At 31.7% G+C, this 131,360-nt stretch overlaps 4 protein-coding genes across 7 annotated transcripts; 1 reads left to right on the top strand and 3 right to left on the bottom strand.

The window, feature by feature from the left end:
• Positions 1-11,336: 11,336 nt before the first annotated feature.
• LOC127714740 (uncharacterized) lies at positions 11,337-41,244 on the top strand. Of its 3 annotated transcripts, XM_052220789.1 has the most exons (6): positions 11,337-11,378; positions 28,538-28,591; positions 30,158-31,165; positions 32,184-32,586; positions 38,616-38,642; positions 39,743-41,244. In XM_052220789.1, exons 3-6 carry the CDS (start codon positions 30,167-30,169, stop codon positions 41,242-41,244), a joined length of 2,931 nt encoding a protein of 976 aa, XP_052076749.1. In that variant the 5' UTR covers positions 11,337-11,378; positions 28,538-28,591; positions 30,158-30,166. The 3 variants fall into 3 exon arrangements, 2 of the variants coding, with proteins under 2 accessions (XP_052076749.1, XP_052076750.1); XR_007987917.1 differs by lacking the exons at positions 28,538-28,591; positions 30,158-31,165; positions 32,184-32,586; positions 38,616-38,642; positions 39,743-41,244 and adding an exon at positions 17,297-18,122 and having other exon boundaries at positions 11,345-11,378; XM_052220790.1 differs by lacking the exons at positions 11,337-11,378; positions 28,538-28,591; positions 30,158-31,165; positions 32,184-32,586; positions 38,616-38,642 and having other exon boundaries at positions 38,656-41,244.
• LOC127714011 (uncharacterized) lies at positions 18,251-21,148 on the bottom strand. The gene is made up of 3 exons (XM_052219960.1): positions 20,357-21,148; positions 18,355-19,438; positions 18,251-18,254 (listed from the first exon to the last, which is right to left on the bottom strand). The coding sequence occupies exons 1-3, from the start codon at positions 21,069-21,071 to the stop codon at positions 18,251-18,253; spliced, it is 1,803 nt and encodes a 600-aa protein (XP_052075920.1). The 5' UTR covers positions 21,072-21,148.
• A 14,449-nt stretch (positions 41,245-55,693) lies between the features above and the next one.
• On the bottom strand, positions 55,694-90,829 carry LOC127716697 (adhesion G protein-coupled receptor B1-like). 2 transcript variants are annotated; one of them, XM_052222928.1, is made up of 26 exons: positions 90,521-90,822; positions 86,455-86,699; positions 83,375-83,556; positions 82,115-82,221; positions 80,909-81,180; positions 79,709-79,870; positions 77,696-77,736; positions 77,058-77,257; positions 75,425-75,613; positions 75,105-75,176; positions 74,542-74,650; positions 74,297-74,416; positions 72,546-72,624; positions 71,462-71,564; positions 69,259-69,305; positions 68,822-68,945; positions 67,509-67,612; positions 66,565-66,667; positions 65,451-65,601; positions 64,474-64,543; positions 63,418-63,484; positions 62,444-62,529; positions 59,894-60,020; positions 57,750-57,791; positions 56,743-56,820; positions 55,694-56,006 (listed from the first exon to the last, which is right to left on the bottom strand). In XM_052222928.1, exons 1-26 carry the CDS (start codon positions 90,626-90,628, stop codon positions 55,854-55,856), a joined length of 3,141 nt encoding a protein of 1,046 aa, XP_052078888.1. In that variant the 5' UTR covers positions 90,629-90,822; the 3' UTR covers positions 55,694-55,853. The 2 variants fall into 2 exon arrangements, 1 of the variants encoding a protein (XP_052078888.1); XR_007989083.1 differs by lacking the exons at positions 55,694-56,006; positions 56,743-56,820; positions 57,750-57,791; positions 63,418-63,484 and having other exon boundaries at positions 59,958-60,020; positions 90,521-90,829.
• A 6,496-nt stretch (positions 90,830-97,325) lies between these two features.
• Positions 97,326-130,835, bottom strand: LOC127716698 (adhesion G protein-coupled receptor B1-like). The gene is made up of 26 exons (XM_052222929.1): positions 130,682-130,835; positions 128,028-128,263; positions 124,747-124,928; positions 122,638-122,744; positions 121,184-121,455; positions 120,174-120,335; positions 119,541-119,584; positions 117,688-117,887; positions 114,844-115,026; positions 114,309-114,380; positions 113,365-113,473; positions 113,155-113,274; positions 112,039-112,117; positions 111,456-111,558; positions 110,547-110,593; positions 108,861-108,984; positions 108,207-108,310; positions 107,340-107,442; positions 104,616-104,766; positions 103,592-103,661; positions 103,231-103,297; positions 101,435-101,520; positions 100,563-100,689; positions 99,754-99,795; positions 98,793-98,870; positions 97,326-98,185 (listed from the first exon to the last, which is right to left on the bottom strand). Exons 1-26 carry the CDS (start codon positions 130,787-130,789, stop codon positions 98,036-98,038), a joined length of 3,126 nt encoding a protein of 1,041 aa, XP_052078889.1. The 5' UTR covers positions 130,790-130,835; the 3' UTR covers positions 97,326-98,035.
• Positions 130,836-131,360: the final 525 nt, after the last annotated feature.

The raw sequence follows: 131,360 nt of genomic DNA, 5'->3' as shown, positions 1-131,360 counted from the left end.
CGTTCAATAGTATTACACTGAACTGCAGTCAAGTTTAGCGTTTGACAATTCATTGATAACATTCTGGCGTTTCACAAACACACAAAGATTTAAATAGAATAACAATCGTAGTGTGCACGTGAATTGACACAGGTGACAGACAACAGAATGTACAATGTTACTACGAACGTAATAAGAATTAAAAAATGCTGTGTTGTCGCCTGATTTTCAAATAGTGGGGTCGAAATATTAAACTTGTGATATTTTTTATTTAGAAATGTTCTTTAAGCAACAACACAGTTATCATGACGTACCGGATTATGAAAAAAATATAAGGATAAACACAAGTGCCACTTTTATATGGATGAATATATGAACCACTTTTATTTTTCTTTCATACTGACGGGACACAATCATATACTAGGTTATTGTCCTGACAATGTCGTAGCTACATGTAATAAGGATCTCATAATAATATGATTTATGATGGGTTGCACATTTTTTTTTCATGCTATAAAACGAACATACAGAAGCTAAGCGTTTTGTCATTCAGAAAGAACGTATCACAAACGAAACACATTGTCCCATTCATTCATCGAAAGGTAGAAACAAAACATCAATGATCGTATTGTGCAAGTGAATGAACATAATTGACGTAGTATGGAATGTACTATCATAGATGTGTATGGTACTATCATGGTTACTACGAAAATAAAATGTTTGTCTAAAAGGATTGAAATGTAACATCGTTACAAGTACATAATTATAGAAAGATATTTTATTTTTCCAAATCTTAAAAATATTAGAATAAAATATCTTTCTATAAGTACTACCAGTATCCTACAGGGGTAAATTCAGTAAATAAATATACGTCATCAGGGACCGCCCATTTGGGGGAGAGCTTTCTGTATAAAACTGAAGTCATGTGCTCTTCTGATTGGTAGATAATGTTTGTAATAAATATTTTTTGATAGATGGATAAAAACTAGAGTTGAAAAAAAATAAAAAATAAATGCTGAATGTACTAAATTTTTTTACTACAGGGTTGAAAAGTAATGGGGTCAGTGAAGGAAGTAAGTGCGAATCTACAGTGTTTGTAAACAAGGCCATGTGAATGCCCAAAAATGCCGCATGACCCTATGTTTTTATTGTTGCAAATGATAGGGCTACATTTGTACTTTCATGAATGATATATGAAATTTTCTAATTTCTAAAGGTAAATCAGGTATAAATTTAATTCAAGACATAGATTAGCATTACAGTCAATGGGAGATTTTTTACTGAATTTACCCCTATAGGAAAATATGCATTCTGTCACTGTACTTGTCCAAGGCCACACAATAATCACAAAACTTATTTCCTGTGTATATTAATGTAATGGAAGCATTTTGGAGTCATTTGAAGTTGTTTTTTACACAAATTTCTATGTTAATTCGGCTATCGAAGATGCACTGAGTGTACTGTGAGAGGAAGCATGGGGTATATGGTAAAAATCAGTTTTTGTGTCCAGATTGAAAGAAACAATAGAAATTACACTTGAGAGTTATGATATCAATGAAAGGCATAAATATTCCCCCCATTTTACAACACATTTTGCACATATTTCTCCTCATTATGTGTAAAATCATATGGAAAATCAGAATTACCTCCCTTTGACAGTGTATTTTTTTTAGCTGTGTTTCACCATGTTAAGTTGTAGAACAAGTTGTAAATAAGCACTTTTCAAGTATTTTAACACTTGAATAATCTGACCGCATGAAGATATTCATTTATTTTTACATAACGCATTGCGTTTCTTTATTTAAAAAAAATTGTAGATAACTTTATATGATTACATGCCCTTCATCTATGAAACTAGTGTTGAAATGTTTGTAATTGGATTACTATGTTAAATAATTGCTTTTAAATATTCTAAATTGTTACTTTAATCTTCCAAATGCAAAGTTTGGTCATACCCAGTCTTATTTTTTCATATTTGGCACTTTTTTCTACTTCAGTTTTGTCTGTCTAGTTTTGGCGAAGAAACCATCCTGATGTTGGGGTAACAGGAATTTCTGCAGAGTGATTGTCAATGGCATTTTGTGAACTTTACAAGTAATTAAAACACAAATTTAGTAAAATGAAACATAATTGTTGGTTTTTTTTGTATGAAACTGCTTAAAAAAACCTTTGAAAAGTGTTTTTGTGGTCTTTTCAGGGTATTTAATAAAAAACTTCCATATAAGGCAAAATTTAACTAAGAGTACATCAAGACTTTAGTTTCTAGATGTACTTGCAATACTGGTCAAAGCAAACACAGAAAACAATTCATATTTATTAAGCATAGTATTTTACACCATTCTTTTACAAACAGTCAATATGCAACTTTATATACCAAATATACATTGGCCGCAGTATGGGCTGTAGTATAAATTTTCCTCTATCTTTACAAGTTCAGCATTTATGAATGTTGTATTGAAACTGGAACTTGAAAATTGGATACATTACATGATTATTACAAAAAAAGAGGGAAAAGCTACTAAAAAGTCCCTTATAGGGGTAAATTCAGTAAATAAATATACGTCATCAGGGACCGCCCATTTGGGGGAGAGCTTTCTGTATAAAACTGAAGTCATGTGCTCTTCTGATTGGTAGATAATGTTTGTAATAAATATTTTTTGATAGATGGATAAAAACTAGAGTTGAAAAAAAATAAAAAATAAATGCTGAATGTACTAAATTTTTTTACTACAGGGTTGAAAAGTAATGGGGTCAGTGAAGGAATTAAGTGCGAATCTACAGTGTTTGTAAACAAGGCCATGTGAATGCCCAAAAATGCCGCATGACCCTATGTTTTTATTGTTGCAAATGATAGGGCTACATTTGTACTTTCATGAATGATATATGAAATTTTCTAATTTCTAAAGGTAAATCAGGTATAAATTTAATTCAAGACATAGATTAGCATTACAGTCAATGGGAGATTTTTTACTGAATTTACCCCTACATCTGAATCCGCTAATGAATTTTTTTTTAAATACTTCGTCTTGATAACATTGTGACTTCATTTTAAATAAGCGTCCTATATATCACTTTGGTGGATAGTTGTCTCATTGGCAATCATACCACATCTCCTTATTTTCGTATATACTGAATTTGTTTACATTCAATTTTATTGTATTTTATTAATATTGTATGTTTCTCAGTAAACTTATAACAATGAGGTTAAAATGAAGTACAACATCATACATGTATAATAAGCTGTTAAACGAAATATTTAGAAATTAAGGATGACAAAATACATGTACAAGGACGGATTCGATCCTCTTTTTATTGATACATTTAATGAATAAACACACTTCTTTAAACTGATTGTTTTTCATTACCAAACAGTGAGTTAATTGACAGAATACTTGGTCTATGTAAACATTTACATAATATAATGTACATTCTTTTTTAACATAGAATAGCAAAATATATCATGAAATAAAAATTAATAACCTATATCGCCTGAGTTACATAAAGTACATTTCCTTTCACTGCGGCCAATGTTTTGTCATCTCCAAACTAAGCATGGTTACCTGCTCTGAATTTACATAGAATTTATGGAGTTATAAAAAAAAATAACTGAATTAGAAAAACAAATCACACTCTCCAAAGTCGAATCCCTAACACCCCAAGCATCCCTGTTGAAAAAGTTACTGGATTATTCCATGCAATGATGTAAATTTAAGTTGTCATTTAAAACTAGTCATTTGGATTCCATTTCTTTATTTCTATGTAGTTTCATATTTATAAAAAAAGTTTTGTATAAGTGAGCCTAGTTATAGGGTCGAGGAGGGAGCTATGATATACTGACGATAGAATATGAACAATGAGCAGTTTATTTTACCACCCTATTTACTGTAAAATCGATCAATTATATCTTTATTATGTACATGTAATTTGGCTATTTTTGAAGTTACGGTCTTATTTGCGTTTATCCAACATTATCGAGCAATTTCATTCATATTTCCTAATTTGTTATCATTGCAAACACATAATGATGTAACTTAACAGATTGAAAAAGTGCACGGGGTTAGTCCAGAACTATTTCTGAGAGGAGACAGTTGGGTTCAATATTTCGCGGAATCCGTTATTAAAGAATCTTTGTTATCAATTTCAAAAATTTAAAACAAAGAACCATATTAGAACTATTGCACAAAATTATAATATAGATAAATTTTACATGCACGTATATAAGCTAGAATTGGCATGACAATCCTGTACGTGACCAGTCCATTCAACTTTCGATCGGTTAATGTACGCGTGTTCTATTTTCGCAGGTGTGCTTGGGCGGGGCTTGAAAGTTTATTTGAGGACGAAGGTGTCAATTGACCAATGACAACGATCGTTCCTTAACATGTTAATCTAATAAAGTTTGTTTGACTGATTATGTCGCACGGCCTTTCGCTAAGCTTGGCCACAGTTAAGTGTAATATCGATATACTGTATATGTTCGAATGAATATACAGTTTGGATTTTTAAAGGTGCATATAGTACATAAAAAGAAAAATTAAACTTATATGACAACATTAAGCTGGGATATTCTGAATATCTTAAAAAATATATTGAACTGTGTTTCAAATTAAAAAAAAAATCGATTTAACATAATTTATATTACCTGTTTTTCAAACCATGAGCACATTTTCTAGGTTTTTATGTCAATCGAAATAGCCTGATACAGTGATGTGGAGCTGATTGGCGCTTTGATTGGCATACAGAAAACTTTAGTAAGATTGACAATGCGACAACTATTCAGCAAAGACCAAATGACATAAGCAACGTACGACCTACAACAATGAACAAAAATCAATAATGTGTAGTAGAATATAAACTGATTCTCAAGATTTACAGGAGGATCCTTAAACGAAATAGCAAGACCAAACTATTATGAAAAAAAAACCCAGACTGATAGGACCGAAATTTTAAACATGCGATATCAGAACCTGTCACATTTTATCCTCTAGTATGAAAAGTTCCCCCGAGAATGAGATACAGACAGTTGAGTTTATACGAAAACAAGGGAAATTAGTTTGATTGAATATAAAACATTGATTTGTTGCTGTTTGGTTATCGTCTGGTTTCAAATAGGTTTCAGGTAGGTTCTGCAATTTAGCCTTCCAACATGCCACGTACGAAACCCTTAAATTGTTAAATGGAAGTCTATAAATTTTTATCGATGGAGAATACCCCAAAAATATTTACACATTTTATATGTTCATAGTTGTAGTAAAAAAATATTGATAAATCGAATTTAAAGTTTTACTTACGACAATTAAATTGTTCAATGTTTATATCGAATACTAGTAAAAAATATATGTGTTGCTAACAATGATCTGAATGATGAAAAATTAGATTGCTTTGTGTCACATGTATACTATATGAGAGAAAATTACCTTCTGAAACATTCTATATAATTGCTGAATAAAGTTTGAAATCTATCATTTGCTGGTCGTTGTTTACTAGATTTATTCTTTGAGATCTGTTTGTTTTTGAAATGTATAATTTGATGTCCTTTATACACACACCCATAAATATAAAAAAAAAACCTATTACTCAATGTTCAGTGGCCAATATTTCAACCAATTTCAGGACGTTAATACATAAAAAGAAAATCTTGTATGTAGGTTTTTCAATATTAGTCGACGAAAATGACGAACAGGAAATTTTGATAGCTTAGAGCTACTGGAAAGTAGGAATATTTTGAATATTAATATAGACAGAAAATTTGTCTTGCAAACAGGCAAATTACGAACCCTTCAATGAGTAATGTACAAAGGTTCTGTATAGTGAAGACGGTGTGGCATTATTTCTACTCAAGCCATAGAATTGAACTGCTTCGTTCAAACCGAATGTAGCTGAGTATTTATACAACCCGTACAGACAAACAGACAGACAGACGCCTCTCTATAGCAAATGCTTAACTGATTGGTGGGAAAAGCCCATGTGACTGTATATCTTTTATCTTAGTCAACAATTTGGTTTTGTTTCTAAAGAAATGTTATCCTCCTGATATTATTTGATTCGTGTATAAATAATCGGACACGGGTCTTATAAGTGAGAGTATTACAAAAAGAACATAAGTTTATTTCCAAAGACGTATAATAGGAAATACTAATAATAACGTGCCGACCACTAATGTTGAAAAAAATCTTGTTATTCTGTATTAATTTATATGATTTCATTAGCCCCATCTATGATATTAAATAATATATTTTCTTTTTGGAGGATTTTTAACTGTCTTTCTGTTTCTTTGTTTATTTACACACGTATATATGAGATAATTAACGAACTTAACCTTGGAACGGTAATGGAGATAACTTATCTTCCTATTATAAGGAAAATGGGGATATATTTTTACAAAAGCCGATGGGGGTGTGGGTCAACCTTTTTTTCAAAGACTTGTTAATATTAATAAAATGGGGAAGGACAAAGAAAGTTCCAAATATTTGCATAATTTTTATGAACAATATAGGATGTAACGCATATATCGAACCAAGATATAGCTGACATACAAAAGAAACTGTGTCAACGGTAATTTGCTTGCATGTTTTCACATAGCCATGACAAAAAAGTTAGATCCTGATTGATTGATTGTTGGTTTCTTAACGTCCAGTGGCAAATATTTCATGCATGTTCAGGACGAGAACAAATTTTCATTAATTACAATTAGTTAAGTCCTGAAATAGGGGTCATCCATGATGAAGGTACGCAAATTTGGACTGCCAATGGAAAATGAGAGTATATTGGAAAAGGACATAAGGTTTGCCTTGCAACAGGCCACCTACGGACCCCTCAAAGAGTTGTTGCAAGGGTTCTTAAAGTGCACTAAATGTAAACGATGCATCGAATTTAAAGTCCACTTTCTGACCAGACGTGGCTGCGTATTTATACATCTCGCACAGCCAAACGGAAGCCCACCTTTGGCAAGGGTTTAAATACCGGAAAGAAGAAGACCAAGAGCGACCATATTTCTATTCCTCAGTTAGCCTGGGGGCAAAAAGGGACCGGGAGATTACGATGTTTTGGGTCAACGAAAAGAGGGGATACAACATTTCGTAGAAATTTTATTGAGAAGCGTAATTACATTGTAAGTTTTCATATATATTCTAGTATCATGTCATTTCCGCAATGTAAAACAATATTAATCAGAAGAAGCAACGTGGAAAATGCCAAAAGTGTCGAAAATAGTAGATATACAATCGAACTTTACTGCCGTAGATTTATACCGTTTTTCTTAGAAAAAAAAAAAAAAAAAACATTGCTGCAAAGGTAAGCGAGACAATATTTTACAAAGAGATAAGATAAGTACAAATTTACCAAAGAAGCAAAGCTGTTGTTGGTGTTCTTCGTCTTCAAGGAAAACTAATTACTTACATTAATTATCTTTCTATGTATAATTACTGTCGGGGCATTTTATCTTAAAAATTACTGTTACTTCTTCAATAGAACATCATTAATAATAAAGAACAATGCATTCATTAGCAAAGAGATAGTTGGGCTTTCATGAACTGGACGGATCTGTCGAATTGAATGATTCAAACATTGTGAACTTAACTACGTTGCTGCCAAATGAAAGTATGTTTTGTATGGTGGCCGGTTAATGCCATATCGCCTTTTCGCTTTTCATATTCTATAAGGCGAAAACACGAAGTCGAAAATATGAAAATGCGAAGTCGAAATCGCGAAATGATTCAACTTCTTGTTTTCGCATTTTGAACTTCGCGTTTTAGCTTTCGCGTTTTGGTGTTTTTGCGTTTTCGCTCTTGCGTTTTCGTGTTTTCGCGACTTAGCGTTTTCGCATTTTTTGGGTTTTTTGCGTTTTGCGTTTAATCTATATAATAATAGTAATAATAATATCTTTATTTAAAGAGAGTTCCTCATGTAGATTAAACTAATTTTCAATAAGGCTGTCAAGAAAATGTTAGTATCCAGTTAGGTTATCTTCAAATTTTTAATCATTATCCAATCAGATAAAAGAAACAAAATGACTGACAGAAGGGGACAGTAATCGACAAACGCAAAAACATGCGAAATCGCGGAAGCTCGAAAATGGAAGTGAAATCATTTTGCGTTTTCGCGTTATCGCGATTTCGTCCTATAGAATATGTAATGCAAAAGGCGAAATCGCGAAACCGGCCACCATAGTTTGCCATTTGAATATGATTTTTTAATATGCAATGTGAGATAAGTTTAAAAGCAACATGCATTGTATAATTTTAATTAGATTATTGTTTTCCTCTGAATGATTTATGCCAAAATATCCATTAAATTAATGTGATAATACCAAAATGACATTCATGACATGTAATATTTAAGGTCAAGTTATAGTAAATGGGCTATGTCAACAATTTTGGAAAACATTTTGCATTCAACTTTTGCCTTGTTATTTAACAGAAAATCGAAAAATAATGCATTTTACTTTTTTATTTTCTGAAATACATGTATTTCTGCCTGAATTCTAGGTGAACATTTGTATAGAAAGCACTAATCTAATCATAGCCGAGGGGAAAAAAGAAACTCATAGCCGAGGGAAAAACATAAAATCCTAGCCAAGGGGAAAAGACAAAACCCTAGACGAGGGAAAAAGACAAAATCCTAGCCGACGGAAAGTAATCGAGGTGAAAAGACAAATTCCTAGCCGAGGATAAAAGTCATAATCTTAGACGAAGGAAAAAGACAAAATCGTAGCCGAGGGAAAAGACATACTCATTGCCGATGGAAAAAAAAATCATAACCACGGGAAAAAGACAAAATCCCAGCCGAGGGAAAACACAAAATCCCAGCCGAGGGGAAAAGACAAAACCCAAGACGAGGGGAAAAGACAAAATCCTAGCCCAGGGGAAAAGACAAAATCAAAGCCGAGGGAACAAGACAAAATCATATCCGAGGCGAATGACAAAATCATAGCCCAGGGGAAAAACAAAATCAATGCCGAGGGGAAAAGACAAAATCAATGCCCAGGGGAAAAGACAAAATCATAGCCGAGGGAAAAAGAAAAAAATCATATATGATGAAAAAAGACAAAATCATAGCCGAGGAAAAAATGGACAAAAGAATAGCTGAGGGGAAAACACAAAATCATAGCCGAGGGAAAAATACAAAATAACAGCAGAGTGGAAAAGACTAAAATGCAGTATAAACCAGTATAAAAGAAATATTGAATACATGTTGCTATGTCTTGATGCATCTTTTTGGTCATTTAGCTCCCAATATTTCTACATATTTATATAGCCCTGCTTTCAAAAATTTTGGTTTGAGTGTTCCTGCTGATGTTTATTCGAAAAAAAAAAACGATACGGACGAAAGAAATCTATAACTAGCTATTTTCAATTAAAATCTGAATAAAATACAGATCCTATGTCGAAGCTATGCTCACAAAGATCTGACAACACTCCATTTTACTCTTTGTTCTGGGGATGTTTACATTACCCAATGAAATCTCCACTTCAAATTTCTGAAGGTGTGCAACATTTTAACAAAATCAGAGGATCCCAAAAGGTATAAAAAGCAGAAAGTAGAACGGATCGTATTCAGATCCATGTAAGCTTAGCTTAGACACATGATCTGTATTTTAAACAGATTTTTTTTCATTTACATAGTAAATTACAGATTTAACAATACAAACCTATCAAGAAAAAATAGCAGCTTCTGTTTCACCAGCTAAAGTCGTCGCACATTGTTCCTTTCTTCGGAGTTTTAACAAGCGGGCGGTTTTGCAACCAAAATCAGATATGACATTAAAAAAAAATACAATCGGGATGTCAAACATTTGAAGTCATTCAGACTTTTGTTGAAAAGTCTGCCATAAAGTGTGCATCGGCATGCATTGTATCCAAGACATGCATGAGAGTCAGATTTGACACTTCGTCATATATTTGTGAACATTATTCTTCTATTGCTGTCAGTGAGGATAGCGACGATGACCGATTGTTTGATTATTTGGTGTTTAACGCCACTTTCAGCACTATTGTGGCGGACGGATTTCGGAGTACCGGAGAGAACCAACGACCGCCAAAGTTAATTAAGATTTGAATGCACCTGGCATAAGCAGGACTCGAACTCACAATCCCAGTGTTGACAGACTTGCGATACAGTAGTTCAAGTACTTAGACTAATCGACCACCGAGGTCCCTAGGATAGCGACGATAAGTTTGAAAGGTTCCATTTTTTGTCTAAATTTTGCCGCCATTAAAAATCAGGGAAACATGCATTTCGAACTTATATGACTTTATGATTTCATGCACCACCTTGGGCGCCTCTAACAAATCCTCCATCATCAGTTATCACGGCTGTCGAAATGTAAGCTATCGAGAAGTGAAAATTGAAACTTCTGGATAGCTGAGTGATTGTGCATACAAACCACTAACAGAAAAAAGGTGAGTCTTGTCTGCTGCATATCACAATTTGTATGATTTAAGGAAAATATGGTGCATAAATTGTACACGAGATGAGCAGATACATACGATATTTAAGTTTTTTATCTGTCCTGCCTTGTGCATGTTGTGGAATGAATATAAGATCAAATGGGTGGCATATGTTAACTACTAGTATTGTAAAATCCTATGAAAAAAGCAAGAACACATTAAAGAAGTGAAAATAAGTTAAACTACTTTGGAATATTTACTAAAAGTAATGAACATTAAACAAAACAAAACAAAAAAGATAAGAAAGCATATATATATACATTGAGTAAACCACGGAAAAGCTAGCAGATGATGATCAACCTCATGTCACCATGTTGAGAAACAGTTTTGAGTGATGCTTGTTTTAAAAATAACAATGCATATCGATTAAACAAAAATAAAATAGTCTTGCAATTTGTGTATAAATATTTGCTGTCTTATTTAAGAGTTTTTTATTTTATTTCTGACTTGTTTCCATTTTCTTTTCTTGCATAATATAATACTACTTCGTACCTAATATCTAAATCACAAACAAGACAAAGTGCTTTTAAGGTTATAATAAGAGATAAAAGATAATTCCATACCTCAAAAGAAAAAAAAAGATAATTGACGGTTATAAGATTAAAATATCAATGACTTTTTAAATGCACATGTATAGTGATTCGTCTTGACATTAAAATATAATGTTTCCGTAACCTCATTTTTCTCAACATCTTACATGTATATGTATTAAGTAAGGATTTTTTTTCCAAATTTCGATAATCAAACATGTTTATCTACTGTGTGATTCTGTTTCAGATAATTCCTTCTACTTTTTTATGTATTATTTGTTTTTTTCGGAACATTTTCATTATATCACTAGTCAATGTTTAGTATGTGTTTCCTCAAACACAAACATGCATATGATTTTGTTACTATTTTTAGGTTTGGGTAAAACCTTTAAATGGCTCCTACGTTGAACTGCAGTCCGATGTAAGTACACAAACGTAATTGATTTCTTTTATTATGTTTTAATAGTTTGAGAGTTATTAATGATTCTAAATATATATTCAATAATTGTGTTGATTCCGTATTTAGATAATCCCTTTGTTCGATCTCAAAAATTACAAATGTATTTCATCACTGTACAAACTGGTTTATAACGTAAAAAAAAACACAAGGAAGACTCATGTGAATTTTAAGTATAAGCTTGAATTGTAAGGAATTGCAGACAGAAAAATGTCAACAAAGGCCCTACAACCCTATATATTGATAAGCAATAATGACAGTGGCACAGTTTTGGGCGTAAACGTAGCTCTATGTGAATTGCATTGCTATTTTACCCATGCGCAACCTCAACTTTATTGGATGAAATATTTTAAGCCATTAAAACATGAATTCATAATAATTTTGACAATATCGGGATATCGCTTAAACGTCATTTGTCTTCCATTTTCACTGAAATAGCAACATTAAGCGGAGCAAATCATAGGTTAAAATCCCTTAAACTTGCGTCAGGAATTTGTATAACTTTGCGGCAGGAAGTACGTCATCAATCTATTGTTCTCCTATTGCTCTGAGTTATGTGAGATATACCGAGCCTCAGACCTTTATGTGAAATCAGTCATAGGTAAAGAAATTAAATGACAGATGAAACCCCTATTGTAATGTAACGATGGATAAGGATATTAAATTATTTGTGTCACAAACAAATGAAATGAAAATCTCCATCTGATAACAATATATTATAGTACGCCAGCAAACTCAAATTTCTTAAAATCAAAAACGAATTAAATTTTAATACGATAAAAAAATACAAAATCTATGATACTTAAGATTTTGTTAACCAACATTTAAATACATAAATGTTATTCATAACGGAAGGCAAATAACATCTGTTGTATTTTCAGCAATATGTTAAAACAAATTAATTTTTAAATTTAAAAACTATGTAATTTTAAATCTATACAAAAATTTCTAACGTATATTCAAAATTCTTTTTTTTTTGGACAAATATTTATCTTGCAACTGCAATTCACAGGGGGATCATGATTCCATTCATCATAAACTATTAAGTTTTAGCTTTGTCCTTAATAGCTCGAAAAAATTTCGGAGAACAGTACAAATCAGCAACTCGGTTAAGATCAAAAATCGAGCCAGATTTGCAATGGATTCGATACCTATCACATTCTCAACTTGATATGAGGAGGAGGGAAATAATAGCGCTCATGATAATCTTCAGCGTTCCCTGATATGTTTCCACTGCTTATTCGATCAATTCTACACTTTTTGGACGAGGAATGACGAATCCAGGTTAGAGTTAGAATGCATATAAAAAGAATGTTTACGGAATTACCGGATCAGAACATTTTCACATTCTCCTTCGACGAAGCTAATAAATGTGTTGAACTGAAGAACATTCGTGGTCAGTTTATAAAATATCCACTACAATCGGACGTTTCAAAATCATAGGTAAAGACTTCATAAACACTTTTAAATCAGCATGGTAGTTAGAAAAATGACGAGGATAAATGTTCGATATGAATGATATAAACAAATAAGAGTTGCCGTCAAAATTTTATCTATACTTGACATGTAAATGCATCATGACCATAGAGGAAATTATACGAAATGTATTTATCAATCCTTCAAAGCCTAGAGCATATCGTGGACCCGAAAAGATCCACAAAATCATACGTAATCTGTAATACGACAGGCCTGGTATCTACAAAATTATAAAATGGATGCAGTATCCAGACGATTACAGTTTATAAAAGCTGGTAAGTCGGAATTTCAAAAGAGCTCAAGTGATTGTTTAAGGTCCAGATGCACAATTGGACGTCGACTTATTAGCTATATATATAGACACGCAATCTTTTCCAAAAGACAACGAGAGTGTGAAGTACTTGTTGTAGGCCATCGATGTGTTTTCTCGATATGTTTGGGTCGAATCACTGAAAAATAAGACTGCCAAAGAAGTTGAAAAGAAATTTGTTGAAAATACATGACAAAGTCAAACCACTGAAAATTCGTACTAATGGAGGATCTGAGTTTAACAATAGCTGGGTGAATTTTTTTTATCAAAGAACATACATATTTATCAACTCGTGACCTAAAATGAGGTCAAAGCCTATTATGTGGATAGACTCACCCCGACTTTGAAGACTATGATATATAGATAGTTCAATCGGAATAAGATGCATAGATACATAGACGTACTGCAGTAGTTGGTAGTAGTTAGTGCGACTCCTCGTTGATCACTCAACAACTGGTCAACGATTCGGACGTTACAAATGTAGGAGTATCAAACTACAAACATGTCTGCAAGATTTTATTTAACGTAGGAATTGACAATTCGAAGTTTAAGGATTATTACCCGGACAATGAACCGAGGAAATTTAAAATGCGTGTTGATACTTCTCTCAACTTGTCTGGGTTGTGGACTGTGACTTTAACTGACGTTCTAATACGTGAACAAATTAAATATACATTGTAGTGTAGCTACAAAGTCGATACTCAACGGAGAACAACGAAAATCTATGCCACGTGTTCTTCATTTTAAGAAGAGGGGGAACTTGATATGTTAAAATGGATAATTGCTGATCTTTGAAATGGTATTCTATATAACGAACAGACAATTGGAATACTCATCATTTCTCAAAACAACAAGTGATTTTTAACACCACACTTCCGTCAAAAATCTGTTAGAATGAAAAAAGATGGATGCATCCAGGTAATACGTTCCTGACACTTCTAAGCGTTCATTGCATGACTGCATGCATCTGTCAATTTATAAATAGATTATTTGCATATTTTATATTTTATAACTATTCGTGTCCAAGAACCAATTCCAGCAAAACTTACTATTATCATTGTCTATAAGATGTTTCGCCTGAAGTATATATATTCACTTCACTTTCTTAAATTAATGAGACCTGATTTGACCTTTCTTCGGCACATTGTTCTGTGATAAATTATTAAATTTTACACATCTATATATTTGAAAGGAATGGACTGTGGTAATCAAATAATTTACTAAATATTTCTTTGATTTGATGAGGTTACATCTGGTGTTTCGGGTATCATTTAGGTCATATTCGACCATGGCCGTACATGCTCATCAGGTATTTTTTCACTATAATATTCGATGATGAATACTTTTTAATTTTAATCAATATATTTTTTTCGTGAAACGTATCAAATGCAGTTACATTTTTGGGGCACTACACCTGGTGAATCTGTAATACACTTATAGTTTAATGTCCATTCCTTATCTATTACTTTATAATTTTGCCGAGGTCAAGTACTCCTTCACATTCTTGTGTTTACGATAAGCAATTATAGGCGGTCTGGGGAAAAGATGTTTAGCGGTTGCATGATCTTCAATCAAATGCCAGTGTTTTCTTATTCGTCTTCCCAACTACTTAAATAAGTGATTACATTAACAAAAGTTATGACTCGTGGTGGACTTTTCTGTTTATTTTTTGTTTTGTAACATAATGTATTTTGCCTATTTTTTCGAAGTGATTTATTTACTAGTGCATTAATTTAATTTTTCTTGTGTCCCCTGAGTATTAGCTTGTGTTTGAATAGTCTGTTCTGTGTATCGAGGTCATTTTTGTTATTAGACGATCAAATGAACCATGTACCTTCACTAATTCTAAATCCCTTAAATAAGAGCCGGGATGACTATGACATACTAACTTTAATTTTCTCACCAGCAAAAACTTCTGATCTAGTTCTTTTGAGCGGTCCTACAATTAGTATTTATATTTATCTCAAACTTTAACGAAATATCAGTACAATACTGCGTCTTCAGCAATTTGATCTAAGGCAGCTTTAAAACAATTCCATGAAAGGGCAAATTCTATGTGTTCATAGGTTTCTTTAGTCTATCAGCATTTTGTTTTCAAATTAACAACACTACCGCTACGTAATGTGCCACTACAGGATTATATTTTTTTTAGAACGATGTCATTCTTTCGTTGAATTTTCATTACAATAAATATATTAAACACGATAATCGGTCAACTTAAAACAAACAACTGTATAAACACAATTGTAAATACGGAAACTGAAATACATATAGATATACAATTTAAAAACTTTTATTCGTTGATTTGAATATTTAATTTTAACCTCACCTAATCCGAAGGGTCAGGTGAGCTATTATCATCACTTGACGTCGGTCGTGGTTGAAATTCAAGGCCATATTTTGCATAAGTGAAATTTGTCACATTTCTTTCACGGAGAGAAAATTAACATCAAATTCATATTGCAAGTTGAAGATGGCAAAATTGGCTTTGAATTTGAAATATTGAGTCGAACTAACCCATTAAAGGAGCGGGACCGGAGGAGTCGACATGGTAAGCGTCTCATGCATGTATCATCTGCCATGCGAATCCACAATCAGTCAAACCGTCACAATCGTAAAAAAAAGATACAAAATCCAATTTGTGATGATAACCATATAGTGTGAAAATGCTAGCCCGTAACGTATTAATCAAAATATGTTTACACCATACAATAGGACAGAGGGCATGTTATTGCTTAGAAAGAAAGAACTAGCATGGAAGTATCCTTACGCTAGAGAGGCCAGGCCTATTTATTTACAGGGAATATATTGTCATTTATGTATGTTATTGGATAAAGCTCATTAAGACAAACATTTTGAGCTATTACTTGTCTTAATCGGATATCTGGTTCAAAAGTTACGAGTGTTCAGAGTTTCCAATTCATCCCCCCTTTTTTATCCAAGATGGCCGCCATTTTATAGACATTGAAGTCCCTTTTGGAAGGTTAATATTGATCCACATTGACATATATCAACCACATACTGCTTGTTTTCTGACAGTGTATACCACATTCTATTATATTACAGTTCAGAGTTGTCCATGATATGCTCTCAAAAAATTTAACAGCCATACAAATTTCCATAAAGTGCTGTTTTCTGCCTTGCATAATGGGACACGATAACCATATAGCTCTATCAATTATCAAAAATGATGGTATGCATATAACATTATAGATTGATTTCACCCTGCAACTCATCACAAATGGTACAATTATGAAAAATTGGACAAGTAGGTTGAAGGACATAAAAAAAAATAAGGCTCAGTTTGCACTCCCAGCCTCTTTGACATTAAAATGATGAATGGCACCGAGGTCAATATTACAACAATAAGTATTGTAGTGTCCAATGGTAGCACTAAAATGGAAATATCTCATAAACTACTAAAGATGTGTTCATGAAATTTTTCATGAGATTAAAACAGTTATCAATGCATGTGATGGTTATTTCTTTGTGCTTAAAAGAGCGAGTATGGCGGCCATTTTTAATCAAAATGGCCGCCAATTTCATAACTTTTGAATGAAATTTATACATTTTTTAGTCCTACTCTCATATTTCTTGACCGATTTTTGTAATGCTGGTATCAAATTGTTTGTCTCGATACAAGGTACCAATTTTTTATTGTATTGGGACAATCCAGCTCAAATTGGTAGCCATTTTGATTCCAAATGGCTCCCGTTTTTTAGATTTTCTATCCCGATTAAATGCTTTTTGTCATATTACTCTGTCATTTTTTTGACTGATTTTTGCAATGCTGGTATCAAATTGTTTGTCTTAACACAAGGTACCAATTTTGGAATGAATTGTGACAATACAACTCAAAATGGCAGAAATTTTGATTCAAAATGGCTCCCATTTCGGAGTTTTTCTGTTTCGATTAAACATTTTTCATCAATACTCAGTCATTTCTCAACTGATTTTTGCAATGTTGGTATCAAATTGTTTGTTTTAATACAAGGTATCAGGTTTTGAATGATCCAAAATGGCTCCCATTTGAAGGTAATCCCAAGTTTTTACATCACGATCTATGTTTTATCTTCATTATTCTCTCATTTTTCAGCTGAGTTTTGTAATATTGGTATTCAACTAAATATCTTAACACAAGTTATCAAACCGGCAACAGGAATTGACTACCCATCCTGAGACTGAGTTCATTTGTAAAAAAACATGCACATGGCATATCAAATTATGCATTTACATGTTGTATATTTCATCCTGAATATGCTTGAAATATTTGCCACTGGATGTTACTGGAGCCAAATAATAAAATGTCATTATGTTATTGATTCATCGACTGAAACAAATTATGCCTGATACATGTGATATTTGATGATTTCATGAAAAAAAATTCCAGCATATAATGTATTTTATTTTTTAAACAGCTCTAATAAATTCACTACTAGCACTGTTATATGCCTGCATCATCATTTTCTTCATCAATAACATATCAATTGGATAATTCTGTTGAAGTTGTACCATCAGTGCATCACTGAATCATTTGAAGTTGTACCACTACTGAGTCCGAGATTCCTCAAGGTTCTATTGATAGGTTACCATTCCATGACATTTTTCCAAATTTGCAATGCAATTGCTGGTCAAGCTTACATCTATGGGATCCAGACTAAAACATCACAAGAAAAAAAAAAAAAGTTATTAATATGCTATACTTATTTATTAAGATAAAGTTTATATTAAATCATAGTAATATTAGCAGCAATAGAAAGAAATATATATGACTACTACACAGAAATTTATGATATCTGTTTACATAAATTTATGACATAGCATGTAAACACATGATTTCATAAACCCTAGACAAAATAGGTATTGTAATATTTCTTATATTCAGAACAAATAGTATCATAATTTGTTAAAACCCAAGTTCTTCCACCTGAATCTTTTGCGTTAACTTCGAAATCTGAACAGAAAATAAAAATATTTTCCACAACACTAATGTCATCTTTTTGTGGCCATTTAAACAAATTGCCCATATTTTGGGATGGACACAAAATTTTTACCTGAACCAGTAAATCATTTTTAACAGATAAAATTTGACCTGGATGCCAGGTATCAATATATGCTACAGCTACATACTGTCCAGCTTTCAAAACTATGGACTTTGGAGTATATGTTTCTGAAGGTTTGCTAACAACAAAATCAGTTTCTTCTACATTATCATGATTTTGACTCTGATAATTAGCTTTATTACTGTTTGATTTTCTTGGTTTTTTCTGTACTGGGTCACAGACTGAATGGTTCTGTTTAATTTTTATTTCATTGAGCTTTATACAAATGAGTTCTCTTTGTTTTTCCATAATTTGCTCCCTTTCTTCTTTTGATTTAATACAAAAAATAATACATGCATCTTTGGTTCCAGATTGTGCATTGTTCACATTAATATTCAAATGTATAAGAACTTTCAAATTAGAAATAAGCTCTGCTAAAGAAAATGAAATATTATTAGAAGAAAATTGTAAAAGTGTTTTATCTTCAACATTCATGTGTAAAACTTTTTTCCTAAACTTAAGTTGAGTTTTTACCGCTTCAATCTTTTCATTTTGAGTTAAGTTAACTAAAAATTTATTAATGTCTTCAATATTTTGCCAAAGACCACCTATGTTCTGAATGTCTTTTGAAATTTTTTCAATTTCTTGCTGCTTTTGCAATTGTTTTTTTAATTTATCTGCCTCTCTTTTCTTAAGTAATAATAAATGTTGATTTTTTATTTCAATCTTTCTTTCTTTAAACTGTTTAATGATCTCTGGTGTACGTTGTCTTGCTATTTTAAAATATTCAGATTTTTTTTCACTTTCTAAATTATTCAACCACTTAACTGTTTTGTTGTTAGCAAACAAAATAATACCTTCCAGTGCAATTAAATTGGCATTTGGTTTTTCCCTTTGAAGCCTGTCTAAATTTGCAAAATCTCTTTCCGAAATAATATTGGTAGTAGCAACTGATTTGCTTTGTTCTCTTAAATTTATATCAATCCCATCAGTTTTTTCATTTAATATTCCTCCAGGAAGACAGTCACTTAACTGTCTCTCTAGAATGAACTGAAAGTTTAATAAAATAATTTGAAGAGCTTCAGTAGTAAGAATGTTGTGTTCTTCGTCTTCAACAGCAAATAAACAACCAAAAATTTCATCAATATTAGTATAGTTTTTATACAATATTTTTCCTTGTACTAAATCAGTAGCATCTTGAGAATAAATCTCTAAAAACCCTTTAAATTGTTCCCACACCTGATTTAAATCTAAGATATGATCTGCATTTTCTATAATACGCCACAAAGGACCAGTAAATAACTTGTCAACTATTCCAAAAGCTCGACAACCATCCAAATACATTGGATTTTTAACATAATTAGCAACAGCTTTTAATAAATTATGTCTATTCTCTTTTTCAAAATACAAATCAATAAATTCATAAATATTATCTTTGTGAAAAAACACAGATGCACCCATAGCAAAAAGCAAATTAATACGATGACCGTGAAAAGTGGTCAACTTAAGATCAATGTTATTATCACTCAAAAATGTTCGAAACAATGAACCGTAACCAGACTTTTCATCAGCACCTGGTACACAAAGTTTGCAGCAAGCTCTAATAAAATCAGTTGTTGACTGATTATAAGTAAAATTAACATTATTATCTTCAACATTATCTAAATTCGAAATATTTTTTTCCCATTGTTTAAGGCCAATTTCTGCCTGGGAAGCAAACTTTACAATAACATGCAAATTACATTTAGAACCATTTAATGTAGCAACTTTTTTTCTAACTTTCTCCGGTGTATCCCCATCTTCCGGTATACACTCAAAACGCATTTTTTCTAAACAATTTTTCAAACAGGTATTTACAATATGACGATCTGTCATTAAATTTTTGACTGACAAAAGTAGTTTTGCCTTCTTTACAGCTATATCCTAATCAGTTTCTAATAAACTACCCATATCACTTAAAATTTGGTCAATCATTTTTAAAAAGCTTTCGGTATTGCCACTCACAAGTTCCGAAATACCTAAAGAGAGTTGCCCGGAATCGGTACCAACTTGAAGCCCCCCAAATTCCCCACCCATACGTTTTGTCCCATCTGTATGTAACGTATTAAAATTACTATTTAACATAGCTTCTGCAGCTTGAATTTGAGCTAATGCCTTAGCTTCAATCATCATATATTCTGCAAAGGTTTTTTTGGGAAGCCTTTCTACTTTTAAACCTCCAAGTTTTTCTAAAACTGTTTTCATGACATTTTCTATGTTTTTCACGCCTACATTCATAGATAACAATGTAGCATACACCTCCCGTACATCATCTGTGTATTTACCTTCATGAAATGTAGTGACCATTTTTGATTGTGAAAGTTCTTCCAATTCATCTTTGAGAATAAAATTTTCATTTTCTAAATATGAAACTTTCTCTCTAAGTGAAGAAACCTCAATGTTTTCCTTGTTGCATGTTTTTTGTGTTAAATTTTGAGTGACTTTAGCTTTTTTCAAATTTCTATACTTGTCGCGGTAATATTTCAATAGTGATGATGTTTGTTTATGAATTTGTTTGCTTATTTCTGACTTCTGTTTTATTAATTTTTTTTCTGTAATGTGTTTGCTATTTTCTGACTGAAGAAACTGTATTTTCTTTTGCCTCCGCTTTAGCTTTTTATTTACATTTCTTGTAGAAAAGTTGGACAGTTTTATACAGCATGTAGCATATTTTTTATTCAGTTTCACATTGCTCTTCTTTAATTCATTTAATTTTAAATTTGCATTCATTCTTGCATGCCTAGCAATTTTCAATTTGTTTTCAAGATTTTGTACATTCTTTTTCAACATACATTTCTCTCCATCTACAGTGTTTAAACAAGGACGCCTTTGTTGAAGGCCTTCACCTTCATTTTTCCCTGTAGCATTATATTTGGTTTTGGGGGGGGGTACATATATACTATCCAAGTACATGTCTTGATCTATTTTACTGTTTTTAGATAGAGCTAGCTGCCTTTTATAAAAACTTTCCATTTGTCTCCTCAAAAAACCGACATCAGGACAATAATCGAGACCCAACATTAATTTTATCCAAACAGAAAAATCTTTAAAAGTGAAATTGTGTCGGAGTCTGAGTTTTCGTAACTCTACAATTAAACCAATTGGTAAATTCAAAATACCTTCCAACTTAGAGGGGTTCTTTAACCATTGTAATGAAATACCATATTTCATACAATAGGGCCCTACTTCACTAAAATTTCATTTCCAAAAACTACATCATAACCTAAAGTAACATCAATGCGTTTTAAAATCAGAGCCATTCTGTTTCTAATTTTTCTTACAAAAGATGACACAGAAGTAATTAAAATATCAAAGTTCTTAAAAGCTATTGGTAAGTTCTCTTTAATTGACATTTCTTCTTCTTCTTCAACAACTTTAATGACTGCATCCCAGAAATAAAATTCTTTCCAAATTGGGCTCTTTAATTTCTCTAACGACCAACCATCTGAAATAATAATCGTACCCAAAAATAAACAAGTATATTAAAAACTTTGCCAGTTAATCTGTTGCTGTCTCATGAACATATACCCCACATATGTGCCCATTTGTTAAACATTCTACTGTTTAAAATACCTCACCTATTATTTCATCAGGTACGTGTTACAAATATACCATGGTCTAAATTGTCATCGTCCAGCGATGGTGAAAATAATATGACATCATGATCATTGGTTGGTGATGGTAAGAGATAAGTATGGTTTCTATTTCTACGATGGTATGGCATTATCATATATTGACTTGTCAAGCAATGAGTTCACTCATATAGTTTCATCATCCAGCAATACAACATCTATTAGAGGCTACATCATCCAAATTTGCTGACATTCTAGATGTTCGAACAATTCTAAATATCCATTAAGCTGAAAAACACAAAGAAGGGACCACAAAGAAAAGGTTCTAATGCCATGGAACATGATTCATACATTTATTAAAATGATGCAGTATTATTTTTTTTTAATTTTATGTAAAAATTAACATAAAAACACCCTGTTCAAGTGTGGATTGGATATCCGTTGCTAAATTTGAAACATATTTATGTAAGGAATTTCCTCTACCTAAAGATAGGTATATTAAAGTAACATGTGCATGATCTAGGTTTAAATTTTAGAAATTATCTTATAATCAGTGACAAGCTTCCGATAAACTATAACATTATTAGTATCTTTGCTAAAAAATGAACCAGAACCCTTTGTTTATTGACCTGACACTTAAGTCTCATTGAAACTTCCCTATATCGGTTCCTTTTTCACGATGAACTTACATTTATATCTATGCCCCACCCCCTATTGCCCCAATTTATTTGCTTTATCGTTATTCAAATTCTTTTATTTTCCTAATTTCTAAAGCTTAAAAAAAGTTAAAAGCATTAAATATGAGAACTAACCGGTATAATTCTCGTCCTTCAACAAAGCGACCACTGTTTCACGATTAACGTTGAACTCCGACAGCCGTTTCCAACATTCCTGTTCACTGGACATTTTCACGTAGGCACTGTTATTACTCGACGCTGAAAAGAAATATGTTCCCGGTTAAATTTTAAGGAGAGATTTAGATCATTTTAAAGATAAAATATTGAAGATTAAAAATATCTCGGTCAAAAAAGTAAAATTCTTACTTAATCTGGTAAATGTTCGACTTGAACTTTTGTTATTGAAATTGCAAGGTCATAGAAACCGGAAGATGAAATTTGACTGGTACCAAAAGTAAAAAGAAACCCTGCTCTTTCATTGGATAACAAAATTAGATCGATATGACGTCAGGAACATATTTCTATTTCAGTTTGAAGAGGGCTATCCCTGCTCGAAATGCGTGCCGCGGATGACGTTCTTTTGAAAAAACATCGCGAATTCGCCTGAAAATGAAAATTTATTACTACAAGTAATCAAAATAGTTTATTATAATAGAAAACACAACCTTTCATCCTTCATTTTAACAATATAATGACACTTAGGATATACGGGAACAACAAGAAAATAATATTTCAATTTCTTTGAATATTAGTAAAATTGTCAACTGGAAAACAAAATGGCGGACAAAATAAACTATTCTGGTCTCTCTACTTACGCTTCAGTTCACTGGATATATGAGTTGCAAGTACTCACTGAGATATTGTTGAGTGATATGCCATCATCAGTATATCTGAAAGTGAAATTAGCGACCCTTGCAAGATGCGTGTGCATTTCTTCTTTCTGTTATGAATCCTGCTTCATAGGAACGGTGAATAAGTATACTCAGTGAAATATCGAATGTCTCCTGTATTATAAATACATCGATCCCACAGATATCAAATATTGTATGGTAGGGGCTTTGGTAGCAGTCATCACTGAGGTTGTGAGTTCGAACCCCGCTCGTGCAGGTGCACTCGATTCCAATCTTAATTGAATAGGATTGTCAGTTTTCCTGTCGAAGGTCTGTGGTTTTGTCCGGGCACTCCGGCTTCCTCCACCAATAAAACCTGGCCGCCACGAAATAGCCAAAAGCGGTGCTTAAAACACTAAAGGTCAAAAAGTCTGAAAAGACCAATTTTTGTCTGAATTAGCATGAATTTTTACTCGACATTCTTTCTTTGTCTCTGAATTATTTAATAAAAAATCTTAACAAAGTATGAATTTGTCTAATGAAGTTCTTAATTTTTCTTGACAAATGTCTTGACAGTATTAACATTGTATTAAAATTTCTCGACACTTTTTGTATCATCTGATAAGAGTCTTGATTAGTCTCGACCAATTTCTTTTGCTGTTATACATATACTCAATTTTTATCCTCGCTAAACTAAACTTAGAAGAATTAGGATACAATAATACTTTGCTAATTAATAAAAGACACATTTTGGTAAAATAATTGTTTTTTACTATATTAACATTGCATATTATGCATGAAGAATGAAATGTCTACAGTATGATTGGTTTTAATCATTTAGAAATTATTTATAAGATTTATGAATCAACTTTTGTAATTATTCACAAACCTACATTTAAATTGGTTTATATCAACATATTTGTTAATATTTCAAATTTCATACCCACATTTGTATTCATCAATATATTTATATACCCAAATTGTTAATTATAAAAATATTTACATGCCCAAATTTTGTTTTGTTGTAATAAGTGAAACTTGAAATAACAGTATATTATATAAAAAGAAATAAAGATAAAGTTATATCATGTATACTGGTCATGATTTGTAAAACTCAGAATTGTCAAGTAAATTTAAGACACAATTCAAAATGTTCAGAATATGTCAAGCCATACTGAGAAAAAATAAGAATGTTGAGAATATGTCGAGAAATTTCAAGACTCAGTCGAGAAATTTCAAGACAGTATTCAAATGTCAAGAATTTGTTAAGAAATTTTAAGACCATATTCAGAATGTCGAGAATTTGTCGAGTAAATTTCATACAAATTTAATATAAATTAGAATTTGTCAAGAAAAATTAAGACACAAGTCATACTTTTGGAGAATGTCGAGTAATTGTTCATGCAAATTAGGACAACAATTGGTCTTTTCAGACTTTTGGACTTTTGTAGTGAAAGTGGCGATAAAACACCAAAAATCAAAATCAAATCATTATTGTATGGCATAGCTCAAAATGTTTCTATTAATTTTAAAATCGATGTTATTATTATATCTTCATAATTTATTCACCTTTTATTTTCATTATGAATCTAAATTAAACACATATCTTAGTACCAGTAACACATTGACCTGTTATTAATGAAAATAACACAATATCAATGTGTTGCATCCGAAACACATTCATTAGGCACGCCTAAACCCAAAAGCATATACAAAAACTTGTAAACTTTAGGAGCTTTATGAGCAAAATGGACCTTATTATTGGCTTTTAGCTAGCTGTCAGTAACTGCAAGTACTCTCAGACCTACATTTGTAGTCTGTTTTGTTGTGGAAATGTATAAGTACACTGCCACGTCCGGTCTGTGTTTTTGTTTGATGTAATCTGTTTTCTATTGATCTGATGATTTAAGCCCTTTCCAACTGATTCTTATAGTTTGTTCGTATGTTATACTGTTACACCAGTGTTCCAGGTAAGGGGAGGGTTGGTGCCTTCAAACTAGTTTAACCCCGGCATATTCTGTATGTGCCTGTCCTAAGTCAGGAGTCTATAATTCACATGATTCAGTGGTTGTCATTTGTTGCTACATATTTGTTTCTCGTTCATTATTTTGTACATAAATTATGCTGTAAGTTTTCTCGTTTGAATTGTTTTACATTTTGTCATTTCGGGGTCTTATATAGCTGACTATACGGCATAGGTTTTGCTCATTATTGAAGGCCGTACGGTGACATATAGTTGTTAACTTCCATTTCATTAAGTCTCTTGGGGGAGAATTGTCTCATTGCAATAATAACACATCTTCTTTTTTTGATACTCACAAGAACAAATTGACTGCATCAAGTTATTTCGACAGTTATCAGTCCGAAATAACCTATTAATAATCATAGTTAGAAATGCAGGCCAACATTTGTATTTCACATGCATTTTCTATTCAGACAAATCGTATAACACATAAGATAAGGAGATGCGGTATGTTTGCCATTGAGACAACTTTCCAACAGAGTCCAAAAAACGTGGATTGATATATATTATATGTCACCGTATGGTCTTCAACAATGAACAACACGTATATTGTATATAAAAGGTTCAGACAGGACAAATGTAATCCATTCAAAGGAAAACCCTAAATTCGAAAAAAAATGTTGTGTTTTACAGATTTTTTATCGAGTCATCTTAAATGATATGTTCTTATCTAAGACTATAGTAGAAGATTGCGAACTTCTTTATTTCCTGTGGTTATTATTTATGTTTTATCGAAATTAACTTCTGATATTAATTCTAAATCATGTATTTCATATTCACTAAAATCTCCTAGTACTGAAATCTTTAACAACTGTGTTTCTTTTTAAGCCATATTTTAAAACTGACATACACATCAGACATTTTTTTTTTCAAAAATATTGTTTGCAAGGAAATATCTTTGGGTGAATATGATTGTTAGAAGAAGATTCATATTATAACATAAGTACAAACTATGATAAATCTGTTTTAATGAAAACAACAACCACTGTTTAAATGACACGAAAAAAAAAAGTGACGATCTGGACGCTGGTTGGTAAATTATGACTGTTTTAATGTGTGTTCCAGTATATATTTAATTTTCAAACCAGTTTTCTCGCTAATTCATATATGTTTTTTGCAACTCATTAATATATCTATTATAAGGTACAAACTAAAATTGGTATATTTAGGTTTCTTCTTGAGATAAAGGAAGGCGTCTCCTCAATATTTTATATTTCCGAGTTTGAACATATTTTTTAGTTGTGTGCAAAAGAAAAACTCCAGTGAGCGGACGATTAACTATTTAGCTTACATCTTCATTACACAAAAAAGAAGATGTGGTTAGATTGCAAAAGATAAATTCTCAAGCAAAGACTAAATGCCGTTGAAGTATTTCTTGTCAGTCCATATCCGTTTTGGTTTATGTTGTAATAACATGTACATACTAAAACTCCTTATCCATAGATACATTTTATACTCATTCGATCAATATTTGAATTGATTCCGCTGTTAAATGAAGCCGAAAGCATAACATGGCAACAAATTTTAGGCACAGCCTACAAAGGACAAATAAAAAAAGCATAATTTTAAGCCAATAGATATAGGAAGATGTGGTATGAGTGCCAATGAGACAACTCTCCATCCAAGTTACAATTTATAAAAGTAAACCATTATAGGTCAAGGTACGGCCTTCAACACGGAGCATTGGCTCACACCGAACAGCAAGCTATAAAGGGCCCCAAAAATGACTAGTGTAAAACCATTAAAACGGAAAAACCAACGGTCTAATCTATATAAAAAAGAGAAACACGTAGGAACTGCATAAACAAACGACAACTACTGTAATCAGATTCCTGACTTAGGACAGGTGCAAACATTTGCAGCGGGATTAAACGATTTAATGGTACCAAACCTTTTCCCTTTTCTGAAACAATAGTATAACATCACAACATAGAAAAACACACTATAAAATATCAATTGGAAGGCTTAACTCAATCAAAAAACGTAAATTAACACACAATGAACGAATAAATTTGACCTGTGACACTGAATGCAAATACACAGTTAATAAAAAATTACAAGGGATAAATAATTAAAGTCAAAAGTAAATAAACAGGTTTAAACAAAGTTAAAGTATGATATCACTGTGAAATTTCAAACAATTTTTAGAAAATCATCACTTTTGAAGAAACCTGCGTCATATTATACACAGGTAAATGAAAATAATTTTATTGTTAAGTATACTTCTTCTTCTGTGTGTATAAAATCTTCCGTTTAGGAATACCAAGAAATTTCTTTAATATCAATAAAACTAATATTACACTTGGCACATATGGGGTGAATATCAACAATAAAAATATACAATTAGTGCTAGATAAAACTTCCTGTACAGGTCCAAGAACAGCATCTAAGGAAAAATGAAATAATTTTGATGTTCATAGTACGAAGAAGTGAAAATTTGTAGTAAATTAAATACCAAATAATCAAAGCTGGTATATAGACAAGATCCATGTTAACAGTAAATAACAAAAAAGCATTACAAATAGTATCAACAGGTCAAAATAAAAAGAAAGTACGATTTGAGAGTACTCGCAGTTACTGACAGCTAGTTAAAAGCCAAAACAATTAATAATAAAAAATCATGCATCAGAGACTAAAATCAACTAAAATACATCCCAGGGATTTAGTATTTCAACGTCATGAACAGTCAAAGAAGACATGACTTGTGCTATACCAAAAATAAATGTATCGACAGGTAGTAGGATAGTTAGGAGTGACTTCTTTATAGATAAAAATGAACGTGTGTGTGTCTCTATACATCCCGTTTGAAAAGAAAATACAAAGCTGCATATAGATAATGGTATTAAACATGTTTAAATGACGATCTGTAAGTTATGACATGTATGTTATTTGTTCAGAAATTTTTAAAACAACACAGGGAGAAACATATGTATGTTTTAAATCAGCTTGCTGCTTTTTCTTTGTTCAAATGGCAAACTATGGGATTTATTTTTACTGTGTAAATTTGTTGGTATGTAACCTCATATTAAAGATTAACAAAAACAGCTTAATCTATGAAAAATAAAAAGAGGCTTCCCAAAACTAAATTTTATGTGCTCAGATCTATCTTTTATTTAGTTATTTTTCATTAATATACTCATTGTATCTATCATAGGTCACCAGCTCATTCTAGTCTTAGATTAAGAAGAAGACACCAGAGCAGCAAACGGTAAGATACCAATTTCATTTAATAGAGAGAGAGAGATAGAGAGAGAGAGAGAGAGAGAGAGTATAAGGAAAATGGATGTACATTACAATATCATTCTTTGTCTTTTTTGAGGAAGAAATTATATTTTTTCGGGAGGCTAAAGGTACTTGTATGTTTGCGCAAAAAGAGTCATCATCAAACTGAGCAACTAGTACAAAATGTAACAATTAAGGTTCTTTATTGATGGGTGATTATCGATATTTGAGAATTCCATTATGAAATGTCTGTTGTCAAAAACAAGAAGATCAAAGAAGCCATATTGTATTTAATTTCACATTGAGATATATTGTCATGGTTGATGATGTTCTCTGCGTTATCAATCCAAACTTTTCTGTTCGGATTCCATTAATATACTAGACATTAAGGAAACAAGATACTAGGCTTCCTCTGCCTTATTTTAGACGACTCATACTTCGAACTTGACATAATCGGTCATCTCAGTACCAGAATCCTTCATATATTTGTAAATTTGTAAAACTATTGTGATTCCAATCAATGCCATTTTTTGCCACTATATCAGGTTTATCGGAATACAAAAATATCAGCTCCCTTGAAACATGTGAAAGATACATGAACAAGTATATTTGTTTACTTAAATTAGCCGAACTAGTGTAAATTTCATTTAAATTTATCTATAATTATAGTTCTTTTTATACAAAAAATTAAACAGTTTGATTTTAATTACCATTATACGGTATACCTATTTAAAGCATATTCAGTACTAGTTATACTTTGTAATAACATTTTCGTTTTTCGTTTAAAAGATTTGAGATATAATCATATTTTATAAGTTGATACTTGCACTGTCTTGGAAAACGCAACTATTCTCAGACTGGCACTTTGCGACTTTAGTATTTTTGTTAGTTATTTGTTTTGCTATTGAGCTCATCTGGTCTAAAGACCATGTGAGCTTTTTTCATTACTTGGTTCTTCTCGTCGTCGTCCTTCTGTCTGTCAGTCTTCGTAAACTTTTATAAAAAAAATCTTATCCTCTGAAACTATTAGGCAAAATATTATTAACCCTTATCTGGATGTTTTTTTTTTGTGACATCTAGAATAAAATGGTATCCGGGGATCGGATCCGCCAACCAACAAGGCCGCTGTTTAAATAAAAAGGAACATACAGAGTTAAATGCAGTTTTTGGCTTATATCTCATCATGCTCATAAACCAAACCAACACCAGAACCAAAAACAGGATTTAAAAAGATCGGTGAACAAAATAAGCAGCAAAAACAGATATTTGAGTTGATCAACTTAGCAAAAATTGTCAATTGACTGCCTAGGGAAGTTTTTGCCCCTGAAAGATGATTTGAATCCATTTTTTGCAGAAACCATTATAGATAGAGAGAATTTGTAAATAAAGATGATTTGTATCCATTTTTTGCAGAAGCCATAATAGATATTAGATTAATTGATATTAAGATTCAAATACTTTTAAAAATGACTTCACAGGAGAAATTTTGAAAAGAAAATGTACCTATATATAAATTATACGAAAGCTTTTACAAAAGTGTTTATTTTAACAGGTGAGAAAAATGACACAGAAGGAGCAAGAAAACTTTTTAAAGAATGCCATTTTAATTGTCGATCATACGAAGACATCTTTGATTGCATTGGTTGATTTAGATCTTCAGAACAAAAGCTTAACATTTGAACAATTTCTCAATAAAAACCGACATGAAGCTTACCATTTATGTTACAATAGAGGTAAATGCTGTCAGTGTGTTCATTCTTATATTTTACCATCAGTTCGTGTTATATATCCAGCCCAGCTAGAACTTTTATATGACAAATTATCACCCAAATTAACCTGTCATGGCCGTATTGTGAAACTTAGAACACTGCCACCAGTATGTTGTAGTTTAGCACAAACGAGAATATCAACGAATGTGCTAGATATATCGTTGGCACGATGTATCCTTACAAACTTTTGTCATGAGGTCTTTTGGTACAGCTGCTTAACATTCCAACGAACAACTCTGGAAGATTTCCTGAACGCAAACAAGCATACTATATACCACCTCATGCATCATAATACCAATTGCTGTCAGTGTCCACTAGGTTTCGTATTTCCATGTGATCGACCTCAGATCAATCAATTAGAATGGAACAAGATGTTTTCGTCTCTTTTATTACCTTGTGCAAACGACAGAAAACGTTCATATAAGGGAACGACCAGTATATGTTCTGTATCGGCCACACCATGGATTTGTATTCATCATTTAGATTTAAACTTACAAGGAATAATTCTTCAGTACTGTTGTCCATTGCGGAAAAGTGTGACAGATCTAGCTGAAATACGAAACATAAAATACGGTCATGTTCAAGAAGCAAGAATGTCTGATGCAGATTACAAACAAGTTTTCTATGAAATAGAAAATAACCTGACGGCAATAGCATCCGTATGTGGAAATGTAGGTGAAGTAAAACAGAGTCTTCAAGATTTACAGAAAAGGACATTAGATAAAACGTTATGTCTCCAGTATCAGAATTCCCTTTTAGACCATCTTCGTTATGCGAATGAAATAAAAGATGTAAGTATGATACTTGTCATTATTACAATGATTAATTATCTTGATTTCCCAGTGAAATGAAAACCGATGATTTCATGTGAAATAAATCTAATAATTTCACTCCCCTGACGGCATACAAGAATGGGTGCTGTCCAGACTTTGTTGATGACTATCCATCATAACAGTTAAAATATGTAGAAAAAAAGATGTTGTTCCATTTCATTTTTTTACTTTATTTTTCATTAATAAGTCCATGGTCAATTTAATAAAAAGAATAACCAATTCAAAATATCGAAAAATGTTCAACTCGTGACCGAACAACACCTATAATTAAATCATGCACTCGCAATTGATATGTTGTTCGGTCACTCGTTTAATATTTTTCTGTATTTGAATTCTTGGATTAGTTATTCTATAAAGAATGTGAAAGGAGGAGAGTGTCTGATATACATGAACGAGACAGTAACACATCGAAACAATAACAATAAGAAATCTTGGACGAAATAAAAAAAAACGTATACAGTAGATTGTTACTATACATTAAATCAAGCTTGAAATCGTCAGTTTTTGAATCAAATATAAAAGAAAAAAAATACATAATATCAGCCATCAACACCAAATGCTCTAAATAGCAAAACACATTAATCATGTGTTGATTACACAATGTTTGTAAAAAGAGAAATGAATAAAGTTTAATTTTTGATGCAATAAAATACCGTGATTTCTCATTCGAGTAAAACATTTCTCCGATGAAAGAAATTTTTGATTCACTAGTATGACATAAAACACAAAAGCCTGTCACCAAGACGTTGTCAATGACTATGCTTTATAAAAAAAGTGAAAACCAGTGATAATTAACCCTAGCGACACACTAATTTTTTGTCATATTTTTCGGAATGTTATTTATTTTATTTATCATACTAAAATTTTGTGAAAAACATACATTGTGACAGTTTTTTTTACATCTTTTACATTAATGTTTTATATGTTTGATATATAAAAAAAACACTTCTGCATTTTTATACTTTATATCTTACAGAATGTTGAAATTTGTTGTAAAGAGGTAAAGGCATCTGTAGGAAAACTTGGAAAAGATTTTTCAAAAAAAATGGCTAAACTGGCAAATGAACAAACAGTTGAAGCAGTTGCCAATGAAGTCAAAATTCGCATTCCCCGTGAACTTGACAAATATTACATGCAAAGTCGCAGACAGCAGAGAACTGTCCAGCATTATACGGTTAAATTAGCAAGACAATGTAAAGATAAATCACAAAAAGTAGAACAGCGAATTGATACCGTTGTAGAGTCAATTGGAGATTTTAAAATAAATATGGACACGCGTTTGGATACAGTTGAAAATACAGTAGGAATGATTTCGAAAAATGTTGAAGAACTTGCAAATAGCATACCAAAAATAGTAGAGAAATGCATAGATGAAAAGGGTATTTATATTTTATGAATGCACATTGTTGTTTAAACGGAAAGTTGAAATTATATCTCTTGCCAGCAGAAATGTTTAACATATTTCAAAAACTTACGAGACACATGCTAAATTTGGTTTCCTCGCTTGAGTTGAATCACATGTTACACTTTTGTATTAATCTGGGACTATTCATAAATAACTTTACCGTCAACATTTGGCGCATTATTGACGACCGAACAGCTGACACTTGAAGTTGTTTATATTTTTTTGCCCTGTTGCCTTCTGCTTAAAGTTGTCTGAATGGCATTCGTGACAAATCTATCTTATTTTGAATTAAATTATTTTATTTTGGATTTCGAATAAATTTTAGTAAACAACCAAGCTGACTTAGTAAGCTCCAGTAAAAATGATATCGTCTATTTAACTATTTTACTTTGTATACGTTAGCGGCAATAAGTGAAATTAGGCATTAAGCTTAAATCCTAGACAATAAGCTAACGCCTAGGCAGTAAGTCTATTGCCTAAATGATGTTACGCATTACTTTAAATCCTAGGATTTAATCTTAAAACCTGAAAAATGTGTGCAGACATTAATCCTTATACATTGTACCTAAAATATGAATGCAAGTAAATGAAAGACATTTATTCATTTAAATAAAAATAGCTTTGTTATATAATAACATTATAAGAACTGAGTTTTAAAATGTCAACTACCGGAAATGATCACTGATAAAATATGTTATTGATATTAAAACTCATCAAATAAAACTCGCATTTGCACCTGTCACTAAAACATTTGGATTTACAAGCACTATGGAAAAATCCTTGACCCCCCGGACATTGACTGAAGGGGCTGCCTCACGTACACTTAAATTTGTTTCACAATTGATTTCCTCTTCTAGAATTAATTTTTGCTTACAGAAGGCAGTTTGAGTATTTTCATTAAAATATCGATAAAAAAATATTTGTGAGAGTCGGAATAATTAGTTATTTGCAATTATTTTCATTGAAATACAAAACAAATCCGTATAGCAAAGGTGACGTTGTACTGTCTTTGTGGCATTGATCCACATCTGATTTTCCCCAGGTGCAGATCATGGATTTTTCAAAACGAGGGAGAGGGGCCTGACAAGTCAATGTTTTGAATGATACTTATAACGTCTTTGCATTTATCATTTTTGTAGCTCCATAGGGGAAGCCTGGGCCCATACCCCTCCTAAATTCCTCTCTGATTACATAAACATATTCACCTTTACTCTTTTTTTCTGTTTTGTATTCAATATACATGACATATTAAATGATGCAGTCAAACTATTGATAAAATATCTTACCTCAATGACTCGGCCGAGTAAATTTCTACTGTCGCCCTTCCCTGGATTAAACATAGGTATTGGAACGGCCACTGTTTGACAAACTTCTGGTGTCTCTAGTTCTGTTTTGCTCCTTGCTATTATAGTGTTTGTCTGCTTCAGTTGACTGTCCATAGCTCCAGAACGATGGCGAAATCTGTTGGTATCAATCGTAAAGTTGCGACTTAACACCTTCGAACCGTACCCGTCTTCACTACGAGTAGTTCCACATATAACATTAATGTGTTTGTCACATTTACTAGTCATATGAGCTCCCGAGGTATCCTTTTTTACATACATAGCACTTTAATTAAGACATCCTGAAAAACAGATTAAATAAAAAATCAGCTTAAAAACATGTAATTTTGTGTAATTAGAAATATTTATAAAGCCGTACTGAAATAAAACTTTTTTTTCAAATTTACGTACAATTTTGTGATAATGACGTTTGTGTTCATAAAGATCGTTCCACTTAAACTCAATATAAAAATATGAAGATGTGGTATGCTTGCCAATGAGACAACTCTCCGCCAGAGGCAGACTGATATATAAGTTTAGACCTATAGGTCACCATACGGCCTTCAACGAAAACCTTTTTCTCATATTAAGCTATAAAAGGCCCGAAATTGTAAACGTGAAACAACTCAAAACTAACGGTCAGATTTATGTCATGCTGAACGAAAGGATGCAGATATTTTGTTCTAAAGCTTCTGGTAAGATTCTCGTTTTTTATCCGTTATACATTACATGGAAGTACTGTAATGATTTAGTTAAGGCTCCCTCCAAGATTAAAGAGTCGTTTTGAATATATAATCTTTCGAAATTTTGGTTTCTGATGTTAATCCAATAGTTGCACATTTACCAACAAAGGCTTTATAGGGTGATTGTCCAATGCCTTTTTGTTTATCTGAATTCTTTTGAATATGGACGAACTTGATGCCAATTGACCACTGTTGATTAATTGTCCCTCGTCCATGCAGTAAGCATGTCATGGATATCTCCATTCGATTGCTCAATATTACCCTGTGATTGGGGATGTCTCGGCTTCCCATGAACGATAACTAGTTCTGGCCACATTAATTTTAACTCGGATATGACAAAAGCTGTGAATTCCCGACCATTGTCACTTTGCAGTATATGAGGCGTACCAAAAATTGTGAAAATATCACTAAGATTAAAAGCCACCTCTAAGGCACATTTTGACGTAAGAGCTTTAATGTTACAAAATTTTGTAAGGTGATTTTAGAAAACCATAAGAAATCTATAGTAATCCATCAATTCAACTTGTCCTCTTCTGTTAAAGTCTTTAGATAAAATGGGCTTGACTACTACTCCCTTCCCTATATGTTTTTTTTTTTTCATATTACAATTTTCAAAAAGTGAATGAAATAGTTCAATAGAATTCCGGGAAATATTAGCATATTCATATTTAATCATGCGGTCTCTGCTGCCATGACCTGTTTCTTTATGTCCAAAATACTATAGAGTTCCTCTAGAAAGACATAAAATTCTGCAATTTCCCTCATCATTCTCGTTGACTTTGTTATCAACCTCTTAAAACCTCCAATGGTAAAAATATCATACCTTTTTAAATTGTAGCAATCTTTAGTTGCCTTCTTTTCTGATGATTCTAAAAGTTAAATCTTTGCCAAAAGATCATGGTACATTTCTCTATGGTATATGTTTCTTGTTTTTCCCCAGATTCGAATTTATACCGCAAAGATTCAAGAAATTTGTCCTTAATAGACATGCTGTCACTTAATGCTAATAATCCAGATAATGAAGTTAAAAAGACAAGATGGCCTTGGGGTTTTTAACAAAAATTTTAACAAAGAAAATTTACTTATCCAATTAAAACACTGGAAACATGGTGTGAGCAAAAAAATCATATCTTATTAATGTTGTCTACTTTTGACCAGATCAGACCAGCTCGACTAGTGAAGTGTAAAAAAAAACAATTATTATCATAATTAATATATAGGACCTCACCCTCCCTGTTTTTCGTTGGATACAATCACTTTTTTTTAAATCTTTTTTTACTTTTTGTGATACCACAAAAAAGTATGAGTTAATTCATTTTTGAATATGAAAATATCTAAAATTTGAAGATCTGTTAAATGAATGTATATTAATATTTGGAATATAATTAAGAAACTACTTTATATCAAGAATAAATTACCGAATTATGTTCGGCAATAGATTGAATAATCATCATCAGCCTAGGCGTTAGTTTATTACCTAGGAATTAAGCGTAATGTCTAATTTCACGTATTGCCGTTAACATTTATAAACTTAAGTTCCTCCGATTTAATAAAAATGGATCAATAATTAGGAGCATAAGATTAAAATTTTACTGTATTTCAGCATAGAGGCTATACTTTCACATAAGTTTCATGAAAACTTTGTACCCAACGTTGGCTTAGGAATAGAAATATGGTCACATTTATTCGCCTACATATCTGCAGTAAAACCCTAGGAAAAATGGAACGTCTGTTTCGCTGTGCGTTATGTACAATTACGAAGCCACGTCCAGTCAGAATGCTTACGTGATATCCAATATCTTGTGAAGAGGGAGTATCTTTAAAAAAACTCTTTATTGGTTCGTATTTGGCTTGGCCTGTTGCAAGGCGACAAAACTTATGTTCCAATCTAATATATTCTCATTGTGCTTTGGTAGTCAAAATTACCCGCCCTTCATCCTGGTCAACCAATATTACAGGACCTACATTTTGTATATTTCCTTGATTTGTTTTTGTTTTGAACATGCCAGAGATATTTGACACTTGATGTTTAGCCTAATATTCGAAAAAAAACTGAGAAAAATCAGTTGTGATTGGCTTGACTCATCATATCAACACAAAACACAAAAAAACTAAAAAAGACTAAACACACAAATTACTGATCTTTGAATTCTCGCTGTTAATAAACGTTTATCAAAGCCAATTATAACTAATACATAACATGCTTAAATCAGGTTTCCCAGACTAAAATATCAATCAGTACACACACAATGGCATTAACAGTCTTTGAAAAAGCATGACATCGTGCAATGCTTAAAACAATAGAGTAATAACATATTTATATTTATCATGTTTATATAGTTTTGTCTTAATTTATCAAAACCAATTTTTTGTATCTTTTTACTTTTTGTATTAATAGGTGAGTAAAGGTTAATGATTATTAATTTTGTGGTAACGAAATCTTTCACCTAATAATTCACCAGTAATACATTAACCAACTACGTTCATTTAAATCTAGAACGTGACTACAAAAAAACTTCAAAATAGATAAATTGGGATATATGAACAGCGTACGATGTGACAAAAGGAACATCATAGCAAAAAAGTTGTAACCGGGGGAAAAAATTGTCGATTTTGTCATAAATTTTTGTGAAGAGTTTTCGTTGTAAAACAAAATGAACTTAATCAAGGAAAGGATAGTTATAGCTGTTTATATTTGCTTTATATTTAAAATAAAAGTCGGTTACCTAAGGTCATTGTCGAAGTATCATATTTAGAGAAATTTTTATCATCTAATAAAAAAATATCATGAAGGTAACTGTTAGTTATAGTAAGATGTATCACTTACATGGAATTTAATGAGTTTGACCATACACTGTGGATCAATGCATTTATGATACACGTCTACTATTAAAGGGCACGATTGTGGAGCAGTGTAGTTTATATAGTTGAAATGTCATAACTGACACTCGATTAAAAAGGACCACAAAACACGCCCAATTCATTAAAATCATTCCAAAAATATTAATATTCCATTCTGTCATATACTTTATTATGAAATAAATGATAAGGTCTTTGATAATTCAAATGAAACTAGTTAGAACACCAGAAGATAAGTTGTACAACACATAAACATGATACAGGTTACATTAAGGAAAAATAAATGTATCATGGAATGTAACTAGTTTGGATATACACTGCGAGTTAAACACTATCATACACGTGCATTAGATTCCCAGATGAAACGATATGTGATGTTTTTCTATAGTAAAAACATATGCTGTCCAGAGGAGGTCATAATCTGAGATTTGGTAATGACATAATTCTTCATTATTTGACTCTCTCTGAAGCGTACGAATCAGAATTTAAAAGAATTAATAACTTTATTCTTACAACTTTCCGTTTGATATTGACGTCATCGCACCACCACATTTTCGGTTGCTTCGTCACCTCTTACGAAAACAAGTCGCTTTATCAGTACCTGAAGCTTGTTTTCTTTTTCTAGAAATGGCCGTACCAGATACTGTTTCAATAATTTCGACATTACTTTCAAAATGTGATATTGGATTATTCACAATAAGAGACTTTTTATCAGATTCCTTCCATGTTCAATCCTTTTACAATAGTATGACAATGGGTTTTTATAACCTGACGTCACTCTATACCATTTTGTTTCTATGGAGGACATGTTTTTCTCCTCGTTAAACGCAGTTGAATTCCCCCGTTATAACATTGCAATACTCCTTGGACGATTATGTACAATTAAATGTTTTACAATCCAATGTTATGTAGGTGACTCTCCGTTTCAAGAATGCACAAAGCATGAACGCAACACTTCCTTCGACTGAGTAAAAAGTTTTAACCCATGTTAGATGCCTTATTTTGTATTAAAAACACATTAATTTATACCTAGGACTGCTTTTGTTGAGGGATTAATTCAGTATACTTTTCTCATTTAGGTCTTTCCAAGAGATCAAAGCTCATTGGTATGTACTTTATTCTTGATTTATCATCTGTTTATAATTAACGACTACAAGAGTCGAAGTTTTATTATCAGCTTTAGTGTAGCAGGACAACAGTAACATATTTATTGTTCTACAGTTAATTTAAATTTTACGGTAAACATAAGTAAATCTGCACCATTAGTTTATGTATGAACACTCAGGCATTTCAGGAGCCTTAGCTATTACTTTATTGTATTTTCCCGTTATTTCCTAAGTGTTTTTTTAAACATAAAATGTAGTAAACGTCATAATATACAAGTAGGCGTTTTTGTTTTGCAGTCAAATTAATCCGGTAGGATCATTTTCTTCGTCAAATGAAGTACATACGAATGCATGTTTGAGGTTTGCATCTAGGAGTATAGTAGTTTAAATTCAAAACGAAAACAGGCATTACAAAGTCTGACATAAGTAATCATTATAGTATGTCGTTGTTTGTGCCATATCTGTTTGTTTCTGAAAGGAAATATTACCTATCAAAACAATCGAACATATCATATACTTATTATCATAATTGACATGTTGACGTATCGTACGAACATGGCCACCAACTAGATGTATCTAGACAAAAAGAATCAATCGTTATAATAGAGTTGTAATGATGCAAATGTGTGTGCATATCAGTGTGTGTACCTGTATGTTTGTGTTTATTTCAACAGTTGCATCAGTGACAAGAAGATTGTAAATACTTATGTTTAAAATGAAGATGGGGCTTGTTTCAAAACCTGATTCCATAAAAGAATTCAAAATATCTTTATCGTTATGTTTTCTGTAATACTCGGGAGAAAGAAACAGATAACCTTAATATATTTTTTTTTAAATATTACACATTATTATGTAAATTTGATCTTAAGGTATGTGATTTATAATTTTCCAAGTTGTTCATTATATCCATTTAACTCTAGAATTTTTTGGATGAGTTTTGGGTTTCAGGAATGTAAAGTGTTTTACAGTAAAATGGTATGCTTGACCTAAATATACTATTAACAGACCCTTACATCTCATTTAATTAAAAAAAATGACTAATGCAGATTTTAACATCTTCCTTTTAATATGTAATACTTTAAAATACTGATCTTTCAAAGGTTTAACCATGCTAGAAATAGAACATCACAAAAAGGAAAATACATTCGTAACGACATCTGTGGTCCCATCTTGTGTACAGTTACTGAGAGAGAACAATGTTTTAGTATTGACAGGACGAGCTGGATCAGGAAAGAGCAGAAACAGTTTAGAAATTCTACACCAGTGTAAAACGCAAGGTTATCAGATCATTAAATTAACAGACCTGAAAGATTTTGAAGACATTTTTTTACCAAAAGTTAAGACCGTCATCCTGTGTGAAGACATATTTGGTAGGACCAATAATGTATTTACTCAAAATTCAGATGTTGAAATACTTAATAGGGTAAATGCTTGTGTTAACATTGGAAACACAAAAATAGTATTTACAGTTAGAGATATTGTTAAACGGTCATGTAACTGGGTCTTTTCCTCCAATAGACTTTTTTATAAATTTGTCGAAGTAGACATTTGCTCAAAGGAATTCGAATTAAAGGAAGAGGAAAAGAAGGCATTATTTGTCGGGTATTGTCAGGTTAATAAGTTTAAGATAGTGGGACTGAATGAAATAGAAAATTTTAAAGACGAGGTAATTTTAGACGACAAAGTTACAGTCAAACTAAATCTAATTACTTTAAATCAGATTATAAAAACTGAGCCAATACTAGGTTTTCCACAGACATGTTGCCTTTTCACAGGAAATAGAAAATTTACTAGATTAGGGGAAGCGTTCTTCAAACACCCATCTAGTTGTCTGACAGAAGAGATCGAGAATTTACGGAAATCTGGCAAAGAGAAATTTTCTGACAAAATAAAATACTCTCTGCTTGTATATGTTCTCCTAAATGGAGATTTGTTGGATACAAATCAAATAAACTTCAACCAAATGAGCGAAATTATAACCTCTTGCTACCATAATTGTGCAAATAATATTTTAGAACATTATCTGTACGATGCAATTGATGAAATGATTGGTCAATATCTAATAAAAGGATATGACACCAATTCCTACAAATTTCAACATCAGACAGTACTCGAGAGTGTATTTATTTCATACAGTAGAATAAATCCTGTGCTAATTTTATCTAAATTAGCGTTTCATTTTATCAGAGAAATGGTGCGCCTTGAGGGCTTTCAAGAAAAAGAAGGAGAAGTAGTCTTGAATATTCCTGCCAGGTATTACCCATATCTTTGTGAACGCATAATCGAAATTCTCCAAACTGAATATCGTCTGAGATCTCAAAATCTAATTCAGCTTTTATGCGATTCAGAAATTATGAGACAAAATGATATAACTTTTGTTAAAAATTTGATTGAAGTAGCTCATAGATTATTACCCCTGAAGGACATGACAACCATGATTGCACTTCCAGATGATCATGAATCAGTAAATTTTTATCTCCCCGCCGCTTTACTTGAACATGTTATCACACAAAAGCATCTCTTTGAATCATTAGTTCCATTGTTAGAACATACTCGTTATATTTTTCAACGAGAAAGCAAAATCGATATTGTTCAGAGTTGAAAAGCGTCTGTTTTGTCAGCATTTTTGTCTGCTGTTGTCCAAGAAAATACGAATGAAATAGTTATTTTGATTTTGCATATAATAAACGATTTCAAACTAACGAATGATTACGACTGCTACTTCACAAAAGTCATACTTTTAACACCACCAAGAAACGATGAAATGATGATGTTACTGCTCCGAAGTATTGATATGAAATTCGTTGATCTTCAAAAGATTTTTTTTGAAATTTGCTTGAGAAACTGGACAAACGTTTTACCACTACTAAAGAAAGATCAGAGCACTTCTGGCATTGACTTAACAGGTGCAATCGGAGACTTATGTCGTTCTGGTAGATATGAAGTTGTTAAATGGTTAATAGACATAATAAAACTTTCAAACAAGTTAGCTAACGCAAATGTCAATGCGAAAAACCAGGAGATTATTCAGTGGCTTTGTGAAAATGTCGATATAGGAAAGTTTAATATGCGAACGGCAATTAGTGAAATTTGTGAAACAGGGAACATAGACATCGTTCAATGGTTGATACAAAAATACAATTCTACCTCCTTTTTCGATGTAAAAACTGCTTTGAATGCATCATGTCGTGGAGGAAACATTAATGTAGCAAGATGGTTAATAAAAAACACAGATTCGTCGTTTTTTGACTTCAACATTGCGATTTTAGAAGCTTGCAACAGTAATAAACATGATGTAATTTCCCTAATAGTAGACAGTATCGAACCTTTCTCATTCGATATGAACATTTTAGTAATAATGTGTCAACAAGGCCGGGATAATGTTGTTGGCCAACTATTGCGTATTGTTAGTGTTGTTGTACTGCCTGAAATCATAGACTGTGCAAGGAAAGCATTGAAAAATAGAAATTTGGAGATAATTCAATGGTTAATAGAAAATCTGCAATCCTCTTTCTTCACATACTCGAATAATTACTTTAATTTAAAATCGGCGTTGAATAATGCGTGTAAAGGAAAAGGGAAAATAAAGGTAGTAGAGTATTTGCTACAAAATGTTGTGCACAAACAATTAGATATGCAAACAGCAACTGCCATTGCGATAGATGGAAACAATCTCGCCATTGTTAAGTTGTTAATTACCAATGATTCTCATCGATCGATACATGTCAATGTTTTGAAGGATCTGATTTGATTAAACTGCTTTTGCAAAGTGTTCGTAATTCTGCCTTTGATATCACAACAATAAATTATATATTGCAAAAGGCAAGTGCATTCAATATGCCAGATATTACAAAGCTTGTGTTAGATAAATACGATCATAATTTATTAGATATGAGAGGGATTTTTACCATATCTTGTTATTATGGAAGACTCGAGATACTTGACATGTTGATTACCTCCGTTGATCATAAATTGTTTGACATGAATAAAGCCATGCATGCAGCATTGAAGCCTTTCTTTGGTAACGATTATCAAAAGATAGTCCTCGAAGTTGTTAAGGTCTTATTAGAAAATATTGATCAAACTTTTTTCGACATAGGGACCATTAAAAAAATTCTCCACCGTGCTTGTAACAATGCAGAATTAGAAATAGTCAAAATTTTTGTAAAATATTTTGATAATAAGTTGCTTGACATGAAAACAGCAATGAATAATGCGTGTTTCAATGACAATTTTGAAAAAGTAAGGTTGATAGCAGAGAACGTTGACAATTCATTGCTTCACACCAAAACATCATTGAGTCTCTGCAAGTTGGAAATAATGAAATTCTTGGCAGATACTGTTGATAACAATTTCCTCGGTATTGACACAGTAATGAATAAAGCGTGCTCAGAAGGTAACTTTAATGTTATCCAATGGATAGCAGAAAATATTGACAACACATTGTTTGACGTTAAAATAGCCTTAGATTATGCTATTGGTGATGATGAAAAAAATGATGATTATCGCAATTTTAATATGATCAACTTTTTATTGAAGCGATTAGATTATGAAGACATTTCATCAAATAAAACCTATTTGGAAAGATTATTGACCATTTCATGCTTCCAACGTAATAGGGACAAGCTGCAATTATTAACAGATAAAGTAGACAGTTCTTTGCTAGATGTAGACACAGTAGTATTGGAAGCAATTGTAGCACAGAAAAGGGACGTTGTCAAATGGATAATAGAAAATGCTGACATTACGTTGTTTGAGTTTCGAAAAATATTATATTATTTTATTGATAATGATTGGGATTATGATTTAGAGTACTATGAACTAGATGAAGATGGTGATGTTGATTTTGAAATCATCACACTTCTTTTGAAACGATTAGATGATGAAGACATTTTATCAAATATAGCCCATTTAAACAGATTAATGAGTATTTCATGCTTCGGACGTAATAGGGATATGGTGCTATTATTAACAGACAAGGTAGATAGTTCTTTGCTAGATGTAGGCACAGTAGTATTTGAAGCATTTTTATTTAAAAAATTTGATGTTGTCAAATGGATATTAGAAAATGTTGACAATACGTTGTTTGACGTTAAAACATCATTATATGATATAATTGGTGATGATTGTGATTATGATACTGATATGTATGAAGGTTGTTTGGACATCATCACACTTTTATTTCAACAGATAGATGATAATGATATTTTATCAGATATAACTAAATTAAAAAGATTAATGGAGATTTCATGCTTCCAACGTAATAGGGGCATGCTGCAATTATTAACAGACAAGGTAGATAGTTCTTTGCTAGATGTAGACCGAGTGATAAAAAAAGCGTGTTTATTACAAGATCTGGATGTTGTCAAATGGGTTGTAGAAAATGTTGACAATACGTTGTTTGACGTTAAGAAAACATTATATAACATGTGTAACGTTATTGATGATTATGAAGAGGATTTGTATGAAGGATATTATGATGAAGTTGATTTGGACATCGTGATATTTTTATTAAAGCAATTAAATGATAAAGACATTTTAACAAATATAATTTTTTGGAAAAGATTAATGATCAATTCATGCTTCCAACATCATAGGGACATGCTGCAATTATTGACAGATAAAGTAGATAGTTCCTTGCTAGATCTAGACACCGTAATACAAAAAGCGTGTTTATTACAAAGACTGGATGTTATCATATGGATAATGGAAAATGTTGAGGATACGTTATTCGACGCTAAAACAGCATTATATAATGTTATTAATGAAGATGAAGTTGTGCATAATCGTTATTTTTACGTGATTAGTATTTTCTTAAATCGGGTTGAAGTGAAAGAGATTTGGTCTAATACAAAATTCAAAGTGATTATGTGGCAGGCATGCCATCAGCTTAGATTAGATGTAGTGCAATTGTTAACTGAAAAAGTGAATAATACTTTACTGGGTATGGACACAGGAATGAACAAAGCGTGTTCACAGGGTAATGCTGATGTAGTTAAATGGTTAGTACAAAATATTGATGAAACATTGATAGATGTAAACACAGCAATGAGTAGCGTTTGTTTTAGATCAGACGGTCTAAATCTAGCAATGTGGTTACTAGACAATGTTAATGACAAAACAATTGACATGAAGACACCATTTATGAATGCTTGTACCAAAGGCAGTCTAGATATACTTGAATGGTTATTAGATAAGTGTGGTAGTCAAGCGTTAGACGCGAAGACAGCCTTGAATACATCTTGTCTAAATGGCAATTTTACCACTGTCAAATTCATTTTGGAAAATTTTGATGTTCAACACTTTGACTTGACCAATGCAATGCTAAAGGTGTGCCGAAGTCAGTCAATAAACAGTTTAGACATCGGCAATTGTCTTTGGAATAAATTCAATCATAATTTATTCGATATAGCAAAGGCGATGACCAACGCCTGTAGGTATGGCAATTTAAGGATAGCTAAATGGCTTATTGAGAGGAATGGTGTAGATTTATTTGACATGTCAGAAGCTCTCTGTAGTGCATGTCAGTGTGACAAGGGTAAAGTGGTAAAATGGATAATAAGTAATATACCTACAGAGAAAATTGATGTTCAAAAAGCAATCACAAACACATGCAGAAACAATTCAGACGATTTGTCTATAATCAAATATTTTGTTGAGAGTAGCAAGAATATTAATTTAGATTTAAATATTCTCGTTAAAGAGGCTTGCACATACAAAAGAACAGATGTAATTGAATGGATGCTTAAACATTGTGGCAAAGACTCCTTCAGGATTTTAGATCTACTTACTTCTCTGGTAAGTAATGATAACAATCCGGAAACTTCTATAATAGACAGAAATGATAAGTCTGAACATGATTCGAATAAGCAGAATCTTATATTGAAGATTTTAAAGAACAACACATATCTTTCTTGTGATTACAATTCTATTTTAAGCAAAGCATGTTCGGAAGGCTGGATCGACATATTCAAATGGATCATAACGAAAATTGATAATACCGAATTAAATATTACTGATGCAGTAAATAAAGCGTCCCAGAATGGAAGATTTGACCTTATTATTTGGTCTCTCTCAAATCTTAACCCTGATCAAATCGATGCCAATACAATCCTAGTTGAAGCAAGTGGGTTTGGATTTATTGAAGTTGTCCAGAGCATATCCAGTCGTCCATTAAAATGTAAACTAAACTTTGAAAATGCAATGAATGACGCCTGTGCATTTAACCGATGTGAAGTAGTGACATGGCTTTTAAAAACAAATACAAAGAATATGTTTGATTTATCTACGGTTATGAGTGCAGCTTGCAGAAATGGATGGATGGATACTTTGAATTGGATTCTTGAGAACGCAGACTATATGTTGCTAAACATTGATTGTGCTATAATCGAAGCATGTGCAGCTGGTAATATCAGCATCGTTCAGTTATTGTTCTCCACGTTTGACAAAGAACTGTTTGACCAACTAAAATTATCAACAAGAATATGTGAAAAAGGTAGCAATGAGAAAGTTGTTTTATTCCTACTGGAAAATCTAAGTGCAGATGGCTTTCAAATGGATAACATATTAAACAAAGCTAGTGGATTTGGTTGGTTAGAGGTCGCCAGCTGGATAATGGAAAACGGACCGGAGATCAATACCGTTGGAGCAGCATTCGAAAATGCTTGTGTAAATTGTGAGATAGAAATTGTTAAATGTCTACAAGATAAAACCAGCCAAGACAATATTCAAACGGGGCTCCGGACTGCATGCAAGTCTGGCTTTGAGGAAATAGTAGAAGTATTGTTAGATAGTGTCAAACATGAACATCTTGACATGGCGACAGTACTTAATGAAGCGTGTCGGTGTGGAGAACAAACCGTTGTAGAATTGTTGCTTAGAAAAGTTGATAACGCATTGTTTGACAAGCGAGCTGCCATTAACGAAGCATGCAAAAGCAAATTACCCGAAGATTTAGTGTATTTCTTGATAAAAGACCTGCAAAATAATGATTTTGATAATGAAGTCGTCATTGAAAATGCGCGCAAGCATAGATGGACTAAGGTATTGATGCAACTCAAAAGAAAGTCGTCATAAAAAAACAACATATCATTCAACATGATTCTCAAATTGAATTAAAAAAATTCTTAAAAGATCGCCATTTTATAAAAATCGAAATCTTTGAAATTGACTCTTATGATCGAAATTTTATTTAGATTTTAAGCAGAATAATAGAATGCACTTCAAAAAGAAAATACAAACTCTTCGTAGATACCAGAAATAAAGTTGAGTAAAAGTTTTTTATGTAACAAAATGCTATATACTAAAATAAATTAACGGTCATATATTAATTATTTTCAAACCATTTTAAAAAACTTTCAAATATGTGCAATTTTGTAGTCGACTACTTATTGTATCTTTTATATATCATAACTAGTTGATATATTTCAAGAGAATTCTTATCTATTATAAAATGTGAAATAATTGCTTTTTAATTTGTGTTTTACTTTTACAATTAATACATTGATTTGTGTAAATAGCTCCTCAACATTTGTATTAATTTAATAATTGTACTTACAGCATAATTTTAATTCCAACTGTTTTCACCCTGCCTAAGGATTGTTAAAGAAACATTAATTATCGAAATGTGAATCTGGTTTTTTATTGGTTTGTAAAATCGTTTACCATGTTTATATGACTAAAAGATGTAGGGAAACCATTGGTATATACTGCACTTCTGCAAAGCCGTATTGTACTTCCGAATAACCAGAGAAAAAAAAAACATTTGCAAGTAATTAGTACCTCTTTTTTTTTTTTAAACGGAGGACAATAACAAATCAAATAAGGCTTGTTTACTTATTTTGATTTCGTGATAATCAAACGCATTATTGAAATCATGCAATGTGGAATACGTACACTCATGAATTTGCGATTTGTAGGTTTAATTTTAATCCAAAACTCAAGTGGCACGTGATTTTACCTTCTAAGGATAAAAGAATAAATCAATTTGTATTAAAATGTTAGTTGTGTAATTCTTGGTATTACTTTTATGATATTAAATCTACAAAATGTTCTGTTGTTGTGATCCATGTGGTTAATGAGGATATGAATGATCGGTTAATTGTATAGACATCTGTATCTTTATGTAGATAATATTTTGACAAGGTGTGTGTGTACATTGAAACCATAACAAATCAGCTTTTTTCAATTTATAATACATTACTTTGCCATTCTTTAATACTATTAAATCTGAATGTACATGTGAGTTAACTAGTTTTATAAAGGTCTTTTCGAGAAAAAAATTTCATTTTAATCTGAAATATAATAGCTTTATGTTAAAGATTAGTTTTATATGCGGTTACAAAAAATCAATTTTAATATTTGAACATTTCCTCATAACTTTCAAAAAAGATTAGAAACGAAATTGCATCATGGTTAACACATTTCCATAGTTTGTACAATTATGTATATAATAATATTTTTGTTGTGATATTTAGTCGATCTGTATATTTAAATATATAAATGTGAATCATTCGTTCTCCGGAGAATTATATTACGACTGTTTCTTTGAATGTATACTGCAGTTCATTGGGTTTATCAATTCAATCACGTTTTAGAAAAATACAAATGTTCTCCGAATCAAAATGCATGAGTATATTTTCTTATTTTTGTTTAATTTTATTTGTTATTTGTATATATTTAGATATGTATTTTAATATGTATTTTTAAGTTTATTTTTATATGTGTTTTTTTATTTCAATTTGTTGTACAAATTTTTGATGGTGTTATCATGTTCAATATGAATTGTATTCATTGGTGTGGCCTGATAAAAAGTATTTTCACGAGTCCTCCAAAAAAGAAAATGAATGAAAAAACGAGTGAGAAATAATAGAACTATTTCTAAATATGTTTCAAATTTACTGAATGAAAATAGGTTAACGTATTGGCGTATCTGCAATGTAAAGTCATACGAAAACAATTTCTTTTAATTATCATGTTAAGGATAGTATTGGACCAATGCGTGCATATATGCTTCACTAAGTCCTCTCTGCCCATTTTTGTTAAATTATCACGAATTCATAGCATATAATAGATAAAAAAATATTTCATTCGATGATTGTTGATCAAAAACTAATTAACAGTTGTTAAATGAATTGATGTATTATTACTATTTTCCAAATTCGGTTGATAGTACATACCTTCAACTTTTGTTTATACTTTCTTTCATCACGGTTTCCCCTATAACGTGCCCTGTGCAATTGCCAAGGTCCTTTATGACTAAGGTCACAGAAAAACTGTTGGCGAACTAGAGTATGGGAAGACAATCATTCAATAGCAGTGTATGTGAGAAAATTCAGAGAAAATAAAGAATTGTATTTTAAAAGAAAGTATAAAATATACATTGTCACGTGTTTTATTCTAAAACGTAGCCTTTCAAGTATATAGAGCATATTTGATTGGGTTTTTTTTCCCTACAACTTTATAAAATACAACATGAACAATGTTTACTGTAAGTTGTTCGATACGGCTTAATTAACAATGTATTGTACACCTTTTTTTTATTTCATGTTCAGCAATTCTAGATATGTTTTCCTGCTTAAATTCAAGTACTGCTTTGAAACTGACATTTTATGAAAGCAGTGATCAATTTATTTTCTATGACAATGAATAATGTTTTAATGTTACTTGTATTTGATTTATGAGCACATAAGTCAAGTTTTCATATTAATTACATCTAGAAAAATGTATTCAATCATATGATTTATAGAACAAAATTTGCATTCAAAATATGCATGTTTTTTTTCTATATATATATATATTTGATGATGTAATGTTATATTATGGTAAAAAAAGTATTTTCCTCAGTATAATTGTGTGTTTTTTTTCAATTTTAATTGTTGTTGCTTAAAGCAAAGGCGGAATTTGACATATTTATAATGCCACAAGATGCCTGCATGCAACTGACATTGTATGTACTAAAAAAAACACTTTGATATGCTGATTGTCAATAAATAAAAAAAAAAAAAGAAATAAAGCAGTGAAAGTATATCGAAACAAATAAGTAATATATGGTTGACGTGTGAAATATTAAATGCCTAAATGTTAATGGCAACATAATTTTTACTTCCATTGTTGTTTAAAGAAAAATATCATAGAAAACTATAGTAACTGGTTATTTCTATCATTTATTTAGTTCGAAACAAAAACTTTTCAAAAAAAAAAAATAAAAACATTCACAGTTACTAACATAACTAAATAAGTGGTACAAAACCTACATCATTTCCCAGCATACGTATTAACTGCAATTATTCATTTATATAAGTTCAATGCAGGTAATTATACTATATGTATGAGATGTTCATTAACACATGTTCAAGTTCGTTGTTATTAAAAATTGTATATTGTGATATAACATTTTTAGATGTATATAAGAGTTTACTTACTAGTTTATAATTAATGATATAAAGAATATGATACATACTTTTTAGTTTCTTCTTATTTATGAAGGCTGCATTTGATAATGGCAAAGTTCCATTTTAGTTATGGTCAAGATAAATACGGAAACAAATTTATTGATCTGGCAACGTGTCATCCATAACTAAAACATAATCATATTTGTTTTAGTTTGAATGAAGTTTACACACGACCAGCTTGGTTTTTGTATTTACTAATTTAATGAAAATTATATATATATATAATTCATGTCATAGGCTTTCATTAAGTTTTGTCAATCATTAAAAATGGTCTATGAACTGACAAATGATGATAGCGCTTCGGACGCATACAATGTATTAAGTGTTATTTTCATTTCATAGAAATGGGTCGATACCGCTGAAGATGGACTGCTAGTCCGCGAGGGTATTATTGGACCACTTGTCAGTGCTTCGGATATGAAATGATTTTTAACCTACCTTTATAAAATTCTCCGTTGATACATTAAAATAAATCCTTCATGGTGTAGCGGGAAGCTGGCAAAATAGTTCATTTGATGATACAAGCACCACATTTTGTTTGTAGCTTTGTTTTGGTTTAACAATATGGTTGGCTACCGGTTATTGAGTCTTTTCAAATAGATCCATTTTAAAACAAGTTCGTTATTTTCCTCATATAAAATTGGTTAAAATATAAACATGATCTATACCAACTTCTCACTTGTATACCGGTTTGGCAATAGTGCTATGCCTGTTCAAGCTCTCTCATTGATAAAACACATATTGACCGTTTAGTACATTGATAATGCACTGTTTCTTTACTGGAAACACATTTTTGACATATCTTCATTAGAGTTATCGCTGCACAATAATTACAGGAAATTCAGAGTGAAAACACTTGCACTGACGTAGCTACCGTTACCAATATTGTTAAAAATGGTATTTAAACTTCATTCATATTTTCTAATCCCATCTAAACGTAGATTGTAATTTTGATTGCAAACAAACGCTTGACTACATCAAACAACGGAACTAATAGGAAACAACTGTCATATTTCTGACTTGGTACAGGTAAATTCCGAAGAAAATGGTGTGTTAAAACTGGTTTTATTTCAAATTCAACCTCTGACATGTATAACAGTTGTTTATAGTTCCATTATATTGATTACAGTAAATAAGCAACCCAAACATACATATTTGATTTACGTTGCAATACTTGTGATCAAGCAGCAGCTAAAGTTGGTTAAACAAACATCATAAATGTACAACACACCTGACTTAAAGAAATTCAAACACGCGCAAAATTAAATCTTACAAAGACGCCACAAGAAAGTGTTTGCAGTTGATACTTCAGTAAAGTAAATCATAATGCGAAATACACAATTTCCCGTTGAGGTATGAACTAATTAAAATAACAGAAGGTTATACAAAATGAAATTAACACTATAAAAACATCACTGAATCACACCTCCTAACCAATCCGGACCAGGTACGACCTCCGCCAAAAAGCCCGAATACTTAGTTCATCCCTTTGTATGCTCCAAACGAGTAGACCTAGAAGGTTGAATGACATTATATGCAGCTGTTTATGAGCAATCGTGCTTTATTTACTTTATCATTGTGAAGCTGCATTAGTCGGAATTTATAACCACAAATATTCACGATCCATCGTATTTAAATCATTTGTTACATTATAAACAGGACCTCTGAATTAATGGAAACATTCAGTAGCTTTTTTAACATAATTCAAGATTCATGCTTTTCACCTTACTAAAAAAATACCCAGAACTATGCCAGAACCTGTTATGCATAAAACAGGGAACGCGACATATATCTTAGATCGAGCAATTTTGCTAAACCATGAACTGGACTCCATTGGCAAAAAATTAATCCATAACATGCTTACATTTAGTTCCGAAAAAAAACACAAAGATACGCGCAGGATAATTCAGTATCTGAATTTAAAGTAAATTAAACAACTTTCCACCAGAGATCAAATGACGTAGAAGGAAGCCACTAAAAGTGACAGTACTGCCTTCAAGAATGAGCAAAACCCATAAACAGGGCATTTTCTCCTTAAGGCCCCAACATAAAACATTTAAATCAGTTCAAACGAGAAAACTGAAAGACGTGCAGGAGATGGTGCTGCGTTAGAACAAAACTTACCGCTTGAATTCATTTTATAACAAAAAAAAGAGAGAGATACAAGAACACATGAAAAAAAAGTCGAAAATAAGAGGACCTATTTGAAAAACAAAGAAACTAGTTTTGTCATGGGAGACCTTGTTTTCAATTTGAATCTTCTCATTCAGTTAAGTATAAGGGTTAGGAGATTAACATGTAAAAATATTTTGTTTCTGCTGATGTATGATTGTTACACAAGAGACATTTATTAATCTGCTATTGCAAGTAGCTTAATCAATAAAAATCACTAACCACTTTCTTTAAAAAAAGATACACGACGGATGTAACATGTGAAGCAGGTAATGCCGGCCCTTCCGGAGCACCTTTTATATCCCGGTTATTGGTAGGGTTCGTGTTACTCAATTTTGTTTTTGTTTTTTATGAGTTGTTTAGTTGTAGGTGTTTGCTCTTTCGTCTTTTGTCGTTTGCCATGGTGTTGTCTGCTCTTATTTTACACGTTATTTTCGATTGCACATTGATATCATCTCTCACTTGTTTTCAGTGATATTGGCCATTATTGTTTTGCTGAACTTGATACTTATGTTGTTGAAATAGCACAAGGCAGTAAATGTGGATTAGGTTTTAAAATTGATGACCTCTCTGTTCGATATTGATTAACGTTCACAACAGCCACATGTTATAAAACTATAATTGTTTACTTTTTACACATTGTGACTTGGATGGAGAATTGTCTCATTGGCACTCATACCACAACATCTTATTTATATAGATTAAAATACAATATACTTTCGAAACTTCCCGACCCAAAAACATTCCATAGCTGAAAGGGGTATTGAAAAGAAGTGGTGCCTGCAATAGTTCCAGAATATGAATATACTGATGGAATGCTGCTTACAAAAGCAGTTTATACAGTTAAAAGGAAACGATACAAGTGATAACAATTATCTTGTTATTTCAAAATTGACTAGGACTCTAATCTAGTTCAACTATGATTGCTTAAGCTTGTATCAGGGATTCCTATACCATTATAAAATATCTATGATTACCATTTCGAGCTATCCACCAAGACCACAGACCAAAGAACATGGGTGTAAGCAACAATATGTTACCAAGCGGCCTTCAACAATGACCAAAATCAATACTGTATAGTGCTAAAAATTAAGGGCCTGACATGAAAATAAAAAAAAATACTCATACGAGATTCCCAATGGCCTTATTTATCATAAAACAACAAACGAGAAAGAAATATGACAGAGAGTAATCTACGAGCATGAATCCGATACCAATTGAAATAACTGCAAAAAATAACAAATCCATGTGTGCTTTATTTGTATAGTATGCGAATAGAATCTACTTGTATCCACCATTTATGACAAGCGAACAGAAATATCATCATTATGCGTACGGTTTAGGTAATGATGTTCCGGTTTGTAGACAATTTAATATAAAAATCCAATTCAACTGTAGGATGCTAAAGAACTTTAAAGGGTTAATTCAGTATTACAAGATAAAAGCAATAATCCAACATAATAGAACAATTCGAAATGTTCTAAAATTTGAAATGTTGTGTAAGAAATACTCAACCGGCTGTATCAATCAGATCTGGATTCTTGCAAATTCTTAAGATCTACTTCAAAATGCACTAAAACGTCACCAGTGTTTGAGCAGAAAGTTTATGAACCAGGGTTATGTCAAAGAACGTCTCGTCCTTTTTCTAAAAAAAGTTAATCGGAAGATAACAAGACCTTGTTGATAAATATTCCGTATCAACTTCACAAATAGTACATGATGGTTTTGAAGTATAGATTCTAGGTACTGTCGTTGTTTATCATCTAGATCACGTGTTATAGTGTTCTTTTTATTTGTCTTTGTATATTTGAACCTTAACAATTTAATCCGTTTTATGTATATACTTTTGACATGCCTAGGTATTTATACATCGTGCCATTATTTTATTGTGCTATGGTCATTTTTGTGTTCTTATCTTTCATTTTTATTAATGACTTTGTCTATAGAGTGTATACATGCCATTTTGTTTTTGTTTTTTGTTTAAATATTTATTTGTTTTTGTAGTGATTGAGATTATATCAAAATGTTGACTGCTTTGCCCTAATTTTTTACATTTTTACCTATTATATCTGTTTGTTTTACTCACACATTGTTATCAATATAATGGAATGCTATATGATTGTCATACAAGTGAGAGGTGTAGCTAGCTATAAAACCATGTTTAATCCTTCATTTTCTACATAAGGAAATGTCTGTACCAACACAGGATTATGACAGTTGTTTTCCATTTGTTTGATGTGTTTGAGCTTTTGATTTTGCCATTTGATAAGGAACTTTCCGTTTTGAATTTTTCCTTGGAGTTCGGTATTATTGATATTTTACTTTTCACAATCTTTACAGTTTTGTAATAATATCAAAACATTTGATTTTTGTAAGCTTTACTATACTATTCCAAATGCTGAATTTAAAGATCATAGCATCGTCTTCGACAACAAATACCAAGAAAATGATATCAACAAAATGCTGGACGTATTGCTTGTCATGAGGAGCTGGATTGTACTCATTCTAATATTATGTACGGTATTGAATACATCTTTGTGAACTGGTTTAAGTCGGAAAACACGACAAAGACTTAACTAATGAATGTCTGATTTCCAGTCTAATGTTTATAATCCCGATAACAATAACTTTCTCTGTTAACACTTTCACCAGCTTGATCATTCCATTATTTCTCTACCGTTCAACAAGTCACCTCCTACAGAGTACATAATATCGCTTACAAAGAGCATATTATTTTATAGAAAAAAATGTGAACAGGTTTTCCTAACGGATGCTACGACAAAATCATTGGTGTACGTATTTTGTCTATTCCCAGGTGTAGTTATATCAACAAATTATAATTGTTGAACATCTCAGTTTGACGCAAAAGTAATCACGGTCATCGAAAATATACACCAGTTCACGACGTGGCTATGGGTGGTTTGATATCATCTGTTCATAAACCTTCGGGAATTCATTATATTCAATCAAAATTGTGTTACATAACATTATCAGAGCTCAATTCACAGTTTCAAGTGCCCAAATTATATTGATAGAATTTCTGTTTAATACTGGTTTGTTGCTTGTTGTCGTATCTTTTTTCATACCTACCGCGCGTTCTCTATCCCTTTTATGTAACTGTGGCAGAGCAATATCTTATGACTTTCAAAGGCTTCACAATGGCAAACTGATTCTTACTGAGGACACCTCTAATAAAGACATACAGAAATCCTTTTTGCTTGATGTTCGGTTCAATTGACAATTCCCTGAACATGACTTACGTAATAGATCTAGGTATCAAAGATTTAAAACGAAACTTTAAACCTTCTAGTGTAGAGTATACAAACAACACAACTATTTCTAATTAATCAGAAAAATATTTAAACCACAATTGTACATCATGTCCTTTGCTGACCACTATATTCTACATATATAACAACAACAACAACACACAACTATACTTTATTCTAATTTTAATGAAACTCATCAACATATGAGAAATTTTGCGAAAGTCTTTCCTATGTTTAACAGATGGCTACCATGATTATTGTTACAGTCACATTCTTTAATATTCCATTTCTGTTTTACATACAATCTATTTATGAAATTAATGAGCAAAAGTAGGATTATAGAATTTGGACTGAGTGTAAAAAGTATTAGCATGATGATTTCGACCTTTTAATATTTCGTCTTCATCTGACCTACGTCGATTTTCAGTGGTGTGTTTAGTGCTATCACGTGTCCTTCTTGTTTGAAAATCCTGAAAGTGAAGAGATATATCTTCTATGAATAGTAATAAGTATTAGTGATATCAACTGAAATATAACAAAATATCGATATATATTTTTTTGTTTATCAATTTCTGTCCACTTATTGTATCCGTATAGAAAACTACATAATATTATAAGAGTTATGAAGAAGTAGCAGTAACAAGCGAAACATAAAACCTGTTATCCCTGTCTGCTGTTTTAAAATGATACTTTCTCTCAAAATCGCGGTAATGTCGTTAACTTAGTTGTACATTAAATATTAAAAACTTCAACTGATGTAAATAAAAATATGGAGGATTGTAATTTCAAAAAAACTATTTTGATTTTACCTGGTCCAAGTCAGGAACCTTCTCTGTAGTTGTCTTTTTCGTTTCTTTATTAAGATTGTTTTCGTGCTTTTATTTCTTACTTCTTTTTTTACAATTTTAATAGAATCAGATGATTTAGAGCTTAAACAAATGTATAAACTTCTTTTTACAGTTGAAGACTGTATGAAGCCTTCTCTATGCATTTTTGTTAAATGTTTTGTTGTGTTGCAGTGCCATTCACGTTCCGTATCCATATTTGCTGACATTTATATATTAAAATCGTCGTAAAACACTGTTTCTCCCTACATACCTTAATTGTCAAGAAAATACACTACGAGTAAAGTTATTCATAAGTCATATCCTTTGATTAAACAATTTAAAATTGTATTTAACTGTCTTTTGAAATATAATAACTTACTGAACTACTAAATGATTTTGACTCAAGCAAACGACTGGCCTTTCTCCGTCTTTGGTAATGTTCATATCCTTGTCTAACCTAAAATGCCATTTGAGGTATGAATGCAAGCTATTAAATCTATACAGAAATACATTCAACTGCTCAACATGCATGTTCAAGTGGCAACGTCCGCAGCGCATGGAAAAATCATGTCCTTTTGGTATCATCTGCCTCTTTTTTTAATGCGATTTTGTTCCAGTGTTAATCACTCCAAATATATAGGGGAGATCTTTTTTTTAAATAAACATGCTTGTTTGTAAACAACTATTCATATCCGACTGTACATCTGTTATACAGCTTTTGATTGGCTAGTCTCGCATTCGTATATTGTCCCCTTTAGTGTTTCATTTTGATAAATCACATTTGTTTGGGCATATTAAATATTGTATCGCACTTGTGATTATAACTCCTTACACTTATTGATAATAAAATAAAAATAATCATAAGAAAATAATGTTCAACAGAAAACGGTCATGTTATTCTTAACCAATCCTGGAGATTAAAATCATGCCCATTCTTTCGGAATAAAAAAAAAACATAGCTACTGCGGTCAGTTCAGAACTGTTCGACACTTTTATTGCTAAGAAGAGAAGCAGCAAAAAGAGAAATTTTCAGCTTTTGGATTATCCTAACCGAGAATCGAACCAATGATCATGATGATCTCCTGCAGTCAAGGCCAATTCACTTATACGATACCACTGAAACGGTCGTCCTTAAATGGATTTTATTTTTGAGATTAATATAAAAATAAGATCTGGTGTCATGTTCTGCTTTAAATTTTCAATATTTTCACTATTAACTAATGGTTTACCTTTTTTGTATCAAAGAAATTGTACTAGCCGTTTAAAAATGCTTCTGATCAAAAGATATTCTTACGAAAAAAAGCTATTCATAGAGTGAAATTAATGTTTTTAATGATGAACAGCAGTAAGATTTTTTATTTTCATTCTAGCATCCATTTTACTTACCTGTTTATTTAAAAAGCAATGAAACAAACATATGAAAAAGCCCTGAAATGAATTAGGAATATATTTTATTTAATGATGATATTAAATAATATATACATAGTATTAGTCAAAGATAACTGATTGGATAATGATTCTTACTTCTTTAATGTCCAGTGAACAAGTGTTTGCATATTCATAACGAGAACGAATTAAAAATAGATATAGTCGGGAAGTTCTGTAAGATACGTAGATCTGGACGATGGATTCATATTTTGGAAATTGCCGCTGGAAATGTGGGTATGAATAAAAAGGGGAAAAATTCAACGTTGCAAAAGTTCTACCTTTCAAAAGTTCACCTACAGACCAAAACTAAATTTGTTGAAACGTTGAACTTATTTAACTAACAGACAATGTGGATTTCACCTTACACGAGACATTAAAATTAACTTCCCTATTCAAACCGGACGTGGGTGCGTATTTAAAGATCCTTCACATACAAATGGATATCATACTGCAGCAAGATTTTAACTTCCGAACAGGATAGTCCGGGTATGACAATATTTCTATATCCCCGTCAATCCTTGTGGTAAAAGACAAATGATATTTCGTAGCTAGTGAAAATAAAACTACTTGAAATTATTACCAACGTTACCGTAAGTCCGAATTTACTGGTGTGTTTGGATATGTTCATTCCTTGAAATTCTACCACTCATTAGCTGCAGGGAGGAGTTCTTTTGGGTTTTCGGAATGTGCATATACGCCACGTCATGTTAAAAAAGGGTCACGATGTATTGTGAAGAGAGTGCAATCCTCTCTACACATCGAAAAATCATTGCATAAGCTCTTTAAGGAGTCCGTACACGGCCTGTTGCAATGCACAATTTCTGCACCTATTAAGGTTCATCTCAACGAATGGAAAAAATGGTTGTGTTTACACCTCAGATATAACGTTGAGTACAGTAAATCTTGTGCAGCTAGAAATAGTGTTACGCTCTATGTAACGCATTAATAACTAAACATATAATGCATTTTGTGTACTGAAAGTAATTTTTGAGGTGTAAACGCAACCATTTTGTCCATTTTTTATGATGATGAACCTTAAACATATCTTTTCCAGAAGTAGAACAAATGTCCCGTCTTTCATGACACATGTTACAGCATGTATCTAATTATCTTATTAACTTGTTGTCGTATTCATATGCATGACATATTAGCATCTGGTCATTAGGCAATGTGCATCAATTAATATTGATGTAAGATAAGATGTTTAAAGACATAATAAAAACTACGGAAAATAATATATATATCATTACAATACTGAATAATATGGATGAATTTTACTTTTCAAACTGGAGAAATCGGTAAGAGTTTTAAGAATTAAGAAAGGCAGGCAAAATTATCATTTTGATAAATTTTAAACCAAAATCGTAGATAGAATTTTGTAAATATTCATTTCCATGAACCAATCCCAAACTTACTAATACCATTATATATATTTTCTATAAAGACTTTAGAAGTCTCGCGCTGTTTAAGTTATATGCATGTATATGTGTGAATTAAACTACAGGACTATAAACTGCTGAAACTTGATTAGACCTTTCTTCGGTAGATTGTTCTGTGATAAATTAGAATATTTTGCACATCTATATATCTGAAAGAATTTCCCCGAAGTAATGATCTATGGTAATCAAATAATCTACTAGAAATTTGTATGATTTGATGATATTACACATTGTGTTTAGGATATCATTTAGGTAACATTCGACCAAGGCTGTACATCCTCATCAGGTACCCTAGCCTAATTTATTTTTAGTCAATATGCATTAAATATATATCTTTTCCAGTCAACAGAGTTAAATAGATATGTGAATCGCTACCTATAAATAAGATGAAATGATTTCCTAAGAATGTAAATGTCCTTGTTGTAACATGTCTTAGAATACTCGAGCAGACGATAGACATAAAAAGCCGTTACTTAGAACCGTAACATAGTGACAGTGACACATAGAATAAGTCTAGTCCGATTTGTTGCGGCAGATTTATGAATACATATAAATATCATTGAATGTAATCCAGAATTATTTAACTATACAAACTCATATCACAATCATGTTTTTATCTTTCAAAGAGGTTGCAAAATTGTTTGCATTATGCTTTATATATACCTGAAGTGAGTTGCATACTGCAAATAAGTATTGAAATACTACTAGATCTTCGTTCACCGAAAATGCGCCAAGTATCCATGTAATTCCGAATAGTGGAAAAATTACGCAAATACTTTTAATTCCTGCCCTGAAAGATTCAAACAGAAATACTTAATTTTTAACTAAAGGACACAAGTTTAGTCCAATTTTCAATCTTGCCTTAAGTTTCTGGATTATGTTAAGGGAGGCTTCATTGCGTTTTAGTTGGGCTAAGAAGTTCGTTTATACCTTAATACATATCTATTATAAACTTATACACAAATCGCTCTACCATGAATCAAACACATTTGTTACAATTCGGGACTAAGTTAAAACCAGAATAGAAAACTTAATTGATATGTAACCATCTATCTTCATAGCATTGTATAAGGTATGTCCTACCTTAAAGATAAATTCGTTGCTGGTAGGTAGGTTCTGTGTTATATTTGAATCTCAACCAGCGTTGAAAAAAAAACATCGTTCCTTACTGCACTGACTATCAAATAAACGTAAGGGTTCTTACAAACAAGGTTTAATTGCCGAGCCTAACAATTGGTTAACAAAAATTCTTCTCGAATATTAACATCATTTCAATCAGTAATGAAAACTGTGAATCTCTGTTGTGATTCAGATGGTGATAATAAACATTTCTACAGATATAGTCTCTTTCCTCGCGAAATAGTTGAAAAAGGCATTTGACCTCTCTGCCCCTTACTAGTACCCCTCATTTTAGACGGCTTGAAAAATCTAATAAATAAGAATGGTCAATGTATTTAGGTACAACTGTCTTGTTTTGAAAAGAAGGATTAATATTTTTTTGTAAAAAACCCTCTGACACATGCATAATGTCTGATTCAAGAAAAGAAAAAGTTATCTAAATTATACAGCTTCAAGATGCTTGATTTGTTTGATTGACAACACATTTGTTACGTTTTGAGGACCTGTGTTTGAACAGACCATTAACATTCGGATAGGAATTAACTGTGACCTTCCACTTTCCGACTTGTACCTTTTTTACATGGACTAGACTTCATACAGGATATTTTTTTGAAGAACGCAATATGTTAGCATTATCATTCAGCTTCACGATCCGCTATATTGAAAATGAACACTCACTATGTAATCAAAATTTTAGTGACTATGTTGAACGAATCTATCTCATATACCTTGAAATAAAGGATACCACAGTCTGCATCATATCTTTACTAATACTTTATATTGTGTTTTTTTTTATATTTTGGTTGTCTTTTTGTCCTTTTTATTTGATACGGTGTAGTCTATCTTAGTCCTAAGCTATTATGTTGTTTTCTCTGCTATCGTTTGCCTTTCTTACAAGTACTTAACAATTTGTAAAATATTAATTTCAAAATGAAATCATAGCAATGATAAAACATTGTTTTCTTTTAGAATAAGATAAAATAAACTAACAATTCATTCTAAATTTTAAGACTTTAAAATTCTATAAGTTCCAACTCCCTAAGGTAAAACGAAAGGATAACTATTTTAGATGATAAAAATAACACTTCACTAATTTCATACTTTTCTCGAATTATCCATATAAGGAACGCCAAAACCGAAACATTTGAAAGCTTGTTTTGAGCCCTTTATGCTTTATAATTACACCAAATGTTTTCTGTTATATTTTAATGACTTCTAGGGCATGTGGTCACGAAGGTATTTGCAGAAGGTTATACACCAAATACGTATTGGACGTACTTAAAAGGGGTACCAGTTGCTTAAATATTCGCGTTAAAGCGGATATTGCATTTCAATAACGTTAAATGTTAGGCTATATATTGTTGTATTGTTGTGATTATCAATATATAGACTACTTTTACATTTGTGTTTTTCCTTAGTATTTCCTTAATACAATGCTAAATTTATAACGTCACAAAAAGATGAGATTGATAAATGACGACACTAACACCAGTTTTGACCTATTATCAACTGCTGTAACTCATTACTTAAAAGGGACTATATGTCGGTACTATCAGTTTTTCTGGGAGGGTTAAGCGCCTGCAAACATATTAAGCCTTGCCACATTCTTTATGTGCATTTCCAAAGTCAGGAACCTGTAATTCAGTGGTTGTCATTTGTTGCTGTATATCATATTAGTTTTTGTTTATTGTTTTGTATATAAATCAGGCCGTTAGTTGTATCTTTTGAATGTTCGACATTTGTCATTTCGTGACTTTTTAGATATTACTATGTTGTATGAGTTCTACTCGTTGTTGAAGGCTGTAAGGTGACCTATAGTTGTTAAATACTACGTCATTTTGGTGTCTGGTGGAGTGTTGCCACATCTTCGTTTTAAGAAAGCCGATATAGAACATATATATATAAATAGATTAAGTTTTATTGACGAAATACATTCTGAATGTATTTAGACTAAAAAGGTATAATAATTTAAACATATAGGAGATAGCAATCTACACCAGTCTCAATAGCAATCTGGTAACAAAATATTTAGATTTTGAATTGTATAGTCATTTATTTTTAATTAAATGTAAGAACAATTTATTATTTACTTACTTTGATTTTTGTTTAAGTGTTTTTGCAGCCAGTCCTCTGATTGTCATAATTTTATATATCATTATTATCAGGATAATTATGTTAGTCTAAAGAAAAGAAGAACCAATAGATGATTAGTCAAATGAAAATATAGCAAACAGTTTAAAAGTCTATTTAACTCATTGTATCTAAAAACAAATGATAGGCTTGGTGCAACCTTTGTAGGCTTTTTTTTAAGACTGTTATACCATATATATTTTAAAAGTTGATATTAGACCTTTAAACAAAAGAAAGAACCTAACAAGGGGGCTACCAAACGCAATAAATTGAAAATCCACAGATAATTCCATGACTAAAAGAAAGCAAAACAACATACATTCAAAAATAGTATATATAAGATTGCAAAAAAAAATTAGACAAAAACCTTTGGGTGAACTAACCATGCTAAATGTGAGCAAACGAAATCCATAGTAAATTCATCTTTAAGATGATAAACATAAAAAATGAAGATTTAAAGATCATATCTTTTGATCCACATTTTTTTAATCATTTTCTTAAACCAGCGATGGTGTAGTGTCTTACACTTAATAGAAAATTTGAAAATAATTTCGGCCTCCCGGGAAATATCCTTTGTTTGGGTCAAATACTTTGCAACCTTGAAGTCAACAAAAATCATATTTTGTTACAGCTAATTGCAGATTATATTTGATTTTTTTCTACAAACTTTACCAATCGAAATTACAGGCTATATCAATACAATTACCAAATGTGTAATACAACGATGTACGCAATATTACTTTATTATCTTTATTTGTAACACTTGTATCAAACTCGTGAAGAAATTGGTACCTTTAAAATCTCAATATGGTCTACCATATTGTTTCAAGCAACATTTTTTTTCAAATGACCTACATGTTTGCAAATACAATGAATAATTAAATTATGTTCTAACAATCAGCATCCCATTGTGTGATGTATGCTGTTTGTAAACTTACCATGACAACGAAGAGTGCCGGTGCTACAAACGCCCATATAAGTTTAGATTCGATGGTCAGCCAGCAGCTAAAAGAAAATTAAATAGTCGACAATTTTGAATGCAGGATATTGTAAATGGAAATGAGAGAAACTATGCTTGTTGTTTTTTCAGGGACCGTGGTCAATTCTACGATAAATAATCTAACTTAAAATCATATGAAACGAGTTTCTTGTAAATAAAATATTAAAGAAATTGTTGAACCAATGCCTGCATTTATATTAAACTACGTCCTCATTGGTCCTGTTTGTACGTTATTAACATTTATAACGAACACATAACGTATAATCGACAAAAAAATATTTCAGTCAGTGATTGTTGATCACAAACTAATTAATTTTCTGTTTTGTTGCCCATGTTTACGGTTTACCGAACTGTGATCTTGATCAACAACCAACACGGAATCTTGGTGAAAAAAAAGTGGGTTGATGAGTGGGTTGATAGAGAGATGTTATTGTTTTATATTTTTTATGCGATTCCATTCGTTAATTTAACTTTGCCTTAACAATTGTTTAATGATTAAGTGTATTTAATTGTTCTTTCAGAATGAATTAACACTATTTACCTTCCAATGCGCGTTTGTTAACATGCTTTTAATCACATGGTTTTCCCCTCGAACTCGCGCTGTGTGGTTGTTGAAGGCCTAATCACAGGTCTTGTGGTTAAGGTCACTGCATACAGAAAAGCTATCGGCAAATGAGGGTACGGGAAGACAAGGATTCATGGCAGTAGATTTCGAAACATTTTGATAAGATAAAGGATTTTCGTTTACAATAATGTTTATGGTTAACTTAGCCATTCAAGTACTAGTATATAAAACATATTCATTTTTTTTTTAATTTGAAGTTTCATATGACTTTAAAATGTATATATTCTTACGATTATATTCTCTGCCTTTTTTGTTAATACAAATAGGTTGATGAAAAACAATCCGTTTAACCCTGGTTTAATTCTCCAAATAAAATGCCCCCATGAAATAACGAGGAAAAGAATAATCGTAAAGTACATATGTACGTACAACTGACTGTTACCATATCCTTGTAACTTTGTAACTCCTGCAGAAATGCTCACAATTACAGCAGGTATAACTGTAATGTTGTAAACGTAGATCAATATACAATAATTGAAATAAAATAGATGATGTCGGTTATGAGTCAATTCGAGAGCAACTCAACGACACAGACTTGTCATATGTGAACATTCTGTTTTTAAAAATATACACGTGTCCATACAAAGAGATGAGTTTGAATTACCCCCGTTTAGATATGAAAGTTAAAATATTTTAACAGAGATCGACATATATGACTATATTAAAACACTCATATTTGAGATATAAGTAAATGAGTCAGAGCAACCAATGGACAAAAACCACATCTTTTTGTGGGATGATTACTTGAGTTTAGTCGTTATGTGATTGCAAGTACAGGATTTTGCATATTTTTAAATATTTAGATACATATAACATGTATAATGCAGAGTATCTTTATCGGTGCTTCAATTAGCTCTGAATATTCTCTGATAATCGATGTCCAGATAACACTCTACAGAATATGCATTGTTGTAAATTATAAAGTCGCTCACCCTTGATATATGTAACAAAAGATGTGGCCAATGTAATGTAACTAAATCGACAGTATATGCGGTTTTTAATTGATGCTCTTGAATTCGTTTCTAGTCTTTACAATTGTCTATGCCATAGATAATTTATTGTGATGTACAATTTACGTCTCTCCATCATCAATACATGTATATTATACATGTTTAAGTATTACTTATTTACAGATAGATGACACCTGTTGAGTAGTTATACTAATTTAAGATTAGCTGGAATTATTCTTGATACATGCTTTTTGATTTAGTTATTAGGGTAAAATAACTCTAATTTACCAATTTCAATATATACGAATTAAAATTATGATTAATGTTTAGGCTGTTGCTGGTTTTAACAAATATTTTTGTCATCATAAACGTTTCATCTTCTACACCAACACTTACTATAGCACAATGGAAGCAGCCACTGAAGTATTGACTTTGTTCGGAAAATAATAACAACCATAATTGACACTTGAATGCCTTCTGCTAACATCAAGGCAAAGTCTAGCAAGAACAGGTAATGCAGTGCGACTGCAATAGCAGTACAGACAACCTAAATAATTATGAAATACATATATTTAAAACTAAAAAAAATGTGACACAAGACCTCAAATTTTGACACAAAAGCATGCGGAATTATTTCATACGTACTTAATAAAACTTTTTTTCTTATAATGAATCAAATTTTGTACTACATGTATATCAAAACGAATTTATTTTCGATGTATAATTTCAAATGAAGTAAAGCATAATATTTTAACGACACCCACACGTAACTTTGCCTTTATTATTTTTCATTTCAGCAACAAGGTGTAACCATATTCAACTATCACCAGGGTAAATTCCCTGTTTGATGTAAACTGATCTTCAGTATAAACTGACCTTTATATTATTCTTGTATATTTAGCCTTAAAGTCAATTATCAAAGATAATTACGCTAGTTAAAAAAATAAGGAAATGTCTTTGCTTGTGGTCCGAAAGGTCGAAATGATTATCATTTATAAAGTGTTGTTTTTATTTTCTTGCACTCGGTCGAGACATCTGCTGTTGGACGGCTAGGTATTGACGGTATCATCAACACATTGACTTAGTTGTTAGCATACCTTCCTGCAATACCCCGTCTATACATAATAACGTTATTTAAACTATGTTTTAACTGCAATCTTTCGGTTTTAGCGTTCTAGTGAGAGTAAATCAATACAAACCGTCATTCATAAAATGTTATTTTCATTCAAATTTCATAGAGTTGTCATAAGTTCTTGTTGAAGAATCATCTCTGAACATTTGAATATTGCATGAACAAAACCTAATTGACTGCAAGTAAAATATCAAAATGCTACTTAATTAACTGAAAGGAAAATATTTAACTCCTGGAACATTACTTTTTGAATCACGTCCAAGTCAAAATAAAGGAAACAGCTCGATATACATAGAATGTAGCGTCAATGACGAACGAACTTATAAACTCTTATTTTTAGTGGTTCGTTGTTCAATTCCCTTAATTCCATAGTCTTACCTTATTTGAAGTTTTTGTTACACCTGCCAAGAACAGGATGTATGACGTTATTAACGCAACACACAAATTTATCAGAATTTTTGATCGATCACTTCTGACATGCCTGCAAATATATGACAACGTTATAATTAATAAGCGAATTAAATGTCGCATTAATGTATACATCCATTATATATATCTATTGTTTCAATAAAGGCAACAGTAGTATACCGCTATTCAATAGTCATAATTCGATTAAGCAAAAACAAATCCGGGTAACAAACTAAAACCGAGGGAAACACATCAACTATAAGAGGAAAACAACGGAACAACAGACACACTGAACTACAACAAAAGCGAACATACATAGAAACAAACTGTAGATAACAACTGCCATATTCCTGACTTGGTATAGGACATTTTAAGAAAAAATGGTGGGTTGAACCAGCTGGTTTTATGTCTAGCCAAACCTCCCGCTTATATGGCAATGTTAAAAATACCGCTAAAATGCTAAGTGTAGCATATTTCCCATTTATAGAATTTAAACTACTGGTATCAAATAAAGCTATCATCGTTTGGGAACGTTGCTAAGGATAAAATTACCATGCCCGCTATTTTCATCTTTGCTCTGATAATTGTGTTATTGAAGATAATTCAGTTTCTAATCGTTATTCGTGAAATTTGCATTAATTTGAACATAAATAAATTAAAGTTTCCCAAACAGGAGCTAGATTTGTCTTTAACTGTGAGGTGTTAGATTTAGTTCAGTGTTCAAGGCCTCGTATTTTATTATAGAAGAAGAAGAGCGATACAAGGAGCTCAGGCGCTATCCATTTGCTTCTTGTTTGCATAACATGTAAGATAACTGAAATAGCTGGTACCTAGAGAAATACTACTGTATTTTAGTTGCCGAGAGAAAATTTGTTGATTAAACATAAATCAAAATATGAATTGCAAATACTTACCTCCAAAAGATATAATGAATAATTATTGTTATGGTCAGACAAAGAATTGAAATGCTGCAACCAACTGCTGATATCACACTTAGGGGGAAGCTGTGAGAACGTGGCTTAAAGAAAACAATACATATTTAGGATGTTCATAAGCACTTACATATATGCTAACAATTGTATACGTTTCAATATAAAATAGCGTGATTTTTCTTTCATAAATCTCATTTCATTGTTTTTACACATTTGTAAAGTAATTGTTTTGTGTATGCATCAAATGAAACTTACTTAGCGTTCTTGATTAATAGTTATTTTCTGCTACCAATTTTGTATTTGTATAACATAACGATAATCATAAAGTGTAACAATTATTCTGAACGATATATGAATGATTCAATCTTAACTTTTAAATTCTGAGGATTTCTTCATCTTTGATTCCTTTATAAATATATATATTTATATCAGTATAAAAAAAAATCCTTGATGTCCTGGCTTGGAACCGCTCCTTTATGCAAAACTACAATCTAATATTCAAATAATACATTTTATTTACAAATTACTCATTTCAAATACTAGGTATTAGGTTATAAAAATAAAGTTCTAGAATACCTCTTCCAAAATAAGTCTTAGTCGAATTTTGACGTTCTGTTTAATGTCCCTTTGTATGCATTTTGTTTCATATATTTGGTTTCCAAATTTTTTATAGGCGTACTGGCTAATGGTTATAGCAAACAAACATGTCGTGCGAATTGCAATTGCTTTTATGTATTTTTTACTTGGTTCGTCGTGATAGATCTCGCAGGTACCATCGACAAGGAGAAAACGTTTCGGTACTACCAAGGTACAAAATATACACTACTGTTACTCAATGTTCATCCGAATAATGAAGACTCTTCAAATATAAAAGGTAGCAGTAGCATAAAGATTGTTTATCGAATGTACAAACCAATACAAAAACTCTATGGGAATCGCAAGAACTTCAAAAGAAGCGCAAACACTTGCTTCGATACGGTGACATTTCATGCTATTCAGGCATTACCCGCCATGAGAATCAGACTCAGTCAAATGTAATGGTAGAGAATAGGACTAAATTAGGTTATATTAATAAAACTAGCGTTTCAAATCCCCATTGCAAAATTGAACTGAACTGAATTTGGATATTCAGGTTTAATTCAATTTTAGAAGTATTATATATTTTCATTCTCAAACATGTTAAAATTTTGATTTCGACATTACCTTATGACGATTGCAAGAAACAATTGACGTGTGCATTTGAATAAGATATACAAATAAGATACTAGTATGTACATGTAATGTAAATAGCTTACTGTCTTTCCAGGACTCATTAGAATCGCAAAATTAGTTGTGTGGTTATATTCACAAATTGTATAGGTATGTGTAGATTCAACAATTCTGGAACCTACCGTAGACCATGCTCCATTTGGAGAACCTCTGTAATACAGTTTGTAAATTTCTTAAAAAGAATCAATTATTATACATTTGTAAAATATAATTTGGATAATCAAGTTAACAATATGTTCATACGTGCAGAAATGTGAAGAAACATGCTTTGAGTAATAGAAGAATGGTGTTATATAATGTGAGTTACACAGTGTTCTAGGGACCTCATACGATATATACAGGGTCAGTAAATTCCATATGGGACGAAAATGAGCGAGGTTATATTATGTCTATTTTTTGTATTCCATAAATAAATCATATAAGCCATCACAGAAATCTGGCAGGGATCTGTATATTTACTTACGGCATATTAAAATCCAGAAATCCACAGAATGGATTAGAATAGTCCTCCTGTCAAAGCAAACAACATAACATATATAATAAATACATTGTTTTTCTACTCTGTGTCCTTCATTTGAGATGATCTACCCTTATCCTGCAACATAAGTTATTAAGAGATCGATTGTCTCTGCGTTATATAATCTTGTTTTTCTTATGTCAAAAAATATCCTAGATTTTTGAATTTGTCCCCAAAGGTATCATCAGCCATGTAATCAATGTTCTGCAATTGACATGATTCATAACATACATTTTCACTTCTGTTCTCGTACTATGAACAACAAAATTATTTATTTTGTAAAAAATATTTCCGTACTCCATGTATACCTTACAACAAATTTATTTTATTTGGCGGCATTTTGTCCAAGGTTATGGTTGTCTTTTTGATATTGTTTTACATCTAACCCCCTTGTTTTATTAATTTTGTATTTACATTGTGTCATAGATCAAATTTATTCGTTCAGTGTATGTTCATTTGTTTTTGTTGATATGTATTTTGATTGAGTTAAGCCATTTCAATTGATATTTTAGAGTGTGTCTTTCTATGTTGTGATGTAACACTATTGTTTCAGGTAGGGTGAAGGTTGGCGTCTATTAAAACGTTTAAACCCGCTGTATTTGTTTGCACCTGTCCTAAGTCAGGAAGCTGATGTTCAGTGGTTGTCGTTTGTTGATGTGGTTCATGAGTGTTTCTCGTTTCTCGTTTTTTTATATAGATTAGACCGTTGGTTTTCCTGTTTGAATGGTTTAACACTAGTCCTTTTTGGTGCCCTTTATAGCTTGCTGTTCTGTGTGAGTCAAGGCTTCATGTTGAAGGCCGTATTTTGACCTATAATAATTTACTTTTACAATCTGTGACTTGGATGGAGAGTTGTCTCATTGGCACTCATACCACATCTTTTTATATCTATGTATATATTTATAAACATTTTCAATTAATTAATTAAGACATTTGAAGAATACTCTTTCCTTCAGGTAGAGTTGATCTGTATGGTTTTGGCTATTTGTTTAATGTCCTTTTTTTCTTGTGTTTATGGTGATTAATATATTGTTCATTTTGCTCAAACTGTAGTTTTCTGAGAACTATTTTGTTGACATTGTTTTTTTTCTGTTTTGTTTTGTTTTGTTTCGTTTGGTTATTGTGTTGTCTGAGATATATAATGCGAGTATAAAAATCCCGAACTCAAGGTTAATTCTAAAAGGGAGAGTCCATGAAAATTGACAAAACCAAACGCACGACTAAAGAAGAAACAGAACGACTCGGAAACAACTGTCATATCCCTGACGTGTTACAGGCATTTTCTGAAGAAAATGATGGTTTAAACCTAGTTTGAGATATATTTAAAATTCCTACTTGTATGACAGTTACTGATAGCTCCGTTATATTGATGAACACGTTTTGTGAACAACTCAAATAGACTTAATTGGTTAACGTGACAATTATTTGGATCTTCATCAAAAAGTGCAACCATCCATAGATCATGCAGATATACTCAATTAAAATTGAATTAATGATAAAGACAAACAAACAATAACAATCGCAAAGGACTGCATATACATGTATATCTAACAAAGACGCCAACAAAGAAGTTTGTGTTATTGATGGTCAAATATAATAAAGTATAGTTAAATATTGTTGACATACACTCATTCTCACTAGAAAGTACAAAAGTAACAATTATATATAAGGGTACGCAACGTCGGTTTCTAGAATATGCAACTCAAGGCCATCATGTATTAATTTCGATGTTGACACTGAATGCTAATTTATATGGTCTTGCTACCTTCCGATTTACTTTCTAAGAAAAAGAAAATTGTGCAAGGTTGTGTGAATTTTTGGTTGTCACTCAATTTTTGTTTTGTTTTGGTGGTGTTTTTTTGTTTTGTTTTTTTACCTTATGATATAGTTTCATCCTTTGGTATTTTGTTCTTTTGTATCAAATATGCCTTTTGTGAACTATTACATCAATGTTGGTGATGATATGGTACATGATATTATCAACCTTGAGGAAAATTAAATACTGCTTTCTTGAAACCCCTATTGCTATAAACTTTAAGTATGTAAGTTCGCTAATTCTAATAGTCCTAATGTTGGACCTTATGACTGTTAGTTTGGTTTTGGTTTCTTGTTTTATATGTTTTGAGTCTAGTTTCAATAACTTACTTACCGAAATATGTTGGAATTTAATTACTACATGATAATTCATCTCAGTTGGCGTTGGCTCAATGGAGAAGTCGGCAATGATAGAATTGACGTCGTACGTATAGCTACTACAAAACAATATACAGTTACATTGAATAGAGAAAAATAGAAAATCAGCCGTCATTGTAAATTAAGATATGCAGTGATAACGTCCATATGCCGTTACTGTCAATTTAAACAAAAAAAAAGGTAAAATATCCATAACAAACAACACCCTTGCAAATAGAGCAACTTAATGTCGTTTGCAATATATACAAATGTACAAGGCATTACAAGTTTAAGATTTACAAGAAAATGTCTGTCTTCCATTATTCGAAATAAAGTTACCATTTCGATGTTACTTCAAGATACCAGCATGATATTCGACTGATATGTAATTTTATCTATCTTCTCGATTGAATGTGGTTTAGCATGGAGGTTGGTGAATGCATAGTACGAGACACATATCCGGTCGACGCACCCGGTATCGTTCTTTAAGGAGTTCCTGTGATTTCCTCAGTTTTTCTGTTATCTTGATTTGAATCTTCTTAATTGATGTTTAAGATTTAAACATCGTTGAACTACTGTTTCCCTTATTCATTTCAAGTGTCATAATTTGTTATTTTGGTTTCTGTTTTATAAATTACACCCACAACTATTTTTATAATTTGAAAACAAATACCATAAAAAAACATAACTCTATACCATAATGCCTATATATTTCACTCATCAACAATATATATTTAATATTCCTTGAAGTTTTATATCGTAAATTGCTCATTGCCGATTGAAGTAAAAGTATTAAATTTTTAATTCAAATAATTACACTTTTTTTGTCTTTCATATTCAAATAGTAAAAGACGGTATTACGAAACGACATCAACAATTCTTTGGTAACAAAATCAAGTAGAAAAGGCGTTTTCTGACCACTAGACTATGTGTAATTAATAATACCCATAACGTTAGTGAAATGGCATGAATTATGTAAAGGCTTGACTATAACGATTGTCGTAACTGATCATCATGTCACCTTCATGTAAGGCTGCTCAACATTTTTTAAATTTATTTACGTGTTTGATTTAAGTGACTCTGGTAGTAATTTTGAAATATTTCTGTAAAAGGCACTGCTATATCCAGTGATTGGCAAACCTGAAAAACAAATAAATCATTTAATTCTTATACAATACTCACTTTATTAAAATGTACTGTGGTATGCATATAATAAAAAAAAAATGAATACAATTGTACATCTAACATGTTTAAGTTGTGACCAATTTCCCTGTATTCATTTTAGAAGCATGAACATGTTTCATATAAACTTCTAACTTTTACTTCAATTCACTACCAGGATTCTTTGCATAAAACATTTGATTCTTCCCTATTTTTCACGGTATCACAGCTTTTTGCTTGCACTCCAACGCACTTAATCCATTTGACCATACTTTTGAATATGGAAATGAAGGGTATGGTATTCAAAATAACGCAGTTTTTGTTTGGCTGGGGAGGGGTCGGCAAACATTTAGAAGTTAATCGTGCTTTTCTACTAAATAATTCAATGGATCAATCATTAGTCTCATGAGTATATGTAAATAAGCACTGTAATTAGTGTCTTTTTATTTTGTGGGGAAGAATAAACACACTACAGCCACGTCCGATCTGCGCTCCCAAACATGTTTAACCACGCCACATTCTGTATGTGCCTGTTCTAAGTCTGGAGCCAGTATTTCAGTGGCTGTCGTTTGTTGCTGTTTATTATGTCACCCGATCGACAATGTCGGGTGACATATTGCTTTTCCTCCGTTTCTTTTTTTTTATTATTATGTTTATTATTATTCTTCCACCTAATTTTGTCCGGGAGTTTTCTCAGAGCCAAAGGAACCAATCTTAATGGTTGTTCACTAGAACGAGGAACCCTGACTTTCGGGTTGCAGTGCAACTTTGGAACTAAAAAATGGTTGCCATCACCATGGAAACCGAAATAAGGTGAACAAATTGAATTTAAGGGTTTGGTGAATTATTTGGGTATGCTTAAATTTAAAATCATTCAATTTTGATACAATGTAGTTGTCCACTATATACAGGTTTTGGATGATTTTGACAATGATTGGTACTACTATGTTGCCATGGAAACTGCAGCAATAATTTCAAAAATTTCAAAATGCTTCAAACTTTTTGAAACCTCACAGTAATGATGAGCAACATTTGTAGACGTGGCGTTTGGCGTTGGAATTCCAAAATGGCTGCCGTTACTTTGGAAACAATGCAAAAAAGGTAAAAATGTGAAATTTTTGAAAATGCTTCAAATTTTCTGAAAATTTACAGAAAGATGTATTGCAATGCGTATGTTTGCATTCTCTGTTTAAAATTTTTGAAATAGGTGCCACTTAGTGGCAATGGGGGGAAGGGTGACATCTGCTATTGCTTGCAATGGCAAATCTAGTTATATTTGTTTTTCGCTCATTGTTTTGAACATAAATCAGGTTTTTGAATTTGAATTGTTTTACATTTATCATTTCGGGGCCTGTTAAATCTGACTTTGCGATATTGGTTGTGTTCATTGTTGAAGACCGTATGGTGACCTATAACTGTTAACTTCTATGCCATTTGGTCTCTCGTGGAGAGCTGTCTCATTGGCAATCATACCACATTGTCTTTTTTTGATAAGCACCTGATTTAACCGTAGTCAAAAGTTTTTACTCGATTAAATTTCTTAATAAAGATAGATCATAAAAATGGAGAAGAAGAAAGCAAAATAAACCCTGCTTTACATGATTGGCCTCAACAAACCAATTTACAGTTATCAAATTTACATTGAACATACCATCGAAATACTTCCGGCTCATGCTAATTTCATTTATCGAATCTAAAACCCACGATTCCAGTGTCTTCGTTCTGTCAGGAACAACTATGTCTGTTGACTTAACCTTTCCTAACTGTATAACTGAAACATATGTCACGTATTTTGAAAAATATTACAATTGCAGAGATATAATAAAATGATATCGTATTTGAAAAAAAGAAGAAATGCAATTTTAGTAACATACAAAATGTCCCTCGAAAACTTACTTATGTTTTCCTTTTGTATTGTCAAGCTGAATTCGCTGTTCAAGACATTGGTAAAACTCTTGCTATAATCTGCAACAGCTTTTACTAAACCAGTAATGCTACTTGAATCCTTGAAACAAAAAAGGTAACAACATAACTTCAAGTATATGAAAGGAAATGTGTATGAAACAGGAGTAATGATTACATGTATACATAAAATAATTTATTACAAGTGTATATGCCTCTTAAATAAAATATGTGATATATATGACGAAGTATCCTTTTGTTGACACTTTGACACTACAATTTTATGACATGTCTTTGTGTTGATAATTTTAATTTAGTGTGTTGTATCATAGACATATACCCCACACCTTCCTTTTAGTCATATCTACTGTATATGTTCATTACTGAGAGACCCTCAGCAATTGTCGTAAATAAAAATTGCACAATCACTTTTATTTTGCTTAATCCTTTTTCCAAACTTTTCCTCATACCCTTAGATCTGTATTTAAAAGATTTTTTAATATAACGTGTATGTATAAAAGGCTGACAGTAAACAAAAAAAAACATATTTAGCATACCTTTTGTTTTAACTGTTCCCAATTTCTACCATTACTGTCATCAAGGAGATTGTTGCAAAGAGATCCAAATATCTAAAGTAGTAAATAAAACAAAACAAAAACGTTTTATAAGCTTGGTGCATCCATAGTGATTCCCTAGATTTACCGTCATCGGGCCCAAAAATATTAAAGATTTTTATTTGCTGCTTCTGAAAAGTCTGATCGGTTAAATGCATATGCCTTTTAATTAAAGAAAAATAAGCCGTTTGTTAAAGATATATTTTTAATAATAAGCTATCTAATTTCCAAACGTTTCATCTTGAAAGAGTAAACTGACAAACCTCTATTTGACTGCTAGACAGTGCATCGGTGTTTCCTGCAACATATCCTGCAATATCAGTCAGTATATTGGAAGATGTTACTAAATCTCCACTTGTTACGTTATTACTCTTCCTCGTGAGAACGTTCAAATCTTCGAGAATTGTGTTGACTACTGTAGCTGTACTGTTTTCTTTAACTAAATTACTTGACTTAAAAAACAGATTTTTCATTAACAGTTTTATTGAAATTTAACGAAGTGAGACACTTGATAAGGGAAATTTGTTTTAAATATTGTATTCTTTATAAACATGCTGGCTATTTTACACGTATCTAATTCCATCTACACTGTTAACTTATTCATAAAAAATATGTATTATACTCTTTATTTGCATAGTTTTGACTCTATCTCATTGACAATACATTCAACAATAATTCAGAATAATCTAAGTATAACAAAATAAAACTCTTAAATACCTTTCTACATAGTGCTGACATAACACAGGTGTTCAAAATGGTTCATCAACTTACGTTAAATTGAAACCAGTGATAAAGTTATATCACGTCCATATGCACAGTTTTCTCTGCTTTCAAAATCTTTTTGTTTGAACCCGTCTGTTTTCTTCCACCTAAATACCACTTAAAATTTGTTAACTAATTAACCAAAATTAATAGTGGTATTGAGGTGGAAGAAAACAGACTTATTTAATAGTGTAACATAGTGTAACATACATAAAAAAACAACTACTGGGAGAATTCCAGATCTACTGATACAGTAGGTATTTACAAAAGGTAACAGGTAATCACAACCGGAAACTACATGTGACATATACTATTGGTAATGGTATCGGATTCGACCCAGAAATTGTTAATTATTGGTAATATTAATTATGTGGAAAACAAAAGGGCCTGGAATGGTGTAATTTTTTAACAACACCATTGTTCTATATTAATTATAAATAATTCTTTGATTCGTCGTTTTTACGTCATACCAGCTAACAAATTGGACTTCGTTATTTTAGTAGAATAGATGTATAATGTTAGTATAGCGTACACAATTCTAGAAACAAACACAAATGCATAGTATTTATCTGCTGAACAAACAGTCAACTGCAATGTGGTCGTTGCTCTCACAAACAGCTTGGTAATAATCTAAATCATTTGTAAAAACAGTCCACAAAAAAGAAATCTTATTGATTCATGGCAGGTTAAAATTTGGAAAGTCAATCAGACAGTATTTTTTTTATTTAAAAGATATGTAAGATTATAATTACTCATCTTAGTACATGATGATGATAATGATGATGATGATGATGATGATGATGATGATGATGATGACACTGACGACGACAACGACGACGACGATGATGATGATGACACTGACGATGACGACGACGACAATGATGATGATGATGATGATGATGAACACGAAAAACACCAAAAGCAGGGTATGATCTCATGTGTTCCGGAAGTATAGTAAATCTTCCTCCACAAGTTGTGTCCGTCATGTTAATCATGATAACTACATATTTGTTGCTAAGTCTCATTTGGTGATGTCATCATCGAGGTATAAAGGACGGGAGTAGGGTTTCGACAATTGGAGCATATCCTTCGTCAACTGAGACATATATATTTTATAAATGTCATACAACTGACCTGTTCTTGTAGGTTTTTGATAGCTATATGTGTACATTTACTGTAATCCGCTTCTTCCCATCGTCCTTTTGTGTTACAGTATCTTGAAACAGTGCCAGTATAGTCACCACTACATAGAGCAGACACATTAGTGTCAATTCTAGCTAGGTTCCATTTAGTATTAAAAGAATCCACAACCATGTGGCAGAAGTTTGATTGGTCTACAAAAAAAACCAATAAATATGTGTAAATGTCAGTTATAATTTTTTGGTAGTTTATGTATTCAAATACGTTTCACAGCCCGATCTATTCAATTTATTCTTGTCGAGTCGTTGCAAGACTAACGACACCTCTACACATATAACTTAGTTGTTAATGAAGTTTTTATCAGTTTATTAAGCTTTGATTATTTTCACTTATTTTAAAATTTTCTTCGTAACATTTCAATTGTCAACCCTAAAGTATGAATTTCTCCGCCGCTTACAGTCTCGGTACATGTAAGGTTCTTCGGTTTATAAATCCTTGTACCTCCCTCTTTGATTACAGTATTTGCATAATGAAGAAAAGTATTTGACCTGCAATATATATCGCTTTCAAGTAATTTTCAACACCTACAGAGGCATATTTTCTAATTTATATTATAATTATTAAACACTTACTATTTACTTTTAATGTTACACATATCTGGTCAGATGCCTGTCTAGAAAAAAAAAACAGATTTATTATACGACAGACACTATAATTACAAGCAGATGAGATGTTTACGTCACGAAACAACAACCCGACGACACAAAAACAAAAGACATCCAGAGACATATACAATCTTCAACATTGAACAGATATTAACAGATACAATATTTCGTGGATGCCAAAATTATCTTTCCTACGTGAACATGTATTTGCCTATTACATCCGGAAGCTTGCCAATTCATCGATTTTCCTTTTCATGCATGAACTTATTATAGTCACTAGTGGGGTAAGATCTGCTTACAATTTAGGAGCAACCGAGATCATCCCAGATTTTTGGTCAGGTACATGTTGTTAAGTCTATTGTTTCCTGTGTAGTGTTTTAGGACTGGTGTTTGTCCTTTTTTCGTGTTTCTTTTGTTTGCATTTGTATTATATAAATAAGAAGATGTATGATTGACAATGAGACAACTCTCCACAAGAGACCGAATGACATACGGCCTTCAACAATGAGCAAAACCCATACTGTATATTCAGCTATAAAAGGCCCCGAATTGTCAAATGTTAAACAATTCAAACGAGAATACTTACGGCCTGATTTTTGTACACAATAATGAACGAAAAACAAATATGATATACAGCAACACACGACAACCACTGAATTGCAGGCTCCTGACTTGTGACATGCACTTAAAAATGAGGTGGGGTTAAACTAGTTTGAAGGCGTCAACCCTCCCCAAACTGGAACAATGGTGTAACAGTACAACATAAGAATAAATTTATATAAAAACCAGTTGAAAAGGGCTTTACTCATCAGATCGATACAAAGCAAAAAAGACATATAAAAAAGAACCGACCGGACGTGACAGGGTATTTATACATCCCCACAACAACAAAAAAATACTAACTGCAGATCTTAGAGTACTGAGAACTCAAAATTGACCATAGCACAATGGTTGGATGTATAAGTACCGATCCACGTCATCAGTATATAATCAAAAATGGATAAACAGTAAAGGTAAAAAAATAAACAAGACCAAAAAAGGGAAAACTTTAACAAGTAATTAAAATGATAAACAAAGTCAGTACCTACAATCTATACTTCAAGACCATCATGTATTATTTGTGAAGATGAAACGGAATATTTATAAACAAGGTCTTGGTATCTTTCAAAGCCAATGACAACTAATAAAAAAAAATCACGCATGTAAAACTAAAATGTCAGAAAACATCCAACATCCAATGGATTTAGTGTAAAGACGTCATTAACAGTCAGAGAAAAACATGATTTTGTGCAATGCCGAGGTACAGGTATCGACAGATTGTAGAGCCATGAATGTGTATATGTATATGAAAATAATATTTAGTTTGATTTTAATTTACTTATAACAAAATCAATATAAATACCAACAAAAACAATATCCAAAGAGTTTTGTCTGTTTTTCTTTGTCTTGTGTTTTTATCGCACCTTTGTATCTTCTATCTCTTTTTTTTTCTAATATTAGCTTCATCTGTACTAGTCTTGAGCTTGACGCTTGATAGTTACACAAGCAGTATACGCATTTATTTTGTTTCCCTTTTCATTGCAATTTTGCAAATAGAAAATGCGTTATATATAATTAAACGTTCTAACGTTCCAAATAATTCTGTTACTTATATATATATATATATATTTTTTTTTCAGCTGTATTGTGTTAACAAATATCAGGGAAGATGTTACTAATCAATTACTAATTATCAAAATATAATATAAATGCATAAAATGTACAACCTTTTGCGTAAGTTTTAATTTGTTTATTTGTTTTGGTTACATGTCAAATTATTATTGTTTAATCATAGATTTTGAAATGTTGCATCAGGATTTCTACAAATCAATTTCGCACTAAGACAGCTAAAGAACTAATATGTCTTCTGTCATATTTACAACACAGAAATATCAGATGAATGATGCAGCCTATTTAGGAGCCTCAAGTTAAGAAAGGTACCTGGTAGTATCAAAAGCCGTATAACAGAAAATGTGACTGCCGATGTCTATTTCCTTGGGGGTCCAAGTTACATTAACATACCATTTGTCTTCGTAAGAACCATACTTTAATAACGATGATTTTATCATTCCAATTGGTGACACCGTGTTTATTGCTGAAATCCTAGGGAGACAGAAAATACAATAAATTCAGCTTTGGAAGTGACAATTTTCCTTTGGCTTGATGGATCAGTTCGATGATATTGTGCATGAACACCTGTACTAAATTCATAAAGATACACTCCAATATAGGAAGTATATATATGGTTGTTACATCAATATTGATGAAAATTGTTCAGAGTATATTGTTTATACTGAGTGTGTGAGTGCAATAGGTATTCTAAGAGTGATAATATTCACCAAAATCATGCAATGGTACTTGTATTCTATAGCAAAGCTTGTTATAACTACTAGTATGTAAAACATATTTGTGTCACTAATTTAAAGTTTAATTGGCACTTAAGCAATATTATATATAATTGTACGCTAACTTTGGTACGTTATGTTTGAAATATGATTTCAATATGCAATATAATATAATATAATATAATATACAGCAACAGACGACAACCACTGAATTGCAGTTCTTTGATTTGGGAACGGCACATGTATTATGCGGCGGGGTTAAACATGTCTGCGGGCTCCCAATCTTCCATCTAACCAGGTTATTTAAGAAACACTTAATACTTAACCAATTTTGTTAGGTACCCTGCTTTACAGGATGTTAAATCTGAAGTGGTTATTAGATATAAGAAGATGTGGTATGAGTACCAATGAGACAACTCTCCATCCAAGTCAAAATTTATAAAAGTAAACCATTATAGGTCAAAGTACGGTCTTCAACACGGAGCCTTGGTTCACACCGAACAGTTTAAACTTAGTCTATTGCTGTTTTGTCGACGGGATGCTGTATCATTGACGAAAATCCCACATCTTCATAAATTCATTTTGACTGATTGCATAATTTAAATAATGTAGGTGTATTTTCATAATCAATCATGCATATAATTCTGCTTTATCCATTGGTCATAATCAAAACAAAGACAGCAAACGGATTTTTAGTATTGTTCACCTCCTCTTCGTATATTGAACACAGTTTATCAATGTTAAATGTACATATAGTTATGTCTTTTTAGTTTTTAAAATAATTTATCTAACTCACTTGGAATGGTTGGAAGTTGTGCTTGCTATAATTGTCTTGTAATATGTTGTATTCGGTAAAATGAAAATAACTGCGCCATCCTGGTCTGTAGATGTATCTATTGATGGTTTGTTGTCACACATTTCAGTAGATGAATAAACAAAAATAAGGAACTGCAACGATACGCTACTGAGAGGATATGTTCCTATTTGAAAGGCGAAATCTTCAATTTGAAGAGCAACGGCATACCAACCTGTGCTACCAGTTGCATTATATGAGAGGATACAAGTTTCCTAAAACATAATTATGGTTGTTTGTTTCAATTAATACTTTGAGGAATCATTATAATTGTAGGTTCTTATCAAACTAACTTACTGGTTTGAATTTTTGTTTGGTTTTTTCAGATAATACTCGTGATAGACTAGTAAGTAGATTAGTAATTGTCCTTTTGCTCTTTCTAATTCGTTCCAATGTTATATCTCAACTTTCTATTAGTTTCTAAGTGTCTCGGGATAATCCGGTCCTGGTGGTTAAACAGTCCAAAGTCGGACACCAAATTATTTTTATTTTAATACATATTAGTTCGAACCAAATTCTTTAAGAGTTATTTTTATTTTCATGTCATAAAGTATAAGGCAAATTTGATTTTAAGATTGATAAGACTTTTAATAAAGGTCAACCGAAATTCTGTTATGTAGATACGATGGATTAGCGTTGGTTCGTTTAAAAGAAACTATGAATGATTTCTTTTAACGATCTAACGCATATCCATTGTGTCTATTATTTAATCTTTTGTCGAAATGTCTTCAAAATTACAGTTCTTGCATTAATTAGGTCCTATTATTAGTGAGTTTAAATAACCACCCAATTATATTAACCCTTTCATGTTCCTATCGGTACTCTCGAACCGATGGGCTAAGTTTTCAGACAACTAGTTTGCGTTAAGTCTTGAATCTTTAACATTCTTTACGTAAGGCAGTGTGTGAGGACTCAAATCAATTCTCTATATAATAGCTTTGTGAACAGAAAACAGTAAATTAGCAAATTCAAATTAAATGAAGTTAAGCTCACAAACGAAACAATTGGATATAATTTGGTGTGTCGATTTCAGCCACCGATTTAGAAAGCGTTGATTCTAGAAAAAAGAAACCACGTTCAATAAATAGGCTGAAGTCACGGCAATGGTTTAACTAATAATTAATAACTTATAACTTAATAGTAACATACTGCATTGAGAAAAGCACCGTTTAAGCCGCTGCACACCCCTCCACATTCATTTACTATATCATCGTTCGCCCATCTGCATTTAACCATGTCTCCATCCTCGTCATCAACTGTATTGAAAAAAGATGATTTGTTATTCAATTCATATTTTCTCAGGTTGTATGTTTTCTTGTCTATATGGTCGAATGATTATCAGATTGGAAATGATTTCAGGGGACGTACATTTGATTTTTGTTCTTTTATGGATGAAAAGGACATGGAGCATTGCAGAAAAGTGATGCAATTTGAAGGAATATTTATTATAACCTGTTGCTACGTCGGAATTGCCGCGCAAATTTATTTTTCAATCTTATACATGTACATATTTTCTACTACATGCTGTGGTGCATAATAACTGTTATTAATCATTTCTATCTTGTCTTTGTCAATATTATTAGTGTTTTGCTTTTTTTTGCCTTCTGCCCTTTGTACCTCCTAACCCCTTGACAATTATACGTATCAACGATATACCCTTATTTAGATTTGCCTAATGAATTTACAGATTGATTATGTATAGATTACATTTTGTAGTTGCCGCATCACATAGACAGGATTTTACAAATGTATAGCTTATCAACAAAAAAGTCAGGAAAAAATTGTTTTTGGAAAATTTGACTCAGTAAAATTGAGTGATTTTCGTTTATATTATTAGCTTACGTCACGAGTGAAGCATGCTCTGCTTATCCCAGTGCACTTGAAATCACCCAAAATGATGGCGGGGGTCGTTTTATTCGATATATGAATTTAACATGTTCCATTGGTATTGGACACTTCATCTCTTTTTAACATCGAGAACCTCTTTATATTGCTACCTTTTTTTCGTCTAGTAAGTATCTGTATATATATTTAAGCTTTTTCGTCGTTGATCAATATTAAGTGTTGTGTAAATAGTGGTTTTTCTTGATTTATACGAAACATAAAAAAATAATAGAAATAACAAATAAATACTGGATAAACACACTGCTCTTGAAAGCATAGACATACCAATCTCTATTAAAGCTTTAATTTACAGGTTTGGCAGTTGTTAAAATTAAGAGCAAAAATTGTATAAACACAGACATTCCTTTATAATTGATATAATTATAAGAAAGTTTTTTAGTTCTACCTTTTTAGACACTTTTTGGTGACTTCGATTCATTTGTTTATAGAATTCTGTAAACCGGAAAATATTTTCCAAGCTCGTATACATGTAGAACAGTGGTTTATTTCCTCTTATCAATATACCTTGAATATGAATTGAGTATGAACACCCTTGTTTTACTCTAACAACAGGCTGCATTGCAGATATTGGTGACGTGTTTATCCTCCCTGTATCCGAGCGAATAGTTAAATCTGCTTCTGTGAGCATGAATATAGCCTTTGAATTACCGCTTTCGACCAGGTTTATCCAACAACATTCTTCATACCTACATAAAAAAAAAACATGAAACATTCTTTTTGTACACCGCAATGTAGCCCATGTATTCTGAAGCGGCAATACCTTAATCAATCATGTTGAATTTATAGGCGATATTGATAAGGTCAGTTGAACACATATAGGCAAACAAAATTCAAATCAAACCGTTTGAAAATATAATTTTTAATAAGCGAAAGCATACCAATTTTTATACATTGTAAGAAGTGACATTTTGAGGTATGTTCAATTTTGTTATTTGGACCCTTTTCCAAAACTATGAAGTTTTAGTAACAAAGCTTATTATGTCTATACCGAAGGTTGAAACAATATGTTGTCATATTTTGATTGATTAATGAAGGCAAGTAGATAATTTGACCAAATTTCAATTGTGATAATTTTGGCAAATTTTGAAAATTTATTCAAAACGTTAGTATGAAAAACACTACTGTAACAGACTAAAAAAAAATTTGAAAATGTTATCTTTATAGAAATAAGAAGAATTAGATGTGGTGAGAATGCCAATGAAAGGACTATCCACAAAATACCCAGGACCATGATTTAAACAGCTACACGTCAACTATGAGCAAAACCAATTAGTATAATAAGCTGCATGTATAAAATGTCACTGAATGACAAAATGAGAACAAATTTAAAGAAAAAAACAACAAACGGCTAGATTTATGATAAAAACAATAAACGAAAAGAAATTATAGCAGATTGCAACCAACGACAAGCCCTAGATGCTCGTTACTTGTAATAGGCACATAAGTAATATGGTGGATTTTGCGAGCGCTAAATCCTACTTTTGACATGATACCGTATATTTACAGAACAACATTAGAACAGCTGTAAAAATCAGTTGAAAAGGGTTTGATTTATTATATCAGTACAAAAAAAACCTAATAAGACAACAAAAGACGCCAAGTAAAGAGAGACAAGTCCATTTACTGAAAGATAGTTCGAAACTTTATTTCAAAACTTACAATTAGACACTAATACTGATTTAGAGTAAAGACGTCAAAGATATTAGCCCTGATTTCAGGTGTTCTTTCGTGCAGAGTTCTAAACCCTCCATAAAAGACCAAAATAAAGCAAAAAATACCTAGAGTACCAAAAGATTCTTTTTATTCCTTTTATTACCAGTTTACTGTAAATTCATAAATTATTGGATTCATATATTATTGCTATTTTTGTAAAATGGACAAAAATGCGAGATTTAATATTGCGATTTCGGGAAATGTTCATACAGATATATGTATCCGATATCAGAATACGAGTTCTTATTATTGCTATTATTGCGATACCCACCAAGTCGCATTATTCGCATTTAATTTGATAAAAATCTCGCAACAATTTCTGAATTCATAGTATTGGTATCAGTGAATTATGTTTTTTTCTCTTACAAATATATATGTTAACGGTACTAATATATAAGATATTGTTCTCAAAACATCTGAATGAGTATCCGTCCTAATCTGTTTGTCATGTATTATTTATAAATCAACACAGTCATTCAGTAGGATGCTTTTTTTTAGGTATTTATAAATTGTGTGCATTAGTGTAATTTGATTTTTGTATAATGATTGTATTGGGCTTTGTTATTACATGAAAAAAATATATACTTAATGGAACTTTGATATCAATATTGCTTTTTCATAGAGAAATGCCCCACGGCGCTTTCTGACTATACAATATGATAGTCTAATGAGTAAACAAAATTAGCGTACAATATATCATTATCCCAAATTTTGGATGTTTTGCAAATATCTCGCTAATCAACGTTGTGGTACAAGAGACAAAATACATGTATGGTAAAATCAGGTCATTCTCCAAATAGTGATTACCAATCCTCGTGAATGGAGGGCGGATCCAGAAACCCCTTTGCCGTTGGGATGGGGATGTCAGTCAAACAAAAACAGGTTACAGGGAGGATTTTGAGGCAAAAGATGTACTTTCAAACAATTTCTAATTAGGGGATTCCGGTGTACAGGAAAGGGTATTTGATCTTCATTTGATTTGACCAACACTCATGCAAGGAGCGTTGCATTTGAAAAATATGCAGCCACGTCTGGTCAGAAAGTAAATAGAGAAGATAAATATCATGTCTTGTAAAGGGAAAGTGTAACGCCCTCTCTATCAGCATTGTCCATTTGGAAGTCCAAATTATCCACCCTTCATCCCGGTAGAGCCTACCTGGGCTGTAATAATTACAATATTTATTTAAATTTGTTTTCGTTTTAAATGTGCATGAAATATTTTCAACTAGACGTTTAATCAATGAAAACATATTTACGGTATTACAATCTATTACCAAGCGTTATAAATATCTGATAGGAGGGTAAATTTCAGTATATTATACCTCCAGGCAACATATACATGCTATAGATAATCAAATAAATATATGATTGAAAAAAAAACATTACAGATCATGTGGATACATATTCAAATTGATTCTCTCTCAAAATATCCGACAAAATAATCCTATTAATGCTCTTTTCACCTGGGTGTCATTAATATAATTCTGTTGATTGATTGATTGGTGTTTGCTCAACTTGAAGATTTAATTGGATTATGCACAATAAATCTAAAGTTATAAGCCTGGCAAGAGTCATAGAAAGCTGTGAAAGTGATTTGGGGTAAATGTTCATTCGACATCGTGCATTACAAACTTTGAATTTATTTTATAAAATAAATGACTTATGTATCTTTAGGGTTCACCAATTTGATTGGAAACACAGATTAAGATTAATTTCCAAGGATGTTTGATGTATCTATCCAGTGATGAGTTAATTAATTGTCAACAGCTGAGAACATGTGGTTATTCAGCGTAAATTATCCAAATAATAGTTTAAAGTAAAATCTGTCATTAGATGGGAAGTTAATAAATCGTTTATATAACGTTACTTACCCAAAAAACAGTATGTTGTCATAAGTTTCGTTAGACGGGATGTAGACTGTTCTTTCTCCAATTGTGTAATCCTCATCGATACTATAATCAGTACAAAAGTACGACATCTGAAATGTACTGTTGCAACCAGAGTAACATGTCAGGTGTCCTTCTCCTTCAATCAGATTTCCGTTCAACAATTGTTTTTCAGTGCATTCATGGTAGCTATAAATAGGACGGTATGAAACTTTGTATGTTACGGCCACCTATGAAACGAGATAAAAAGTGTTGTTTCTGAACATTTCGGGTATACTTTTTTGTCGATTTGAAAGTTCCAAACTGAGTTCATTAACGAAATGTTTTGACCACAAAATATAGTTTGAAACAGAAACATTAATTGTCGTTCTATGTTAAAACAGAACAATTATGTAATTATTTATGTTAATGAAATGATGCAAATGCTTTTACAGACGTGACAATGACTGCTTTATGAAATCAGTAAGGTTAGTTGCCAATCACGGGTACTATTATATGTGTCTCTTTTTAAAACCAGGCAATTTTTAACCAGATAAAAAATGAATAAAAACCCTTCCATTTAATAAGCTATCAAAAGAACCGGGTTTCAAGAATGTGAAAAGAGATTATATATCATAATTAACGAAAAACTGTTATGATAGACAGCAACAAAAACAACCACTGGATTACAGGCTCGTAAAATGCATACTAGTAGGTAGAAGGTGGCGCATATGAGCACTTTTTGTTTTGCTTTTTTTTTTTAATTTTGCAACTCGTTATTACTATAAAGTGTATAGTGTCGATTAATGATTTTTACAAGCTCTGCAGATTAAATTACATGCTGCTTGACAGAATATTAATCATATATTCACACTGCTTTTATTTCAAGATGTCACAAAACAGTTATGTATTCGTGATATTTGAATACAATTATACCACGTGCCTTTTCGCTCTGCATGGTCTAAATATGTTCAATTACTGATCCTCTCTGCAGCTAAATTTGGAATTTGTAAGTTTACCAATTTGCGTTTTAAGTTTCTTCTACGTTGGCATAGGACAACATATACGATTCCATAATTAAAATAGAATGTTAATGGTCGTACCACTTTTAAAAAATGTAAGACATCTCATATACCTCCGTTTTACATTGTTGATATGAAGTTAGATTTAAATTTCTTAACTTGTAATATAATTTCATTTCCAATTGTTGCAATTTTGGTTTACAATAGCATGCTTTTCGGATTGCAACCTCGTATCTTGCAGCTTGTATGAAATCATAATTGATGATGTTTCTCTATTGTTTATGTAATCATGACAAACTGGGAACCTTCAAATGCGCCACTTATATCTGCAGTTTAGATGTGGTTATGATATTATTGTCTTCTATTTGACTCTCCATGGATCCTGTGGCCTTAATTGTGTAAGAATTTATAATTTCATTCTAAAAAGCCTCTCGTAAAAAGTGTCGCCTCGACTTCAGAATTTTGAAGAATGAACACATATGCGAGATTAATTATAGCGATTTCAGGAAAATCTGCATACAGATATTTCTTTCAGATATGAGAATGCTATTTCTTGTTATTGCGATGCTCACTCAGTCGCATAATTTGCATAGATAAAAAATAGTTTGTTGCTTTGTCGGCTGATACAAATGTAGTACGAGTATACAACATTTTTTTCCGAGAATTTGTATTTCTATTCTTAGAATTGGACGAATGTGTTAACCCTTTTTTTAATGTCAAAATTGTTTTCGGAAAAATGTGATAAGCGAATATCTGCAATATCCATACCTGTATTTGAAATAAAATCAAAACTCATCAAGCAAACACCAATTGATCAACCATAAATAATACCAGGCTTATAATGTTGTACGTCAGACCCGCGTTTCGGCTACATAAGGCTCATTAGTGTCACTCGAATAAAAAAAGTTGGAAGAGGAAATCAAGTACGATGTGGATAAGCATTTAAAAAAGAAAATTCCAATAGGTTAAGCAAAATACGACTAAGGCAATCTATTCCAAGGTGTAGAAAAATCTAATTTAAACAAGTTTTTTTTTTTTTTTTTTTTTTTTTATCGGTCTTCGCCTGTTTACACCAATGTTTGCTATTTGTGGAACAAGCATCATAGTACCTAGCAAAACTCTTAAAATTTATTTTCAATTGTGGACAATATTTTGATCCTTTCTTAAGATAGTTTATAGGTCCCCTGTAATGATATATTAACATGGCCATAGGGAAAATTTTTCATAGTCTGATATTTAAGGAGAATCTTTATGATCTATACTGACGTCTTATGTAAATATCGTATAATTAGAAAGGGCTTTCTCTGTTGTTTTTATTACAGGCATTCAAAATACTATGTGGTTTTATATATACCTACAATAATGAGGTTAAGAGATTTTGAAGGTGGAGATAATATACTAGATGGTTTATTTAAATCAATACTTCTGTAAATACACTATATTTAAAGAACATAACTTTTGTTATCTCAAGCTTATTAACACTAAGGAAGAGCCTATCAGTGGAAAAACTAATGACAAAATATAACGTCCCCTGTTAACTCTTAAAACTCGATCTTTTCAATATTTATTTCCGTTTTAGTAAGGACGCTTTCAGTAATAAACTCACAAGTAAACGTTCTAGTAAATATTAACAATACAAATGAATTGAAGTAAAAACAAAATTTCCATACAATGTTACCATTTCCCTCCTTTAATAGCAAAACGACGAGTACAGTAGGCTTGTTTTAAATTGTTGCTATGCAATTATATTCCTGGAGTATTAACTTCAATATCTTCTCAACTAGCTGTATACCTCTCTGGTACATGCTAATTATCAGTATATGTTTGCATCTAGATCAGAGATGTTCAGGGAAAATAATTTAAAGAAATAGATTGATGTGCAGCAAAGATTAACGCTTGAAAGTAAGTTACTAGGCAAATTCAAATGGACCGTATCCCGATGTGAACTAAAACAAAAGTAGGCTACGGAAACGGACAAGCCATCAAGATTGAAAATCATAATATAATGAAAAACAAACATTTGTATTGAGGTTATTATATTTTTTTTCTTATAGTTTGTTTGGCATCATATACTTGTATATTGTGAAATGCAAATGTATTCAGTAAATAGGCTCGTAAATGCCATTACAGCATGGTCGCCTGTAGTACGGAAGGACGTATGTTCGATTCTTGGTCAATACGATCAAATCAAATACTATTGATATTTACTGCTTCTACGTTAAAATCACGGCATTTTGAAGTAAGAGAAAAGTCTGGTTGGCTCAGGGTCATAATAATGATTCCTGGTAAGGCGACACATTTTCCAGCGGACTGTTATCTTTAGAACTAGCTCGTTAAACATCCGTCTAGTACAAACAAAATCATCAATATACCAGGCTTATGATATTGTTTGCCAGACTCGCCTTTCGTCTACAAAAGACTCATCAGTGACGCTTGATTAAAAAAGTTTAGAAAGTACGAATTGAAGAGCATTGAGGATTCAAAATTCCATACATTTTTGCCAAGTGCAGCTAAGGATGATATTTTCATTGGTTAGATAATCCTTATTAATTCTAACAAATCAAAGTTTTGTAATCCGTCAATTGATAAATATGACCATATCAATGATTATTAATGTCAACACAGAAATGCTGATTACTAAGCTGTTGATACCATTGGAGAGGAAACCTCTACCAGCATAATGCAAAAGTGACATCGACCCAGCGGTTTTAAAAGAATTCATTAAAGATATAAGGCTCATAATTTTGTTCGTCAGACCCGCGTTTCGTCTACAAACGAATCATCGGTGACGCTCGAATAAAACAAATGAAAAGGCCACATAACGTACGAATTTGAATTATTCATGTATCATTCACAAAGAGTCATTCTGATAAACATTTTTATTTGCCATAGATTGTTTAACACACATTCAGCGTAATCATCATTTTGAATTAAGGACTAAACTTCCAGCTACGGAAAAGTGGTCTAATATAAAAATTGACTCAGGAAATCGTAAAAATCAACAAAAGTAAACCTAAGGTATATGTATTTGAATAAAGACATTTGATTACCTTATTTTCGCTGTATATGTATTTCCATGTTATAACGCCACCTCTAAAATGATATGATTCCATGTTTTTTATAAGAAACAAATATGAAACCCACCACAAAAGCTCCATGTCCTTATTTCAACACCTTTGATCGTTTACCGAATAGCTTGTATTCATGTTATTCGTTTAAATGAATTATCAGTCTAGTTAGCCTAGTATTTTCCGTTTGTATTATATTAAGCGTCAGTTATTGTAATATTTTTTAAATGTTTTATCAAAGTAATTGAGTCCTTGATTAACACGGTTATACTTTGCATGTATTTTTAAAGGCAGGACACAACAATTCACACATTCTAATGTATTGTCCTACAACTATGTATTTATACATTAATAGTCCTTTTAAATTTTAATCACTGTGCATATCGTGTAAACTATATACAGTTATTTAATGTGCAGTCAGATATTTTATTCCCAACAACTCTATTATATCTGAACTTATGTACTTAAATATGTTTTTGTGGGGTTGACTGTTGAATATATACACATATCAATATTAAGATCTCAGTGCGAGACTAATTTGACATTTTCGTTTTATTACATTCAAGGATTTGGAAGGTCAAAATCACATTATGTAAGACAAAATAAAGAAAATATTAAATAACTATTGATATCTGACAGACTAGGGTCTTGTGAGCATGTGCTGAATGTTATTTAATAGATTTTTTATATTTTTAAATTTCGATTTCCAGGGCGATGAAAGCCTCACCATACTTTCTCCTTTCAAGGAGTATGAATAATAAGTGAGCTCTATATTACCCCTATATTAGTCAAAAGATCTCTCAAATTAATGCAATGTGACTGGAATAACATATTTTATAAAATTATAAATTTAGTAAAAGTATGAATTGAAGGTACGAATGTGTTTATTCTGAACAACGAACGTTCTTTTCAGCTGATGATACCATTTAAGGATGTTTGCTCCTCTTGTTTTTGAATTTCTGCCAGATTTTCGGAATCTTCTGGTTTTATCCATGTATTGCCATTAACAAATTTTGCCCACTAACCCCTACTTCTCTTTTCATAATTTTATTACATATAGTTTAAAAAGTCATATCTGAAAATCTTATAAAATCCTTGTTATTTTTTCATAGTTTTTGAAACAAAAAAGCGGCCAATGTTAAAAGTATGAAAAATCTAGAGAGAATCATTTTCCGCCAAATTTTCAATGGCTTTTATCTCGAAAACAAGCACACGGACCCTTCATTTTTTTCTGCTTTTTTGGTTCCTTTATTAATATACTATCATTTCAGAATAGTCTTTAAAAAATCATGTTATTTTAAAACAGAGTAGCGAACATCCTTAAGAGAATGTATTAGTGCGTCGGAAAATCCTGTAAGAGTTAACGCCCGCCATGTTTGCCTTAAACATAGGTAAATTGTTACCATATCATATTGTGGTAAGAAGGTGTGTTTCATACGCTTCTCAACGATTTTGTTCAGTTCCTTTTGCATTACAAAAAAATTATCGTTGAAAAAGATGTTTACATTTTTGATTGATTGCTTATTGGTTGCTTAACATCCTACATATTTTGAATGCTGCATTTTTTGAAGCAATAATATGATAACGCAGGTTGTTTTATTTTAACAAACATAGTCATTTGTCATACAAAAGATGGTGTAGACGTGTGTTTGATATAATTCTCTTTATTTGTTTGATAACGATTGCGTGTTGATAACTCAATCTAGAAATGCATATAAATTAATTTTTGAAATACCTGTATGTTCATTTAAAACCTCATTTTTTCACTACGTTCATTTATTTAAGGTATACAAATAGTGGTTCATTTTGTTCCGAACGAAGTATTTTCTGTGTTGTTGAATACAAACACGACAGTCAATGTACTAATAACTTGTTATGAAATAAACGTTCATTCAATGTGTTCAAATTTCTTTATCTGATCTGATCTCTTTAAACTTCTTTTTAATTACAAATGTAACTGAGAGAGTGGTAATGTGAGAACAGTATCGGTCATTGATTTTCATGTGAATTCAATACCTTTGAATAGAAGAGAAAACTTTACCAAGTATTCATTGACAAAATATTAGTACTTGTTATAAGAAAAACTATGCGTTATTTTCTTAACAAACCATGCACATGGTGTTGTCTTGTTTTCTTCTTCGATAGGTCTTTATTTTCTCGGTCAAACATGTTAAGGACTTGATAATGATAACCAAATGAAAATTGGATTCTAGAGTAAAAACACTGCATTGTGCATTGACCTGTATTTAAATTTGAAAACATATTTTGAAATAAAAAGATAGCGATGCTATATATTTGAACTATATATAAGAGTATAGTATGAACAAGTTTAAATTGAAAACAACGTTCAAACCTATGATTGCGTTGGATAAAAACCGCAATTTTTATACGTGTGCATGCAAAACAAATCTCTTGGTAGAGGGGTCTAAATACAGCACAAACAACACTTTCCAAAAGACCAAAAAACTGAAAAAGTTTATTTTAACAAAACGCATTTGACTAGCAGGTCGAACAACGGATGTTCTTAAACCCTGCTGGCTGCCATTGGCGATTGTCAAATAAACGGATCAACGAAATATAGTATATATTTTGACATTATTTTGTTGATGTGATTGTATTTCACTTCCGATCGGCTTCAAATAAATATTTGTAAGATTTTACATTTCTATTTTATCCTTAAGGGTTGAAATTGGCCTCTCAACTTAAACCCTATGATGAGCTTTAATAGAAAAACGGTTTTAAACACAAACATACAACGAATAAAATATATGTTCAGCATGCTAATTTTTACATTGAAATACATAGGGTCCAAAATTCTCTGAAGACTCGTAATATCAACTATAAAACTGAGCGTTTAAAGAGTAAAAACAAACACAATGCAAGAGATAAAACACATCAACATGCTTATAGGGTTCAAAATTGTCTGATGATTCATTAATTCTTACTGTAATAACTGAGCGTTTAAAACATTTATAAACATTACACTAAATTCTATGATAAACGGGATGACTTTAACTTCCCAATTATCAATTTTCCAGAGCAATAGATAAAAACACATCAACATACTTATTGTCAAAGACTTTTAACCTTTGGTGTTTAATTATTTAATACTTTTTTAACACCAAACATTGAATAATAAAAAATACTATAAGATACACCCAAATTTGTGGATAATAAAGTGTATTCTATGCAACCGGTTAAAAACACTTAATCAAGTTTAAAATAAAAAAGAAAATTTAAAAATCCAACATCACTTTGTTGGTTGAAATATTATACGCTAGAATTTACAATCCGCAACTCTCTACTATGAATGACCTAAAGCCGCAAAGACAGTTATGATCGACTTTCAATTTTCAATTACACTGATTGATGTTACAAAATACACATGTATCTTGTAACTTCAACTTCATTTACAAATCCTGTCATGCATTTACATACTTGTTTGATTTTGGTACAGTCTTAGGTTAATTCATAACATATTCGTATAGAATTCGAATTGATTGTTAGTAAGTCTTCGGATACTTCAAAGAAAATATTTAATGCAACTACACAAGACATGAAACCATCTAAAACAATTTATCTCTGTGTTTGAATCTCTTCCTCGTCTCATACTATTAGCAACTCATAAAAAATTTCAAACTGTTTGGTTCACAGAAAGAGGATATATTATGGTGGTACGTCCTTCTGAAAGATCTGTCATGTGAACCACCGAAAAATCAACAAAAACAAAAGTGTGTGTTATATAAACAGGACCAATGTTTAGCTTCTCGTCGTCCTGTAAAATTGGAAATGGAACAAGGATCTTCACAAAAATCCGAATAGGTAAAAGTTCACTTTTGTAAACAGACTAAAAGGTAAATGATTTTAATATAATCTGGCAAGATATTTATCAAATTGTATAAATAAGGGTATAAGAGTATAAAATGATGTTTTTCCACTTGCCATGTATTTTTTTTCAACAACAGAGTCAAATTTTGTCTTTATATGAAATTGTTCGAACCTTGTGCAATTCAAAAGTTAAAAAAGTTCAAATAAGATATTGAAATAAAATAAAGATAAAAAGTTATTTAGCTCAAAATCTTGCTGTTTTTTGATAATAATACTAATGTTTACATGTTTTATACAAAGATTTAGGACCAATCTGCCTCTGAATTTATTTCACACAAGGACCAAATTCAACGAGTTTTGTAATGTTTACTAAACTTTACAGTAACACAGCTCCATATCTGGTCTTTCAGGATCTACATGTACATGTAGCAGCACAATATAAAAAGGTAAAATACATAAATCAAAGATGTCATTAAGAACATGAAAATATGATGAGATTGTGTGTATGCATTTGTTATTTATCGAAGACTATACACTACAAACCAGTAAAAGTCTGAAATGGCCTATATTTGTACTCGACTGTACTGATGTTTACTCGACCAGTCTGAATTGGTCTGAAATTTACTTGATAATACTCGACTGTAGTCTGAATCATACTTAACAGTCTGAACTTGTACTCGACCTTTACTCGACCAGTACTTAACCATTTTATTTTCGTCTGAACCGTGCTCGACCTAGTCTGAACCATACTGGACCTAGTCTGAACCATACTCGACTAAGTCTTTACCAACCCAGACCTAATTTTTGTATCTGTCTATTGTATTTCATCAATTTAAGAACTGTTTTAACAGCTATTTCCCCTGTCTAGAAATTTGAACAACAATTTTAAATTTAAAATGTATTCAATATGGTATTGAAACCAAAATTTCACAATAAACATAATATAAATTCAACACCATATTTATCAACACTTACATATATATATATCACCTTTAAAATTAAAATAAAACAAGCTGATCAAATAATCTTAAAACTGAATTGTGACTAATATTTTCAATGTTATTCAAATTTTTTTAATGTTTCAGATATAGTTTATGGTTACTTGACAATTTTCACCATTTACTTAAGCCTAGTATAGATTTATGGAATCAGTTGAGTTTAGTTAATAATGCAGTGAACATTTTTTTTTATTAAAATATATTTAAAATAGTATATAAAGCAACTTAATAAATTTTATAAATCACACCTTTGTTTTGTAAAACCAAGAATTTAATATAATCATAATAGAACTTCCATAGCAATCCTTGATAACCATTTAAAAAAGGAAATGTGTTCCAAAGTTGCAGAAAAAATTTATTTCAATTAAATTTAAAAAAATAAATTTTGTCAAAATTAAAGACATGGCATACAAGAAGCACTTTAATAAGGTTTATTTACCTCAGTACATGTGTGTTTTACAGGTAAAAAGAAAGCCTTTTTTCTTCAACTCGTGTATTACTTATCTAGTGAATTCAAAAGGCCTTGCGATTTAAGTTTTACAGGATGTTGCAATTTTTAATGACTGTTAATTAGAAATTAATACTCTCTGACCAGGTGTGATCTTTTTAATGAGTTTGCCCTAAGCAGGAGGTATTACTTTATACTTTACCACTAATCAGAAGAAAAATTTTATCTATTTCTTTAATTTTTTTATTCCTTTTTGATATATATTATATATAATATATCCCAAATTATAATAAAAATAGATATATTTCTAATATAAGGTTAAACAATATCAGTGATTTTTTGGCTGTTGTTACATCATTAAAAAGATAATTATATACCTATTGTATGTAACCATGAAACCTTTGTAGTTTTTCTTTAGGAATTTAGGAAAATTAAGTTTTAAAAAAAAACACATGCCAAACAAGAAGCACCTTAATAAGGTTTTATTACCCTCAGTAAAGGTGTGGATTTTAGTTAAAAGAAAATCTTTCTTTTAACAAAACTCTAAAACTTTAAAATTAATATAATTAAATTATTATATAAGATAATTTAATTTAACTATCTCTAGTTGATAAATCTGAGAATCATGTAAGGATGTAAACATATGTTTTTATATATATCTTTATTTTATTGTGGCTGTTGTCATGTCAGCAAAAAAGAAATTAATTTTAACAGCTAAAATTAAAAAAAAGTATAGGGTTTTTGGTCAAGTATGGTTCAGACTGGTCGAGTATTGTTCAGACCTTTGGTCGAGTATGGTTTAGACTGAAAAAATTGGTCTAGTACAGGTCGAGAATGGGTTAAGACTGTTTCAGACTGGTCGAGTAATAGTTCAGACTATTTTCAATGACAAAGATAAGGGTCAAGTACAAATCAGTACGGTCGAGTATAGTTAAGACTGGGGTCGAGTAATGTCGAGTAAAATTCAGACCAATTCAGACTGGTCGTGTAAAAATCAGTACAGTCGAGTACAGATATAGGCCATTTCAGACCTTTACTGGTTTGTAGTGATAGATGAAAAAATAAACGGCAAAGGTCAAATTCATTTCATTTCTAAAAATAAAATTTCATAATAGAAATAACACTTTTTATTAATAATTTCGTGCGTTCGAAGTGCTTTTCAATGTCAACCTCATCAGGAACACTCAAGCCTAATTATGTTCAACTGTGCCATGGTATGAAAAGTGATTGGGTCGTACATTTGACTGTTACTTTTCAGTCAGTTTATTATGAAATTGTACACTACAACTTCACGAATAATTGCAACTCTCTCATTCAAAGTAAGACGAAGGTTATTCCACAAGCATGTTACAGATTCTGTTGTTTTTCTGTTGTTCATTATTTTTTTTATTTGTGTTTGTTAACTGAACTATTTTATTTTGAACAGTTATATATAATTTCACTTCTATAGTCAATGACGGATTCTATTTATTCTATATAATAAATGAAAGCAGAAAATAATGCAATACATCAATAAATCAAAAACATTTTAATAAATGAAAAAATAAAATAGGAAAAACGTCAAACAAATACTAAGATTAATTAAATAACTAACATTAAAGTAAACTATTAAATAAATAACTATATTGATAAATAGAGCTGTCTGAAACTGTTCTAGAGATGTAAGTATCATGATTTGTTCTTGGGTAGAAATGTCCGACACTGTTCTAGGGTACAACTGCAGGACTCTGTTTAAGGATACAACTGTTCGAATCCGTTCTAGGTAGGAAGAGTCCAAAACTGTTCTACGATTAAACTGCCTCTGTCAATAACTACTCTAAATTGGTCAGGAGAACTGATCTACAGACTGCTCTAGACCAGTTCTCCTGACATTTCTTGACAGGTTGAAGAAAGTTTAGACCCAATCTCAAATGTAGAAAGTAATCGTTCCTTATTTTACCAAAAAGAAAAATGAGCAGGGAACTAGTCGACTTTTTACTGAATTGTAGCAAGGTATTTGTACACTGTGTCTGTATGGTATGGAATGATGGGATTTAATGTACAACATAAATAATTTTATCGAAAAAAATAGTTTGATTAAATTGGCGTCACATTTTGTTATGTGTGTATGGGTATATGTATGTCTGTCAAAAAAAATCTGATTTTTCGTGATTCCTCTTCACAGAGGTTAAAATTACATACATATTCTCTAGTATTTCATTTCTGCTTTGCATATTAATCAAATTATTGCGAAAAAGTGGGGTTATAGAATTTGGAATCAGTTTTAAAGGTATAAGCGTAATTTCGTCCTTTTAATATTTCTTCTTCATTTGACCGACCTCGATTTTCACTGGTTTGATCGGTGCTAACACGGGTCTTCCTTGTTTGATAATCCTGGAAGTGAAGCGATACATATTCGATTAATATTATTATATTTGTCCTTTGTCTTCAATATAACAAAATATTAATTATATGTTGATTTTTTAATTCAAGTCTATTTACAGAATCAGTATGCCAAAAGATGTCGTATTTAATGAATTCCGCAACCTCATTACATGAATGCAACAAAAAAAGGACCTATACAATGTAGACAAGTACAAAACGATCGATTTAATGTTTTGCAATTTCGGTTTGTTGGCTTTAATTAATCCTTACGACCCAAATCCAAGCATTGTTTTTAAATCAAGTTTTACTTAATATGTTAAAGGAAATAATGTTATTATGTATGGTTATTTTTTTTCCACAAGAGTCAATGGTCAAGACTCATGATGTATTACACTGTTTTAAAATTGTATACTTTGCTTTAATATCAAGCATTTCTTAAGTTGATATTCTTTGAGAAAGCATGCGCCTTACATTTTGGTTTTGAAATACATAAAGAATCCGTATTATGTTCTTTGGAAAATGTATCAAGCAAACCTTTTTCAATTAAACGATTTGTCTATATTTCCATGTAATCTGTAACTGGAATTATGTTATGAAAAATTAGAAATTCACTTACTGAACTACTTAATGATTTCGATTCCATCAAACGAATAGCCCTTCTCCGTCTTTGAAAATGTTCATATCCCTGTTTAACCTAAAATGTCATGTAAACTTGCACATGTGAACTTTTGATTTAATTACAGCAGAACATTCAACTTCGCAACGCTCAATTACAGACATCCGCATATCAAGAAAACATATTTATTTTACCATTTTGTTGCAGAGTTAATCACGTTTACAACGGAAGATAAGATAGAAAATCATATTATTTTATAAATCTATTGGTCGGTAATGTCTGTTCCTATCCGACTGTACGTCTGATCTGAACTTTCAATTGACTTGTCATTCATTCTCGTAAGCTCGCATTTGATTGAATTTATCCTACTTGCAACCTACTGCGTGCATTTATTGATATTTTGATCATACTACATGAAGCCACTAGAAAATGCATTTTGAAATGAAAAGGTCATGCTGATCTGAAACGATTGAATAAAACTTAAATCATGCCAAGTCGTCCAATCATAATTTTAGACATATCCCCGTGGTCCATCTTTAACTTTTAAGAAACTTAACCTGTTTAGGAAAAAAGTTGCAACTTCCATATTTGAGGGGGTTGGGTTGAACTGGCAGGGGATCGAATACCCAAGCAGCTCCCGTACTCAAAGCGAATCTGCGAGATACAATCGAAGCGATCACCTATGAATGAATTTTGCTTTAAAATTTGGATATCTGGTGTAATGTTCTGCTTTGGGATTGAAGAATTTCCGAAAAATAAAAATGTCATATCTTTGTTTTTATCAATCAAAATAGTTGATAAAAAGAGCAATTTAAAAAAGCATTCATAATAAAATATAATCTAACGAACAAATATTTGGATAAGAAAATAGGTTTTAGAATAGATGAACGTAAATACAGCCTTTAATTTGCTATATATTCAATATCATTTAATTTTTGATACAAATGTTGAATGTGCTTACCTGTTGGTTCAAAAAGCAGTGAAACAAACATATGAAAAATCCCTGAAACGAAAAAGGAGTTGTAACTGTCACGATTTGTTTTCAAACTGCACAAGATGGAAGACGAGGTTGAAAGGAAGAAAGCCATTTTTTTTACATACATTTGTATCAAGCATACGTTCGTAAATCTATGTTTCAATAAGAATAACATGTTTAACTCAATTCACCTCTGACCAGTTCAGTAGTTTAGATAATTTGGAATGTAAAGTAAAAATATGACACGCTGTGTGTATTCGCTTTTGAATTTTTAGTCTTAAAGAAATGTAATTAGCTTATTTAATCAACTGTTCCTTTTTTTAAATAGATCCCAATTATTAAAAGGTGTCCTACAAGTATTACTAAAGTAAGCTTTACATAATGTTTATGTGCAGAAATGAGGAAGTGATACCCGTTTTGCGTATAAATGTAGTACATGACACAATACTATGACCTTGTATGTTCATTGTTGAATGATTTATATTCATATGTTTGATATGATATTCTTATCCTTTTAAAAACATAAGTTTTGATGCTTTGTTTAGGAGACCCGCTTGTTTCAGGTAAACAGTCAGCTTTCACGAAGCACATGTCAAATTCATTAAAACCATTGTCAAGCGTTTGTGTTAAATGAGACACTACGGATAATCCGTATTGAATGGATCAAACACATAAAGTTTGAAATGTATCATCTACCTTTCTCATATGTCTTATCATAAAAATGAGAACATAAATGTAATTCAGCATTCATTTAGAAATGATGCATAATTAATTGTATCATTGCTTATTTATACCTGAAGCGAGTTGAATACTGCGAAAAGGTATTGAAATACAACCAGGTCTTCGTTTACTGAAAAGGCACCAAGTACCCATGTTATTCCGAACAGTGGGAAAATTACACAAATACTTTTGATTCCTGCCCTATGAATTAAAAGAGATAAGGATATAGATAAAAGGTATGATAACCATGATAACATAACATAATTTTGGTCAACTGTATAATTTTGTAACAACTTCTTTTGACAAGTTTATTAAATGTCTCAGTTCATTACAGTGTCTATTCTATGGTATTAGAGGTGGACGAAAGGTCATATACATATATAGCATAATTCATATGCATCATTTGTAAACTGCTTATCGGAAATCAAATATCGTTGTTTTTTCAAAACTGTTTAGAAATGCAATCATACCACATCTTCTAATTTAACAAGGGTTGCAACCCCCTAAGACATAAAACGATTTTATCTAATTCCAGGTCAAATATGGTTTGTTTTTTTTTCAGCTTGAAAAAAACTCTTTGTTTCGACGATATTTGATGAAGGTTTAGCTTCTAAATCATTGCAAAATTCATTGAAATAATATTAGATATTACATAATTGTATTTTTGTTCTGTTGTGATTTTTCAAATATCTTGTTTAATTTAATGACAAATATGTACATCTTAAAATAAGTGATGTCGTACATAGTTCCGATATCAATTTTGTGTACCATAAATACAAACTGGAGATATTTGAAAATAGAAAAATTGATGCGAGATCAAATCGTCAACTTTTATCTACTACATGTATCCTACATGTTTCACCAAAACAATTCACTGATTTCTATTTATATGAAAGATAACAAATTGTATAGACATTTTTTAAAGAAAATTCTTATATGTACTTACTTTGCTTTTTGTTGGAGTGTTTTTGCTGAAAGTCCTCTAATTGTCAGCAGTTTATATATCATTATTACCAGGATAACCATGTTCATCTGTATAATAAAAAAAAACAGTGATGTGTTGCAAAAAAAACAATAGGTATTGAAAAAAGAAATTGACAGTCCTGGTAGGAATTCGACCTATTCCGCTCTTTGAAATGTAATAAGTTCTATTTTATATGTTTTCATCAATTACAGTTTAACGGCTATCCTGGTATCTAAAGATCTAAGACTGCTACGAAAACACGTTGCTGGTGATTTGAAACACAGACATATCGTATCGGTCAACCAATTACCGATGGTGACCGTAGAGATAATGTTGTGTCGATTTCAGTCGATTTTCGTCATAAATATGTTGGAACAGTGTTTGTGTAAGGAATAAAGGCAACAGTAGTATACCGTTGTTCGAAATTCATAAATCGATTGAGAAAAAAAACAAATCCGGGTTACAAACTAAAACTGAGGGAAACACATCAAATATAAGAGGAGAACTACGACACAACAGAAACACAACATTAAAATGTAACACACACAGAAACGAACTATAATATAACAATGGCCATTTTCCTGACTTGGTACAGGACATTTTAAGAAAAAAATAGAACACACTCCTGCTTATAAAGTCCATATAGTGTGGACATAAATGACCATAACATCATTCAGATATGTAAATACCATACGATATGGCAGAAGGGAGATTAATCTCACAGTTGGGAAGTTGGAGATTGGTTAAAATGTAAAAACGAACTTAAAACATCATAGGATTACACAGAAAACTGAGCAGCATGCATATTACAAAAAAAGACAAGTGGCGGTGACTAAAAGTGATAAAAAAACAAACCCATATAAATGCATCTTATAAATAACAGCACAAGGTGCATACACTTAATTTTGATTTTGAGAAGTGTAAAATAGTATTAAGTAACAGAACAGGTTATCTGTATTTTCTGATTTTGTCTCATGGATGGATACCCCATATTCTATTACTGTTTGTTGACGAAAACAATACAGGGATTTATAGTCGATGTTGTATCAAATGAATTCTCTGGTCATATTGTGGGGTTTATTAATTGTTCAAATTGTCATTTTTAATTAATATCAAATGTAAAGAATCGGACTGCAAGAAAAACAAACACCAATAGTTGTTTGTAGATCACCGTATGGTCTTCACAATGTCAATTCAAAGTGTCATGTTCTAAGTCGTTTTGAACAATGTTGATCGTTTCTTGATCTAATTGTTTATAATGTATTATCTTATGTTAGATTTATTGAATACATATTGTATTATAAACCAATCGTAACGATTCTAGGAAAGTTTATAAATAAACAGGGAGTATCAAAATGACCACATCCATAATTTCCAAACAATATCATTAAGATATGATTAAAGACAATAATTCCAGTTATGTACGACAATTCTTAAAGACATATGTTATGAGCCTATAAGGAAAATTTTGATTATTTCTTTTTATTCACTAAACTTCTTTATCATGTTTATGGAGCATTTTGTAGTGTTTTTCGTTTCATAAAAATAATAAGTAAATCATGTCTCAGAACGTATTACTTGATTGGATCAAATACATCGCAAGCTAGATTCAACCATTTATTTATAGATGAAAGCAGATAAGATTTGTATGATTTCTATCAAATTTTCACAGTTGTTTTAACCAGTTAGAAAATTTTTAAACATATGTCATTTGAAAGAATATGTAATTTTGTTTCAACAATCATCTACACATTGTGCAACGTATGCTTTAAACTTACCATGACTACAAAGAGTGCTGGTGCTACAAACGCCCATATTAATTTTGATTCGACGGTCAGCCAGCAACTAAAATGATATGAAATAGTAATCAATATTTACTGTAGCACAATGTAAATGGAAATGTGAGACACTTGCCTGCTTTGTCTTTTTTTCCGATTGTTTTCGGGGGTAGGGGATCTTGGTGAATTCTACGATAAACTACTAGTATCAAACTATAAAATTTATGTAAATTTTTGTCTCATTATATTATTTGTCCTTTTTTATTAATAAGAATAAGGTCATGAAATACGCTGCGCTTTACCGTGGTTTGAGTTCTTAAAATATAATGTCCGCATTAAATTATGATCTCTAGGTACTTACAACTGACGGTTACCATAACCTTGTAACTTTGTAACTCCTGCAGAAATGCTCACAATTGCAGCTGGTATAACTGAAATGTAAAATGTCACCACAGATCATATAAACTGAATAAAATAAAAGCTTCATATATACGGTCAACATACTGTTTAAAAAGGCTTCTGTTTTATAAAATATGACAAGCATTGGCTAGATATATATGATTATAAATTGTGTTTTTTTAACAAAGAGTATCGGTATAAGATAATGTGTCAGAGCAACTGAACATAAAAAATAACTAAATCATATCGTTTTGCAGGATGATAACTTGATTGTATTCGTTATGTGATCGCAAGTACAGGACTTTGCCACTTTTTGACTATAAAGATACATACAACATGAACAATGCAAAACAGTTCATGATCTGATTAACTCTGAATAATTTATGATAAGTATTGTCTAGATAGCACTTTGTAGAATCTGCAAATATATAGGAGCATATGCATTGTTTAAAAATCAAAGGTTGCATCCTTGAAATATATAACAGAAGATGAGGCAAATGTATTGGGCAACCAAACAAACAAGTCATCATAGCAGCTATATCATGCATATATGAAGATTATTATGAAAAATATATTTACTAATTTTTATTTCTTATTAGGTTCTAACCATAATATACATACATTTCCTTAAGAACTTATTCTGTTCGTATATTTCAGTGTACAATTGACAGCTTCTCCATCATTAAAAAAGATATTATTTTTTTAACTTTTTAAATTTTGTTTATGCTCAGATACATAAATTTTCTGAAGTGTGTTAGTTATTAACTATACACTGGAATTGTCTTTTTTATGTATGATTCTAATGTATTTGGTTAAGACGAAAAGCATTTTTCGATTTCAAAACATCTATTGCATTGAGCTCAAACATGGTATTTAAGATTAATGATTGCTATAGATTGAATAAAATGGTTTTGTCAAATGAATTTTGAATACGTTGGATATTTTCAATAAGTGATGGAGTTTTACATAATATTTAATACACTTGCCGTAACATAATGGAAGCATCCATTGAAGTATTGACTCTCTTCGGAAAATAATAACAACCATAATAGCCACTTGAATGCCTTCTCCTAACATCAAGGCAAAGTCTACAAGGAACATGTAATGTAGTGCGACTGCAATGGCAGTACAGACAACCTGAATATAGTATGTGCATACATTATTGTGAAACCCAAGAACATTAAATGTGATACAAGACTTCAAATAACCATATAAAGCTATGCAGCATTATTTTATTCGCATTTTAAATGAAAGCTGTTCTTCCTGTACTATATCAAAACACATATTTCCTACGTAGAATTTCATTTTGAAGTGAAATTCAAGACTCATTCTTCACATGCATGACATACTTTGTTATTTCTGTTATTTCTGTAATTGATAGCACCATCACGTGATACCATTTTCAACTACCACCAGGGAAACTGGATAAAACTCTTTTGGATATCAGCTGATTTTCAATAACACGGACTTATAAATTATAACATTATATATATATACAATTATCAAAGCCATATATCTAAGTTTAATTATTCAATACTGTTCATACACTTTGCCTGCATTCAAATAACATTCGGTTCGTAAATTTTGACGCCCACAATTCAAAACTTGTACTTTAATTTTTTAACAAGGTCAAGACTGCTTCTGTCGACGGCTTGTTGGCGATCTCGAGGTTATTCAATGCTTCGGCACCGGTATGGCTTATATTATACCTTTCTAACAGCCTCTGTCGATACAAATGTTTGGATTAGGTGTTCCAGGTTAAATTTAATCAAAAAACCTTATCTGTTTTATTTTCACTTTGAATTGTTAGATTGATCATTATCTGTTGTTAAAGCTATGTTAAAAGATTAACTCTAAAAAGCTTGAAAAGACCTTGAAAATAATTTTAGTGTCTGTAGGAAAAATGTCAAAAATCTACTTAATTTACCCAAAAGTAAACAGATGCAAAATCCTGAATCTTTGAACAAGACATTTCGAATCATGTTCAAGTCAACATGATCGTTTTGGCCTGCATTGTTTGATTTGACCGGGTAGTCGACGAAACGTTCTTCTGGCGTAATACATTATGAGCCTTGTATATTTCATTCAATTTGGTGTTTAAGACTTTAACACAAGCGACACCAATACAATGAATTAATAAAGGCAACAGTAGAATACCACAGAATAACAACGGACACCTCCCATGAATTTACGACAGTACACCAGGACACCACAATGGAATTATTAATTGTGCATCACACGAATGTATCAACGCCACAAAAAGTGACGTATTTTTTGGGATGTTTATTTTATCACAGGTAAATTTCTAAAAATAGAATATAAAATTTGGATTGAATTTGTAATGGTGTTATTTTATGTATTTTCTAACCATGACAAGAATATTAAAATGGAATTATGTTTGTAATTGTGTAATTATTTGTAGATTCTAACCATGTCGGTTTTTCTTCTAAATCCAAAAAATCCTGTACATATGGTAGCTTTAAACTAAAAATCATATAAATGAAATAGCTGATTAATTATCTTAACTTGTACATACATATAGAAAATAAAACTAGAATTCAAACCACAAACGATAAGACATAACACATTATCCAACCAGACTTACAAAAGAAACATCATAACTAAATACATGAATGTTGGATGTATAAATACCGAGACACGTCGTATAGTAATGCGAATTCACACTCGGCAAAACAGTCACATTCGGGAATAGGTCACGTTCGGTACTTAGCAGACCAGACGACGTAGATGGTAAACCACAATCTAAGACATTAGTTAGTTTAGACACAGACACATCGTATAGATCAACCAATTCGTGAGGGTGTCCATAAAATTTACGGAGTGTCATTTTTAATCTTTCCTCCTCATAACTATGAGCAGTTTATGCATAAGGAGCACACTCCTGTATATGAAGTCCGTATAGTGTAAACATGCACGAGCATAACGTATCAACTGAGATATGTAAACACCATACGATGGGGCAGATGGTATGTTACTGGTGAGAAATGGGAAATTGATAATTGGGAAGTTAAAATCATCCCGTTTATCATAGATTTTAGTGTGAAGTCGTCCATCTGTGTCAATATTGAGGAACATATCAAGGTATGCAGCAGTTCTTCTAGTATCAGTAGTTTCCTTAATTTTAAGTTCACTGGGATATATGAGATGTAAGTTCTAACTGAAATATGGGTTATTCGGTGATAGGACATCATCAATAAATCTGAAAGTAAAATTAAAGAATTTTGCAAGGTGCTTTTTCTTTCTGTCTTTTAGAAGGTTTTGAATGAATTCTGCTTCATACGAGTACAAACACAAATCGGCCAGTAGGGGTGCACAATGAGTACCCATTGGAATACCGACTGTCGGTTGAAATATCAATCCTCCAAACTCAACAAATATATTGATGATCAAAAAGTCCAGCATTTTGATAATATCATCTTCAGTGTTTTTTCTGATAGAATCAGTGTGGTTCTTCACAAAATAAGAATTATTATAACCCAAAACAAGAAATTTATATCTACGATTCCCATTTTTATGGAAAAAGCTCTGTTTAATGAGATGGTGAAGTCGATCTTTCAATTGCAATTGAGCATGGGGAATAGTAGAAAATAAGAAGACAAGTCGTGTGACATACATATTTGCATTAATGAACTTTTGTTTATACTTTTTTTCCGGCTGTAGGTGTTATTTGTTTAAATGTACTGTCTCACCTTATTTCCAGTTCTGTTAATACCAACCAAGAACAGGATGTATGATGTTATTAACGCCAAACACAAATTAATTAGAATTTTTGCTCGATCGCTTCTCACATGTCTGCAAGTATATCAAAACGTTTTGTCAATAAAAAATACAAATAACGCCAAAAAAAAATGCATATATCTATATTTGTTTATAGTCTCAAGACAGTTGCATATGATACATTAAACTAACTTTAATGTACTTGTTTAAAATAAGAGGATATAGCGCTATCCTCGTTTGGGGACATCCTGTAATTATTCAGCTGATCAATCCTGGTATGTTTATCTTTGATTTGTAATCATTTTGTAAATTATAATAATCCAATGTTTGATCGTTTGAAAAATAATTGATTAATTCCGCGCAAACTGGACATAGGGCCGTCTAGAACTGTGAGGTGTGAGAATTAGGTCTGTGTATATGGCCTTACTTTCCGTTTCAGATGAGGAGCAACATTACAAGAACTGTTCTTTCATGTCGTTTGCTTTTCGTTTGGTCAAGGGAGCGTAGCAATTTTGTATAATTTATTAAAACCTCATATCCATTTTTCAGAAATTATAAAAATATGAATTAATAAACACATACCTGATACACAAATGCATTTATCGTGCGGAAAACGTTTTAATTTCATGTAAAAAGAAAAGATTCGATATAATATATTTTATGAAATCATCAAATAACTTTTAATTCATTCGACAGCTGAAATAATTGGTAAATAAGTTTTATAAATACTGTTATTCTGTATTTATCTGCAGAGAAAACATTGATAGATAAATATCATAATTTGTTGATCACTGTTATCCAACATAAACCAATCTCTATTAGAATTGACAATAACTTACCGCCAAAGTACAAAATAGACAATGACTGTTATGATCAGGAATAGAACGGAAATAATGCAACCAAACGTTGATATCAGACTTAGGGTAAAGGTGTGAGCATGTGGCTAAAAGAAAATAATACATGTACATAAAAATGATATACATCAGCGCTTATAACTATACCAACTTTTTTCTTTCATAAATCGCTCTTTCGGTTTGCAGATATGTATCGGATAGTTTATGTTGTGTGTGCACCAAATGAAAATTTGTTAGCATTTTTTGAAATATATTTATAGTTGGTTTCTGTAACGCAAAGTATGCCTTTTAAATATACTTCCGAAAATTATAGAAACCGGTAACAATTTGTTATAAACGTTACATGTATAACTCCATTTTTTCATTGTTACTTCATTTTAGGCATGAATAAATGTCCGTTCCCGTGCTCTGGCAAGGATAAATGTTATATTAAACAAACTTGTTGTGCATACTGAAAATGTTGTTATATAGTTTATCATTTGGCCCGTGTCAATGCCCGATTGTACCATCCGCGAAGGAGGAAATGCTTCGGTTCTTCAATGATCCAAATTATAAGCTAATAGAACTATATTTTAGTCGATAAATACAAAGAAGCAGAAAAAGGTTCAAACTCGTATTTTCGCCATACAAACAACTTACCGTTTTTCCTGGACTCATTAGAATCGCAAAGTTAGTTGTGTGGGTAAATTCACAAATTGTATAAGTATCTGTAGATTCAACAACTCTTGAACCGACCGTAGACCATGCTCCATTCGGATGACCTCTGTAAAAGAGTCTGTATGGTTCTTTAAAGAATAATGCATAAGAATTATCTAAAGATTTAAGTAAAATATATATTTCTTCATGCAGAAACAAGATACATGTTTTTAAAGAAGAATGGTATGGTATAGGTGTGATTGTTCGGTAGTTACATTGATATTCCTTCTCTTGCTTACAAGGTATTGCAGATGTAAGGGGTAAATATAACATATAAAAGAAGGAAGTCAATTGTCTACCATAATTACCTAGAAATCAAAACCATAGTCGACAATTCCGATATGTAATTTCAATGATATTTCGTTCAAAAAATCTTGGATGTACCAGAGGAACAATCAAAACTTAAAAGTTGATGAACAAAACCCGAGACAAAATAAAAGAAAACGAATAAAAAAAACAACAACAAAACACTACATAGAAAAATAAAGTACTGAGCAACACGAACCACAGCAAAAATCGAGGGTTATCCAAGGTAAAAGAGATCCTGTTCAATTTGTGGCACCTGTCCATAGGAATATATTGTTAAAAGACAAACATATAAAAGACGAATTCAAACGAACATACGTCCATTATAAAACAAAGAAAGGGAAACAAAGGCATGGCGAAAAAAACGAAAAGGCAATACCCGACACTGAACTTCGGATACAGGATAACAATTTCCTTTACATTTATGAAATAAGGTCGGGAAATTGTCATCCATGAAAAATAATAGGGGCGGTAATGAACTTAAAGGCCGAATATTTGTTCAGAAGAATTTATCTTAAAAACTTAATTGTATTGTAGAAAAAAATGTGGATTGTCGGACAGGCGACAGAACCAAATGAAATGTTCGTTTATACCCTTATATAAGTATCCTAGAGTATATCACATATCATGTCTGATATATTTGAATAGTATGTGACATACATTTACAATGACAAAAAGTGTTCATGTCTATTATTTAGAGAATATCAATTGTTTTTTTTCAAACGAGAGGGTGTTTCTCAGCTACAATTTCTTTTTTTTTTTTTTTTTTTTGTATTCTTCGGTTTATAACAAATTGAATGTTGCCGAGAAACATCCTCGAGTTTGAAAGACCATTGATAATCTGTTTAACTCTATTTTGCCTTTGAAGTCGTTTATGTTTACATCGACAATGACACGTGTGCCCTTAGTTCCTAGCGATAATTTTCTATTTCAAGCGAGCGGCATGATATGAAAAATTATCACAAAAAAAGATCAAAGAACAAATACACAAAATAGCGCTAATTACATATATTACTTACATCCCTTAATATCCCTTCGATATTTTCAGTCTCACCTTTACAAACTTAAATGTATTAGTTGACAGAAATAAATGACATGAAGAACGTTACTTATACATTGGTCTTACCTGAATAATGTCCACTTGTTTTTTTTCTGTTTTGCTTCAAAAGGAGTCACACAAATCTTTAAATTTTATATAAGATAAGACCATAGATAGACGAATCATATGCTAAATCATATCTAAGGTCTTTCTTATTTCTGTTGCATGTAACATTAATGATATTAACCATCTAAGAAAGATGGCCATTATTTTGATTTACTTACGGCATATTGAAATTCAGGAATACACATATTGGATTAGAATAGTCCTCCTGTGAATACAAACTACATATAAAACAAACATCGTATGTAAATATGCGGCATCCGAGGTTATCGACCAATATCTTGCAATGTATGACGATGGTTTGTACATTTAGTGACGTGTTAGGATTATACAATATATATGACAAAAACATGCTAATGTACAGTTGGGATCAGTTATAACCTTTTGTAAAATGTGTCATGAACTGACAAGAGAACAGTGCTAGATTAAGGCAGCAGTAGTTCACCGCAGCAGTAGTTCACCGCAGCATAATTCTCCCAATTTGACGAAAAAGACAAACATGACAAATCAAGGTAACAAACTTAAACTGAGGGAATTGTATGAACTCAAGTTCCTCTTAAACCATTATTTGCTTACATAAGCTGTTCTATCATATAACATGTACAGCTATGGGCCGTTCTGACGTAGATCAGGTTTGGACAGTTCTAAACGAGAATAGTTCTAGGGTAAAGAGTTGTCTGATTTCATTTCCGATTTTGTATCTTCTCGTATTTATGACATTAATGTTTTTGGCCAATAATTCGCATACTACAATTGTTCAGTACATAAATCAGGCCGTAAGATTTCTGGTTTGAATTGTTTTATATTTGTCATTTGGAGGCCTTTTATAGCCTTTTATGCGGTATGGGATTTGCTCAATGATGACGGCCGTACGGTGACATATAGTTGTTAACATCATTTGGTCTCTTATAAAGAGTTGTCGCATTGGCAAGTATACCACACCTTCCTTATTTTTGATGTATACTTGAAATTGTTTTGCATTAGGATGTGTAAATTTGAGGATACTTTTATAATTTAGTGATTGATTTTCTTTAATTTGCTTCAGTGTCCTGTACCAGTTACTAACTTACCGAAAGATATTGAAATTTAATAACTACTGGATAGTATATTCTAGCTGGTGTTGGTTCAATTGAAAAGTCAGCAATGATAGAATTAACATCGGATATATTGCTACTACAAAACAAAAGTACATTAACAACGAATATATAAATAACGAGTGTTATGGTTGTTGACTATTCGCTTGTAGTCAATTAAGATATGTTCTGTCTATGCTCAGACTGTTCATTAATTTTTATTACCTGTTCACTTTAACATCATACTGAATTTTTTGAAAAGCTACTGAACAGTACTAAATTGACTGCCAGTGAATGGTCTGAACAATGCTGAGTTTACCACAGTGGATAGGTCTGAAAATTGACTGAGATACTTAAGATGACTAAATTGATTATTGTTTAGACTGTTCAAATGATATTAAGATCAAAATAATCGTTTAAGACTAAAATATATTTGCTAGTGTAAATGTAGTATACTATCGATATCATCAACGTCATTAAAATACCGAGAAATATGTAAAGGCTCGCATATCAGATTGTCGCTATTGAAGGTCATTGGATCTTGACCGGAAGGCAACTAACATTTCTAAAACGTATTTACTTGTTTAAGCTAAGCGACTCCGGAAATAGTTTAGAAATATTTCTGTAAAAGGTACTGCTGTATCCGGTGATTGGTAAACCTGAAAAAAAAGAATAAATAAGTTGACACTTAAACAACATCCAAAGCATTAAAATTTTATTTAGTGTGCATTTAATAAAAGAGATAAATTGTACATTCAACATTCTCAAGTTAAGCCAATTTCCCTGTATTCAATATGCAAGAATGATCCATTTCATATAACCTTTAAATCTTTTCTTCAATAAACCAACAGGATCCTATACAATAATATTTTAGTCTTAACTATTTTTCGCGGTATTTATGCTTGTATTCAGAAGTTCCAAACCTTTTTTGTGCTGTACTTCTAAGCATTGAATGAATTTATGCTGTTCTGCAATCAAGATATTGTTTTTATATCATTTTGTGTTCTACCCCAGGCATTGGTTTGGCTGTACTTGGTACGATTTTTCGGTTTTTAATGCTCTTCAAATTCGTATTTGACTTAGCATTCCAACTGTTTTGATTCGAGCCCCACTGATCAGTCATATTTATACAAAACGTGAGTCTGGCGTTCCAAATTATAGGCCTTGTATTCTATATGATTTTCGGAAAACAGGTAGCAGTCAATAATACTTTTTTTCTAAATCACTAAATTTGTCAATAGTTAAATAACTAATGATCATATACATGTATATGTACATGAGCAAGTGATTCAACCAAAGGCAAATATTGGCTTTCTCGTTAAAGGTTGTCTAAACATATTATACACTTACTGTTCGTGTACTAAAGTATAAAAAGTATCATTGTAGATATGATATTTTTTATTCAAAATGTGATTAATTGATTGGTGTTAAAGGCCACTTTCAGCACTATTGGCTATTTCGTTGCGTTCTGTTTTCATTAGTGGAGGTAGCCGGAGTGCCTGGATAAAACCACCGATCTTCGGCAGCAAAACTGACAACTCTAGTCAATTAAGATTGCACCTGTCACGTGCTTGATTCGAACTCGCAACCTCTGTGGTGACAGGCTAGTGATACAGTAGATGAATTACTTAGACCACTTGGCCACCTAGGCCCCTGTAAAGTCACATAGCAGTTGTTAATTTTCAGTTGTTCATACCATAGAAACATTTCAGGCTCAGGCTAATTTCATTGATTGAATTCAAAACCCATGATTCCGATGTCTTCGTTCTGTCAGGAACAACTATGTCTTTTGAGTGAACCTTTCCTAACTGTATAACTGAAACATATGAACAAGTTTTTGTTAAATATCAGTTTAAGACAGGGAAGTAAATAACATATTAGAAAAAAAATGCGATTTCAAACTTACATATGTTTTCCTTTTGTATTATGATGCTAGCTTCACTATGCAAAACATTGGTAAAACTCTTGCTATAATCTGTTACAGCTTTAACTATGCCAGTAATGCTACTTGAATCCTTGAAATAAACGTAATAATATTAAAATGTATTCAAGTATATATGTAAAGAGAGATATAATGAAATGGTTATATTGATTTGAAGCATAAATTTATTGATTACTCATGAATATGCTTCTTCAAAATGAAAGAAGCACTTTAATGACTTTCTTAATTTTATGCGTCAGAAGCACATTTCTGAATCTGCCTTTATCAGAAACGCTTAAACCAAAACATATGAAAGCCACGGTTATATAAGACCTAAACACGTGAAGAAATAAATGACCAAAACGAATCTAACCCTTATAGCCAATATTCATTAAATGTCAACTTTGATTCATAATAATTTCCTAATTCATCATGTTTGTCAACAGAAAATAAAAATTAAGTTTGTAAAAAGAATTTCAGTACCAAAACACGAACTGCTGAGTTGATAATACCTTCGGGGTATCGTCCACTACCAGCTGTGGCATCGACTAAATGCTAGTAAATGAAAATAACATTTTATCAATTTCGTGCATTCGCAGCGCTTTTCTAGGTTAACCTTCATGCTAAAAAACACAAACATTTGAAAGCCTAGGATATATCAAACTGATGTATATCAAGAAGTATCGCTTTAATTGACGCTATGACAGTATGATGTACCTATCTTTTAACCCCACATACTCCTTTTATTGATAACACTCTGTACTTTCTCTACTAAAAGACTACTAGCAAGTGTCCAGATGTAAAATTTGCACATCAACTATATTTTGAATTTAGTTACGCTCGTTCTTATCATGTTCTCTCAGTATATAGAAGTATATATCATAAAAGACTTAAAAAGAGTAAAGAACAAAGAAGATTGTTATCTATACCTTTTTTCTGAGCTGTTCCCAATTTTGGTCATTGTTGTCACCGAGGAGATTGTTGCAAAGTGAGCCAAATATCTAAATTAGAAAACGAAAAAAATACTTCATATATTCAACTATTAATTATAACTACTGTGTATTATTCATCTTTGAATTTAAACAGGGGAAATACATTACTGACTTCTATGCGTTTCATAACTCGGGAACGAAACTGGGTGGATGTCACAGATGGGGCAGGACTGCGTATCCTTCCGATGCACTTGAGTTGATCCCAGGTTTTTGAAGGATTTGATATGCTCAATCTTTAACAATGTTTAATATTCGATGCAGTGTATTATTTACTGGTGTTTGTATGTGTGTTATTTTTCGTTTGGACATGGAGTGATACTTTCCCGAACTTGCATCTTAGTTTGGAAGATATCAAAAGAATAATCATGAAATTATTTTTAATCAAAGAGTAATAGTAAGCTATGACCGAAAACCTTTTACAATTTTGTAACTATTTCAATATATTTGTTCCTAAAACAATTAGAATACAAACCTCTATTTGGTTTTTTGTCAGTGCATCTGTGTTTTCTGCAACAAAATCAGCAATGTCCTTCAGTATATTGGAAGATGTTACTAAATCTCCACTCGTAATATTATTCCACGTGATAATGTTCAAATCTTCCAGTATTTTGCTGACCTCGGTAGCCGTATTGTTTTCTTCAATTAAATTACTTGACTGAGGGAAGAAATAGATACAATATTTTTCATAGGTCTTCAAAACAAATAGTTTGAAATTAATTGTGAGATTTCTTCAGGGAAACATAATAGGAATGCTCATACTAAACAAAAACATGAAAAATGCCAGAACAGCTTTCGCCGTTTGGTTGTTCCTGTAACACATGTGTAAAGTGGTTTACATTACGGTGTCTTTGCACCCGGTATCGCTGCTTTTGGAATTCATACGACTATCACAGTTTGTGATTGTTGACTTGATTTGTCTTCTGAATCGATTTATTAACTGTGTACATCGGTCAACCACTGTTGTCTAAATTTGATCTCGCACAGCATACAATTTGCGACTTCAGGGGTCAAATATGTTAACGAGATTTTATTTTTCGCGCTTTTTTCCCATTATGTAGATATAAGAAGATGCGGTATGAGTGCCAATGAGACAACTCTCCATCCAAGTCAAAATTTATAAAAGTAAACCATTATAGGTCAAAGTACGGTCTTCAACAAGGAGCCTTGGCTCACACCGAAAAGCAAGCTATAAAGGGCCCAAAAATTACAAGTGTAAAACCATTCAAACGGGAAAACCAACGGTCTAATCTATATAAAAAACGAGAAACGAGAAACACTTATGAACCACATCACCAAACGACAACTACTGAACATCAGATTCCTGACTTAGGACAAGCGCAAACAATTGCAGCGGGTTTAAACGTTTTAATTGTACCAAACCTTCACCCTTATCTGAAACAATAGTGTAACATCGCAACATAGAAAGACACACTATAAAATATCAATTGAAATGGCTTAACTCAATCAAAAGACATATTAAAACCAGTGAACATACACTGAACAAATAATTTGATCTATGATACAATGTAAATACTACATAAATAAACTAAGGGAAGAATAATTAAAGTAACATGTTATACCGCTGTGAAATGTTAAACAATTTAAGAAAAACAATATGCTTGAACAAAAATATCAGCCAATTGCAATTACTTTAAACACAGGTAAATGAAAATAATTTTGTTATACATGTTATACATATATATATACTAGGCAAAAAAAAGAAATGTTACATGTTTGTAAGATCATTTATAATTTTTATAGCAAAAAATTGATAACAATAAATTAATGGAATAGTTAGCTCACATCATTTTGAAGAGAACAATAACAAGTTTTCTCTATTTAAAACAATATTGCACATTTTCGGACAATTTTAACAGGACGAGTACAAAACTCAAGTTAACATGTCAATACCGTGTATGACCACCTGTTGCATTTATGACCGCCTGACACCTCCGTAGCATTGAATCAATTATAAGTCGAATAAAGTCTTGGGGGATGTTGTTCCATTCCCTGAAAAGTGCTGTTTGGAGCTGGGCGAGCGTTTCCGGTGGATTTTGGCTATTTATGAAAAGTCGTCCAAGTTCGTCCCAAAGATGTTTGATTGGCGATAAATCTGGAGACATTGCTGGCCATGGCAACACACGAATGTGATTATTCTCCAAAAAGTTCATCGAAATGCTTGCCACGTGATAACGGGCATTGTCCTGCTGAAAAACGTGGTTAAAACGATGCCTTCGGAGAACAATGGAGCCAGAATTTAGTCCCTATACCTTGTTGCATTTAGGTTACCATCAATAATTTTGAGCTCGGTGCGTTCCTGGTAGGTTATTCCGTCCCATACCATAATTCTGCCACCACCAAAGCGATCTGTTTCCTGTACGCATGCATCAGGAAATCGTTCATTGCGCCTCCGGTAGACACTGGCTCTGGCGTTGCTAAATTTCAAGTTGAATTCATCGGTAAAAAGAACATGTCTCCATGTTAGCTTATTCAATCAAATCCGTACCCGAGTTCATTGAAGTCGCGCCACCCTGTGACTCTGCGTAAGTATAGGTCCCTTCAACGGACGACGTGCTCTTAAACTAACTTCACGCAATCGGTTACGAACTGTTTGGGCAGAATTCTGTTGTAATTTCTTCCGTGGGTTTGTCGTGCTGTTTGTGACGCGTTTACAAACCGATTCCGGAGATGAATAATGCGGATGTGCCTGTCTTGACGTAACCTCGTCTCATGTGGCCTGCCACTTCAGGGACGATCATTTGTTGTGCCAGTATCTCTTAGACGAGTCTTAAGCCTTGCAATAGTCAATCTAGAGACATTAAAATGATTTGCAACCTGCATTTGAGTCATTCCTGCTGCCAACATCCCAATAGCTCGTTCTCTCTCATTTTGGCGTAAACGGGGCATTGACTTACGTGTAACTTTTTTCAATTTTTAATGCGACCTTTTGTTAACAATAGTTTTTGACACAATTAATGACTAAAATGACAACTCGATTCCATCTCAATACAGGTAACTTTTTTTTTTTAAAAAGTGCTTATTTGTTTGAAATCAGAAAATGACGTTACGTCATTTCCGAATTTTTTACAAATGAATAAATTTGATAGATAAATCATTCAGGTCACTTGTTTTAATCTTGAAAAAATTGATATGTGTGAATTTTCTTAATTAAAAACCAATGTTTCTTTTTTTGCCTAGTATATATATATGTATCTTCTTGAAGAAAACTTTTTGCTAGAAGATATTTTTTATTGCTAACTTGGTCGTGAGATAAGCGAAAAATATTCCATTTAACAGTTATTGAAATATAACTGACCTGTTCCTTTAGGCTTTGAATAGCTATTTTTGTACACTGACTGTAATCTGGTTCTTCCCATTGTCCTCTCCTGTCGCAGTATCTTGAAACAATACCAGTATAGAAACCACTACATGAAACCGATACATTTGTATCAATTTGAGCTAAGTTCCAAATTGTTTTAAATGAATCCAGATTTACAGGGCAAAAGTGTGCTGGGTCTACAATAAACATAAAAGTTGTTCTGGTCTTAGCTTGAAAATATTTCAATGTCACTTCTGGCTAAGATTATGCTTCTGACACGGTATTTCCTGCTTCATTAAGTTATAAAAACTCGTCTAAGGTGTTTCGATTATAGTTTGAAACACTATACCCGTCATTCATGAGATTAATCAATGGTGCTCAATGAAAAAGTTGGAGGACCAAATAAATTTGAAGTTGAAAAGCATTTTAACCGTAAAATTTGGAAAAGTTGTTCTGAATATGACTTAAGTGTTTCGAATAATTCAACATTGCATGGACATTACATTTGCAGAAAATGAACATACAATTGACATTTCATGTCAACACAAAAATGCTTGCTTCTTGGTTAGTCATATCTTGGGAATGTAACATTCATCAGTAGTGGCATCGACGCAGGTGGTAGTAAAATCACATCAAAGACTGGTAATAATTTTGAGCGCCAGACGCGCGTTTCGTCTACATAAGACTCGTTAGTGGCGCTCGAAGCAAAACTAATGGAAGACCAAATCAAATACAAAGTTCAAGAGCACTAAAAATAAAAACCAGTTGACCAGCATGAAATATCTTAGAGTACTTAAATGACTTTAACGTCAGCAATCAACCAATCATCAATTTCATTGAAAAGTGTAGCTAACAATTACATTTGTCATTATCGACTCATGTTTCATAGAAGACAAGAATTTCATTTCCGTAAAAATCAGCAAAAAAAAATCTTTGTCGCTGTGCATGCAAGCATGAAATTTGATCAACAACACACGAGAAATATTTGATGAGAAATATTTGTTACAGATCTTTTAATCCTTATTTGTATTCGGTTTTACACGTTTAATGTTGTTGTTTTAGGAACAATTAAATTAAAATAAAAATACTAAAATTATAAATTGCTCTGTGACGTTTTTTTCCACACAATTGGACATAAACCACGTATGAAATAAACAGCTCCTTCACAACGCATTCTGATGTACATGAAAGACTATCGTGTAGCTATTCATGAAACGAAATCACTACACTCACCCGAAAAAAAAAGAAAGCAAAGAAACAACACTTGAGCATACTTTTAAATGGTAGAAGTTCTAACAATAAAATACAGAAACAAAACAAACATTTAGACAACTCCTGAGCACATCAAGATATTTGTTTAACAATATTCAAACTCAAGTTTTGTCTGTTCATCCAATATGTTATCCTTTTTCAGTCATATACCTCTTCAGCTGTTTCGGTACTTGTACATCGTTGCCTTGCAAATGTTTAGGCTTTACTGTGCCTGATGAAGGTAAAGGTACAAAAACGCTTCTGACTTATGAAATTTGTATAATTGTATTCTCATTTTTTATTCCTTTGTGGCTCAATTTTTTTTTTTTTCTTTTTTTTTTTACTTTCCATTTTTTTTAAATCATTTTTTTATTCTGAAGATTCCGGATTAACATGATTAAGTTATTATGATTAAGTCATTAAATGACATCAGCAACGACTTTGTTGATTATTGTATTTGGTGAGAGGCTTCCGATCGCAAAACATCTCATACGAGATAATTTTCAGTGCATTTTTGTTCGTATAAGATTTTCCAACTTGATATATTCATTTCATATGTATAATTCTGTTCTACTCGATAATAATTATAAGCCACTTACTATTTATCACCTTTAATGTAATACATATCTGATCAGATACCTGTCTATAAAATAAGAAGATATAGTTTACAACAAACAAATATGTATAAAAGATGATATGAGATAAACGATGGAGAGAAGAAAAAACAAAATGAAACAAATATATAACCAAAAGACATTCTAAGGTCAACCTTCGGTCTCTTTAAAAAATGTTCTAGCTCAAAATCATTCTGTTTCCAAAACAGATGTGAAATGATAAAACATAGATAACAAAGATCTTCACTCAAATTCTTAACGTGATAAAAATATTGAATTTGACAAAACAACACCCACTGACGACGTTCACGAATATGGACATGAATATATTAGAATGTCTAAAGGTTGATTGTACATCATGCTTAACGATATTCAAGCTGGAAAAATGGTAAAGCGTACTTTCATTAAGTCATATCTTTGGATCGAGCATCGCTATCGTAAATGACAAAAAGTATTTTTCTTCAGCATTTCACTTGATGTTGAAGGGATCAAGTTAAGTAGCGCTTTTTTTTTAAATTATCAATCAATCAAATTGAATCAGTTAAAGTGTCATTTATGAAAATAATAAAAATGGAAATCAATGCAAGACATTTGAGAGACATAAATATTATCATTTACCTGTTGGTATCAAAAGCCGCGTAACAGAATTGGTGACTTCCGATGTGTGTTTCTTTTGGGGTCCATGTTACATTAATATACCATTGACTTTCGACTAAACCATATTTCAACAGCGCAGACTTGGTCATCCCAATTGGTGACACAGTGTTTATTTCTGATATCCTAGAGAAAAAGAAAATTTCCCAATTTCAGCATTTGAGATATAAAACTGTTCCTTCAGGAGACGAGTTTATTTGTTACGGTAAATTTTAATTAATCCTGAAATAATAGTAAAATGTATTTTACATGTTTTACCATATAACATACTTCTCAACAAGACTGAAAACTAGTGAATTGGTTTCAGCTGGTTGAGAAAAGTGTCATTTTTTTCAACATTTCCTGTATTTGTATTTCAAACCTTTTGAACTCGAGCACACCAACTATTTTTTTTTTTAAGAAAGCTAGTCATGTACACATCAATAACATCGAGGAAAATGCATTTAATTCTTATAATTCGTAACTCAAACCAATGGTGAGTTTTTCTTTAAATTTCACTTTTCATAAAATCCCAGCATTCCATACATTAAAATGAACCGCACATGAATATATGAGAATGAAATTGACCAATGTTTACATAGATAAAGAAAAAAACAAAACTCTGACAACGTTAACACAGTCTTACACAGTTTTAACCAAGAAAATAATCATAACAGACCTATCACATTCAGTCAACACAAGTATATGAGCTTGTTGGCGAAATAAACATGCATTCTTTTATATGCCTTGTCTCCTTTTATAATTATTGTAATTCCCTCTTTTGCAATAAGAAATAATGGGTTAAATTCTGGTATATTCGCATATTTCTTTGAAACCTAACTGAACCAAAGAAAGAAAGATTTGTCTTTAGTTTTTTTATATCATAGATTTAATTTTACAATGCCTCTTCATAAATTTTATTTTATTTTCCCACGCCTTTTCATTTACTAAACTTAAATGCCTGGTATGTTTATGCATTGTGAAGTCTAACTTACTTGGAATTGATGGAATGTGTGCTTGCTATGATGGTCTTGTGATATGTTGTATTCGACAAAATCAAAATAAGAGCTCCACTCTTGTCTGTAGATGTATCTATTGATGGTCTGTTGTCACAGGTTTCAGTAGATGAATAAACAAAGATAAGGAACTGTAATGATACGCTACTGAGTGGATCTATGTCTGATTGACTGACAAAATCTTCAATTTGAAGAGCAACGGCATACCAACCTGTGCTACCAGTTGCATTATAGGAGAGGATACATGTTTCCTTAAAGACATTATTGAAGTATGCAATTACAAAAATACCAAAAGTGTTTTCTATTGATGTTTGTATATTTCCATTTTTTCTAGAGCATTACCTATAATAATCATTACAAAAAATATGAAATTATAATATCTCAAGTACATATTATCGAATTAATGGGGATACAAAGATTTCAGTATTCATAATAAACAGTAAAGAAAAAGTTTTCTTTCCATTAACATCGTTCTGATTGGTCAATGTAAAGATCATGCCTGATCAATCCTGTTCGATGCTGATGTTACAATAGATAATGTGTTGTTCTTACTAATGATTCATAATGATTTTTTATCATGGTTTGTAAATATGTGAACAATGGCCTTCATTTTGTCTATTTGAATAAATGACAGTTGCTATTTATTAACATGATAAATTCATAAATATAAGTTACACATGTCAAAATCAGTTCAATATCAACTTTTGGCAAAGACTAGCAGAAAATGCAAACAGACACTACAACAAAAATGAATGATATATAAACAAACATGTAACTTAATATTTCATTCTTGATTTCAGCGTATAGCAATACTAGTTATTTAAACATTTTCACATAACAGTCGTATAATACTAGCAAAACATTTACAATAGCTTCGAATACCTATGAATGCATTTTGCTCGAAAAATTATACAGCATTTCATATGCATATAACCCCATATATCATCGAGTCTGATTGTCTGGCAGTCAAAAGTACGACAGTAATATCAGGCCGACACCCATTTTATAACAGTCAATAAGATAAATTCATATAATAACAAAGAATAATAAAATAAACTCATCATAGATACCAGGATTGAAATTTTGTATTTGCGCCAGACGCGCGTTTCGTCTACAGAAGACTCATCAGTGACGCTCGAATCAAAAAAGGTAAAAAGGCCAAATAAATTATGAAGTTGAAGAGCATTGAGGACCAAAATTTCCTAAAAGTTTTGCCAAATATAGCTAAGGTAATCTATTCCTGAGGTAGAAAAGCCTTAGTATTTCAAAAATTCAAAGTTTTGTAAACAGTTAATTTATAATTATGACCATATCAATGATAATTCATGTCAACACAGAAGTGCTGAAAATAAGATTTCTTTTTCAGATATAAACGCTTTGATAACAGTCAAACGCTTCTCCATGTACACTTTGATATATTTTTATTTACATACCACATTCATAATAGAACCGCTTAATCCATTGCAAATCCCTCCACATTCATCTGCTGTTTTATTATTCGCCCATCGACATTTGACTATGTCCCCATCGTCGTCCTTAACTGTATCAACATTAAGCTTTTTATATTAATAAATACTATATTGACGAAAATAATCTTTAGGTTTTTTCGCAATAAGATTGGTAGAACTTTACCTATACAGGTCTAGTATATCAAGTACTGTCGTTATGTATCACTTTACTTCGTAAACACTTTTTGTGCTGTGTGGAGGTTTAAGAATTACAGTTTTGAATTGATTAATGAGTACTTGAGAAAGGCAAGAGAGTAAGAAAAAAAAGAAAAAATTAAGAAATCAAATTTTGTTTTCTGATCTTCTGACTAGACCAATTCAGCTATCCTTAACGGCGCTTGGACATACACCTAACCAGCACAGCTCTGCTCTGTAGTATAATATTAACTTGTTTTTTTAACAATACGGACCCTAACAAGTTAAAAAGTTATCGAAAATAGCTTCACACCACTAGACAAAATAGGGAATAGGACACGATCTCTAAATTCATGCGTTTTATTATACTTTTATAATCAGATAGATAATTTTAGGACATCCATGTTGAATTAGAGATAAATGATCACTCAAAAACCAACACGAATAACAAAACAACTGTCAAAATTAGATCATGTCTCTTCCTCACTATTATCGCTTCAATGCTTAATAAACTACAAGTAATTCCAAACATTTCAGACCATTCAATGAAATAAATACTCTTTAAATTTCCTGCGTCCAAATCGTTTTTCTTTAGTAATCTTCACACTCAAGCCTAACTATTTAAAAGCCAGGGATGCGTAGCTGTGCTCAATATAGGACAGCATTTTTAACCGACTTACCATGTTATTGTAGGCAATAACTTCTCCAATCATTGAGAAAGACATGATCAAGCCACTCAAAGAATATACTACAGTGCCACATTATATCAGATAAACTTAAATTTTTGCAACACCAAACAAATATGGTACCTATTACTAGCAGAGACTCTTGATTTGGTATTTTTCAAGGGAGATTCGCATAGCAGGAGACGTATACTCTATCGAAGCACCGTATCTTCAGTTTAAGACATACAATTCTTTTCATGCTTGGTTTATTTCAAATGGATTTACGAGTTTTGACCATCGGTAAACTACCATACCCCCCCCCTTTTTTTACCTAGTATGCATATTTAAGGTTGTTTTGTGTAGTTCGTCGTTTATCATGAATGTGTTTTAGGATGTATTAACAAATGATTTATCTTTATTTCTCTAATTGTAAGCCCATTCATAGATTATACCACTGCATCGAGTGTGATACGATATTTCTCCAGTCTCGGCAGTTAAATTTTAAATGTTTAAATCGCTCGCCGAGTCCCGCGTTTTAAATTTGAATATGTAATTGTCTCGAGTGGAGAAATATCGTGGCACACTCGACGCAGGGGTATAATCTATATTCATGTGACTATATGAGCCTATTATATCGAAAGCATATTGTAAAGGTTTGCATTGGTAATCATTTCATTAGATTTGTATATTCTCGAAACCAATTGATTAAAAACACGATAAACGAATTTATGGCGTCTTCATTTTAGTTACAATAAGCTTTTAAAAAAGATAAATATTTGTCGTTTACACTACATAATTTTAAGAAAATGTCTTAATATTCAATTTTTAAACTTTGTTCAACTGCCTGGCATTTTGTGTTACACCTTTCATACCTATATACATGTATATATGCATTTCTAAATCACATGCCGTATTTGGAAATTCAAAGTTAAAAACATTTAGGCCTTTCATGCAAAAACTAATAAGATAAGGGAAGAAAAAAATCCATATTTGTTGCCTTTTAGTTGTGATATAAGAAAGAAATTTGCATATATGTCTTAGCTATTTTTTTTTATCTATCATTATAAATAATTTGAAACAGGGATATATTTATTTAAACGTGAATCAATATCATGGTTTATAATTTCAATGGTACCATTATTTTCAAAACTTTTGAAACACTTCTGGCGACTTCCATAGAGCTGATTATTTATTCAAAGCTCGTTCAGACATTGTTTACTTCAAATGAAAATACCTTGAATATGAATTGAGAATGAACACCCTTGTTTCACTCTAACAACCGGCTGTATAGCAGATATTGGCGACGTGTTGACCATTCCTGTGTCAGTTCGAATAGTTAAATCTACTTTAGTCACCATGGATATAGTTTTTAAATCACCGCCTTCGACCAGGTCTTTCCAGCAACATGCTTCATACCTATATAAAATTCATTATATAACATATTTTGTTTTGTATTTTGCTGCGACATAGCCAATGTATTCTGACGCAGCTTTAACCCATTATCAGTTATTGTTACATTTGTGATTGTGTGATGCCTAATATTCAGTTGTGAACAATTTTAATTAATAAAGAGGAAAAATAAATTTGATCATGAATGGAAAAGAGAAAGGGGGATAAGTTTCATAATTGACAAAATCAATGGCGATATTAATAGGGTCATAAATATAAGCTTAAAAAATCAAATAACTCCTTTGTAGATAAGATTTTTTTATACAAAAGTCATATGAATATTTATACATTGTAAGAAATGACATTTTGAGGTAGAGTTGATTTAACCATGTGGACCATTTTGCGAAATTCTATGAATTTTTGATTTCATAGCTTGCTATGTCTGTTCTAGAGGTTGTAACAACATTTTGTCATATTTTAAATGGCTTATCAGAGCACATAGATTACTAGATCACAAAATTGAAATTTTTGTAAATGTTGGGACATTGCTTTTCGCAGATTATTGATCGTCTAAGAATAAATAGAGAAACAAATTGCAACACTGAACTTCTTGCAAAACAATGTATTTCTCCTTTTTGACAGTTGTATTTTAAAAATATGAAAAATTAACTGTCTCTAATAGAGACATATTTAATTCAATTATTTTAAGGAGTAGGCCTTCCATCCATCATTTGTCAATGTCTTTTTAAATTCACCCTTGTATTTCATTATTAATGTATATTGGTATGACCACTCTTAAAATTATTTGGGCTAATCCTACCATGTACAGGTATATTACAGGTATCATATCTAAATTTTAACTATCTATTAATATTCAATATATGAGCTGCGTCAGATAGAAATCGACCTTATGCAAAGGAATACCAATACATCTGTTAAATTATTTCGGGTTGAAAATAATCTCTGTGAAAACTCAGCAAATGTTTGAAATTGCGTTAATATAAAAACCCTACAAAACATAACAAAATTCATCTTTTATTTCATATTTGAATGTCCCAAAATCAATCAAAGTTTGATATGTTCCAATTGTCGTAACCACAATCCCGTCTCATTTTGCCCGAATGTTACCTACCGCATTAAGACTTATCCCCGGGTTTCTACTAACATTAGCAACACGACGGGTGTCACATGTGGAGCAGGATCTGTTTACCCTTCTGGAGCATATGGGATCACCCCCAGTTTTTGATGGGGTTCGTGTTGCTCAGTCTTTAGTTTTCTATGTTGTGTTTTGTGTACTAGTGTCTGTCTGTTTGTCTTTTTTCTTTTTTAGCCATGGCGTTGTCAGTTTATTTTGACTTACGAGTTTGAATGTCCTGTTGGTATCTTTCGCCTCTCTTTTGATACCTGCACATTTATTAGTGCACTTGCATACGGTCGATTTCTATCCGACGCAGCTCATTTATTAAATGACATTCTAATAATAACATGTTCATGTTGAATGTACCCTTCTGTCTGCTCGTCACAGTGAGAAGGGAGTGGGATTTTGAGCAAGATGAATATTGATAGCATTAAATAACCTTTTTACACTTTGTGCAACGTGCAGGTATAATTTGAAAATAACATCCTTTAAAAACTGAAATCTTCGGATACTGCCTGATCAACTGTAAACTCCTTTCCATTAAATTGTGTAAAACTGAAAGTTCTTTTCTTTTCAAACAAGCATGTTTTTCAAATTACCGTATTTCAATGTAGGTTGTGTTTTTTTAAACTATTCTTAAGTGTTACTTTGCATGTTTTATCTCAAATACTGGTACTGATAAAGATAAATTTTATCTGCAATTTACCTGTACAAGTTAAACAGTTCATTACCCCAAATGTAAATTTTACCCCCAAAATGTTAAGCTTAAATGATACCGATGTCACAGTTATCATTTAGCCCTATTGTCTTTCGCCCATTATTAGCATCTTAAAGCCTATACCCTATATAGATTTCCTTCAAATTTTGACTCTTTGCGTCTTTTACCCCTTTTTCTTCATGAAAAACCACAAATCAGCCCCAATCTGAAGAAACAACGACTCTTAATGTACCTAGCATTGCTATGACTCTTGTTCTCCCGGAGATGAATATCAAGTACCCAGACGGCCGCGTTATAATCGAAAACTTAAAACTGTTTCTTGACCCCAACAGCCACAAGGACACACCCCTTTTATAAGCGGTTTACTGCCAGTCTGATGAAGACCAACAGATGACCATTTTTCTATTATCCAGTCAATACTTTGGGTTTGTACGTGCTTTATAATTTCCACTTAGACTTTATGGGCTCGTTTACACTTTTGCTTGCAGATATCAAAGAAAAATGAAACTGGAATCGATGTTGTAAACCTTTGGTAAACATTTGCTTTGTTACTACCTTCATGACCTGAATTATTAATAAGAAAATGAAACGTTTTCAAATATCGTATTGGTGACACGCCATTAAAATTTCTGTATCCGCCCCTGTTGTTCATAATAATATTTTGTAAGCAATTTTTGACATCTTAATTGAAGGCAATCGTTGGAATTGGGCAAATTAATTCCATTAAGAAAGAGGTGGCGAAAAAAAATTGATCCGGACAAAATCCTGAATTGTATATCAATTTCTATCAAACAATCAATAAAACATATGATATATATCATTTCATTTGCAATTTGAACATTTTCCCTTTGATCTTACTGCCTAATATTTTTAAGATCATGGACATGACTTGATACTCGAAAATATTAGGCAATGACGTCATGTTTCAGTGCAGCAACGTCACGTGCTCAAGTCCATCCGCATCATTTTATCAATGAAATGCACGCGACTTCATTCATACAACCGAAAAACTATCCCAACGTTTTGTACGCGGGAAAAGTAGTTTTACTAAACTATTTCATTTTACTTCATATTCTCAACCAAAAAAACATACAGTTCAGATAAGTTGCCTATAAAAGAATAATGACATTTTATTTTTTTATACTGTCTTCATCAGCTCGAATATCAGCTCGCCCTAGCGGGCTCGCTTGATATTCTTGCTGATAAAGTCAGTATCAAAAACAAAAATGCCATTATTTTATATATACATTAACAAGTATATAACATTTACCCAAATATCAGTTTGTTGTCATACGTTTCGTAAGACGGGATATAACGTGTCATCTCTCCAATTGTATTATCATTATTATAAGAAGTACAATAGTACGACCGGAATGTCATATTGCAGTCATTGCAACACCCCAACGGGTCTTCTTCTCCACACCAAGTTCCATTCCCCAGTTCATAAGGAGAGCATATATTATTGCTATCTATAGGACGGTAAGAAAGATTGTATGTTACGGCCATCTATGAAATAAAAAAAGAAAAGATAATAGAACATTATCAGAAATATATCAAAACCAGTACAAAAAGATGTAGCAACACACTACCTTTTAAGGGCATACAATACAGTTATTGGGGAGGTGATGACGTTGCTAACGTAAAATGGGTTTTTTCGCGACGTCAAACTTGGACTTATCGGGGAAAATGAATGTTTTGACTGATTTTAATCATTAGCTTGAAAACGAGTACATGGACCCCTCTTTTTTACATTTGACATTTGGCTTGATAATGTATAAAGATTATTTGTACCAATTTTTATAAAAAAATCCAAAAAAAATCACTGATAATTTTTTTCTTAATTAGATAGATTTACATAAAAAAATGCCGTTTTTTTTTAAATCATCAAGATTTAATATAAAATTAATTATTTCAAAAGGAATTGTTACACAAATTATGGGCATATTTATGTAAAGAAAATATTCCGCTTGTGTTGTGTGTATCTTTTGAAACAAAAAAAAGCTATGCATGTCCGTCCAAGAAACCGAAATCGGAGTAAATCTCTAAAGTTTTGATCCCAGTCATCTCTAAAACTAGCATATCAAGGTATATTTTTATAACATATGTGTATTGACTAAGTGGAAAATAGCTTGAATGCTAATTTTCGTTAAACATTAACCGTGGAACCAACACTGTACCGTATGCCCTTTAGTTCATCACCTAATGAAAAAACAAGTGAACCAAACTCCGAAACAGTAATATAGTCCTCGATCCCTGCTACATGTACGTGACACTGACGTGTAAGCTGAGAGTATTGACGTCGTTGATGTTCCAACGTTTACAAAAGAACAATATTTATTTTAATAATGACTTAAACACGTGTTGGCTCTTTATGCTAAATATTTTACCATGAGCGATACAAAAGACGTCAATTATCTAAATTATAACAACTTCTAACGTAGTGATCATCAAAACAACAAGCAACAATATAAGTGATCATTTTAAAACACAAAGGAGTAAGTTCACGAAGGGTTAACATTGGCCCTAAGAATTTGATGGGTTTTTTTTAATCAGGCTAAAATACTACAAATTTCAGAACGAAATATTTGTGATATAACTATTGATACAAAATAATTTCTTTTTGGCTCATCACATTAAAAATGACGAAGGAATGATTCATCAAGTCTGCAGTATTTGTGTTGTAACTTCAATTTAGGTCAAATTGTAAAAAATTCTTAACAGTTTTTAACATAATTTACTTTTGCCGCCACCCCTGCTCCAGAAAGTTTTTGTGTCTAGGTATTCAATATCATCATTGGCAGCTTTTAGCTACAGGACATTTTGGATCCTAGGTTGCGGGCAATGATTTCTTCAAGCTTTCATGTCCAAAAAATGCACAAAATCTTCGTTTTTTTGACAATATATCCAGAGTGTGCCGACTTTGAAGCAAAGATGTACTCTAGTGAAGAGATTTGTTTAACCTAGAAGTAATGCTTTTGAAATATATCAATGCAAGAACCAAATTATTACCACTTTGATATTTTATGTTAAAGTAAAATTTCAAGGCCATATTTGGCCTAAAGTAAAGCAATGATATAGAAAAGAAAGTTTGGACATATTTTTGATAATTGTTAATGACATCTGTATGTAAATAATTATATATATAATTCAATGAATTTATTTAGCTGTGTTGGTCATGTTTATGCTATTCAACAAACGGAGGTAGTTGCTAAACGCTTGCTGTATTCGAGTACTAGGTGTTCAGTGTTCAAAATAATGTGTTCGGGGTGGAGGGGGTTGTAAACATATACCTTGAGAACTAGCATGTTATAAATCCGGTTGAGCGTGAAGGTAAAGTAGTACGGACTCTAAAACACAAGTCCATCAAAATATTAATATTTGTTTTAGGACTCAACCTTTTTTTGCTACATGAAATTATGGTTTAATAGAAAATTAACACAGGAACCTGTAAAAATCAACCAAACAAGATTTTTAAAAAGGCGAAAGATACCAAAGGGACATTTAAAACTCCCGAGTAGACGAGAAACTGACAACATCAAGGCAAAAAAAAAACTACAAAAGACAAAAAGACAAACAAGTCGACAGAAGATGCATAGAAAACTAAAGACTGAGCAACACCAAAACCCGGATTGATCCTTGGTGCTCCAGAATGGTAATAAGCAGATCCTGCTCCAAATTTGACACCCGTAGTGTTACTGCTATAAAATGAATTTCCTTCAGTGATTAGGCATACCGCAAAAGCGTTTATAATGTATACTTAAATAAAGACATTGGCCTTTTATAGCTTACTGTTCGGTGTGAGCCAAGGCTCCGTGTTGAAGACCGTACTGTGACCTATAATGGTTTACTTTTATAAATTTTGACTTGGATGGAGAGTTGTCTCATTGGCACTCATACCACATCTTCTTATATCTATTTGATTACCTCATTTTCGGTTACTATATATTTCCATGTTATTACGCCACCTCTAAAATCAATTGATGCAATATTTTGGATAAGAAAAATATTTAAAAACCACCACAACCACTCCATGCCTTTATTTCAACACTTTTGATCGTTTACGAACAACAAGGCTATACCATTTATTGTGCATGATAATAAAAGCCGTTAGTTAATTTAAAACCTAATTTGTTTTCACTGCGTGCATTTATTTCCGGTATAGACATAGTGGTTATATTTGGACATACGAAGTATTTTCTTTGTGTTTTAATACAAATGAGAGTGTAATGATTACTTATTATGAAAAAAAAAACGTTTATCTTATTTGTTAGAATGTCTTTATCTGATGTTTTAAAATTTGTTTTTAAATACAAATGAAACAGAGAAAGCGGAAGTGTACAAAAATATTCATTATTGGTTATATATGCATTCAATACGTAAGTCACACGAATGGCATGTTTTCCTATGATCTTCGAGTAGGTAAAATTCTGTTATTTATATTTAAATGCACCAATAGGACGTTATTTTAATGATTGCTCTCACCCGTTTATCTAATTTGTTAGAATGTCTTTATTTGCTCTGTTTAAACTTCTTTTTAATTTCAAATGAAACAGAGAAAGTGGAAGTGTTCAACAATATTAATTTCATTATTGGTTATATGTGC

Source organism: Mytilus californianus, unplaced genomic scaffold (genome assembly GCF_021869535.1).
Source record: "Mytilus californianus isolate M0D057914Y unplaced genomic scaffold, xbMytCali1.0.p SCAF_9, whole genome shotgun sequence".
In the NCBI taxonomy this organism is placed as follows: domain Eukaryota; kingdom Metazoa; phylum Mollusca; class Bivalvia; order Mytilida; family Mytilidae; genus Mytilus; species Mytilus californianus.
This window is presented reverse-complemented; position numbering and strand designations above follow the sequence as displayed.

Bases quoted from the DNA above. Each gene is read 5' to 3' on its own strand.
- LOC127714011 (XM_052219960.1), bottom strand. From the start codon at position 21,071: ATGTTGAAAAAGAATGTACAAAATCTTGAAAACAAATTGAAAATTGCT. The intron at 19,439-20,356 runs GTAATTTTAATA...TTTATTCTCAAG, and splicing joins TGCAGAAGCTATGTTAAATA to ATGCTACTGATTTAGTACAA.
- LOC127714740 (XM_052220789.1), top strand. From the start codon at position 30,167: ATGACACAGAAGGAGCAAGAAAACTTTTTAAAGAATGCCATTTTAATT. The intron at 31,166-32,183 runs GTAAGTATGATA...TATATCTTACAG, and splicing joins ATGCGAATGAAATAAAAGAT to AATGTTGAAATTTGTTGTAA. The intron at 32,587-38,615 runs GTATTTATATTT...TTTCTCATTTAG, and splicing joins GAAATGCATAGATGAAAAGG to GTCTTTCCAAGAGATCAAAG.
- LOC127716697 (XM_052222928.1), bottom strand. From the start codon at position 90,628: ATGGAGCTTTTGTGGTGGGTTTCATATTTGTTTCTTATAAAAAACATG. The intron at 82,222-83,374 runs GTATATTGATAA...TTTTCAATACAG, and splicing joins ATACTCAATTCATATTCAAG to TTGATGACGAGGATGGAGAC. The intron at 63,485-64,473 runs GTACGTACATAT...ATTTTCTTTTAG, and splicing joins GGATATGGTAACAGTCAGTT to CTGCTGGCTGACCATCGAAT.
- LOC127716698 (XM_052222929.1), bottom strand. From the start codon at position 130,789: ATGGAGTGGTTGTGGTGGTTTTTAAATATTTTTCTTATCCAAAATATT. The intron at 124,929-128,027 runs GTAAATGTTATA...AATTTTATATAG, and splicing joins GACAACAAACTGATATTTGG to GTATGAAGCATGTTGCTGGA. The intron at 104,767-107,339 runs GTGAGACAGTAC...TACTATATTCAG, and splicing joins TTAACAGAACTGGAAATAAG to GTTGTCTGTACTGCCATTGC.